This window comes from Lepidochelys kempii, chromosome 23, assembly GCF_965140265.1.
Source record: "Lepidochelys kempii isolate rLepKem1 chromosome 23, rLepKem1.hap2, whole genome shotgun sequence".
Taxonomy (NCBI): Eukaryota; Metazoa; Chordata; order Testudines; family Cheloniidae; genus Lepidochelys; species Lepidochelys kempii.
Window position 1 is genome coordinate 6,578,906 of NC_133278.1, and position 121,896 is coordinate 6,700,801.

The following is a 121,896-nucleotide window of genomic DNA, read 5'->3' on the forward strand; positions in this document are numbered from 1 at the left end:
TCCCCCTTTCACAATTCTCCACCAAAATGTTACACCAATAAAGTAAAAACCAGCAGGATCTTCTTAAAGGGGAAAAGGCAAAATACCACATTTATTGTGAATACAGAAAGAATCATAGTAAGCAGTTAGTTATAGCTATAACATTCCATTCAATTTCATATTTATTCACATATTCATTCATATACACACACACACTCACACACACACAGGTTCTGCAAGGTTGTTATCATAGTTACCAGCCTTAGAGTTGCTCATGCCAAGGCACTGGCCAGGTGGCCTGGACATGAGGAGGGAGCAGGGCCTTGTCAGATGGTCATCTGATGCTGCTGGAAGTTGGTTTGCAGAATCAGACCCCAAAGTTCTCACTTTCTAGAGTCCATTTTTATAGGAATTTCTTCCTATGCCAGTCTATGGGAATTGCTTCTTCATGCTGTTGCTGAATCAATCAGCAGACAGCACATTCCTGACGGCTCCGTGCTGCCAGATGTTATCTTGTTCTTCGGTTCTCCCATCCTTGAGGCTGTTGGGTGGATTCCAGTCTGCCCTCCGGGGGTCCTCTGGTTATTTCCACTTGACGCCTTCTTCAGCCGATGGACACTGGATTCTTAGGCTGGCACCTCCCTGATCATTTTATTTATTATCCACACCAAGCATCCATCCACATACATCCTCTATCTCTATTTTAATCACAATTGTTAACGAAGCGAGATGAATACAACAAAAGGGCGGGGAGTCTCTGGGTGCTGTTTCTGTTGTTACAGAGTATCGCTTTGAGTCTCTCTCTGTGTGAGTAGTTGTTGTTACAAAGAATTGCTTTGAGAACAGACTCTGTCTTAGGATGTACTAACACAATTAGTAGCTTGCAAGTTTCACACACAGAGGGAGAGAAACAGCACCAACACCCAAGAGACCTCTTAATTAGTAATACCCTGGAATTTAAACTATGGGGAATCAAACTCATTTGTGATTTTAATACAGAACTTCTTTACTATGATCCAACAATCCACATCCCATTATTGGCTGGCCCTGGCACAATGGGGTCCCCAGTGTCGGTTAGGGTCTCTATAGTGCCTGGCGCAAAGAAGGCCCTCGTCTCAGTTAGCATTTTACAGTGCAAGTGAAAACTGTGGCCTTCGTTTTGATGGCGGTTTCTGCAACATGTGGCACAATGGAGACCCTGATCCCAGTCAAAGTCTGCACTGGAACTGGTTATCCCAACTCAGTCCAGAGCATTCCGGGCGTGCCGAGGGGAGGGCAGGAACAGCATCAGCGGGGTAATGGTTACATCCGACTTTGAGTCGTGTGCAAATTTCAATGGGATCTCAACACGCTTAGGGTTTTTTATTTTGTTATAATCATCATTTTGCAGCCTTGTCTGGCTTAATCTCAGTCTTCTCCTTACCAAAGTATACAGGCACTGTAATACTGGAGCCCGCCGATACATGTTCCCAAGGCTTGCTGTCTTCCTCAAGTAACAGAAGGGTGATACCTCCAGCTCCTTGTAATCACGCCTGGCAGGAAGGAGACCCCTATGTGTATTCCCTTGGGAGGCAGGGGGAGCTGGGAGACCTGGACACTGTGGGGGTCTGGACAGAGAGAATGGCCAACACCCTGTTTCCTGGCAACTGATGGCCTGGGCCCTTCCCCCCTGCAAGGTGAGAGCTAAAGGGTTGGAGAACAAAGGAATCAGGTGACCTCCTGGCCCGGGAAAGGGACAAAGCCCAGGGGAGGAGGGGCTGGAGGGAGTTTTCAGTTTGGGGCTGGCTGGGACGTGGAGTGAAGAGCAGATGTGGTTGTCTGGCTCACTGCCCCCCAAAATGGACCCAGCTGAGGGGTCCTGTTTTCTGCACCTACAAGCTCTGTGTTAGACCATGTTCCTGTCGTCTAATAAACCTTCTGTTTTACTGGCTGTCTGAGAGTCACGTCTGACTGCAGAGTTGGGGGGCAGGACCCTCTGGCTTCCCCAGGACCCCGCCTGGGCGGACTCGCTGTGGGAAGCGCACGGAGGGGCAGAGGATGCTGAATGCTCCGAGGTCAGACCCAGGAAGGTGGAAGCCGTGTGAGCTGTGTGTCCTGCTCACAGAGAGGAGACTTCCCCAGAGTCCTGACTGGCTTCATGGGGAGCAGTTCCAGAGCATCGCCCAGGGACTCTGTGACAGACCCCTCAGGGGGTCGCAAGGTAGTTACATGGGGGTCGCAAGCTGTCAGCTCCATGGGGCTGACAGCCCCAATCCCCACTAAATTACATTTAATCCCCCCACATTTTTAATTTATAAGGGGGGGGTCACACTCAGAGGCTTGCTATGTGAAAGGGGTCACCAATACAAGTTTTAAAACCACTAGTCTAGATCAGTTTTTCAAACTTTTTTTCTGGTAACCCAGTTGAAGAAAATTGTTGATGCCAGTGACACAACCGAGCTGGGGATGAGGGGTTTGGGGTATGGGCAGGGCTCAGGGCTGGGGCAGAGGGTTGGGGTGCAGGGTTGAGGGCTGTAGGGTGGGGCTGGGAATGAGGGGTTCAGGGTGTGGGAGGGGGTCAGCTCTCTGGGCTGGGGTGCAGGCTCTGGGGTGGGGCTGGGGATGAGGAGTTTAGGGTGCAGGAGGGGGGTCCGGGTTTGGGGGGGCTCAGCGCTGGGGCAGGGGATTGAGACGTGGGGTTGGGGCATGGGCTTACCTCTGGCAGCTCCTGGTCAGTGGTGCAGCTGGGGTGCAGAGGCATACTTCCTGCCTGTCCTGGCACTGCGGACCGCACTGCGCCCTGGAAGTGGCCAGCAGCAGGTCCGGCTCCTCATGGCTCTCGCCCACAGGCACAGCCCCCTTCCCCCAGCTCCCATTGGCTGGGAACTGGCCAATGGGAGTGCAGAGCCGGTGCTCAGGGCAGGGGCAGCATGCGGAGCCCCCTGGCCCCCCCACCTAGGAGCTGGACCTGGTAGGAACTAACCTGGCTTAGCCGGGCAGCACTGCTGATGGGACTTTTAATGGCCCAGTCGGCAGTGCTGACCAGAGCTCTGCGACCCAGTACTGGGTCATGACCCACAGTTTGAAAATCACTGCTCTAGTTTGTAAAAATTGATCTAAAATTCTTCAGATTTCCACACTTTTCTCTTTAATTACTGAACATTGGTCTCAGCTCTCAGATTTTGCCTTTTTCCATGTAGAAATCCTCTTCGGTTTGGGGATATTTCCCCTGTTTTTTAGTTGCAGCCACTTCTCCTGTGCTGGAGGGAATTGTTGCTTTGAGTCATTTTCCATTCTGGCTGCTGCAGAGGGTTAAATGATCAACTTTCCTCCTCTCATGCTGGTTATTACTTCTCATCTTACTGTTCTCTAGGTGCTTACAAATTAATGTTTTAATAATTGGTTCCAGTATCTTTCCAGGTATTGAAGTAAGACTTGACTGATCTTTCATGCGGCAAGTGGTCTTTGTCCCCCTTTTAAACGATAGGTACTATATTTACCTGTCTTTTGGGACCTCAGCATACTCCAGAAGTTCTCAAAGATTATTGCTAATGTTTCTGAAAGCATTTCAGCTAATTTCACAACTATCCTAGGACAAAATTCATCAGGCCCTGATGACTTTAATGAATCTAACTTAGCTAAATATTCTTGAATCTCTTCTTTCCATATTGTGGGTTTCTGCTCCTTCCCCCACATTGTTAGTAATTACTGTTTTAAGTATCTCGTCGCAATCAAACTTTTTTGTGTGTGAATATTGAAGCAAAATGGGATTAAATACCTTAGTCTTCCTGATGTCAGCTGTTACCAGCTCTTGGAAGTGGCCAGCATGTCCGTCGGTGGGGCCAGCAGCTCCGCCGCACGTTGCCCTTGCCTGTGGGTACTACCCCTGAAACTCCCATTGGCCGCGGTTCCCCATTCCTGGCCAATGGGAGCTGCAGGGGGTGGTGCCTGCAGGCAAGGGCAGTGCGCGGAGCCCTCTGTCCCCCTTCCCCAGGGGCTGCAGGGACGTGGTGCCAGCCGCTTCTGGGAGCAGCACGGGGCCAGGGCAGGCAGGGAGCCTGCCTTAGCCTCACTGCGCCACAGGGCTGGCAATCCCGTGGGCTGGATTGAAAGCCCTGATGGGCCGGATCCAGCCCGTGGGCCGTAGTTTGCCCTCCCCTGCCTTAGATTTTATTTTAATGGGCCTCTACTGACCATTTCTCTGAGTTTGGGGTTGTTTTTTTTTGTTTTGTTTTTTACAAAGTCTTGTGTCAAAGGCTGACTTTCAATAGATCGCAGCGAGGTAGTTGCCCTGCTACGCACAAAACCCTGACCCATCAAGTCATCTACGAATGATTTAGCACCAGGTTCTACAGGAACATGCAGTGTGCAACGGGTGAGAGGCAGCTCCCTTCTGTCCGCACTCCGGTCCCGACACGAATGGCTCTCCTCACCGAGAGGAGAGGGAGGGAGGCTATCGGTGCTGCCGTATCATTACGTTTAGGGGGGATTGTGACTTAGAGGTGTTCAGTCATAATCCCACAGAAGGTAGCTTCACCAAGCACAAGCTCCTCAGCCAAGCACATACGCCAAAAGTCTGACCCTGCGGTTCCTCTCCCACTAAGCAGGATTACTATTGCAACATTGAAGTCTGTTTATTCCAGTTCCATTGTCCTTATTTTACTGCTCTCATTCCTTCCTTTCTTCAGAGTCATGAAATCTATCGTTTCATGATCACTTTCACCCAAATTGCTTTCCACCTTCTGTTTCATAACCAATCCCCCTCTGTGAGTAAGAACGAAGTGTAAAATGGCTGCCGCCCGATTGCTTCTTCCATCTTCTGAAACAAACATTCCAAGAACATGTGGGACTCTGTGTTTGGTTGGATAATTTTTCCAGCACATGTCTGGGAAGTTAACTATGTTTTGACTATTTCTCTTATTTGCACGAGGGCGTCTAGACCATCAGTCTGCAGGGAAAGAGGCTGCAGGGAATTGTAATGTGAAATTACTAAGACCTGTTCTGAAATCTCTCCACTTGCCCTTCTTTCCTTCACAGGCTGCAGTGTGATATCCGTGTTTTGCTCCAGATCATCCCATCCTTCTCTGGGACAGGGAAGGGAAATGGCTGCAGCAGAGGCAGTTCAGGTAGGGATTATGGGGGAGTTGCTGGTGGGTTCCTGTTAGAAGGAGGGGGGCAGTAAATATATAGGAGATGGGGGCTTCTGGATGGTTGGTCTGGAGGTGGGAGGTGGAGGAAATATACAGTGGGGAGAAGGGGAGGGGGACAGGATGTAACAAAGGGATTTGTTTACTTGGGCCCGAGATCAGGGGTGGGCAAACTTTTTGGCCCGAGGGCCACATTGGGGTTGCTAAACTGTATGGAGGGCCAGGTAGGGAAGACTGTGCCGCCCCAAACAGCCTGGCCCCCGCCCCCTCCCACTTCCTGCCCCCTTACTGCTCCCCTCAGAACCCCTGACCCATCCAACCCCCCCGTCCCCTCACCACCCCCTCCCAGAACCCCTAACTGCCCCCCCCCGCAACCCCATCCCCTATTCAACCCCACCTGCTCCCTGTCCCCTGACTGCCCTGACCTCATCCACACCCCCGCCCCCTGACAGGCCCCCCAGGACTATCCAATCCCTGTTCCCCATCCCCTGACCTCCTCCGCCCCATCCAACCCTCCCTGCTTCCTGTCCCCTGACTGCCCCCCAGGAGTCCCTGCCCCTTATCCAACCCCCTCGCTCCCTGCACCTTTACCATGCCGCTCAGAGCAGCCGGACTGGCAGCCGCGCCGCTTGGCTGGAGCCAGCCGTGCTGCCCAGAGCACTGCCCATGCGGCGAGCTGAGACTGCGGGGGAGGGGGAACGGCAGGGGAGCGGCTGGGGGCTAACCTCCCTGGCCGGGAGCCCAGACTGAGCTGGGAAAAGTGACCAGACTCCAGGTGCTGGAGCCTGAACCTACCGGCCAGAGTCTTGTATGAAATAAGAAGGAAACACCCACCAACGATGATTGGGGAGATGCCCCATCCCCTCCCATCTAGCTGCTGGCAATGGGGAGGGTGTTGGGATTCCTACCGGGGGCTGTTCCTGGGCCGTGCTGGATCCCCATCTCCTCTATTAGCCGCAGGCTAGGATTTGTGTGATGAATGTGAAGACTCCTGTTGTCTCTATCTACTGTTCAGAAGAGGGGCTCTCTCTGTCTCTCCTCACCCTGATGCCTCCTGGCTGGCAGGGCGGGGTGGGTGTTGTTTGTCTGCTTCCCTGAGCTGCCATCTGGTTGGCCCTCCTCTCCCATGAACAGGGGGGTTGTCACTAGGCAGGAGGCACTGAGTAGGGGGCTCTTGCTCTTTCAGGGGCCAGTGACCTTTGAGGAGGTGGCTGTGTATGTCACCAGGGAAGAGCGGGCTCTGCTGGACCCCGCGCAGAGAACCCTCTACAGACACGTCATGCAGGAAAACTATGAGAATGTGACCTCGCTGGGTAAGGATTCCTGACCCCTCGGTTCTTAGGAGGGGAAATTAAGATTTAAAGTTCACAACACCGACAATACAACCTTAACTCTGCCCTGGTTCAGCAACACCTGGACAGGCCAGTGACATATGTGTGTGCACTGTACCCTCCCCTGCTACAGAGCACTCTGGGAACAGAGCACAGGAGCAGTATAGCACAAAATCTAATGCCTTCTCTCTGCTAAGCCAAAACTTGGGTTTAGGTCTGGCATAGCAAACAGAAGCTTCATACACGTGGGCTGCACCCAAATACTGAGCCTACTGCACACAGACCAGCTCAGACTTCTAAAATGTTACCACCCCTTTACCCTGGCCCTGAGGATTTCTGCTAAGTCATCGCCTTCACTTACCTCTCACAAGGCCCTGGAGACCTCTAGCATGTATGCCACCAGACTGCTGACAAACTCCATGGCAAGGACACATCCACGTGCACCTTACTGACACAACCTACACAGTATTCAGCACTTAAACGAGGCACACCTGTTCCGTCAAGGTTCACATGCACCTGTCTTTATATCACAGTCGCCGATGTGCCAAGCTGCTTCAGCTCATCCTACCACCATTCCATTGACATACAGCTGACCCAGTGCACACAGCTGGAGTACATGCAGAGAAATGCTGGTATCCAAAAATGTAGAACACAACACAAGAAACTGGCATGTTCTCTTCGTCCTTCCTCATATCGATTATAAATTAATACATTTTAAGGCCAGGAAGGACAATTAGGTCATCTAGTCTGATCTCCTGTGTTGTACAGGCCATGGAATTTTATCCACTTACTGTTGTGTTGAGCTTAATATCTTGTGTTTGACTAAAACATCTTCCAGAAGGGCATGAAGGCTTCAGGAGATGGAAAATCTGTCACTTGGTAGTTTGTTAACCTATGCATCACCCTTACTGACCTAAGCTCCAGGGTTAGGGGGTATGGGCAGAGTTAAGGTTGCATTGCAGGGGTGGCATGGAGTTCAGTTCTTCAGTTCCTGGTTTTCAGAGGTTTTAAATTTAGCTACCATCAACATGGTGGAAGGGCATGGGGCAGTAACTGGGCAACCTGAACTCTGCATTTATCTACTTTATGGATATTTAATTTCCTTGAGTTTTTAATGGACTTTTTTGCCACTGATAACTGCCACTAGCTGCCAGCAAAACTATGTTGGATAGGGGTGGGATAGTGAAACTTGTATGTGGTCACCTGGCCAAAATCTCCATGTGGATTTTAGAGCACCTTAAGGATATTGCTCTTAACCCAGAAATCTTGGTATCAGGACAACATTTCTAAGAGAAACTCCTGCAGAATGTCAGAAAAATCCACCACACGCATTTCTCTGAAAGCTGTCAGTGACGGGGCTCCGATTCAAATGCACTGGTGGAGTTCGGGTTCAGTGGCCACAGCATGTCCTCTTGAGCGCACGCATTAGTGTGAGAGCCGATTGCTCTGGCTGTTCAGAGCCTCAGTCTTGCTGCACACGTGCGTTTCAATCTCTTTGACTCGTCAGTTTGGCTTGTGCCAATCTTAAGTTTCAAACTCTACAATATTGAACGTTTTCAGTGCTGCTTCCCCAAAGAGGCAGTGGGGGCCAGGGACCAGCTGAGATAAATGCCAAGTGACTGCGATTAGTCAGGGGACCGTTCGAACTGTGGTTTGAGCCTAAAGTCTGCAAGGAGGTGTTTATAAGAGCAAAGTGATTTTTGTAAAAAAGCTGCTTTTATGGGGGCTGTATCTCAGGTACTGCTTGATCAAATAACCCCATCTTTGGACCACTCGCCCTGCCCTGCCCCCCAATGATGAGCAGTGTGTTTCAAGACAATATGAGTAAGAATGTAAATTTCAGAAAGATTAGAATAGCTGACCTTTAACCAGAAAGTAATGCTGAGCCTTAACCGTAACTCTGCTGGGAACACTTGCACATTCGTGGCAGGTGTTACACAGGCCCGGCTCTCGGCACCAGCAAAGCAAGCCAGGGCCCAGCCGCTCCCTGGGGAGGAGAGGGCGAGTCCTGCCGGGAAGCCGGGGCTGCACCCCCCTCATCTGCGCACTGGTTGCTGCTGCGCTGCCTTGGGCCACCCCTTATCTCTGGGCTTCTCTGCGCGGCCGGGCGGGGGGGGGGGGACAGCCCCTGCAGGCACTGGGAGAAGGTAACATCACTCCCTCCGCTTCCAGCACTGCCTGCGAGCCTCCGCCCCACCTGAGCTTGGGGCGGCAAAAACCCTAGAGCCGGCCCTGGTGTTACAGGCAGGTGCTTCCCTCTGTAGACAGGAGACTGTGTGAGGTTCTTTCAGAGGAGTCCTTGAGTCAAGTGAAAGCAGAGAACAGTGGGAGAAGAGAAGATGATGGGGGGGGAGGATGGTGCTGAGGTGCCACAAGGCAGGGAGGGCTGAGAGCCGCACATTGTAACGAGAGGGAATCAGGGATGGTCGGGTACAGTGGAAGGAGGCGGATGGAGGGAGTCAGGGGGAGGCACTTCTGGGAACGGTGCGAGTGGGAGAGTGGAGAGTGGGAACGGGGCAAAGGGGGTGGAGGGCCCAGCAGTGGTGCTGTTCTAGAGGAAGGTTGGGTAGAAGATCCATTGGACATGGGAGTGGGAAACGCTGGGGATCGAAGCATGGGAGGGGGAAGGGATTGGGGGGTGGCTGCTCTAGGGAGCAGGGAGGGTCCTGTGGGGCTGGGGAGGGAAGGTTTCAGGGAGAGAGAGAGAGATTTGGGGCACTTCCACTGAGACTGCTTTTGCCAAGGTCTCTAATAAATGTTAGCTAGGCAAATCTCAGAGCCAGTACTCCATCCTCATCCTCCTCTACCTGTCAACCACTGACCATGGTCCTGTTCTTGAAAGCTGATCTTCAGTTAGCCTCTCCTGACTCTCCTCCTACCTCTCTAATCTCTCCTCCGGTGGAGCCTTAGGAGAACTCTCCTCATTCCCTTCCCAACGTCTGAGGGGGATTCACAGGGTTACCAAGCGAGGTAGTCCCTGTAATTTGTAATTAGTTCTTTTTGAGAATAGGTAAAATAAACATCTCTCAGGGATGGTCTAGGTATACTTGTTCCTGCTTTAGGGCTGAAGGGTGGACTAAATGACTGCTTGAGATGCTTTCTACCCCTACAAGACCAAGATTTTATGATTCTTTATCCTATCCCTTTGCTACATCCTTGTCTCCCTCTGGAGAATGTGAGGATTCAATTAGTATTTTTTTTAATGAAAAATATGCCAGCTTCTCCTCCCACTTCGCCTTTTTACCCACTGGGTGTGAATGAGTTTATTCCTCTCATGGGACAGGGAAACAGTGGCTGTTGAAGTAACATGGGCTTTTTTATATTGGCATGGATACACTATCAATAATTGTCCACATATGAATGGAGCACCTTGGAGAGAGAGTGGAAGACCCAAGACTAGATATTAACTTGTAATGACTGTGACCCAAGGGAAGCAGAACATGGAAACACAATGGAATTGCAATTTAGGACTAGGTTACAAACAGACAAAAAGCTTGCTGCTGGCCAGGGCAAAAAGACCAAGAGAGGGAGACAGAGAGAAAGATGAAATAGAGGAGGCTTTGGGAAAGCCGGGCAGGTGACTCTTGCAAATGAACTTCGAGTTCAGTTTTGTTTTACCAGACTAACCTATGGATCTTCAAATGCTGTATTCAAGTTGCCTAATCAGTGTCTAATCTTGTTCTGAAAAGCCTGTATTGCACTGCTGCAAATACTTAGTGGTTGCAGCACCCAACAGGGACAGTGTTTAGCAGGAGTCTGAAATCATTTGCACTTCCTGGAGAAGAGTCTGTCTCAGAGTTGTGGAGCTGTGGTGATCACCCTTGTGCAAAGCTATGCTTAAGGTGTAGCACACTATAGGTATGTCTACACTGCCTCCCAGCCTGGGTCCATAGACTTGCAGCAGTGGGCTAAACGTAACTGTGTAGATGTTGTCGATTGGGCTGGAGCTCAGTCACTCAAGCCAAGGGGGGGCTTGAGAGCCTGAGCTTCAGCCTGAGTCACTGTGTCAAAGAAATGTCTACACAGATTTTTTTAACGTGCTAAGATTAGCATCACGAACAAACATCTGTGAAGCCAGGCTGATTGGCTTGCTCCCTGAAGCAGTGTAGATATAATGGGGGCAGAGACTGTATAAAGACTGTATATAAGACCTTGTAAAACCATAACTTTTTATCTTCCCTGTCAAAGCCCTTCATGGCCTATCCCTTCCTTGCAAATCATCTCCCATTTGGTACTGAGGTGTCAATTCCCTCCTCCGATTAGCCTGTGGTGCCAGCCTTCATCACCCACTTGTGAAATCTTAAAACATGCTCCTTTGTGGACATGGAAAATTATAATAGGGTGATAGGTTTCAGAGTTACAGCCGTGTTAGTCTGTATTCACAAAAAGAAAAGGAGTACTCTTGGCACCTTAGAGACTAACCAATTTATTTGAGCATAAGCTTTTGTGAGCTACAGCTCGCTTCATCAGATGCATACTGTGGAAAGTACAGAAGATCTTTTTATACACACAAACCATGAAAAAATGGGTGTTTACCACTACAAAAGGTTTTCTCTCCCCCCACCCCACTTTCCTGCTGGTAATAGCTTATCTAAAGTGATCACTCTCCTTACAATGTGTATGATAATCAAGTTGGGCCATTTCCAGCACAAATCCAGGTTTTCTCCCCACCCCCACCCCACAAACCCACTCTTCCGTTGGTAATAGCTGATCTAAAGTGATCACTCTCCTTACAATGTGTATGATAATCAAGGTGGGCCATTTCCAGCACAAATCCAGGGTTTAACAAGAACGTCTGAGGAGAGTGGATTTGTGGGGGGACCCTAGCAAGGGACATAAAAGGCAATAAGAAGATATTTGTTCAAAACTTTGGGAGCAAGAGAGAGATGAAGGAAAGTGTAGGTCCTCTACTTTGCAGGGAAGAAGGGCTAATAACTGATGACATCAAGAAAGCTGAGGTGTTTAATGCTTATTTTACTTCAGTCTTTATTAGAAAGGTTAACGGTGACCAAATACTCAACACAATTAATACTAACAACAAGGGGGAAGGAATGAAAACCAAAATAGGGAACAAACAGGTTAAAGAATTCTTAAAGCTATGTCTACACTACGCAGCTTTTAGCGACACGGTGGTGTTGCTACAGCCATACTGCTAAAAGTCACACAGTGTAGCTGTGTTTGTCAGCTCCCCTGCCGACAAAAAACTTCAACCCCCGACAAAGCATTGTTCTCACTGTGCTTGTCATCGGCAAAACTTTTGTCTTTCGGAGCGTGTGGGTATGTGTGTTTAACACCTCTGAAAGACAAAAGTTTTGTCGTTCAGTTGCCAGTGTAGAGATAGCCTTAGATAAGTTTGATGGGTTCAAGTCGGCAGGGCCTGAAGAAATTCACACTAGGGTACTTAAGCTGAATCAATTATGGAACCCTTAGCAGTTACCACTGGGAACTTCTGGAGGATGGGTGAGGGCAAACATAACACTTGTCTTCTTTAAAAAGGGAAACAAAAAGGTCTCAGAGAATTATAAACTATTAGGCAGCCTAACTTTGGTACCTGGAAAGATACTGGAACAAATTATTAAACAATCAACTTGTAAATACCTAGAGGATAGTAATGTGGTAAGTTATAGCCAGCATAGATTTGTCAAGAACAAATTGTAGCAAACCAACCTAATTTCCTTCTTTGACAAGGTTACTGGCCTAGTGGATGAAGGGAAGCAGTAGATCTCGATAAATGTTACCCAGAAAGACCACAGACTTGGTTCGGTGGTGAAGGCGATCCACCAGTTCTACTGCCCTCAAGACACAATATTAGCTTCTCGGATCAACGTCTATGGGTACAGTAACACATGAGTGTCCAGTGGCAAGGACTCAGCTCTCAAGGCTGGACAAAGGGTTAAGTCAAGGTACCCCTACATTTATAGACTGAGAATAAACAACTTACATACCATCTTACATGTTCCATGACATCTGCTTTGTTACCTCCCTTTGTTCCTAGTATCTTGGACAAAACATCCCTATTCATTATTCTGTCAAACCACCTCCTCTTTTACTAGATTGGGATGTAGCTGTACTAGCTGGAATATATTTACGTAAATATCTAGTGCCTAGTGCACTAGCAACAATGTCGCCCAGTGCATGTATCGGACAGTGAACTTGGAAGCATCTGCTTTACTACGTGGCCTGACTTTGGTTCACAGCCTCTGGTTCAGGTCTCAGATCTTGCGCCAAGCCCAGTGATCCAGGCTCTCTCTCTCTGACACAAGGGAGGTTGCAGGTTGCCCATCGCTGAAGATTTCTAAAAACAGGTTGGACAAATACCGGTGCCAAATGGTGTAGGTTGAATTGGTCCTGTCACATCTCAGAGGGCTGGACTTGATGATTTCTTGGGGTTCCTTCCATCCCTACATTTCTATGATTCTGTGCTTTCTCCCAGGTTGCCCCTTCCTCCTTGGAGGAACTCCATAAACATCCATAGTTACCTCATTATCCTCTTTCCTATCCCTCTGTACAACTCCTCTTTTCCATGAAGCCTTCAAACACGTGAGAACTGTTGGGGTGCTGGGGTGCTGCCTCTCATGATGACCAATGTTGTCTCATTGGTTCCTTGTGCTTCCCCATCTCTATTCAGGATAACTGCACCTGTATTCCCCCTTTATGGTCCAGCAAGGACACCCAATCTCAGGCTCCCCTGCCATCACCTTTCTTGGGCAGAGACCCACATCTCTCTCCCTCCAGACTGGGGTACTTCCAGGCTGCTTAACTCCCTGCCTACAATGTAAATTCCCCAGCAAAGTAGACTTCTTCAGCAGGCCTTCTTTGCCTTCCTTTCGCAGAGGCTATGAACAGCGTAACTGCCCCCGGTTAAGGTACCACACAGCCCTTTCCAAGCCAGCATTTATTCTTAAGGTAAAGCATTACAGAGAAAACATACTAAAAACAAGAAAAGAACTAGCACACAGGCCAATAAGCTTACCAGAGTTCACCCAACTCCATCAAAGGTTCTGGCATTTGAACAGACCTTCAAATGCCTCAAAGGTTTTTTTTCTGTGGTCACATAAGAGTTCTTAGCTCAGAACAAGCACCACCAGGCCTCTGAGAGCCACCTTTTGTCCAGTTTGGGCCTCTGAACTTGGCTTCATGTACCAGGTGCTCAGCCGGCAATGGGTTTCTCCTCAGGGTACAGCTTGAAAAGGTTTAGTCTGAAGGTGAGAAGTTGCTTTCCCCACCCCGCAAGTATTTCCTAGGAATCCCACTTAACTTTGCTTGCCTAGCACAGTGGTTCTCAACCAGGCATACACAGATCCCTGGGAGTACACAGAGGTTTTCCAGGGGGTACATCAACTCGTCTAGACATTTGCCTAGTTTTACAACAGACTACAGAAAAAGCACTAGCGAAGTCAGTACAGACTAAAATTTCATACAGACAAAGACTTGTTTATACTGCTCTATATACTATACACTGAAATGTGAGTACAATATTTATATTCCAGTTGATGTATTTTAGAATTATATGGTAAAAATGAGAAGTAAGCCATTTTTCAGAAATAGTGTGCTGTGACCCTTTGCATTTTTATGCCTGATTTTGTAAGCAAGTAGTTTTTAAGTGAGGTGAAACCTGGGCTACACAAGACAAATCAGGCTCCTGAAAGGGGTACAGTAGTCTGGAAAGGTTGGGAGCCAGGGGCCTAGCACATAAATTCAAAAAGTCCCCAAAGATGTTACAGCCAATCCCACAGTAATACATACCCACTCATATTTCTAAGATACTCCTTAGAAACTTAGCATAATAGAAGAACCAGGGAGGGGAAGGTTTGGGGCAAAGAGCTCCTGTGAGTCGGGAGGGCTGGGGGCAGCGGGATGGGGTGGGGATGCGATGGAGCAGCTGCTGTAGGGAGTTGGGATGTGGGGAGGGCTGGACGAAATGGAGCTCAAGGAGCTGGAAGGGTTGGTGCTAGATGGAGTACGGGGAGAGTAGGTGCCAAGGAGTGGATGCACCAGCAACAGGAGGGAGGGAAGGGAAGGGACGCTTGTTTGGCAGGAGCCCTGGGGAGTCAGGAGCAAGGAACATTTGGGACAGTGCGGGGGAATGGGGGTTGTGGAACATGGTTGGGGGCAGAACATTTGGGAGACCTGGGAGTGAGGAGGGCTCTGCTCAATGGGAGGGGAGAAGAGAAAAAGAGTGGGTGCTGCTTGGGTGCAAGGCAGTGGGGAGGACTGGAGAATGGGTGTCGTAGCAAGTGAGAGTGCTAACTGCACCTCTGTCCCCTACCTGATGTCTCTGACTGCCCCTGCTCAAGTGTCAGGCCTCATGTCTTTCCCGCTCCTGCAGTGCATCTGGGCCTCTCTGTGTCAGTGAGAAGTAGGTCCAGGGGGACTTCTCCTCTGGCTGGAGTCTTCCCTTCCTGGGAAACGGAGTCACCTTCTCTGGGTTTCAGGAGCCCCTTTGATGCTGAATATCTGGCTGTGTGTCGTGTCGTCCCATCCCCTGTCCCCCCCCTCCAGTGAGTGGAGGTGGGGTTAGTTAAATCCCTCATAAGTAGGGTGTCCTGGGATTTTACTCCGTTAAAATGGGCTGGGGTTAAAATAATGGAACTTTTTTTGGTGACAAATGTCCCATGAATTCACATGAATTCATTTCTCTTTCCATTGAGCAGGGTTTGCAGCTTCCAAACCTGATATGATCACCCATCTGGAACGAGGGGAAGAGCCGTGGGTTCTAGATCTCCAGGGCTCTGAGGAAAGAGAGATCCTGGGAGCCACTTGCCAAAGTGAGGAGAACCAGCTGAACACCTGCCAGGGCCAGCAGGGAACAGCTGGGCTTTCCTGCAAAGCCCTTGTGAACCCTCTAAGTTCAGGATTGTTCCTAGCAGGCATCATATCATCTCACTACATATTGCTCATGACTCTCTACCCTTCCTGACTGACCCCTGGCAATAGCTCCCTCCATTCCCCCTCTTCCCTGGAATGTGTGGGTGGGATATGGAGACAGAATTGATCCCCTCCTCGCTACCCTGTGGGGAAGAGTTTGTGGGAATGCAGTCCCTAATATGTTCCACCATCTCTCTGGCTGTTATTTTTGTTCTCCATGTTTCCTTCCCTTTTTCAGAGGTGTCTCTTTTCTTCTGTCCCAGCAGGTGGCAAGATGGTGAGTGAGAAGAAGGAGCAGAATCCTCAGCAGGAAGAGGCTGAGCAAATGCAACCACATGCGGTCAGATCCAAAGGGAATGTGTCCCAGAATCATGAGCAGGGAAAAGCCTGTGAGTGTCAGCACAAGTCAGAGAAGTGGCAGGAAAACCAGTCAAGGGAGAAAGTTGGTAAATCTATTAATTATGAGGGAACTCAGAAGGGGCTCAAGGAAACCAAAGCCCAGCAGAGCATCCCTGTGGGAGAGAGAAATAACACATGCTCCGAGTGTGGGAAAAACTTCCACAGCCACTCACACCTTATTAGGCATAAGAGAATCCATACTGGAGAGAGACCCTATGCATGCTGTCAGTGTCGGAAAAGCTTCACTCAGCGCTCACACCTTCTTACACATCAGAGAATCCACACAGAAGAGTGCCCCTATGAATGCCATCAGTGCGGAAAAAGCTTCAAGGAGAGATCAAACCTTATTACACATCAAAGAATCCATACAGGGGAGAGACCCTATGAATGCTGTGAGTGTGGGAAAACCTTCAATCATAGCTCAGCCCTCGTTGTACATCAGAGGATCCATACAGGAGAGAGACCCTACAGATGCTGTGACTGTGGGAAAAACTTCAGTTCCCAGTCAGACCTTATTAAACATCACAGAATCCACACAGGGGAGAAACCCTATGAGTGCTGCAAGTGTGGGGAAAACTTCACCCAGAGTTCTGCCCTTATTACACATCAGAGGATCCACACAGGAGAAAGGCCCTATGAATGCTCTGACTGCGGGACAAACTTCAGTCAGAGCTCAGCCCTTGTTACACATCAAAGGATCCATACAGGAGAAAGACCTTACAGATGCTGTGACTGTGGGAAAAACTTCATTTACTGCTCAGACCTTATTAAACATCAGAGGATCCACACAGGGGAGAGACCCTATGAGTGCTGCGAGTGTGGGAAAACCTTCATTCTGAGTTCACACCTTATTGCACATCAGAGGATCCACACAGGAGAGAGACCCTATGTATGCTGTGACTGTGGAAAAACCTTCAGTCAGAGCTCACACCTTATTAAACATCAAAGGATCCACACAAGAGAGAGGCCCTAGGAATGCTCTGAGTGTGGGAAATGCGTCCATCAGAGCTCAGCCCTTATTTACCAGCAGAGAAGCTGCAATGGAGAGAAACACCATAACAAAATTGTCTAATTTCAGAAAAAAGAAAAGGAGTACTTGTGGCACCTTAGAGACTAACAAATTTATTTGAGCATAAGCTTCCGTGAGCTACAGCTCACTTCATCAGATGCATCCACTGAATGCATCCAATGAAGTGAGCTGTAGCTCACGAAAGCTTATGCTCAAATAAATTTGTTAGTCTCTAAGGTGCCACAAGTCCTCCTTTTCTTTTTGCGGATACAGACTAACACGGCTGCTACTCTGAAACCTCTAATTTCAGAGTAGCAGCCTTGTTAGTCTGTATCCATAAAAAGAAAAGGAGGACTTGTGGCACCTTAGAGACCAACAAATTTTTTAGAGCATAAGCTTTCGTGAGCTACATCTGATGAAGTGAGCTGTAGCTCACGAAAGCTTATGCTCTAATAAATTTGTTAGTCTCTAAGGTGCCACAAGTACTGTTCTTTTTAAAATTGTCTAAGACAGAGAAAAGGGTTTTTTTCACCTTTTTGTACTTTTGCTGATTCCCACATTGTTAACGTGAAGGCTGTTTGCAGCATTTGTATCACCGTGGTCTCTCAGCTTCCTCCATTGAATTGCCCTCTTTTCCCTTTGGCAGCTCACCCTTCGTTAAGGTGAATCCCATGGTCCTTTTTATCAACTCCTAGGTCATGGCAATGTGTCCCCCTCCAACAGGAATATCCATCAGCTCCAGGTGGGGAAAACAGGGGTGACCTCAACTAGCTACACTGAGGTTAAATCTACCTGGGCTTTGTCCCCATTACGATTTTCCATGGAGTGAGCTAGCTAGCGTTAGCTATTCTGATGTAAAACACAACTATTGCAATAAAAAAATAGTCCACATACAGTCACTGGGCTAATCCACTATGTTTCTTGGTGACTTGACATAACCTCCATCACTTTTCCTAGTCTAAACAAACTTGCAGCATCACATTTATACTCTTCTTTCTAGGGAAAAGTGATTGTTAGTTACCCAGTTCCCTGACTGCGGACAGATTGTCTCATTCTCAGGTCTTCTCACATTGCACTGGGTTCTGCTGAGGAGCAGTTATTCGTGTACCATTTTTTTTCATGTAAATATATTTAAATGTAATAAAGAGCAGAAGGAGGGGGAAAAGTGTTTTTTCAGCCGCTGGGACACCTGAAGATGATGGGGATTCCCACCTTCCTCGTCACCCCAGCAGTGTTGCCTTCTTGCTGAGCTACTTGGGGTTTATCTTCTCCACGTTCTACACCTCCCCAAGTGTCATGTGATGCAGCGTTCTCAGCTCTCTGTGCTTGGGAAGCACACTTTGATTTCTTTGGTCTTAAAATATACTAATTTAGGGCTGGAGATGAAAGTGTCACAGATCTGGGAGGGGAATTTGAATGGATCCCAAATGCAATGTGAGCGTTTGGAGTATAAATCCATTTCTGTCTATTGGCAAAGCCTCGGCTAGGTTTTCTTCCTACTGATCTGGGATTGTTTGCAGATGGGAAGCCGGCTCAATAGCAGCTGCTGAAGCCACTGGCCTCCCTCAGCCCTTGCTGCCAGCAGAATCTGCTCCTTGCTGAAAATGGGGCTGTGAAAAGGGGCAAATCAGAAGGGAGGGTTGGGCAGAATTTGTGTAGGGGAGGCAAGCTTACTATGCAGGTGTGTCAAACAGGTGGAGGCCTGGGAGACGGGGGGCAAAGTCAGGGCCAGGGAGTAGGAGCTGGTGTTAAGAAAAGGGAAGACGCATGGCCAGATCATGGCAAAAGGGATACCCAAGATAGGGAGGGGTACAGGGAACAACAGTTACCTCATAATTGGGGGAGCCTTCCAAAGTGTTTTCAAATCTAGACTGTAGAGGCTGAGGGGCTTTACTGAGCCACACAGGATGGTCCATCTCCACACCCCCACTCCAGGGCTGTGTTCTCAAGCCACAGTGCATCCCTAGGCCCGGACAAGGCAGCTGATCCCCATCTGAAGTGACGTACGGAGCTGCAGAAGGAGACTGGAAGCAGTGACATTTTTTTTTTACATTCGCTCTTTAAAAATTGATAATTTTCATACATGTTTTTGGAGTTTAAACTTGGGAGTGCTCGTAACGGCAAAGTAGCAAACCGTGCAGGGGAGCAATTCATTAATTGCTACAATGTCTATATAACCGTAGCCCTCGCAGCCCCAGTCACAGACTGTGTCCCTGTTGTTCTAAGTGCAGTACAAACGCCGAACAGCCCTAGGCTTGAAGAGCTGACAAGCCAGCCAGGCCGGGCAGAGGAAGGGTAGACCGTACCAGCAGAGCAAACAACGTGAGGGCAGCAACTGGCATGTTAATGTCCCTGTTTTTTCTTTTTGCTGGGTTGAATTACAATGTGACCAGCTAAAGGCGAGGGACAGGGACATTGAACGGATGGGATGAGGGGGGAAGGGGTGTGGAGAACAGGGTAAGACACGTGACGGGGAGGTGAAGAGATTGGGAGGGAGTTGAAAGAGGTAGAAGGACTGAGGGCTCAAACAAGCCCTCAGCACAGGGCAGAGGAAGCCCAGTCAAAAAAGGGTCTGAATCACCAGAAATCTCTTATTTTGCTGCTTCTGCTCTGACTGGCTGGTTCCTCTCTTCAGAGTGTCCCCTATGAGCCCTCCCAGGAGAGAACAAGGGGACTTCAGAGAGCTGGAGTGTTATCCTGGAATTTGATATTCCTGTGTGTTACCCCAGAATTTGACCAAACTGCAGTCAGCAATTTTGTATGATTAGCCACTCCCAGCTCAAAAAAAACATGACATAGCTAGGAAAATCTTAGGCCCTGAGAGGCAAGGCCAAGTAACTGCATGTTTTCTGTTTTGCTATCAGAATGAGAGGACAGGATAAGAAGTGACTATTGTAAGAATAGCAGGAATGTTTGGACGACCGAACTTGGTCTTGAGCACCTCTGACACCATCAAGATGTAAGTTTAGTTATGAATAAAAATGTTTTGATGATAAGAGATAATGAGTAGTTTTGCTGAAAGTAGGAGAATTGGTGACCCATTAGGGGTCACTAGAGGTTATGTGCATTGTTTGAAGTTAGCTAATAAAGATTAGGTGAAAGAACAGTCCGAGGAAGCTTTCTTTGGGCAAGGATCTGACAGCTAAGTTCCGCGGCAGCTATATTGAAGGTGGGCCCCCCCAGAAACCTGGATGCTGATCCCGCAAAACCATTTCTTAACTTTAGATAAATATAAATGTTTTGAGATAATTGAATCATAGAAGATTAGGGTTGGAAGAGACCACAGGAGGTCATCTAGTCCAACCCTCTGCTCAAAGCAGGACCGACCCCACCTAAATCATCCCAGCCAGGGCTTTGTCAAGCTGCGCCTTAAAATCCTCTAAGGATAGAGATTCCACCACCTCTCTAGGTAACCCATTCCAGTGCTTCACCACCCTCCTTGTGAAATAGTTTTTCCTAATGTCCAACCTAGACCTCCCCCACTGCAACTTTAGACCATTGCTCCTTGTTCTGTCATCTGCCACCACTGAGAACAGCCGAGCTCCAGCCTCTTTGGAACCCACCTTCAGGTAGCTGAAGGCTGCTATCAAATCCCCCCTCACTCTTCTCTTCTGCAGGTTAAATAACCCCAGTTCCCTCAGCTTCTCCTTGTAAGTCATGTGCCCCAGCCCCCTAATAATTTTTGTTGCCCTCCACTGGACTTTCTCCAATTTGTCCACATCCCTTCTGTAGTGGAGGGCCCAAAACTGGACACAATACTCCATGTGTGGCCTCACCAGTGCTGAATAGAGGGGAATAATCATTTTCCTTGGTCTGCTGGCAATGCTCCTACTAATGCAGCCCAATGTGCCATTAGTCTTTTTGGCAACAAAGGCACACTGCTGACTCATATCCAGCTACTTGTCCACTGTAATCCCAAGGTCCTTTTCTGCAGAACTGCCGCTTAGCCAGTCGGTCCCCAGCCTGTAGCAGTGCCTGGGATTCTTCCTTCCTAAGTGCAGGACTCTGCACTTGTCCTTGTTGAACCTCATCAGATTTTTTTCTGGCCCAGTCCTCCGATTTGCCTAGGTCACTCTGGACCCTATCCCTACCCTCCAGTATATCTACCTCTCCCCACATCTTAGAGTCCTCTGCAAACTTGCTGAGGGTGCAATTCATCCCATCATCCAGATCATTAATAAAGATGGTGAACAAAACTGGCCCCAGGTCAGACTCCGCTTGATACCAGTTGCCAACTAGACATGGAGCCGTTGATCACTACCCGTTGAGCCTGACGATTTAGCCAGCTTTCTATCCACCTTATAGTCCATTCATCCAATCCATACTTCTTTAACTTCCTGGCAAGAATACTGTGGGAGACTGTATCAAAAGGAAAAGGAGGACTTATGGCACCTTAGAGACTAACCAATTTATTTGAGCATAAGCTTTCGTGAGCTACAGCTTACTTCATCGCATGCAATCAGTGGAAAATACAGTGAGGAGATTTATATACAAGCAGAACATGAAAAAAATGGGTGTTATCATACACACTGTAAGGAGAGTGATCACTTAAGATGAGCTATTACCAGCAGGAGAGCGGGGGGGGGGGGGGGAGAAAACCTTTCATACTGATAATCGATGCTGCTGGAGATGGGGGGGAAGCTGCAGAGGCGCATGTGGATCGGACAGAGACTTCTCTCAGAGGAGAGTCAATTGATAGAGATTCTCTAGGTTTTAGTCAGGAGGAGAGGATGAAAGAGGACAAAGTATGGGCCAGATCAGATGAGAAACATTCACATAAAGAATCTGACACATCAGAAAAGGGCAGACAGATAAACCATGACAAGTTTTTAAAGTGCTTGTACACAAATGCTAGAAGTCTAAATAATAAGATGGGTGAACTAGAGTGCCTCGTGTTAAAGGAGGATATTGATACAATAGGCATCGCAGAAACCTGGTGGAGTGAGGACAATCAATGGGACACAATCATTCCGGAGTACAAAATCTATCGGAAGGACAGAACAGGTCATGCGGGGAGGGGGAGGAGGGGAGTGGCATTATATGTGAAAGAAAATATAGAATCAAATGAAATAAAAATCTTAAATGAATCCACATGTTCCATAGAATCTCTATGGATAGTAATTCCATGCTCTAATAAGAATATAACAGTAGGGATATATTACTGACCACCTGACCAGGACAGTGATAGTGATGATGAAATGCTAAGGGAGATTAGAGAGGCTATCAACATAAAAGACTCAATAATAGTGGGGGATTTCAATTATCTCCATATTGACTGGGTACATGTCACCTCAGGACGAAATGCAGAGACAAAATTTCTCCATACTTTAAATGACTGCTTCTTGGAGCAGCTGGTACAGAAACCCACAAGGGGAGAGGCAACTCTCGATCTAGTCCTGAGTGGAGCGCAGGATCTGGTCCAAGAAGTAACTATAACAGGACCACTTGGAAATAGTGACCATAATATAATAACATTTAATATTCCTGCGGTGGGAAGGACACCTCAACAGCCCAACACTGTGGCATTTAATTTCAGAAAGGGGAACTATGCAGAAATGAGGAGGTTAGTTAAACAGAAATTAAAAGGTACAGTGACTAGAGTGAAATCCCTGCAAGCTGCATGGACACTTTTCAAAGACACCCTTATAGAGGCTCAACTTAAATGTATACCCCAAATTAAAAAACACAGTAAAAGAACTAAAAATGTAACAGCCACGTAAAAGAAGCAGTGAGAGATAAAAAGGCATCTTTTAAGAAGTGGAAGTCAAATCCTAGTGAGGTAAATAGAAAGGAGCATAAACACTGCCAAATTAAATGTAAAAATATAATAAGAAAAGCCAAAAAGGAGTTTGAAGAACAGCTAGCCAAAAACTCAAAAAGTAATAACAAAATGTTTTTTAAGTACATCAGTAGCAGGAAGCCTGCTAAACAACCAGTGGGGCCCCTGGACGATGGAGATACAAAAGGAGCACTTAAAGACGATAAAGTCATCGCAGAGAAACTAAATTAATTCTTTCCTTCAGTCTTCATGACTGAGGATGTTAGGGAGATTCCCAAACCTAAGCTGTATTTTGTAGGTGACAAATCTGAGGAATTGTCACAGATTGACGTGTCAGTAGAGGAGGTTTTGGAATTAATTGAGAAACTTAACAGTAACCAGTCACTGGGACCAGATGGCATTCACCCAAGAGTCCTGAAAGAACTCAAATGTGAAATTGCAGAACTGTGAACTATGGTTTGTAACCTGTCCTTTAAATCAGCTACTGTACCCAGTGACTGGAAGATAGCTAATGTAATGCCAATATTTAAGAAGGGCTAGAGAGGTGATCCCGGCAATTACAGACCGGTCAGTCTAACGTCAGTACCGGGCAAATTAGTTGAAACAATAGTAAAGAATAAAATTGTCAGACACATAGAAGAACATAAATTGTTGCGCAAAAGTCAACATGGCTTCTGTAAAGGGAGATCATGTCTTACTAATTTATTAAAGTTCTTTGAGGGGGTCAACAAACATGTGGACAAGGGGGATCCAGTGGACATAGTGTACTTAGATTTCCCGAAAGCCTTTGACAAGGCTCTTAGGTAACCAAAGGCTCTTACGTAAATTAAGTTGTCATGGGATAAGAGGGAAGATCCTTTCATGGATTGAGAATTGATTAAAAGACAGGGAACAAAGGGTAAGAATAAATGGTAAATTTTCAGAATGGAGAGGGGTACTTAGTGGTGTTCCCCAAGGCTCAGTCCTAGGAGCAATCCTATTCAACTTATGCATAAATGATCTGGAGAAAGGGGTAAACAGGGAGGTGGCAAAGTTTGCAGATGATACTAAACTGCTCAAGATAGTTCAGACCAAAGCAGACTGTGAAGAACTTCAAAAAGATCTCACAAAACTCAGTGATTGGGCAACAAAATGGCAAATGAAATTTAATGTGGATAAATGTAAAGTAATGCACATTGGAAAAAATAACCCCAACTGTACATACAATATGATGGGGGCTAATTTAGCTACAACTAATCAGGAGAAAGATCTTGGAGTCATGGTGGATAGTCAAAAAAGCAAAGGGGATGTTAGGAATCATTAAAAAAGGGATAGAGAATAAGATGGAGAATATCTTATGGCCCTTATAAAAATCTATGGTGCTCCCACATCTTGAATACTGCATACAGATATGGTCCCCTCATCTCAAAAAAGATATATTGGCATTAGAAAAGGTTCAGAAAAGGGCAACTAAAATGATTAGGGGTTTGGAACGGGTCCCATATGAGAAGAGATTAAAGAGTCTAGGACTTGTCAGCTTGGAAAAGAGGAAACTAAGGGGGGATATGATAGAGGTATATAAAATCATGAGTGGTGGGAAGAAAGTGAATAAAAAAAAGTTATTTACTTGTTCCCATAATATAAGAACTAGGGGCCACCAAATGAAATTAATGGGAGCTGGTTTAAAACAAATAAAAGGAAGTTCTTCTTCACTCAATGCACAGTCAACCTGTGGAACTCCTTGCCTGAGGAGGTTATGAAGGCTAGGACTATAACAGGGTTTAAAAGAGAACTGGATAAATTCATGGAGGCTAAGTCCATTAATGGCTATTAGCCAGGATGGGTAAGGAATGGTGCCCCTAGCCTCTGTTTGTCAGAGGGTGGAGATGGATGGCAGGAGAGAGATCACTAGATCATTACCTGTTAGGTTCACTCCCTCTGGGACACCTGGCATTGGCCACTGTCAGTAGACAGGATATTGGGCTGGATGGACCTTTGATCTGACCCAGTTTGGCCTTTCTTATGTTCTTACTGTGCTGCCCAGTGCAGCAGTTTGGGGGCTGACTTTGTCTGTGAAGACTGAGGCAAAAAAAGCATTTGAGTACTTCAACTTTTTCCACAGCTTTTTGGCCCTATAACAACTATGTGGGTGAACCCAGACAATCACTACACCCTTGAATGAACTCATGCAAAAAAGTGATAAAAGACAAAAAACCCCTATCACCTGTGGGTGAACAACGCACATCAGAGAGCGCTCACTCTCCTTCAGTCTGCATAGCAAAGGAAAACCCACAGGTGACCCATGCCAGCTGACTTGGGCTCAGGGGGTTCATGCTGCAGGCATAGGTGCAGAAAAGAAATTAGTGGGTGCTTATCACTCACTGGCAGCCAGCTCCCCCCACCCCACCCCCCCACCCCACCAGTGGCTCTGCCGATCAACTCCTCCAGCTCCCTTCCAGCGCCTCCCACCTGCCACAATCAGCTGTTCCCCAGCTGAGAGCAGGGGAAAAGCTGCTCCATCTTGCTCCATCCTGCAAGCCGAAACGTGCCAGGGAGGATGTGGGGGGTGCAGTATGGGAATGACAAAGCCTCCTTCTCCTCCCCCTCAGGACGAGCAGAGAAAGCCTTGCAGGACAGCTCATGCTCACAGAAATGGCAGGGGGGATTGGCATGCGACCCTCCTCCCCCATGCCTTGCCTCTGTTTGGGGGGGCTATGCCCCTCCCTGCACCCCAAACTACATCTATACTAAGAGTACTGTGGTTTCTGACAGCAACAACCTTGCTAAATCTCCTGTTTTGGACCTTGGTACAACTGCAATAGGGCCATCAGAACCTCTACCTGAGTATCCAAAAACTGGTTTTGGTCAGCACAGTCATTCATTTACATCAGAGTATTGCAAGACATTTTCATTTTTAGAATACAGTAAGCAGGCAGATGCAGTTTTCTACTTTCCTTGCAGACAGTTTTCCAGTGGTTTGAAAGACCCTGCATACACTGGAGTAAGGGATGGGAAAATATAAGAAAAAAGCTTCAGAAAAGTACGATCTGCCATACACAAGCTGTGTTCTGAACGGTGGCATTTTTTTCAAAGAGTCAGAAGAAGCGGTCTCTCAAGTTACACAATTGTCAAATTTTCAAAAGATGGTGTTACATGAAAACAGAGAGTAGGCTGCAAAAATCACTGACATACTGCTTTACCTGGCTAAACAAGAAATTGCATTGTGATGAGAGAGAATCAGCAAACCATGAAAACTTTCTGGAATTATGCAATTTGTTTTCAAAGTCTGATGAAACATTTGCCAAAAAAAATAAAGAGGGGTTCTTTCAGTCTCATCAGCCATGGGACTCACAACGAGCTTTTACAAATTGCTACTGAGATTGTGAAAAGCACAATCGTTCCAAAAACACAGGAGAATGGGTTAGTTACTGTTCTTGTTGCCAAAAGCATGTAGTTTTAAACAGGGAGAAATGACAGGCTGTGTGAGATACACAGAAAAACTGGAAATAAAGGAACAATTTCTAGGATCTGTTGATTGCTCTAAGCAAGAGGATGCTAATGCCATCTATTGCAACGTTAAGCAGTTCTTACAAGATTCGGGGATTGCAGACTTGCCAGTCGTAGCACAGTGTTACGATGGTCCTGCTGTTATGGCAGGTCATGTAAGTGGTGTACGACAAAAAATCCTGCAAGATCAACCCACTGCTATATATACACACCACATGGCTCATAAATCAACTGTGGCTTTAGTTGAGGCTTGCAAAGTAAACAGCAGCAGGATATTCTTACACTCTAGCGGGCTTGTTTACCTTCTTTTCACAGCGTGGCACGCACCATGCTTACTTGGAGGCCCAGAAGACCCTTGGAGTGAAACTGGGATTGTGTACTTTAAGTAACACAAGATGGGCATGCAGATGGAAAAATGTATCTGCTGTAAAAAACTACATGAGAGCACTGCTTAGCCGTTTGTTGGGACTGTCAGCGCCTCCCTGCCGAAGATTTATTGAAGCATCAGGTTTGTAGAAGAATGCGCAGAAAATAGATTTTTGTGAGCTTAGTCCTTTTTTAGCACGCTCTTAGTATGAGTCACGCAGTACACAAAGCCCTGCAACCACAAGACATGACACTTTCCCAGGCCTGCAGTGTACGTCAGAGAACTGTCAACGCATTAGTATGCGAACCAGCACTAAGTGGGATGATGTTTGGGAGGAAGCCCAGAAGTTCTGTGAGCTGCATGGTGTCCCTGTCACCCCGATGTAGATGAAAAGTATGGTTATAAACGACCCATGAAAAAAACAGCCTTCCTTGACTGTTCAGTTGTTACAAGCACACTCAGACAATGAGACTACCAGCCAAACGAAAAGGAGAGCTGTCAAGGTTCCTTCCCCACTCTGAACTCTAGGGTACAGATGTGGGGACGTGCATGAAAACCTCCTAAGCTTACTTTTACCAGCTTAGGTTAAAACTTCCCCAAGGTACAAACTATTTTACCCTTTGCCACTGGACTTCCACTGCCACCACCAAACTTTATCTGGGTTCCTGAGAAAACGTCGTTTGGAAACATCTTTCCCCCCAAAATCATCCCAACCCTTGCACCACACTTCCTGCGGAAGTTTGGTAAAAATCCTCACCAATTTGCATAGGTGACCACAGACCCAAGCCCTTGGATCTTAGAACAATGAAAAAGCATTCAGTTTCCTTACAAGAAGACTTTTAATAGAAGTAAAAAAGAAGCACCTCTGTAAAATCAGGATGGTAAATACCTTACAGGGTAATTAGAGTCAAAACATAGAGAATCCCTCTAGGCAAAACCTTAAGTTACAAAAAAGACATACAGACAGGAATATTTATTCTATTCAGCACAGCTATTTTCTCAGCCATTTAAAGAAATCATAATCTAACACATACCTAGCTAGATTACTTACTAAGTTCTAAGACTCCATTCCTGTTCTGTCCCCGGCAAAAGCAGCATACAGACAGGCACAGACCCTTTGTTTTTCTCCCTCCTCCCAGCTTTTGAATCTTGTCTCCTCATTGGTCATTTTGGTCAGGTGCCAGCGAGGTTACCTTTAGCTTCTTAACCCTTTACAGGTGAAAGGATTTTTCCTCTGGTCAGGATGGATTTTAAAGGTAATTACCCTTCCCTTTATATTTATGACAAGAGCGCTAAAGAAAAATGGGGCCGACAGCTGTATTTTCCTGTGTTGGACACACTGTTAGGTGAACGTAATCGCAGGTTTTTGTCCCAATCCATGGAAATAGCTGAAAGCACAGATGCAGGGCTAACATGTGATCCAGATGTGGCATTGCTGGGCTGCTCTGTCAATATGCAAGGGCCCTTTCAATCCACACTCCACACTCGCTCGCGCAGAACTGCAGTTGGTTCAGGATGGGTTTGCCAGAGATCACGCTGGAGAGCCTGCAGGCAACTGCTTCAACAACATTTTATCCACATTTTACAAAACGGTTGAAATTGGCCCTGACCTGCTGGCACAGCTGGATGTGAGATGTTGTTTCCTGCCATGCGCTGGGGATGATCCACAATGGGTCAAGAGAGACTGTCAGCTTTGTGTTTACTGCATACAGAGAGTGACCTTACCAGCGACGTTAACCCTGAGCAGATCATTGACGCTTATGGTGCCAAGTCCAGGTGCCGGAGTTTACTTCGCTGATGTTTAAGGTAAGATGGTAGCTGGTTTTATTTTTATTATTGTGAGTAGCAATACGTTATTTGCACTGGGCTGCTTTATAAAATACAATGGATGCTGCTGATTGGACAAATATAATGTCACCGTGTATCTGCGTCTGAATGTTTCCATATGAAGCAATACAGGCAATGACTGTAAACTGGTTGGTGTAAGCTTGTGGAGAAATGTGCTGTACTGTAGGAAAGTTAACAGATATTTTAACCCTACCGGGGTGTTTAAAAGTAGACTTACATGTTAATAGTGCTGCTAAACCATGTTGCCTGACAGAGGTTAACGTAGTATAGTTGAGTGATTTGGGGACCTTTTGTACTGTACATTATTATACAATTCTTAAAACGACACAGGCTCTCAGCATTTATTTTGCCCATAATTCTGATTTATAGCCTCACAAGAAACAGTAGTAGCGAGTGTGTGGTTGTGTGTATCTTCCTCCCGTCCTTGCTACACGCCACAGTGCTTCTGCCGTTGTTCTCCCTGACCTATGATCTGGTGATTTCCTCCTCTCTCATGCCACCACCACCTTCTCACTCTTCACTGATCAGTTATTGCTAAGCAAATTGTTGTTCTTCCTCTTATTTTAGAGCCAGTGTGTGATGGCATTTTGTGGAATCCTGTTGGTCAAACAACACGTTTTGCTTACATTCACACCTTTTCTATTGGCTGGTGCTTCTGTGCGACAGAGGATGATCAGAGCTGCAGTGACTGTAGCAGGATAAAACTCCAGGGAGGAGAGGGGGGTGGGGGTGGGGGCTGCATTAGATATCTCAGGTTTTTGCTTGTCTGTTCTCCAGTGCTGGGGGATTTGTCTTTTCCACTGCTTTCAATTATTTGAAGGCACATTTTCAATGGCATCTGGGAAAATGGAGCCTCAGAGAAAGGGAGAATGTGTGTGGAAGGGCTAGGAGAATAAACACATAGAAGAAGAAGTAAGAGATTTATTTCCAAATAGGGACTTGTCACTTGCTGTTGCAGTGATTGCTAGAATGTAGCATCACATACCTGGCTGTCAGTAGGAAATCAATTTTAATGAGTTTTAATGAGAAACTTTGCTTATTCTAGCGTCCCTGAGTTCATTTTCTCCTTCTTTGGACTTTGTGCCACTTCATTGTCTACGGCATTTGTCTGCCTCTGCACTTTTGCTTGATGTCTGGGTCCTAGACCTGCCCCAGCTGTGGGATGGCTCCTGCTGCTGTGCTGATGTTGGAGCAACTCAGCGAAGGGCTGCCAGAACAGGGGGGGCTGGGGGCCAGGGTCCCATCATTTTTAAAAGAGGGAGGGCTTATGGAAAGCTTGTCTTGCTCACCAACAGTTGTCCAATGCAAGACATTAGCTCATCCACCTTAGAGTCACATAGAACTCACCCATTCCTGCTCTGTGCAGTGGGTGCGATGTTCCCTCCCTTCCAAGCTGCTGCACTCAGTGTGTGGCAGGCACTCAAGACAAGCAGTGCACGTTTATTACTTGGTTCCCCACTTCATCAGTGGAAAGTGGATCTACCCCAGCCTTTGTGAACCTGAGCAGGTTTACCACACACGTCAGGCAACCTCACTGGTAAAGTTAAACAGTAAAATAAGTGTATTGACTACAAAAGAGAGATTTTAAGTGATTATAAATAACAGGCAAAAAGTCAGAGTTAGTTACCAAAATAAAATAAAATATAAGCACGCAGTCTAAACTCTCAGCCCTACTAGACTGGACAACATCTACATTAAGCAGTTTTTCTCACCCCACTGCATATTGCAGTTCATAGTCCACAGGTTTCACCCTTGAAGCCTGGGCCTGTCTCCTCTGTTGGAGTCTTCAGTCTTCTGAGCATCCTTGTTGCTTGCAGCATAGGTGGGGGCAGGAGAAAGGCCAGGCATGGGGCCCTTGTGTTCTCTTTTATACCCTTAGTCCCATGTGCTTGAACAACATGAGTCCAGGCATGTCTGGTGGGCATTGCTGAGTCACCAGGCAAGGTTGAGCAATTCCCTTGGTGTGGCCTTGTGTAAGTGAGTCATTGCATTGTAGCTCCCTTGCTGGATGATGGTTTGTTTGACACCCGCCCAGGCGTTGGTTAGCTCCCTGGTTACTGTCTTTTGGGGAGCTAGTATGTAGGCGCTTCCCAAACACACAGTTTATTTTAGTGACTCATACAACACAATTCTCATAACTTCATGCGCATTAATAATATATTTAAATGGAACAGTGGGTTTCAGCAGATCATAACTTTCCCCACGATACCTCACATGGCCTGCTTTATACGCATGAATATGGAGCTACAGGGCACTCCCCTGGGATGTGGAGTGTCCCATTGACAAAGGGTGAAAGTGTGGTTACCATCATTTACATGTTATACCAATAAAATACAAACCAGCAGGATCTTATTAAATGGGATATGGCAAAATGGCACATTTATTGTGAATACAGAAAGACTCATAGTAAGCAGTTAGTTATAGCTATAACATTCCATTCAATCGCATATTTATTCATTCATACACACACAGGTTCTGCAAGGTTGTTATTATAGTTACCAGCCTTAGAGTTGCTCGTGCCAAGGCACTGGCCAGGTGGCCTGGACATGAGGAGGGAGCAGGGGCTTGTCAGATGCTCATCCGATGCTGCTGGAAGTTGGTTTGCAGAATCAGACCCCGAAGTTCTCACTTTCTAGAGTCCATTTTTATAGGAATTTATTCCTATGCCAGGCTATGGGAATTGCTTCATCATGCTGTTGCTGAATCAATCAGCAGATAGCACATTCCTGACGGCTCTGTGCTGCCAGATGTTATCTAGTTCTTCGGTTCTCCCATCCTTGAGGCTGTTGGGTGGATTCCAGTCTGCCCTCCGGGGGTCCACTGGTTGTTTCCACTTGACACCTTCTTAGGCCGATCGACACTGGATTCTTAGGCTGGCACCTCCCTGATCATTCATTTATTATCCACACCAAGCATCCATCACATACATCCTCTATCTCTATTTTAATCACAATTGTTAACAAAGCAAGATAAATATAACAAAAGGGCGGGGAGTCTCTGGGTGCTGTTTCTGTTGTTACAAAGTATCGCTTTGAGTCTCTCTCTGTGTGAGTAGTTGTTGTTACAAAGAATTGCTTTGAGAACAGACTCTGTCTTAGGATGTACTAACACAATTAGCAGCTTGCAAGTTTCACACAGAGGGGGAGAGAAACAGTAAAAACAAGAGACCAAAAACCAAAAGACCTCTTAATTAGTAATACCCTGGAATTTAAACTATGGGGAATCAAACTCATTTGTGATTTTAATACAGAACTTCTTTAATATGATCCAACATAACACACACACCACAAATGTCCTTTTTGTCCAGCCAGGCAGCCAGACTGGCATCCATAGGCAAGGAATGTCCTGTGAAGGCACTGTTAGGGGGCTTATTCCTTCACCCACTTACTTCCCTGGTCCTTCTCGCATGAACAGAGAGCAACAATACCCGAAGTCCAAAGGTGCAAACAATTCGATGTTTATCGGGGTGAACTTCCAGCAAGCATGATTCCAGTTTCCTTCCTTAGTGTCCCCCTTCCCAGCTCTGACACCACAGAGCCTTACACCTGTGTCCGTTCCCATTCCCCCCCCTTAGTAAAACATGATTCCAATTTCCCCACCCCCATTCCCTGTTCCCATTCCCCCACCCACCCACTCACTTCCTGGTTGACTGCAGACTATATAGTAAAACTCGACTTCTGCTTAGCTATACCTTAACCAATCATTTTACTGAAATTTAACTAACCAATTCTAACATATTGTAACATGATTATTTAACCAATTATATCCCACCACCTTAATTAGTTTACACCCAGTAAAATTAATTATACAGCAGACAGAAACAATCACAGAACCAGACAGAGATTATACAGACAAACAATAGGGAAATGGGGACTACAGTGATAGAACAAACACAGAAGTGAGGATTTCACATCCCAGCTATTGATAAGTGAGTTCTTGCCAGACAGGATGCTATCAAACGAAGTTTCCTTTTTCATCTTCTAGGCACTTCCCTTTCTCTGGCGGCAATAGGCATTATCAGGACAGGAGTGTATTCCTAACAGCCCAATAGCACCTTATTTCAATGTGACTAGTTTGGAATGTGAGGAGGTGACCGGTCGCTTCCCAGCTTATGGCTGCCTCTGCTGTGTAGCCAAAGGCCTTAGCCTAAGAACAGGGCCTCAGACTGTCACAGTAAGAAAAGGCCCTTACACCAGCAGACAGTGATTTTGATTCTTTCTTTTATACCTCTATCACTAGCTAAGTGATAAGAATACACCTAAATTCTTAGAGTATAGGCCTTTACAGACAGGCCTGAATATCTATATCCTAACAGGCACCAGCTGTTTCTCTCTTTTCCTCATGACACTTTGGTGCCAAATGGTAAAGAACAATTGTTTCCCATCTAACCCTGGTATCCTTTGGGGCTGTAATCAATGCCACTGAAGCAGGGAGTGGTATTCTAAAACCCGTTTTAAAACACTGTAAAAACAGGGGGAAACAGTGGACGTGTTTTATCTGGACTTTAGCAAAGCTTTTAATACAGTCTCCCACAGTATTCTTGCCAGCAAGTTAAAGAAGTATGGGCTGGATGAACAGACTATAAGGTGGGTAGAAAGCTGGCTAGATCGTCGGGCTCAATGGGTAGTGATCAATGGCTCCATTTCTAGTTGGCAGCCGGATCAAGCAGAGTGCCCCAAGGGTCGATCCTGGGGCCGATTTTCTTCAATATCTTCATAAACGATCTGGAGGTTGGCGTGGATTGCACCCTCAGCAAGTTAGCAGATGACACTAAACTGATAGGAGTGGTAGATATGGTGGAAGGTAGGGATAGGATACAGAGGGACCTAGACAAATTGGAGGATTGGGCCAACAGAAATCTGATGAGGTTCAACAAGGACAAGGGCAGAGTCCTGCACTTAGGACGGAAGAATCCTTACAGACTAGAGACTGAATGGCTCGGCAGCAGTTCTGCAGAAAAGGACCTGGGGTTACAGCGAACGAGAAGCTGGATATGAGTCAACAGCGTGCCCTTGTTGCCAAGAAGGCCAATGGCATTTTGGGATGTATAAGTAGGGGCATTGCCAGCAGATGGAGGGACGTGATCGTTCCCCTCTATTCGACACTGGTGAGGCCTCATCTGGAGTACTGTGTCCAGTTTTGGGCCCCACACTACAAGAAGGATGTGAAAAAATTGGAAAGAGTCCAGCGAAGGGCAACAAAAATGATTACGGGACTGCAACACATGACTTACGAGGAGAGGTTGAGGGAACTGGGATTGTTTAGTCTGCAGAAGAGAAGAATGAGGGGGGGATTTGATAGCTGCTTTCAACTTCCTGAAAGGGGGTTCCAAAGAGGATGGATCTAGACTATTCTCAGTGATACCAGATGACAGAACAAGAATCTATGGTCTCAAGTTGCAGTGGGGAAGGTTTAGGTTGAATATTAGGAAAAACTTTTTCACTAGGAGGGTGGTGAAGCACTGGAATGGGTTACCTAGGGAGTTGGGGGAATCTCCTTCCTTAGAGGTTTTTAAGGTCAGGCTTGACAAAGCCCTGGCTGGGATGATTTAGTTGGGGATTGGTCCTGCTTTGAGCAGGGGGTTGGACTAGATGACCTCCTGAGGTCCCTTCCAAACCTGATATTCTATGATTCTATGGACCATAGCTCTCCATAGCTTCCTTCTCTGAGGTGAAAACCAACAGGTGAGTGCCTGCTATTTCTATCTGAGTTCTTGCCAAACCCTTCACCGTGCTAAATGTACACTTCCCTGGAGTATATTCTTTTAACAAACCACCCAAAATCTCAGCAGTGCTAGTCAGCAATAGCTTCTGCAAACATGGCCAGTTTATTTCTTTAAACTGGTAACACAGGTGTCAGTTAAGAACTAGACATAAGCCTATGTCACAATCTCTGTTGGCTACCTCAGATGGGGTTTCTAAACAAAAATAAAAGGAGTACTTGTGGCACCTTAGAGACTAACCAATTTATTTGAGCATGAGCTTTTGTGAGCTACAGCTCACTTCATCGGATGCATGCCGTGGAAACTGCAGCAGACTTTATATAAACACAGAGAATATGAAACAATACCACCTCCCACCCCACTGTCCTGCTGGTAATAGCTTATCTAAAGTGATCATCAGGTGGGCCATTTCCAGCACAAATCCAGGTTTTCTCACCCTCCACCCCCCCACACAAATTCACTCTCCTGCTGGTGATAGCCCATCCAAAGTGACAACTCTTTACATAATGTGCATGATAATAAAGTTGGGCCATTTCCTGCACAAATCCAGGTTCTCTCACCCCCTCACCCCCCTCCCAAAAACCACACACACAAACTCACTATCCTGCTGGTAATAGCTCATCCAAAGTGACCATTCTCCCTACAATGTGCATAATTAAGGTGGGCCATTCCCAGCACAAATCCAGGTTTTCTCACATCCCCCCCACCCCCATACACACACAAACTCACTCTCCTGCTGGTAATAGCTCATCCAAACTGACCACTCTCCAAGTTTAAATCCAAGTTAAACCAGAACATCTGGGGGGTGGGTAGGAAAAAACAAGAGGAAATAGGCTACCTTGCATAATGACTTAGCCACTCCCAGTCTCTATTTAAGCCTAAATTAATAGTATCCAATTCGCAAATGAATTCCAATTCAGCAGTTTCTCGCTGGAGTCTGGATTTGAAGTTTTTTTGTTGTAAGATAGTGACCTTCATGTCTGTGATTGCGTGACCAGAGAGATTGAAATGTTCTCCGACTGGTTTATGAATGTTATAATTCTTGACATCTGATTTGTGTCCATTTATTCTTTTACGTAGAGACTGTCCAGTTTGACCAATGTACATGGCAGAGGGGCATTGCTGGCACATGATGGCATATATCACATTGGTGGATGTGCAGGTGAACGAGCCTCTGATAGTGTGGCTGATGTTATTAGGCCCTGTGATGGTGTCCCCTGAATAGATATGTGGGCACAGTTGGCAACGGGCTTTGTTGCAAGGATAAGTTCCTGGGTTAGTGGTTCTGTTGTGTGGTATGTGGTTGTTGGTGAGTATTTGCTTCAGGTTGCAGGGCTGTCTGTAGGCAAGGACTGGCCAGTCTCCCAAGATTTGTGAGAGTGTTGGGTCATCCTTCAGGATAGGTTGTAGATCCTTAATAATGCGTTGGAGGGGTTTTAGTTGGGGGCTGAAGGTGACGGCTAGTGGCGTTCTGTTATTTTCTTTGTTAGGCCTGTCCTGTAGTAGGTAACTTCTGGGAACTCTTCTGGCTCTATCAATCTGTTTCTTTACTTCAGCAGGTGGGTATTGTAGTTGTAAGAAAGCTTGACAGAGATCTTGTAGGTGTTTGTCTCTGTCTGAGGGGTTGGAGCAAATGCGGTTGTATCGCAGAGCTTGGCTGTAGACGATGGATCGTGTGGTGTGGTCAGGGTGAAAGCTGGAGGCATGCAGGTAGGAATAGTGGTCAGTAGGTTTCCGGTATAGGGTGGTGTTTATGTGACCATTGTTTATTAGCACTGTAGTGTCCAGGAAGTGGATCTCTTGTGTGGACTGGACCAGGCTGAGGTTGGTGGTGGGATGGAAATTGTTGAAATCATGGTGGAATTCCTCAAGGGCTTCTTTTCCATGGGTCCAGATGATGAAGATGTCATCAATATAGTGCAAGTAGAGTAGGGGCTTTAGGGGACGAGAGCTGAGGAAGCGTTGTTCTAAATCAGCCATAAAAATGTTGGCATACTGTGGGGCCATGCGGGTACCCATAGCAGTGCCGCTGATCTGAAGGTATACATTGTCCCCAAATGTGAAATAGTTATGGGTAAGCACAAAGTCACAAAGTTCAGCCACCAGGTTAGCCGTGACATTATCGGGGATAGTGTTCCTGACGGCTTGTAGTCCATCTTTGTGTGGAATGTTGGTGTAGAGGGCTTCTACATCCATAGTGGCCAGGATGGTGTTATCAGGAAGATCACCGATGGATTGAAGTTTCCTTAGGAAGTCAGTGGTGTCTCGAAGGTAGCTGGGAGTGCTGGTAGCGTAGGGCCTGAGGAGGGAGTCTACATAGCCAGACAATCCTGCTGTAAGGGTGCCAAGGCCTGAGATGATGGGGCGCCCAGGATTTCCAGGTTTATGGATCTTGGGTAGTAGATAGAATATCCCAGGTCGGGGTTCCAGGGGTGTGTCTGTGCGGATTTGATCTTGTGCTTTTTCAGGAAGTTTCTTGAGCAAATGCTGTAGTTGCTTTTGGTAACTCTCAGTGGGATCAGAGGGTAATGGCTTGTAGAAACTCGTGTTGGAGAGCTGCCGAGCAGCCTCTTGTTCATATTCCGACCTATTCATGATGACATCAGCACCTCCTTTGTCAGCCTTTTTGATTATGTCCGGCAGGTCTCTCAACTTCAACACTGATTATATTTCACACACATTTGCAGTTCCTACTTCAACAAAAACACACTTCTATTTCCTCCACGTCGCCATAGTTAGGGACAGCATTTCCCAAACCACAGGCTTAGCTAGGAGATGACTTCAGGAGTAACGTCCTGCAGAGCTGTGACATACCAGAGTACAATCCAGCCTAATGAATAGCTCTCTCACCCCTGCTCTGCAACCTTGGGTGCCTTACAATGCCTTGCTGAAGTAGCTCCCACCTGGGCCACTCACAAACAGCCTTCCAGCATGCAAGACACACCCTGAATGTGTGTGTGTAACTGCAGCCTGCCAGCCGCACTTGGGTTACACTCTGCCTTGCCTCAGCCTTGGTTATACTGCAGGGTGACCCCCAACACATGACCAGTCCCAGATCTTCCCCCATAAATGTATGTCCTGTACTGCCCAGCCCTCTCCTGGACAGTACAACATATTTGACGTCCAATAAACCTTTAAGAGAATAATATGCCAATTTATTTCAATGGTTTATTTGTAAGGCTAAGATTTTGTCATGATTATTTTTAGTAAGAGTCACAGACAGGTCACGGACAATAAACAAAATTCAAAGACGCCGTGACCTGTCTGTGACTTTTGCTGCTGGGAGCTGTGGGGATCCCCCTCCGTCCATGGCCTCTGCCCAGGGCGGCTGAGAGCTGCAGGGTAACCATATTTCCCAAAGAGAAAATGGGACACCCCCAGCCACTCGCCCGAGGTGTCCCCCTCACCCCGCATGAGGCTGTCACCCCTTGCTGGAACCCTGAGGAGGGCTCCCTCAGGAGTCTGTCACCTGTCGCTGGAACCTTGCAGGGTCCCCCCGTCACTGCTGTGGCTGGAACCCTGTCAGGGCCCCGCTGGTTGCCAGCTCCAGAGTGCTGCAGCCCCTGGGGCTGAAGCAGAGAATGTCATGGAGGTCTTTGGAAGTTATGGATTCTGTGACTTCCATGACCTCCGTGACACAAACATAGCCTTAGTTATTCAGAAACTTCAGTTTAAATGCACTGGCTTGTATTAAACAGAAAACAAGTTTATTAAGTACAAAGAAACAGATTTATTAAGTACAGGTAATGAGGCATAAAAGTCAAAAATGGTTACAAGAAAAATAAAGATAAATGCTCACTAACACATACTTAAGAAATTTTTAGTTTCAAAGCAAAATTTTCTCACCTACATGCTTCAGCGGTCTCACTGACCAAACTCTTTAGGCCAGGACCCCTCCCCCAAAGCTCGACAGCTGTGTCATTTTGTCTTCTCAGTGGCAGAGAATGCAATGGACAGGGAGAGAGAGGGAAGTGTTTTGAGGGGTGTCTGCCCCTTCTTTTTATAGTCCTGTTCCCCCTTTGAGAAGCATTTCCAGCTGGGAGCAAGCCTACAGGCAGTCTGTGTGGACAAGAACATGCTGTTTCTTTGCTAAGGCCTTGTCTACACTACACAGTTTTGTCAGCAAAAGGCTGCTTTTGCCAACAGAACAGCGGGGCTGCACACGCTACAATGCTACTTTTTGTGGCAAAACAAAACCACTTAGATGAGAGAGACAGAGCCTCTTCCTGAAAAGTTGAAGTGACAAAGCATCAGTATATATACTGCAATTCATTATGTCGACATAACTGGCATCCCTCAGTATCCCAGAATGCCCGCTGTGACCACTCTGCTCACTGTTTTGAATTCGGCTGCCCTGCAGGCATGTGCCGCTCCCCTTTCAAAGCTCTAGGAAGTTCTGACAGCTGAGCATGCTGCTCTGTTCCGGCAGCAAAGAGCAAATCATTAACGTGGAATCCTCCTGCTCTCCCCCACACTAGGAACACAGCGGCAGGTAGGCTGCTGCTGTGGGTGGGACTGCTCTGCTGTGCAGAGGCAGGGGTAGGGTGTCCTACCTCAGGACTAGTTGTTGTCTGAACTTAAAGAAACAGGATGCCAACATACTCACTCTCCCTCAAAACACACTCTGTCTTTGTCTCTCCCCCCCCCAACACACACTTCCATTGAAAAGCGGCTGGTAATCTAGTAGGATGCCCATGGAACAATGGGATTGAGAAACCTGCATCATGTGACGCTATACTTGCTCCATAAGGCATTGCAAGCCCTTCCCAAAGCAGCCTGTCTCCTGCTGCACTGCTTTCTGTGTCAGTGCAAGACCTACTAGTGTGGATGCGCTCTGCCAACACAAGAAGCACAGTGTGAACACGCAACAGCAGTTTAATTAAAGTGCTTTAATTAAAGCGGCCTAATTTTGTTGACAAAACTCTGTAGTGCAGACAAGGCCTAAAATGCAGGTATTTTTGCTCTGGCCCCCTTTCCTGCCAAAGAATGGCCACTTAGCAGGTAATGGTCCATCAGCCTTGTTTACACTTGGCTGAGGTGTCATTTGCCCTTGGTCTCTGAGGAACTGCTTTTGGCCATTCCTCAGATTTATCTGCCAAACATACTTTTAGCCATGATTTCAGCTTGTTTATTATGTTACATACAATGCTGCTATGTGTACTTTTCCATACTATTGATCAGCAAATTATGGATTTTTAAATGGTACCTCACAAGACATGCCTTATACAAAAAATCCTGTAATAGTGTGCAGGGTGTGAACAAGTCTGTCACAAGACCCTTCATCACAATTGCCTTGGGAAACACATATACGAGCCTTTTGCCTAGTTCCTAATCACTTACTGAAGAATCCTGTACCCAGATCATCTGAGACAATATTGACCTAAACAATTGAACAGCACTGTGACTGTATTCAGTTACTTCCATTAGTTGTATAATTTGGGGCACGCTGTTGTTCACCATTTCAGACTGGAGATTTAAAAACAGTTGGTGATATGTCCAATAACTCGGAGTATTCTCTCCTGTTGACTGAACTGCACTTGAAGTTTCTCCATGTCATCATGGGGGGTGGGGGGGCAGGGAAAAAGCAAAAATAAACTGAGAAATGGCTACTTGCTAAAACAGTCATTTTCTCAAAGTCCCCAATAAATCAGAGCCACAGTCTGACGAATCAAATTAATATCCTGTTATGTGACCAAATGGCACTCAAAAAAGAAGAAAAACCCACATCACAAAGAGATATGGTACATCCAGTTTCATAGAACTAGAAATTCCAGAGCATGTGTTGAATGTGTTGACTCAAAACCAAGACAAGAGATTCTCCTCTGATCCATTCAAACCTGCTTCACTCATTAGTGTTGAGTTGTATTATTTACAAAAGTTCTAGAATCATTGTAATGAAAAAACAAAAACAGAACAAAACAAAAACCCAGCCAACCTTCCCATCTGTAAACCACCCCATCTTAGTAGGAAAACTCCTTTGCTAACAGTTGGAAACTGGGATTTAAACTCCAAATGATGGCACTGTGTTTGAGATCCATTCAAATTCCCTTTCCAGGTCTCTGACAACTTCATTTCAAGACCTAATTTACTAGGTTTTAAGATCAAAGAAAACAAAGTGTGAGTCCCAAGCAGAGGACTGAGAACACTGACACAAATGATACATTGAGAGGTAGAGTTGTAGCATGTGTAGAAGATAAATTCTACATGGTTCAAACAGAGGAAATACTGTTGAGCTAATTCTGAACGTGGGAATCCCTCCAACTCACCACTTCAGGTGTCACAGAAGTTGAAAAAACGTATTTTCCTATCCCTAATCCTGCTCCTTGTTATATTTAAAATAAGAAAAATGATACAAAACCCAACTGCTATTCAGCACAAGCCAGTGCATTGTGAGAACAACTGGGAATGAGACAATTTGTCCCTAGTGGGGGAACCTGGTGACTAACAATCAGTTTACAGTGGGAGGAAAAGTATGAATATGATGCTCCAAATATGTTTAGACTAGGGGAAGTTATGTCAGGTCTTGAGGAAATTTGCTAAATTTCCCTGGCCACTATACATGGGCTATTTTCTTTCTTGAAAAAATAGTTGTGTTTTTACATCAAGATAGCTAACCAGTGCAGTCAGGGCCCAGGTAGATTTAACTTCTATGCACCTAGTTGAAGTGCCTCCCACTTCCCCACCTGGGGCTGATGGACAGTCCTGTTGGAGGGACACACACTTCCATGACATAGGACAAAGGAGTTGGTGAAAAAGAAAAAATTCTGAGATTGACCCCAAGGAAGGGTGAGTGCAAAAGGGAAAAGCAGACAACTCAGCTGGTGGAGCTGAGAGACCACGATGACACAAATGCTGCCTTGAAGTTCATTATGAAGGAATTAGCAAAAGGAAAATAAAATCTTTTCTCAGCCCTAATCAAGGTTTTTATGGTATTTATCTCCCTTGCAGCTTGTCTGATAATAAATAAGGGCTGAACTCTGACAGAATTTCCCACATTCAGAGAATTCATAGGATCTCTCCTTTGTGGATCCTTTGATGCCCACTAAGGTGTGAGCCATGAGCAAAGGTTTTCCTGCACTCACAGCATTCCTAGGGGTACTCCCCTTTGTGAATTTTCTGATGTGTATTAAGATTTAAGCTCTTGAGTGAAGGTTTTCCTGCCTCACATCATTCATAGGAAGAACAGGAGGACTTGTGGCACCTTAGAGACTAACACATTTATTTGAGCATAAGCTTTCATGGGCTAAAACCCACTTCATCGGATGCATGCAGTGGAAAATACAGTTATACACACTATAACGAGAGTGATCAGTCTCTTGTTGGACTGCTGAACTGGAATTAATTTGCAAACTGGACACCATTAAATTAGGCTTGAATAAAGACTGGGACTGGATGTGTCATTACACAAACTAAAACTATTTCCTCATGTTTATTCCCCCCTCCGCCCCCCCCCCAATTCCTCACACATTCTTGTCAGCTGCTGGAAATGGCCCATCTTGATTATCACTACAAAAGGTTTTTTTTCTCTCCTGCTGGTAATAGCTTAACTGATCACTCTCGTTATAGTGTGTATGATAACACCCATTGTTTCATGTTCTCTGTGTGTGTATATATCTATCTATCTTCCTACTATATTTTCCACTGCATGCATCCGATGAAGTGGGGTTTAGCCCACGAAAGCTTATGCTGAAATAAATGTGTTAGTCTCTAAGGTGCCACAAGTCCTCCTGTTCTTTTTGCGGATACAGACTAACATGGCTGCTACTCTGAACCCTGTCTGTCATCATTCATAGGGTTTCTTTCTCATGTGGATTTTCTGATGTGTAATAAGGGTTGAGCTCTGAGTGAAGGTTTTCCCGCACTCACAGCACTCGTAGGGTTTCTCCCCTGTATGGATTCTGTGATGTATAATAAGGATTGAACTCCGAGTGAAGGTTTTCCCGCACTCATGGCATTCATAGGGTTTCTCCCCCGTATGGATTCTCTGATGTGTAATAAGGTGTGAGATCTGAGTGAAGGTTTTCCCGCATTCACTACATTTATATGGTTTCTCTTCTGTATGGATTCTCTGATGTGAACTAAGGTTTGAGCTCCAAGCGAAGGTTTTCCCACACTCACTGCATTCGTAGGGTTTCTCCCCTGTGTGGTTTTTCTGATGTTTAATAAGATTTGAGATCACAATGAAGGTTTTCCCGCACTCCCAGCATTCATAGGGTTTTTCCCCTGTATGGATTCTCTGATGGCTAATAAGGGATGCCCTTTGAGTGAAGGTTTTCTTGCATTCACAACATTCATAGGGTTTCTCCCCTGTATGGATCCTCTTATGTGTAATAAGGTTTGAGCGCTGAGTGAAGGTTTTCCCACACTCACAGCATTCATAGGGTTTCTCCCTTGTGTGGATTCTCTCATGTGCAATCAAGGTTGAGCTAAGAGTGAAGGTTTTCCCACATTCACAGCATTTATAGGGTTTCTCCCCTGTGTGGATTCTCTGATGTGCAATGAGGGTTGAGCTCCGAGTGAAGATTTTCCCACACTCAAAGCATTCATAGGGTTTCTCCCCTGTGTGGACTTTGTGATGTTTAATAAGGGCTGAGCTCTGAGCGAAGGTTTTCCCGCACTCACAGTATGCATAGGGTTGCTCTCGAGTATGGATTTTCTGATGGCTAATAAGGTGTGAGTGCCTACTGAACTTTTCCCCACACTCAGTGCATGTGTTATTTTTTTCTCCCATGCATATTCTCTGCTGGGCTGTGGTTTCCTTGAGGCCTTTGTGAGTTCCGTGATAATTAACAGATTTACCAAATTTCTGCATTGGCTGGTTTCCCTGCCACTTCTCTGGAATGTGCTGACTTTCACAGGCTTTTCCCTGCTCACAACTCCTGGATACACTCCCTTTGCATCTTTGCAGTAACGCCCCAGTTGGCTCCACTTGCTCATCATCTTCCTGCTGAGGATTCTGCTTCTTGGTCTCACTCACCATCCCATCACCTGCTGGGACAGAGAAAGAAAAACCTCAGAAACAGGAATTGATAAGGGGAGAACAAATTAAAAAAGCAGCTGCAGATGGAAAAAAAATCCCTAAAGAGGAGAGAAGAGGGGATCAATTCTGCATCCAGTTTGCATCCAAACACTCAGGGAGAAGCGAGTTCAGGGAAGGGGCTTGTGACGTTATTGACATAATCTGGGATCGTGTAGATCATTGTTGCAACCAAGGTCCTGTAGTGGCACCAAATCTTGTATAAAGGGGGTCAAATAAGGTGTCTAAGACAAGGTTATGGTTTGCTGGTTATGATTATGCTGTCTATATGTGTGTATCATTTTTGTAGTTAAAGTTATGAATATTGGCTCTATACTGTCTGTATTTCAAACTTATGCTATGCTTCTGAGTGACACCCCAGACAAGTTGGTGTCAGCTCTGCCTAGCCTGCTTGATGGCCCATTAAGGACCATCAGCTATACAACTGACCCACTGAGAGAAGGCAGATACACCTTGTGTCAGCAAGGTATGCAGGGACTTGCCCATGTGACTCCAAACTCCATTTTGCTGTAATTTTCCACAGTAAGAACAAAGAGATGTTCTTACACCTGGAAAAGACTATAAAAGGCTGATGCCTCATCTCCATCTTGTCTTCAATCCTGCTTCATACCTCTGGAGGAACTTTGCTACACTGAAGCTTTGAACCAAAGACTGAAAGACCCATCCCAGCTGTGGATGCACTCCAGAGACTTGATTTGAACCTGCAGTTTATTCGATCACTGTTACAAGCCTGAACCAAGAACTTTGCCATGACTGTATGTCATTGATTCCATTTAACCAATTCTAGCTCTCATCTATATCTTTTTCCTTTTATGAATAAACCTTTAGATTCTAAAGGATTGGCAATAGCGTGATTTGTGGGTAAGATCTGATTTGCATATTGACCTGGGTCTGGGGCTTGGTGCTGTGGGATCGAGAGAACCTTTTTTCTTTTACTGGGGTATTGGTTTTCATAACCATTTGTCCCCATAACGAGTGGCACTGGTGGTGATACTGGGAAACTGGAGTGTCTAAGGGAATTGCTTGTGTGACTTGTGGTTAGCCAGTGGGTTAAAACCAAAGTCCTCTTTGTCTGGCTGGTTTGGTTTGCCTCAGAGGTGGAAAAAGCCTTGGGTTGTAACTGCCCTGCTTTGGGTTGTAACTGCCCTGCTTTAAGCAGTTTGTCCTGAATCGGCACTCTCAGTTGGGTCCCACCAGAACCAGCATCGTTACAGGGCTACTGCCAGGAGGTAGGATGGGTAGGAAACCATGAGCAATATCTGCCCTGAGAATACGACACCTGGTGGGGACAATCCTGAATTCAGAGACCTCACAAGGTCTTTGTTGCGAATCCCAGCTTTTCCTTCAGGTACTGACAGTTTCTGAGTTGGTTTAATGATTGCTCACCTGTGCAGGTGCTGCTCAGGATCTCTCTTTCCTCTGATCCCTGGAGATCTGAGGCCCATGGCTCTTCCCCTCGATCCAGTTGGGAGATTACATCAGGTTTGGAAACTGGAAACCCTGCCCAGGGGAAAGAAGACAAGTGAGATCAGGTGAATTCATAGGACATTTGTCACCCACTCAGAAAGTTCTGTTATTTTAACTCCAGACCATATTAAATGAGTAAAATCCTGGGGCCAGTTCCCCAGGTGCTCAAAGGTGCAGGACACTCTTCTTATGAGGAATTTAATTGTGCCCATGTCTACTGGGAACACACATTGCCAGACACTCATGATCAAAGGGGCTCCTAAAACCCAGAGCAGGTACCTCAGTGTGGGCAGGCTGAAGCCCAGGGAAACTGGGCACAGAACCTGTGCAGGCCAGCGAGGGTCCCGAGATGAGCCCTGCTGGTCTGGCTGAAGACTGAGTCTAGGGAGGCCTGCTGAAACACCACCAGCTGCGGGTACCAAAATGGGCCCCAGCTGGGTGGATGAAGAAGGCAGTGCCTCTGGGAGAAGCCTTTTAGAGCTACGGCCCCATACCAGGGACTGTATACCCTGGAAGGGGGGGCAGTGCATGTGGCTCGGCCGGAAAGCTGAGTTGCTGAAGACCTGCCGAGAGAACCATTCTGGGGTGGGCTTGCACTTGCAAGAGCTGGGTGCCACCCTGAAAAGAGACTGTGATTGCAGGCATATCGACCAGAGAAAAGGAGGTGCTCACGAGAAGTGGGCGCTGACCCCGTTACAGATGGTATGTAATATCTGGCTAACATAAATCCTAGGAGGTGTTATGAACTTCAAAGGACTCTGAAAAAAATGTGCTAGACAAAATTTAAGTGGGATTCCTAGAAAACACTTGGGGGAGGAGAAGTCAACTTCTCACCTCCACAGCAAACCCTATGGAAGCTGCACCATGAGGAGAAACCATTGCCTGCTGATCACCTGTTACATGAAGACAAGTTCAGAGGCCCAAAATGGATAGAAGAGTGACTCACAGATGCATGGGCAAGCTTCTTCTGAGCTAACAACTGTTAGCTTGTGACCACAGGGTAAAAAACTCTTGGTGGAGTTTGAAGGTCTGTTCACCTGCTTTAGCCCTTGGTGGGTTTGGGGTGATCTCTGGTAAGCTTATTATCATGCATTTAGGTTCTTATATTGTTTTTAATATGATCTCTCTGTAATGCTTTTACCCTGATTTTATCATTGTTTTCTGGGAACGGTCTGTGCGGTAACTTAGGTACGCTGCTCAAAGCCCCTGAGGAAGGAAGGGAAAGCGGGCTTGCTGAGGGGATCTGCCTTGCTGGGGAATTCACAGTGTGGGCAGGGAGATGTGCCGCCTGGAAATACCCCAGTCAGGAGGGAGAGACATGTGGGTTTCTACCCCAGAGAGGTGACTGCTAGACAGCCTGAGAGTGGGTGCCCTTGCTGGACCACAGAGGGGGAATACAGGTACAATGACCCTGAATAGTGACATGGGGAGCAAAGGATACAATAAGACATTTGTCACCTTGATAGACAGTGGTCTCTGGACACCAGTACCCTAACCATCATCATGAGTTTGTAGGTGTCCTAGAACAGAGGAGCTGTACAGAGGGATGGGAAGGAGGATAATGAGGTCGCTCTGGGGATGTTTATGGGGCGCTCCTCCAATGAGCAGCATGGGAGAAAGCAAAAAACAACAGAAATGTAGGGCTGGAAGGGAGCTCAAGAAGTCATCAAGTCCAACCCCGTGCTGTGACAGGACCCAGTGAATCTAGATCCCTCACAGGTGTTTGTCCAACTTGGTTTTTAAAATTTCCAATGACAGGGAATCCACTTCTTTCCTTAGAAGCTTATTCCACAGTAAACTATCCTTAGAGTTAGAAACTTTTTCCTAATATCTAACCTAAATATCCCTTGCTCCATAATAAGCTCATTAAGGACCTGGCTGAAGAGACCTCTGAGTCATTATTAACAATCTTGGAAGATGTCTTCAGGTCAGCAGGACCTGATTAAATACATCCAAGAATACTTAGGGAACTGGCTGAAGAGAACCCTGAGTCATTGGCAATTATCTTTGAGAACTCATGTAGAATGGGAGATATCCCAGAGAATTGGAAAAGGGCAAATATAGTACTTATCTATAAAAAGGAAATAAGGACAGCCCACAGAATTATACACCAGTCAGCTTAATTTTAGTAATTGGAAAGATACTGGACCAAATAATCAATCAATCAATTTGTAAGCATCTTGAAGAAATAAGGTGAAGTACCTGTCACCATAGATTTGTCAAGAATAAATCATATCAAACCAACCTTACATCTGTCTTTGACAGGGTAACAAGCCTTGTGGATGCAGGGAGCACTAGATGTGATATATCTTGACTTTTAATACTTTTTCCATAAACAAATTAGGGAAATATAGCCTAGAAGACCTTCAATAAGGTGGGTGCACAACTGGTTGGAAAACCATAGTCAGAGTAGCTGTCGAAGGGCATATCAAGTGGGGTCCCTCAGGGAATCTGTCTGGGATCCAGTTCTACTCATTATGTTTATAAATGGCTCCAATAATGGCATGGAGGGTACACATAAAGTTTGCAGACAAACCCAAGCTGGGAGAGGCTGCAAACGCTTTGGCAGACAGTATTAGAGTTCAAAATGATCCTGACAAACTGGAAAAATGGCCTGAAATAAATAGCATGAAATGCTAGAAGGACAAATTCAAAGTAGTACACTTAGGAAGGAATAATCAATTATACAAATATAAAATGGGAAAGGACTGTTTAAGGAGGAGTACTGCAGAAAAGAATCTGGGGGGTTGTGATGCTCTGCACCTCAGAGGAAACTCCCAGCACCCACATGTTCATCCTTGTAAAATGATAGCGTGGTATCCAATGCAAAGTTTGTCACATCAGGTGTCTTTGGAAGGCTCATGAGGTACTGAGCATTCTTGTTATAGTGATGTTATAGTAATGTTATAGGTTATAATTTCATATGTATATAGTTATGAGGCTGAAAATGTATCCTCGTGGCTTAAAGCAAGCCCAGACAAAAACTCTCCAAGAGCAGAGAGGCAGTTCACACCTCATCAAGGGATGTATGGGACAAACTCAGCCCAGCCTCATAGGAATAAAGGACACTGGCCTAGGCAACAACAAAGGATCTGCTGGACTCTGGAGTGAGTCACCCCCCCCTCCTTTGGTCAGTTTCGGACTGCAATGAGGTAATGGTCACCTGACTCTGAAGGGTGGGGGCAAAGCCAAGAGGGAAGAAAGGACACGATAAAAGGGAGAGATGTTTGCCATGCTCTTCCTCTCTCTTCCACCTCCATCTATCACCCCCAAGTGACTGAAGCACTGATCAAAGGGGAGAACCTGGCTGAAGAGCAACCAGCCAGGCTGTGGTGAGAAGCATCTAAGTTTGTAAGGGCATTGAAAGTGTTAAGATCAGCCAGCCAGTAGAACGTGTTTTGCTTTTTTTTTTTTTTCATTTGACCAAATCTGACTTATGTTTTGACTTATAATCACTTAAAATCTATATTTATAGTTAATATATCTGTTTGTTTATTCTACCTGAAGCAGGGCATTTGGTTTGAAGCCTGTCAGAGACTCTCCTTGGGATAACAAGCCTGGTACATATTCATTTCTTTGTTAAATTGACAAACTCAGATAGCTTGCAGCATGCAGTGGGCATAACTAGACACTGCAAGACGGAGGTTCCTAGGGTTGTGTCTGGGACCGGAGATGTTGGCTAGTGTCATTCGGTTGCACAATCTAAGGAGCAGCTTACATGCTAGAGGCTTTGTGTGAACAGCCCAGGAGTTGGGGTTCTCACAGCAGAGCAGGGTAAGGCTCTCTCCCAGAGTCGAGGATTGGAGTGACCTAGCAGATCACCGGTCCAGATAACACCAGAGGGGAATGTCACAGGGTTGTAATGGATCACAAACTAAATAGGACTAAACAATTTAATATTGTTGCAAAAATTGTGAATATCATTCTGGCATGTATAAGCAGGAGTGTTGTAAGCAAGATCCGAGAAGTCATTCTTCCACTCTATTCAGCACTGATAAGGCCTCAACTGGAATAATGTATACAGTTCTGGGCACCACACTTCAGGAAAGATGTAGACATATTGGTCGAAGTCCAGAGGAGAGCAAAAACCAAAAATGATTAAAAGTACAGAAAACATGACCTATGAGAAAAGACTGAGAAAACCAAGGGTTTTTTTTTAGTTTGGAGAAGAGAAGATTGGGTGGGGGGACATAACAGTCTGCAAGGCTGCAACATAAAAGGCTGTTATAAAGAGGAGGGTGCTAAATTGTTCTCCTTATCCACTGAGGACAGGACAAGAAGTAAAGGGCTTGAATTGCATAAAGGGAGATTTAGGTTAGACATTAGTACAGGGGTCTCAAACACATGGGTTATTTTCTGTGGCACGCCAGCTCCCCGCGGCAGCCCCGCCCCTCCAGCATTTACCTAGAATGGCTCCAGCCCGGCGTGCACCAGGGGCAGGGCAGGCTCCCTCCCTGCCTGACCTGCCCCTGTGCCGCTCTGGGAAGCAGCCAGGACCTGGGGGAGGGGGGCACAGGGGTGTTTGTTGCCCTGGCCGCTCCTCCAGGTACCTCCCACGAAGCTCCCATTGGCTGCGGTTCCCCGTTCCCCTGTAGGTCCCGGCTGCTTCCCAGAGCGGCACGGGGGCAGGGCAGGCAGCCTGCCCTGCCCCTGGTGCGCGCTGGGCTGGACCCGCCCCCCAAACTCCTCCTGCAGCCAAACCCCCTGCCCTGAGCCCCCTGCTGCACCCCACACCCCTCCTGCAGCCGAACTGTCACGGAGTGTGGGGGAGTCTGGGGCCTGCACCCCTCTTCCTGGGATTCACTGTGACTCTCAGCCAGCCAGTAAAACAGAAGGTTTACTGGACAATAGGAACACAGTCTAAAACAGAGCTTGTGGGTACAACCAGGACCCCTCAGTCAAGTCCTTCTGGGGGGCAGGGAGCTTAGTCCCCAGCCCTGGGGTTCCCTATGTTCCACCACCCAGCACCAAACTGAAAACAACCCCCCACACCCCCCAGCAGGCTCTCTCCTACAGCCTTTGTCCAGTTTCCCAGGCAGAGGTGTTACCTCTCCCTCCCCCTCCTGGCTCAGGTGACAGGCTCTCAGGTCTCCCATCCCCAGTGAAACTCCCCTGCCACATTCCCAGGTCAACACTCCCCCCTCCCTGCTGCGTCACACAACCCCCCTGCCCTGAGTCCCATGCCACACCCCTCCTACAGCCGCACCCCACCCCCCTGCCCTGAGCGCACTGCCGCACCCCTCCTGCACCCCAACACTCCCTCCCAGTCTAAAGCCCTGAGCCTCTGAGGGTCAGAAGCCCTGAGCCCTCGCCCTATCCAGGACCCTGACACCCCTCTCCTCCCACTGCAGCCCCAACCCCTGTGGGGTTTGTCTGCACTGCTGCCTGATTGAGGACTTCTGGCTCCACAGGGTGTCTGGTTGACTGGTAAGTCTGTAACTCTGATGTTCATATGTTTGAGGTTCTACTGTATCCACTGGATCACTCTTGTCCATATGTATGTTGACTCCCTCAGTGAATTCTAATAGATAAGGCATGATTTCTCTTTACAAAAGCCAAGTAGACTCTTCCCCAACAAATCGTGTTTATTTATGTGTCTGAGAATTCTGTTCTTTACCATAGTTTTCAGCCAATTTGCTCGGTACCGAAGTTAGCCTTCCCAGCCTCAAACTGCCAGGATCCCCTTGGGAGCCTTTTTTAAAAATTAGTATTATATTAGCTATCCCCAGTCTGGTATAGAGGCCGGTTTAAGTGGTAGGTTACATATCACAGTCAGTAGTTCTGCACTTTCCATGTATGAAAAGTATTTCAGTACAACTGGGCGAGTACCATCTAGTCCTCGTGACTTATTCATGTTGAAATTATCCATTTGTTCCAAAACCTCCTCTATCGACACCTCAGTCTGGGACAGTTCCTCAGATTCACCAGCTAAAAAGAATGGCTCAGGTTTAGGAAAGTCCCTCACATCCTCTGCAACGAAGACTGATGCAAAGGATTCATTTAGCTTCTCTGCAATGGCCTTGGCTTCCTTGTGTGCTTGTTTAGTATGTCAATGACCAAATAGCCCCACTGATTGTTTGTCAGGCTTCTGATGTACTTTAAAAAAAAATAAAAAAAAATTGGTGTTAGTTTTAGTGACTTTTTGTAGTTGCTTCTCAAATTATGTTTTTGGCCTGCTAATTATACTTTCACACTTGACTTGCCAGAATTTTTGCTCCTTTTATTTTCCTCAGTTTGACTTCCAATGTTTAAAGGATGCCTTTTTTCACCTCTAACTGCCTTATTTACTCTTTAGCCATGGTGGTATTTTCTTAGTCCTCTTACTGTTCTTTTTGTCCCCATTTGGGGGTACACATTTATTTTGAGCCTCTATTATGGGATTTTAAAAATGTTTCCATGTAACTAGCTTTCTCACTTTTGTGTAGTTTCTCTTTCTGAAGTTAAATGCTATAGTGATAGAGTTGTTGGTACTCTCCCCCCTCACAATGATGTTAAATGTAATTACATTATGGTCTCTATTACCAAGTGGTTCACTTCTTGGACCAGATCCTGTCTATCACTTAGGACTAAATCAAGAATTCCCTCTCCCCTTGTGGGTTCCAGGACTAGCTGCTCCAATAAGTAGCCATTAATGGTTTCTAAAAACTTAACCTCTGCATCCCATCCTGAGGTGACATCTACACAGTAAATATGGGGATAGTTGAAACCCCTAATTATTATGATTGAGTTTTCTATTTTAACAGCCTCTCTAATCTTTCTGAGCATTTCATAATCACCATCACCATCCTGGTCAGGTGGTCAATATCATATTCCTACTGCTATACTCTCATTATTCAAGCATGGAATTTCTATCAGTAGAGATTCTATAGCACAGTTAGATTCACTTAAAATTTTTTCTATATTTGACACGGTTTCTTTCACAGTTACTCCTGGGGGAATTTTGTGTCATTGTGCATATGCAGAATTCATGTCCCCTGCAGATTTCTTTGCTTCCCCGCAGAAAAACTACTTCTGACAGGGAAGCAAAAGGAAGCCGCAAGAGTGGCCAGGCACCCCTCACGGCAGCGCAGGCAGGTTGGTTCAGGCACCCGGAGCAGCTGGTAGAGACATAAACCACCACCAGGGGGCAGGAGGGGGAGGAGCTGGGCAGTCGTGCATGTGAGAGAGACACTCTGTCCCTCCTGCTTGCTATTGGGGTGTGTTCGGCATGGAGGGGCAGGGCTTCAGGGTATTTCTGAGGAGTTAGGTATGGGGCAGACTCTGTCCCCTCAGGCAGAGAAGAATGTAGCAGCCTGCCTGCTTAGTACATTGTTCCTATTGTCTTTGTGAATTCCCCTAGGAGTATAAAACAGGTAAAAGTTTGAAGGTGCCTTTACAGTGCCAGAGTGCTGGAAAGGACAGTGTGGCCTTATAAATGCTTAGGGGGCTTCCGTGATTAGAACGAGCCTAAATTTTTGGACTAAAAAAAATGTGCTGCATGAACTCCTTGCCACTGATGTTTCTGGAGATGGTCAGTAGCCAAGACAAATTGTGAGTCTGATTCCCCAGCCCCACTTGCTCTTCAGTTGCCTGCGATGTAACACTGAGCATATTAGCCAACAAATATATGCAGCCATAACCAGAAATAGAGTCAAACCTAGCTACATTACTGTTAGGCAAGGAGGCTTGGGGAGTTCCTCCCATACTCCCCACTCCCATTCTCTATCCATTTTATTGTAGTTTAAATTACCTATATAATTGAAACAGCATGATTATATTGCGTTATTTTGACAAATAAAATTCGCAGAATTCCCCCAGGAGTAATATAGTGCCACTCTGCCACCAGCACAACCTACTTTGTCATATCCTATGTCATTCCAATTCCTATATCGTTCATATCTTGTCTCATTTATTATAATAATTTCACCAAGTTTCTGTGATGCCTATCATATCAATATCCTCATTTAGAAGTCACAAACTAACACCAGGTTGTTTTTTTTTTTGTTTGTTTTTTTTTTTAAGTACATCAGAAGCAGGAACCCTGACAATCAGTGGGGCCACTGGGTGACAGATGTGCTAAACAAGCACTCAAGTTCACCCATTTTAGGGAATAGTTGGAACAACTTGGCAGAGCTGTGATTCTGATATGAAGAGAGGTGCATGTGAAACTTGAAGGAAGAGGTATTCCTCACTTCAGTGAGGAGTATTGTAGGTAGGCCAATAAAGGTGCACAAGGGTGTGTTCTTGTCACGACAATTGTCAGCAGTCTGGTGGCATACATGCAAGTGGTCTCCATGAGGGGTAAGTGACTCAGAAGGAATCCTCAGTGCAAGAACAAAGGGGTGGTAACATTATGGAAGTCTGAGATGGATTGTGTGCAGTAGGCTCAGTGTTTGAGTGCAGGCCAGTGGTATGTAGCTTTTGCTTTCTACACTGGACCAAACTCCAAGTTTTGCCTTAGCAAAGAGAAGGTATTAGACTTTATGCTATACTGCTCCTGTGCTCTGTAGTGGGGAGGATAGAGTGCCAGTATTTATCATTGGTCTCTTGAGGTGTTGCTGAAACAGGGCACAGTTGAGGTTGCATTGTGGGGTGTTGTGAACCTTAATTCCTCATTTTCCCCTTCTAATAACCAAGGGGATGGGAATCCTTACCCAGCGAGGTCACATTCTCATAGTTCTCCTGCATAACGTCTCTGTAGAGGGCTCTCTGAGCGGGGTAAAGCAGAGCCCACTCTTCCTTGGTGAAATACACAGCCACCTCCTCGAAGGTCACTGGTCCCTAAAAGAGCAAGAACCTGCTACTCAGTACCTGCTACCTAGTGACAACATCACTCTTGACAGGAGAGGAGGTCCAATCACATGGAAGCTCTGGGGGGCAGGCAGTGAGCAGAGTCCCATCCCCACACCCTCAGAGCAGCCAGGAAGCATCAGGGTGATGGGAGAAAGAGAGAGCCCTTCTAGCAGAGAGAAGAGGCAGTGGTCTTCCCATTCTCATCGCTCACCTAACTAGTTAGAAGCTGGTATAGGAGATGGAGCCTGCAGCAGGGCCCAGGGACAATTTCCTAGAGGGAATCCCAACACCCTCTCCATTACCAGCATCTGGAGGGGAGGGGCTGAGGTGTCTTCCTTGGACCTCACTGTGGGGTGCCCCTTCTTATCTCACAGCAGCGAAGGTTCAGGCTATAGCACGTGGAGGCTGGTACATTTTCCCAGCCCAGTTCCCAGGGGTTGTTTCCTGTTTGACAAATTACGGAATTTCCACCCACAAACCCCAGGGCTCTGCTGCTCGGATCTAGGCCTCACAGTAAACAAATCACAGCAAGTTTGTCACACCCTGTCCCCCCACTTTCTCCACCCTGTGTATTTCCCTAAAACCTCCCACCTCCAGATCAACCCCCGAGAAGTGTCCACTTCCTATATATTTATTGCCCTTCTCCCTCCAACAGGAACCCACCAACAACTCTCTGATAATCCGTACCTCAACTGGCTCCATTGCAGCCATTTCCCTTCCCTGGAAGGATGGAATGATCTGGGAGTAAAACATGAATGTTACGCTGCAGCCTGTTATGGCAAAAAGGGCGATAGAAGACATGTCAGAACAGGAAATAAATTCACATCACAATTCCCCCCAGGCTCTTTCCCTGCATACTGATGTCCTAGACCCAGGTAAATAACAGAAAAATTCAAAGGATACTTAGTAACGGGGCAGGGGAAGAGCAGGGGAGGGCATGTGTTAGAAAAAGAATTCAACCAAACACAAAGTGTCCAATAAGTTCTTGGAATGTATTGGGGACACCTGTTTCTTTCAGAAGATGGAAGTAGTAACCAGAGGATGGCCATTTTACACCTGATTCTGACTAACAAGAAGGAATTAGTTAGGAAATGGAAGGTGGAAAGCAATATGGGCAAAAGCGATCATGAAATGATAGATTTCATGATTGTAGGAGTAGCAAAAATTCTATGAGTAGCAAAATAAGAACAACAGACTTCAAAAAGGCAGACTTCAACACACTTGGAAAACTGGTAGGTGAGGTCCCATGGCAATAAAATCTGAGGTGAAAATTAGAGTCCAGGAGAGCTGGCAGTTTCTGTGAGACAATATTAAAAGAGCAATGGCAAATTATCACAAAGTGAAGGAAAGCTAGAAAGAATAGTAAGCGGGCAATATGGCTCTACCAGGAGCTCTTTAATGACCAGAAAATAAAAAGGAATCCTAAACAAGTGAAATCACAGATAAATTGCTATGGATGAGTACAAAAGAGTATAGCACAAGCACGTGGGGACAAAATCAGAAAGTTTAAGTCACAAAATGAGTTACGCCAAGTAAGTGACAAAAGACAATAAGATAAGGGTTCTATAAATATTAGGGCTGTCAAGAGATTTAAAAAATTAATCCAATAACAAAATTCTGCTCAACACACAGCTGCTGCCAAAAAAAGCTAACACCACGTTAGGATTCCTAACGAACGAGATGGAGAAGAACACCAAACATTTGTATACAAATCAAGGGGACAACCTCCAATATACTGGGACCACCATGGCTACTACAGCACTGCACACAGGATATTTTATATTAATCTCTGAGAACTGGGGAGGAAATGGGCAAAAAAGAAATATTTGATAATATGATAAAAAACAATGAAGATCTGAAGGGATTTTATATCCATATTAAATATGTGAGAACATTGGGACAATTTGACAGGACTGTCCACAGAAGTTCAACAGACAGACAGTCATAGTGCACCACCAGTCACATGGGCAGCAGGGAGCCCTTTGGGGAGTTGCGTTAAGAGGGTACGTGAGGGTGGTACGGAGCAGGAAGGCTCCCTGGCAATGGAGGGGGGCCACAGCAGGGGTGTGCAGGTGACTGGTAGCTGGGGGGAGCTGCTTTGCACGTAGTGCGGGTGTGTGCGTGGGGGGTGTGAGGAGGGCAGTATCTGGGGCTGTGTGACCTGGAGCTGGACAGTCTCCACTGGGGACACTGTCTCCTCCTATGCCCTTCCAGGCCTTGTGGCACTTCAGAGACTAACCAATTTATTTGAGCATAAGCTTTCTCTAAGGTGCCACAGGTCCTCCTTTTCTTTTTGCGAACACAGACTAACACGGCTCCTACTCTGAAACCTGCCAGGCCCTGTTGTTGGTACAGAACGGCCACCCCAGAGGCGGCCGCGTCTCGGGACTCTGCGAGCTGCCCCCGCTAGCCCCCTTCCCGTTTGGGGAATGACTCAGTTTCCCACCTAACAAAGGACAATTTGCAGCAGGGCCAACGGGTGGGGAAATATCCCACCTCCCAGGAGATTTTAAATGGACCCTGGAGAATTGAAGAGAAAGGGGGGGGGGGGGATCTGAGCCGGAGCCTAGAGGAAGGGTCAGTCCCTGGAGCGAAAGGGGAGACACCTGCCTGGATTTTACACCCCGCACTGACAAGCGGGGAGAATTGTATCCCTGCTGGAGAGACACGTGGCCAAACCAAAGGGGGGCTCAACAGCGCCCCCCCATCCGCCACGGGGGGGTTCCAACCCCCCCCCTCCAGCCTGCCCCCCCCGACGCACACACAGGGGAACCCCCTGGGCCCCGCCACCTCTGCCCCCACCCGCGCCCCCCGAGCCGGCGGCCGCGGCCCCACCGCGGTCCAGGCCCCTCCGGCCCCGGCGCGTCCCCAGGGGCTGCGAGACCTGCGGCCCCCCCCGGGCCCTTCGTGCAGCGCCGCTGTCCCGCCCGCCCGGCCCCCCCGGGTCTCTCCGGCACCTGGTGCCTGCGGCTCCGGGCGGGGGCGGCGGAGCCCGGGGCGGGTCCAGCCGGAGAGACTCCCCCGGGCCCGGGGGGAGGGGGAGGGGCGGTGGGGGCCCCCTCTTGGCTCCGTCAGCCCCGGGCGCGCGCCAGCCACGGGGACGAACGGTCCGCGGGGCCCGGCAGCAGCGCGCGCGCGCACCCGGCCAGCGGCCACCCCGCCCACAGGAGGCCGGCGTGAGAGAGGGCGAGAACTACGCTTCCCAGCGTGCCCCGGGAGGCGGGCGGACGCTGCGCAGCCGCTCCATGCGCGCGCGAGGGCCGCGCTCGGCCCCGTCACCGCCGCTCCGACGACCGTCAGGAACTACACTTCCCAGCGTACCCCGGGGCCACCCTGGCCCCGCCAACCTCCCCCCCCCCCCCCCCAGTCCCCTCGTAGAGACCCCCTCCCCCGCTCTGGCAGGCGCCTCTCGGAGCCGCTCACCCCGCCCTGAGCCCCCATTTAAACAGCAAACTCCGGTGTCCCGGGGGCGGGGCGCAGCCAGGTGCCTGGCAGGGAGGGGGACGGGCCCACCCGGGCACTTATTGACCCTGTCACTGGCCTCCTCCCTCTTTGCCCCGTTTTCTCCCTAATTCTCCAATATCCCTTTAAAATCTCCTCCGATTTGGATGTTTTCCCGCCTGTTTCCCCTGCCGCAGATTCTCCTTGTTTCGGGGGGAAGCAGGTACCCCCCTGAGAAGGGGGTCAATGGGCGCAGCTTGCAGAGCCCTGCGATCGGGCTGCGTCTGCATCTGGGGTGGGCGATCCGCTCTCTGCCGGCCACCAGGCCTGGAAGGGCACGGGAGGAGAAAGTGGCCCCAGTGGAGACTGCCCAGCTCCTGGCCACACAGTCTGGGCCACGGCCCCCGCCCGGTGCCCAGTGCAGCTAGCCCCAGCTGCCAGTCACAGAAGATCAGGGTTGGAAGGGACCTCGGGAGGTGTCTCGTCCAACCCCCTGCTCAAAGCAGGACCAATCCCCAACTAAATCATCACCTGCCCACCCCTGCTGTGACCCCCTCTCCATTGCCGGGGAGCCTTCCTGCTCCATACCACCCTCACGTACCCTCTTAAAGCAGCTCCCCAAAGGGCTCCTTCCTGCCCCTCTGACTGGTGGTGCACTATGACTGTCTGTTTATTGAACTTCTGTGGACAGTCCTGTCAAATTGTCCCAATGTTCTCACATATTTAATGTGGATATAAAATCCCTTCAGATCTTTGTTTTCTATCACATTATCAAATATTTCTTTTTTGCCCATTTCCTCCCCAGTTCTCAGAAATTGATATAAAATATCCTGTGTGCAGTGCAGTAGTAGCCATGGTGGTCCCAGGATATTAGAGGCTGCCCCTTTGATTTATACACAAAGGTTTTGTGTTATTCTCCATCCCATTCCTTATGAATCCTAACATGTTGGGGTTGAGGTTCCTGGGAGCTGCCACCTCCATTGTGATCTGTGAGCAGCTGCTGCTCCCTTCAACTACCTGAAGGTGGGTTCCAAAGAGGATGGAGCTCGGCTGTTCTCAGTGGTGGCAGGTGACAGAACAAGGAGCAATGGTCTCAAGTTGCAGTGGGGGAGGTCCAGGTTGGATATTAGGAAACACTATTTCACTAGGAGGGTGGTGAAGCACTGGAAGGGGTTACTTAGGGAGGTGGTGGAATCTCCATCCTTCGAGGTTTTTAAGGCCCGGCTTGAAAAAGCCCTGGCTGGGATGATTTAGTTGGGGATTGGTCCTGCTTTGAGTAGGGGGTTGGACTAGATTAGCTCCTGAGGTCTCTTCCAACCCTGATATTCTATGATCTTCTGTGATTCCCCGGTGGTTTCTGGGATTGAGATTGAATTTGAGTGAAGCTTCCTCTGTGCCCAGTCTCCAGCTGTAATTAGCTCCATAGGCTCCATCTGAGTTTCAATGAAGTCACACAAATGAGGGTCATTCTTGTCAGTTGCCAGCTTGTGCAGATCAAGGAGTGACTGGTTCACATTCTTCTCCAGGTGCAAGGCACACTCCATTGCTGTCAACCCATTCTCCCAATCATCAGGAGACTCCAGGTGACTGATAAAGACCTCAGGAAATGTGCTGGGGATGGGCATGAAAGTGACTCTGCACAAACAGCCCCTCTCACCCGCACATCTCTCCTCCCCTTAGGAACTGCAGGAGCCTGTCCAGCCCTAGGAGAGCGAACACCTAGGAATGGCTGTCTGTTGGCCGGGGGGGGCGGGACAGGGGAAGGGAGACATAAGTAGAGAGAGACTGAAAGAGGCAGTGGGAGAAATAATTGTGGGGAGAGATTCCCAGATCTCTAACCTGCCCACACATACTTATTGTGCATTTTTATTTTTTGTGTCACAAAGGGCTAGTTCCACCTGCTTTCCATCTACTTCGATATCAGCAGTGTAGTTCTCAGACTGTTGGCATGTAGACCTCAGGGAACTGGTCCTTGCTGAACATGATCAGCAGGCAGGTCTTGCCACAGGCACCATCTCCCACAATCACCAGCTTCTTTCTGATGGCTGCCATTGCTCGGCCACGGGACTCGCTGGCTCTGGCTGCTCAGGCTCCGCGGCACTCCTGGGCAGATTCACTTTCCTGTGAACGAGATGAGGTACAGGGAGAGGAAAAGCCAGTTTCTGACTCTCCCTGTACCCCCTGCTGTGGGAGTGTTCTGCCCTGGGGACAATGTCAGGGGGAATCCCCCAAAGTCACTTCTTTTGTTCTACTCTTATCTCAATTTGCAAAAAGAAAAGGAGGACTTGTGGCACCTTAGAGACAAACCAATTTATTTGAGCATAAGCTTTCATGAGCAAATAAATTGGTTAGTCTCTAAGGTGCCACAAGTCCTCCTTTTCTTTTTGCGAATACAGACTAACACGGCTGTTACTCTGAAACCTATCTCAATTTGGTTTCTTTGTTACTGGGAGGGTTTTAAAATATCTCTCTGGTTTAGTGCTAGTGGGAGGGGCTGGGTCAATGCTGTAATAAAGTGGCCAAACATTTCCTCAGAACAGAGTCATAGAACTGTAGGGCTGGAATGAACCTTGAGAGATGATCTAATCCAGCCCCCACCACTGCGGTGTCTGTCCATCCCGCCCTTAAAACCTCCAGTGATGGCCATTCCACAACCTCCCTTAGTAACCTATTCCTGTACCAAACTAGCCTTTTTCACAACCAAGTCACATGACTGACTCAGATTCAATTTGTGACTCACTATAACCCCCCAGATCATTTTGAGTAGGGCTGCCCCCTAGCCAGTTAGTCCCCATTTTGTAGTTGTGCATTTGATTTTCCTTCCCGAACTGTAGTACTTTGCACTTGTCTCTATTGAATTTCATCTTGTTCTTTCAGATCAATTCTCTAATTTATAAAGGACAATCTGAATTCTAATTCTGTTATCCTATGTGCTTGCAACTCCTCCCAGCTTGGTGTCATCTTCTAATTTAATAAGCTTACTCTCCACTCCATTATCTAAGTCATGAATGAAAATATTGGCTAGTACCAGATGCAGGACTGGCTCCTTTGGAACCCCGCTAGATACATCCTCTCTTTGAATACAGTCTTTCAAGAAATTGTACATCCCTTGTAGTCCTTACATATGTAGTGCTCCCTCTCCACCCGGTTACCTTCTTTAATGCCAATATGCTTACCGGTTTTGATGGACAGGTCTGGGTTCTTCTGGATCCCGCCACCCACTCAGTATCTTCTTTATTTTTCCCTATGAATTTATTTGGCAGTGCCTCCACTCTCCTCACTCCTTCCTGGCAGGGTCACCAGGGCAGCTTGGGAGGAAAATTCTAACCACAGGGTAACCCCCACTTACTTGCCAGATAGTTGGAGACTCCCAAGAAACATAAAACACTATTCTTAGGGTCACCAGTGCCCATGCTGATAATACCTGTGACTTTCCCCAGTCACGTGACCTGATGTAACAAATGTAAGATCAGTGTTCCGTTGGTACGCGTACTTTGTTAGGGCCCTTGATGACCTATGACCACGATATCTTCTCTGCAGTGGTTTAGCAGTGTGGCTGACTGGGATCAGTACAGCCCAAAGGACTCACAAGTGGGAGGAGGTGATAAGTCCCTCCCAGGTTTAATATGCAGCAGGTTATAAAATCCCCAAACCCTTACTCCCTGGCTTAAGGACACAGTTCAGGGAGTAGGGGGTCCCCAAAACAATTTCCCTGACTAACTAAAAGATGGTGCACTCACAAACTCCATGAACGATCCTCAGGTTCAGACTCTTGACTCCTCGGTCACTGCAGAGGGGCTGATCTCTGTTGGCAGGGATCCTCTTCAGTCAGGAGTCAGGCTGCTTTTGGTCTCAGGATTTCCCCTCACCACACAGGGGTGCAGGGCTCAAAGTGCAGATTACACAACTGTACTAAAATCCAAACTAGTCTCCTAGCCCAGCGTCCAGACACACTCGCAGCAGGCAGCAACCCTGGACTAGCAGCCAGAGCAGAGCTGACCATGTGGTGGCTGGTCTCACCTAGGGAGCTGGAGGGCGAACTCAGCCTGGCTGGGGAACTTTCCCAGCAAAACTCTACAAACTGGGAGTCATCAGTGCAGAAGGAAAAGCCCAGCTGAGGGATCTTGCTGTCAGGTCCCTAGAGGCCAGTTCTCAAGGGGAACCCTCCATGCAGACCTGGGATTCGCCAGCTCCCCACACACCCAGTCCCGCCTTTGTCCTGGCTGGCTCCAGACCAGACTCAAAAATGGCTTCTCCCCTTTTCTGAGCCCCCTGGGAGGGCCTCTCACTCCCTCTTGGTTGCCGGGCGGACTCTGAGTCTGCCTTGGCTCCCCCTCCCTACCAGGGACAGCATGCCTCTCCTTGAGCTGCCGGCAGACAGAGCCCCAGGAATCGAAGTAATCTCCTTGGGGGTTACACATATACACACATTTCCCTAGTTTGCTTATGAGGGACTTGTCGAAAGCCTTACTAAAATCAAGATATGCTCAAATAAATTTGTTAGTCTCTAAGGTGCCACAAGTACTCCTTTTCTTTTTGCAAGATATGTCATGTGTACAATGTCCTCCAGATCCATAAATCCAGATGCCTGTGAAAGCGGGAAATTAGATTGGTTTGGCAGGATTTTTAGTTAATAATCCATGCTGGCTATAACTTTACTATCCTAGGTGCTTATAAATTGATTATTTAATATTTTTTTCTCTCCAGCTTATGATGCTGCACTCTATATGATTTTATGAAAGTATGCTAATGAGTGTGAATATAATGTAACTGGAATATGCTTCCTACAAAAGGTCTCTTGTAAGTTTATAATCTACTGAGTGTGGTCATCCTATTTGTATACATGTATCATTCTTGAATCTGAAACTAGAAATATGAAATATAACTCTGAGGGCCTATTGTAATTATGCAAAGTGTGGATCATTAATGGTGGTTTGGAATCTTGATGGCTCTCATCAACTAGGACAATTGACTGTAGATGGCTCTGTTTACTTGTAAGTCTTCCTGTATACCTGTGTGCTGGCAAGTGGGTAATGAAGTCTTACAGTAACATGTGCTCATGTCACCTGAACCCTAATCCATCTTTAACCTGGTGCTTTTCCATTTAGAAGGAGGGGTGGGAACCCAGAGAGGGACAAAGGATTCCCACCTTGTGCAAAAGCTATATAAGGGGGTGGAACAGAACAAAGGGGGCTGCAGTCATGAGAAATCCCCTAACTAACAACTGAGCTGTAACAAAGACTGTACCAGGGGAAAGGATAGTGCCCAGACTAGGAAGGTGTCCAGTCTGTGATGGAAGCTTATTGAAACATCTCTGAGGGTGAGATTTTATCTGTATTTAGTTTTCTTACTGTACTAGGCTTAGACTTGCGTGTTTTGTTTTATTTTGCTTGGTAATTCACTTTGTTCTGTCTGTTATTACTTGGAACCATGTAAATCCTACTTTTTATATTTAATAAAATCACTTTTTACTTATTAATTAACCTAGAGTATGTATTAATACTTGGGGGGCCAAACAGCTGTGCATATCTCTCTATCAGTGTTATAGAGGACGAAGAATTTATGAGTTTACCCCGTATAAGCTTTATGCAGGGTAAAGCTGATTTATTTAGGGTTTGGACCCCATTGGGAGTTGGGCATCTGAGTGTTAAAGACAGGAACACTTCTTAAACTGTTTTCAGTTAAGCCTGCAGCTTTTGCGGGACGTAGTTCAGACCTGGGTCTGTGTTTGTAGCACGCTAGCATGTCTGGCTCAAACCAGGCAGGGCACTGAAGTCCCAAACTGACAGGGAAAACAGGCTCAGAGGTAGTCTGAGCACATCAGGTGGAAGTCCCAAAACGGGTTTCTGTGAACCAACCCGTCACACAGGTATCTAAGTAAGTCATGACTGGTCTTTATTCTCCAGGTCCTTGTTGTTCCCCTTTTATAGATAGGTATTATGTTTGCCAGTCTTTTGGGACCTCAGCATTCTCCAGGAGTTGTCAAAGATAATTGTTAACTGTTCCAAGATTGCTTCAGCTAATTCCTCACGTACTCCATTAGGCCCTGCTGACTTTAATACATCTAACTTATCTAAATATTTTTAACCTGTTATTTCCCCGTTATGGTTTCTGTTCCTTCCCCCTCTTGGTTAAGAATCATTGTTTTAAGTATCTGCTCAGAATTAAACTTTTTTGCTGAATGTAAAAAAGGCATTAAACACCTTAGTCTTCTTGATGTCCTCTGTTATTATCTTGCCTTCCCTGGTAAGTAGAAGACCTACACTTTCCTTCACCTGTTTGTAATATATTTATAGAATCCTTATCTTATTGCTTTTATGTCACTTGCTTGGCGTAACTCATTTTGTGACTTAATCTTTCTGATTTTGTCCCCACATGCTTGTGCTACTCTTTTGTTCTCATCCGTAGCAATTTGTCCATGATTCCACTTCTTTAGGATTCCTTTTTAGTTTCTGGTCATTAAAGAGCTCCCGGTAGAGCTGTATTGCCCGTTTACTATTCTTTCTAGCTTTCCTTCACATTGTGATAGTTTGGTGTAGCTCCTTTAATATTGTCTCAAAGAAACTGCCAGCTCTCCTGGACTCTAATTTTCACTTTAGATTTTATTCCCGTGGGACCTCACCTACCAGTTTTTCGAGTTTGTTGAAGTCTGCCTTTTTGAAGTCCATTATCCTAATCTCCTTGTGCTTCTCTCATTCATCCTTCTCATGGAATAATGAAATCATCACTTCAAGATCACTTTTGCTCACATTGCTCTCTGCCTTCAGTTTCCTAACTAATTCATAGAATCATAGAATATCAGGGTTGGAAGGGACCTCAGAAGGTCATCTGGTCCAACCCCCTGCTCAAAGCAGGACCAATCCCCAATTAAATCATCCCAGCCAGGGCTTTGTCAAGCCTGACCTTAAAAACATCTAAGGAAGGAGATTCTACCACCTCCCTAGGTAACGCATTCCAGTGTTTCACCACCCTCCTAGTGAAAAAGTTTTTCCTAATATCCAACCTAAACCTCCCCCACTGCAACTTGAGACCATTACTCCTTGTCCTCTCCTCTTCTACCACTGAGAATAGTCTAGAACCATCCTCTTTGGAACCCCCTTTCAGGTAGTTGAAAGCAGCTATCAAATCCCCCCTCATTCTTCTCTTCTGCAGACTAAACAATCCCAGTTCCCTCAGCCTCTCGTCATAAGTCATGTGTTCCAGACCCCTAATCATTTTTGTTGCCCTTTGCTGGACTCTCTCCAATTTATCCACATCCTTCTTGTAGTGTGGGGCCCAAAACTGGACACAGTACTCCAGATGAGGCCTCACCAATGTCGAATAGAGGGGAACGATCACGTCCCTCGATCTGCTCGCTATGCCCCTACTTATACATCCCAAAATGCCATTGGCCTTCTTGGCAACAAGGGCACACTGCTGACTCATATCCAGCTTCTCGTCCACTGTCACCCCTAGGTCCTTTTCCGCAGAACTGCTGCCGAGCCATTCGGTCCCTAGTCTGTAGCTGTGCATTGGGTTCTTCCGTCCTAAGTGCAGGACCCTGCACTTATCCTTATTGAACCTCATCAGATTTCTTTTGGCCCAATCCTCCAATTTGTCTAGGTCCCTCTGTATCCTATCCCTCCCCTCCAGCGTATCTACCACTCCTCCCAGTTTAGTATCATCCGCAAATTTGCTGAGAGTGCAATCCACACCATCCTCCAGATCATTTATGAAGATATTGAACAAAACCGGCCCCAGGACCGACCCCTGGGGCACTCCACTTGACACCGGCTGCCAACTAGACATGGAGCCATTGATCACTACCCGTTAAGCCCGACAATCTAGCCAACTTTCTACCCACCTTATAGTGCATTCATCCAGCCCATACTTCTTTAACTTGCTGACAAGAATACTGTGGGAGACCGTGTCAAAAGCTTTGCTAAAGTCAAGAAACAATACATCCACTGCTTTCCCTTCATCCACAGAACCAGTAATCTCATCATAGAAGGCGATTAGATTAGTCAGGCATGACCCTCCCTTGGTGAATCCATGCTGACTGTTCCTGATCACTTTCTTCTCATGTAAGTGCTTCAGGATTGATTCTTTGAGGACCTGCTCCATGATTTTTCCAGGGACTGAGGTGAGGCTGACTGGCCTGTAGTTCCCAGGATCCTTCTTCTTCCCTTTTTTAAAGATTGGCACTACATTAGCCTTTTTCCAGTCATCTGGGACTTCCCCCGTTCGCCACGAGTTTGCAAAGATAATAGCCAATGGCTCTGCAATCACAGCCGCCAATTCCTTTAGCACTCTCGCATACAACTCATCCGGCCCCATGAACTTGTGCACGTCCAGCTTTTCTAAATAGTCCCTAACCACCTCTTTCTCCACAGAGGGCTGGCCATCTACTCCCCATGTTGTGATGCCCATCGCAGCAGTCTGGGAGCTGTCCTTTTTAGTGAAGACAGAGGCAAAAAAAGCATTGAGTACATTAGCTTTTTCCATATCCTGTCACTAGGTTGCCTCCCTCATTCAGTAAGGGGCCCACACTTTCCTTGGCTTTCTTCTTGTTGCCAACATACCTGAAGAAACCCTTCTTGTTACTCTTGACATCTCTTGCTAGCTGCAGCTCCAGGTGCGATTTGGCCCTCCTGATTTCATTCCTACATGCCCAAGCAATATTTTTATACTCTTCCTTGGTCATATGTCCAACCTTCCACTTTTTGTAAGCTTCTTTTTTATGTTTAAGGTCTGCTAGGATTTCACCGTTAAGCCAAGGTGGTCGCCTGCTATATTTACTATTCTTTCGACTCATTGGGATGGTTTGTCCCTGTAACCTCAACAGGGATTCCTTGAAATACAGCCAGCTCTCCTGGACTCCTTTCCCCTTCATGTTAGTCCCCCAGGGGATCCTACCTATCCATTCCCTGAGGGAGTCGAAGTCTGCTTTCCTGAAGTCCAGGGTCCATATCCTGCTGCTTACCTTTCTTCCCTGTGTCAGGATCCTGAACTCAACCAACTCATGGTCACTGCCTCCCAGATTCCCATCCACTTTTGCTTCCTCCACTAATTCTTCCCTGTTTGTGAGCAGCAGGTCAAGAAAAGCTCCCCCCCTAGTTGGCTCGTCTAGCACTTGCACTAGGAAATTGTCCCCTACGCTTTCCAAAAACTTCCTGGATTGTCTATGCACCGCTGTACTGCTCTCCCAGCAGATATCAGGAAAATTAAAGTCACCCATGAGAACCAGGGTGTGCGATCTAGTAGCTTCTGCGAGTTGCTGGAAGAAAGCCTCATCCACCTCATCCCCCTGGTCCGGTGGTCTATAGCAGACTCCCACCACGACATCACTCTTGTTGCTCACACTTCTAAACTTAATCCAGAGACACTCAGGTTTTTCTGCAGTATCGTACCGGAGCTCTGAGCAGTCATACTGCTCCTTTACATACAGTGCTACTCCCCCACCTTTTCTGCCCTGCCTGCCCTTCCTGAACAGTTTATAACCATCCATGACAGTACTCCAGTCATGTGAGTTATCCCACCAAGTCTCTGTTATTCCAATTACATCATAATTCCTTGCCTTCACCAGGACCTCCAGTTCTCCCTGCTTGTTTCCAAGGCTTTGTGCATTCGTATATAAGCACTTGAGATAACCTGCTGATCGCCCCTCATTCTCAGTATGAGTCAGGAGCCCTCCCCTCACAGATGTTCCTGCCTGTGCTTCCTCCCGGTATCCCGCTTTCCCACTTACCTCAAGGCTTTGGTCTCCTTCCCCCGGTGAACCTAGTTCAAAGCCCTCCTCGCTAGATTAGCCAGCCTGCTCGCAAAGATTCTCTTCCCTCTCTTCGTTAGGTGGAGCTCGTCTCTGCCTAGCACTCCTCCTTCTTGGAACACCATCCCATGGTCAAAGAATGCAAAGCCTTCTCTCCGACACCACCTGCGTAGCCATTCATTGACTTCCACGATTCGACAGTCCCTGCCCCGGCCTTTTCCTTCCACGGGGAGGATGGACGAGAACACCACTTGTGCCTCAAACTCCTTTATCCTTCTTCCCAGAGCCACGTAGTCTGCAGTGATCCGCTCAAGGTCATTCTTGGCAGTAGCATTGGTGCCCACGTGGAGAAGCAGGAAGGGGTAGCGATCCGAGGGCTTGATGAGTCTCGGCAGTCTCTCCGTCACATCGCGAATCTTAGCTCCTGGCAAGCAGCAGACTTCTCGGTTTTCCCGGTCAGGGCGGCAGATAGATAACTCAGTCCCCTGGAGGAGAGAGTCCCCGACCACCACCACCCGCCTCCTTCTCTTGGGAGTGGTAGTCATGGAACCCCTCATCTCAGGACAGTGCATCTCATGCCTTCCAACCAGCGGAGTCTCCTTCTGCTTTCTCCCCCCAGACATATCATCTGTTCCACTCTCCGCAATGGTACCTGTGGAGAGAACATGAAAGCGGTTAGTTACCTGTGTCTGCGTTTCTTCTTCTTACTCAGAATCAGGTGTAAAATGGCCATCCTCCAGTTACTTCTTCCATCTTCTGAAAGAAACAAGTGTCCCCAGTACATTCCGAGAGCTTATTGGACACTTTGTGTTTGGTTGAATTCCTTTTCTAACAGATATTGTCGTCCCTCCCACCCCCATTACTAACTGTCTTTTGAATTTTTCTGTTATTTGCCTGACAGTCTAGAACACCAGTGTGCAGGGAAAGAGCCTGGGGGGAATTGTGATGTGAAATTATTTCCTGTTCTGACATGTCCCCAGTTGCCCTTTTTACCCTAAAAGGCTGCGGCATAACATCCATGTTCGCTCCAGATCATTCCATCCTTCCAGAGACCGGGGAAGTTAAATGGCTGCTGTGAAGCCAGTGGAAGTAGGGATTATCAGGGTGTTGCTGGTGGGTTCCTGTTGGAGGGAGAAGGGCAGTAAGTACACAGGGTGTGGGCACTTCTTGGATGGGGGAGGGGTTGGTCTAGAGGTGGGAGGAGGCAGGTAATACACCGGGTGCAGAAAGGGAGGGGGACAAGGTGTGACAAACTTGCTGCGATTTGTTTACTTAGAGGCCTAGATCCAGGCAACAGACCCCTGGGGTTTGTTGGTTAGAATTCCCTAATTTGTTGAACAGGAAACAACACCCTCCAATCTGGGAAAAAACATACCAGACTCCAGTACAGGAGCTTGAGGCTGCTGTAGGATATGAAGGGGCATCCACCAGTGAGGCCCAGGGAAGACACCCCATCCTATCCCAGCCAGCGGCTGTCAATGAGGAGGGTTTTGGGATTCCGACCAGAAAGTTGTCCCTGGGCTCCATCTCCATCTCCATCTCAGCTTCTGGCTAGTTAGGTAATAGAGGGGACAGCCTCTCCTCATAAGTCATGTGTCCCAGCCCCCTAATCATTTTTGTTGCTCTCCGCTGGACTCTCTCCAATTTGTCCACATCCCTTCTGTAGTGGTGGGACCAAAACTGGACGCAATACTCTAGCTGTGGCCTCACCAGTGCTGAATAGAGGGGAATAATCACTTCCCTTGATCTGCTGGCAATGTTCCTACTAGTACAGCCCCATATGCTGTTGGCCTTCTTGGCAACGAGGGCACACTGATGACTTATATCCAGCTTCTTGTCCACTGTAATCCCCACACCACAACGCAAATAAATTTGTTAGTCTCTAAGGTGCCACAAGTCCTCCTGTTCTTGTTGTGGATACAGACTAACACGGCTGCTACTCTGGAACACACCACAACTGTTACCGTCTAACACTTCCACAACTCCCAGCTATTTGCTTCCCTCCAAACGCTGTAGTTTTAATTTCTGCCAAAGCTACATTTAACCCTTCACTCTCTTTAAATCACTTACTTATGCATTCAGTTCTTTAAGGTGGTGCATTTTGTCTGTAACAACTTCGCTGCCAAGTACAATCCCCACAACACAGCTGCCTTCCCCTGTGCTGTCTTTACCGTGGGATTGTTCACAAAGGCAGGAAAACATTTGTCTCCATGGTCACCTATGGATCTTTTACTCTTAAAATTTCAGTGGACTATGTCAGAGCTCTGTCATGCTCTATCCAGAAAAACATTTCCTATAAGTATCCAAAGTACCCTCCATTAAAACTTCAGAAAAACAAAAGTGCGAAGGGGGGTGGGGGTGGGTAGGGTGGAAAGCAACCAATTAGCCCTGTGAAGCTATTTGAAAGTACAGGCTAAAAGCAGCAAATTTAGCAAACTGAGGAGGAGAAGAAAAGGTTATGGTTAGCTTGGAGCGAAGGATAGGGCTCCCTAGGGTAAAACAGTTGGGAACCCTTTCCCCTAGGTTTTTATCCTGGCTCTGGGAGGAAAGTGGGGGTTGTTATCGGCTCCTGCAAACCCTGAATTTGCCCCCCCCCGTGTCTGCTGCTTTTGTCTGCATGTCAAGTGAATTGCAAAAGTGCCATTACCTGGTGTCGTTAACCATTTGGAGCAACTCCACGTATTAACCTGCTCACTCTCCCATTTTCACTTTGAAACTTTTTTTCCTGTACTCCCCTGCAACCAAGCCGCAGCTCCTGTCTTTTAAGGTGGTCTGTTACCTCTGCTTCTGACTCCAAACCCTGTTGTGCCAAATTACCTTTAACCACCCCTAACTCTAAGCCCTGGTCTACACTAGGACTTTAGGTCGAATTTAGCAGCGTTAAATCGATTTAAACCTGCACCCGTCCACACAATGAAGCCCTTTATTTCGACTTAAAGGGCTCTTAAAATCGATTTCCTTACTCCACCCCTGACAAGTGGATTAGCGCTTAAATCGACGTTGCCGGCTCGAATTTGGGGTACTGTGGACACAATTCGATGGTATTGGCCTCCGGGAGCTATCCCAGAGTGCTCCATTCTGACCGCTCTGGACAGCACTCTCAACTCAGATGCACTGGCCAGGTAGACAGGAAAAGAACCGCGAACTTTTGAATCTCATTTCCTGTTTGGCCAGCGTGGCAAGCTGCAGGTGACCATGCAGAGCTCATCAGCACAGGTGACCATGATGGAGTCCCAGAATCGCAAAAGAGCTCCAGCATGGACCGAACGGGAGGTACGGGATCTGATCGCTGTTTGGGGAGAGGAATCCGTGCTATCAGAACTCCGTTCCAGTTTTCGAAATGCCAAAACCTTTGTGAAAATCTCCCAGGGCATGAAGGACAGAGGCCATAACAGGGACCTGAAGCAGTGCCGCGTGAAACTGAAGGAGCTGAGGCAAGCCTACCAGAAAACCAGAGAGGCGAACAGCCGCTCTGGGTCAGAGCCCCAAACATGCCGCTTCTATGATGAGCTGCATGCCATTTTAGGGGGTTCAGCCACCACTACCCCAGCCGTGTTGTTTGACTCCTTCAATGGAGATGGAGGCAATACGGAAGTAGGTTTTGGGGACAAAGAAGATGATGATGAGGAGGAGGTTGTAGATAGCTCACAGCAAGCAAGCGGAGAAACCAGTTATCCCGACAGCCAGGAACTGTTTCTCACCCTAGACCTGGAGCCAGTACCCCCCGAACCCACCCAAGGCTGCCTCCTGGACCCAGCAGGCAGAGAAGGGACCTCTGGTGAGTGTACCTTTTAAAATGCTATACATGGTTTAAAAGCAAGCATGTGAAAGAATTACTTTGCCCTGGCATTTGCGGTTCTCCTAGATGTAGTCCTAAAGCCTTTGCAAAAGGTTTCTGGGGAGGGCAGTCTTATTTCGTCCTTCATGATAGGACACTTTACCACTCCAGGCCAGTAACACATACTCGGGAATCACTGTAGAACAAAGCATTGCAGTGTATGTTTGCTGGCATTCAACCAAAATCCGTTCTTTATCTCTCTGTGTTATCCTCAGGAGAGTGAGATATAATTCATGGTCACCTGGTTGAAATAGAGTGCTTTTCTTCAGGGGACACTCAGAGGAGCCCATTCCTGCTGGGCTGTTTGCCTGTGGCTAAACAGAAATGTTCCCCGCTGTTAGCCACAGGGAGGGGGGAAGGTTGAGGGGGTAGTCACACGGTGGGAGGAGGCAAAATGCGACCTTGTAACGAAAGCACATGTGCTATGTATGTAATGTGAACAGCAAGGTTTACCCTGAAAGAGTGTAGCCACTGTTTTATAAAATGTGTCTTTTTAAATACCGCTGTCCCTTTTTTTTTCTCCACCAGCTGCATGTGTTTCAATGATCACAGGATCTTCTCCTTCCCAGAGGCTAGTGAAGCTTAGAAAGAAAAAAAAACGCACTCGCGATGAAATGTTCTCCGAGCTCATGCTGTCCTCCCACACTGACAGAGCACAGACGAATGCGTGGAGGCAAATAATGTCAGAGTGCAGGAAAGCACAAAATGACCGGGAGGAGAGGTGGAGGGCTGAAGAGAGTAAGTGGTGGGCTGAAGACAGGGCTGAAGCTCAAATGTGGCGGCAGCGTGATGAGAGGAGGCAGGATTCAATGCTGAGGCTGCTGCAGGACCAAACCAGTATGCTCCAGTGTATGGTTGAGCTGCAGCAAAGGCAGCTGGAGCACAGACTGCCACTGCTGCCCCTCTGTAACCAACCGCCCTCCTCCCCAAGTTCCATAGCCTCCACACCCAGACGCCCAAGAATGCGGTGCGGGGGCCTCCGGCCAACCAGCCACTCCACCACAGAGGATTGCCCAAAAAAAAGAAGGCTGTCATTCAATAAATTTTAAAGTTGTAAACTTTTAAAGTGCTGTGCTTAAAGTGCTGTGTGGCATTTTCCTTCCCTCCTCCACCACCCCTCCTGGGCTACCTTGGTAGTCATCCCCCTATTTGTGTGATGAATGAATAAAGAATGCATGAATGTGAAGCAACAATGACTTTATTGCCTCTGCAAGCGGTGATTGAAGGGAGGAGGGGCGGGTGGTTAGCTTACAGGGAAGTAGAGTGAACCAAGGGGCGGGGGGTTTCATCAAGGAGAAACAAACAGAACTTTCACACCGTAGCCTGGCCAGTCATGAAACTGGTTTTCAAAGCTTCTCTGATGCGTACCGCACCCTCCTGTGCTCTTCTAACCGCCCTGGTGTCTGGCTGCGCGTAACCAGCAGCTAGGCGATTTGCCTCAACCTCCCACCCCGCCATAAACGTCTCCCCCTTACTCTCACAGATATTGTGGAGCACACAGCAAGCAGTAATAACAGTGGGAATATTGGTTTCGCTGAGGTCTAAGCGAGTCAGTAAACTGCGCCAGCGCGCCTTTAAACATCCAAATGCACATTCTACCACCATTCTGCACTTGCTCAGCCTGTAGTTGAACAGCTCCTGACTACTGTCCAGGCTGCCTGTCTACGGCTTCATGAGCCATGGCATTAAGGGGTAGGCTGGGTCCCCAAGGATAATTATAGGCATTTCAACATCCCCAACAGTTATTTTCTGGTCTGGGAATAAAGTCCCTTCCTGCAGCTTTTGAAACAGACCAGAGTTCCTGAAGATGCGAGCGTCATGTACCTTTCCCGGCCATCCCACATTGATGTTGGTGAAACGTCCCTTGTGATCCACCAGAGCTTGCAGCACTATCGAAAAGTACCCCTTGCGGTTTATGTACTCGGCGGCTTGGTGCTCCGGTGCCAAGATAGGGATATGGGTTCCGTCTATAGCCCCACCACAGTTAGGGAATCCCATTGCAGCAAAGCCATCCACTATGACCTGCACATTTCCCAGGGTCACTACCCTTGATATCAGCAGATCTTTGATTGCGTGGGCTACTTGCATCACAGCAGCCCCCACAGTAGATTTGCCCACTCCAAATTGATTCCCAACTGACCGGTAGCTGTCTGGCGTTGCTTCCACAGGGCTATCGCCACTCGCTTCTCAACTGTGAGGGCTGCTCTCATCTTGGTATTCATGCGCTTCAGGGCAGGGGAAAGCAAGTCACAAAGTTCCATGAAAGTGCCCCTACGCATGCAAAAGTTTCGCAGCCACTGTGAATCGTCCCAGACCTGCAACACTATGCGGTCCCACCAGTCTGTGCTTGTTTCCCGAGCCCAGAACCGGCATTCCACAGCATGAACCTGCCCCATTAGCACCATGATGCATGCATTGTCAGGGCCCATGCTTTCAGAGAAATCTGTGTCCATGTCCTGATCACTCACGGGACCGCGCTGACATCGCCTCCTCGCCCGGTATCGCGTTGCCATGTTCTGGTGCTGCATATACTGCTGGATAATGCGTGTGGTGGTTAATGTGCTCCTAATTGCCAAAATGAGCTCAGCGGCCTCCATGCTTGCCTTGGTATGGCGTCCGCACAGAAAAAAGGCGCGGAACGATTGTCTGCCGTTGCTCTGACGGAGGGAGGGGCGACTGACGACACGGCTTACAGGGTTGGCTTCAGGGAGCTAAAATCAACAAAGGGGGTGGCTTTACATCAAGGAGTATTTCAGGCAGGACTTCACGGAGGGTTCCAATAAGAAATGGTGCACCTAAGTTATTGTCCTTATTGGAACAAGAAGGTTAGCCTGGCCTCTGATTGATACATGGCTAGATTTACCTCGGTGGTCTATTTCTTGTTTTGATCCACTCCATCTATCTTTTACATCTTTGGCTGGCAGCAGATGGTGCAGAAGGACTGCATGCCATCCACATCTCATGGCTGCTCGGCAGAAGATGGTACAGTACGACTGCTAGCAGTCCGTATCGCCTGCCCGCTCACCATAAGATGGTTCAATAGGACTGACTGCAGGACTAAAGAGAATGACCTGCTCAAGTCACTCCAAATTTAGTCCCTGCGCCCATGTCTGCCCAGGCGCTCCTGATCGACCTCACAGAGGCGACCAGGAGCACCTCGGACATGACGATGACGGCTACCAGTCGTACTGTACCGTCTGCTGCCACAAGGCAAGGGGTTGCTGCTACTGTGTAGCAATGCCGTACCGCGTCTGCCAGCACCCAGGAGACATAGGGTGACGGTTACCTGAGCGGGCTCCATGCTTGCCGTGGTATGGCGTCTGCACAGGTAACTCAGGAAAAAAGGTGCGAAATGATTGTCTGCCCTTGCTTTCACGGGGGGAGGGAGGGAACGGGGGCCTGACGATATGTACCCAGAACCACCCGCGACAATGTTTTAGCCCCATCAGGCATTGGGATCTCAACCCAGAATTCCAATGGGCAGCGGAGACTGCGGGAACTGTGGGATAGCTACCCACAGTGCAACGCTCCGGAAGTCGACGCTTGCCTCGGTACTGTGGAAGCGCTCCACCGAGTTAATGCACTTAGAGCATTTTCTGTGGGGACACACACACTCGAATATATAAAACCGATTTCTAAAAAACCGACTTCTATAAATTCGACCTAATTTCGTAGTGTAGACATACCCTAATTGACAATCCTCCAGTTCCCTTTGCCGGAGTAGCACCAAGCTTGAAAGATGACTAGCAGCCTTCCATAATGCTGCCTTTACTTCAAACCTCTCACAAGGGGACGGAAGTGCCTCCTTTCCCCGGAAGGCATCCTGTCCCCATGGGCAGAGACCTCATTCTGCTACCTGTTTACCAAGGAGGAGGAGGAGGGACTGGTGGGGGCAGCCTGGCAGGGGGAGCGGGGCACAGGCACTGAGTGAGTGTGGGCAGAGTGCAGCAGCCACTGAGACTGGTCCAGTAGCAGGGGGAGCTGTGCCGGAGGAGCCCTCTCTGTCCAGTTCCTCACTGCGACCTTCCCAGGGCTACCTGCCACCTCCCAGGCCAGGGCAGGGTCTCCTCTCCCCACGTGTGTGGCTGTAGGACCCAGGGCAGGAGGCAGGACTGGAGCCCCCATCCCTGTGTCCCACCAGCAGTGGCATGCCCCAGGGGGTGGAGACACGGCCTGGGGGGCTGCTCTTGGGCACCACACGCTGCCCAGGGCAGATGAAGGGTCCAGATCTCCCTACAGTGGCCCAGGGTCCCTGGGCAGCTCTTATCTCTGCCTGGCTCCAGCTTCTGGCCTGGCTGCAGGGCAGTGGGGGAAGGTTGTCTCAGGGGGAAAAGGAAAAGCCAGTGACAAGGCCACTGTTCCAGCATTGATGTCCCCTCCCAACTTCTATGCAGGTTCCGACACTCCTGCGGGGGCCCCCATATTAGCCAGGGCCTCTGTGCATTGGCCCTGTGCATTAATCTGCCACTGCTTCTGGACTTGGAACCTAAGAATCTATGTCGGAAAAATACCCAGACATCTTTGTTCCTGAGTTCGTTACAGACAACCCCCCATCCCCCATGATTCCCTCTAGAGAGTGCGGAGAGGGTCAGGTCTACAAAGTTCATGGCCACGTTGTAGCGGATGAGACCCTGACCTCAGACGTCAAGAACAGGCCTCACTAGAGAAGGCTGTGATAAGCATGTTCACACAGAAAATCCCACCACTCAAGAAAAGACGCCATGTCTGTAGGAAGTCTGGCAAATCTATGGCAATTGTTGAGAGTGAAAGAACCCTTTCCTCTCAGGGAACGTGGAAATGCTTTTCTTTGAAGAAGAAAGCAGGTGACAATAGATGGGGAAACAGACACAAAGGAACTAGATCTTATAGATGAGGACATAAACCCCATAGCTAGGGAGGAACAGGGAGGCTGTGAAGATAACATGCACAAGTCACTCTACAAGCCTTAGAAATCAGGGCATCTTGTAATTAATTGAGTCTCTGACACTATGGGAAAGGGTGGAAGAGATCCATCACTGGAGTGAGAGGAGCTGACCAGATTATCCCATTGGATAGCCGGCACTGTTGGACAGAAGAAAGGAGTAGTGTGACCTACATACAATATGCCCCCTTCCATCAGCTGCAGCAGGAATTTCTTTTTCTTTTTTTATTAGAGTCAAAAATCTGTTACTGGTATCTTAGGTGTCTCAGGAACAATAACATCTCCTCTTGGACACAAGACGCTGCCAACAGTTTATCTCTCAGAGCACAGACTGAGCAGAGAGGTGTGCTGATGACTGTGTCTATCTCAATGCAATGACTAGGGAGAAACCTTTGCAAACTGGTGGTCCTTTTTCTAGCCTTTCTTTTGGATGCAGGAGAAGGCTGAGGCCAGTACAGGTAGCTGCCTAGGGCAGACTAATATGTCCCACCCTGTTGACACAGGTCTCTGAGGGTATGTCTACACTGCAACTGGGAATAAGCCTCCCAGCCTAGGTAGACAGACTCATGCCAGCAGGGCTTGCATGCGGATGCTGCAGCTCAGACTAGCCAGCTGAGCTCGAGCCCAGTGGAAGGGTGGGCTCCGCCAGAACCACAATGTCCACACACTGCTATTTTGAGCTTGCTAGCTTGAGTCTTGGTAGGGTGAGTCTGTCTATTTGAATTGGGAGGCATGGTCCCAGCTGCAGTGTAGACCCACTCAGATGAGGTCATTGCTCCATCCCCTGCCTGGCCAATAATAGTAACCCAAGAATGTTGAAAACCCTTCCCAGATACACAAGCCTTTAGTCAGCACTGCAGCAGAGTCTCCATGTCATACAAGGGAGTGCAGTCCTGCTCCACAGTCATGTCTCAGGTGAGAAGTGAAGCAGAAATCATGAGCTCACCTGGTCACCAGTGATCCCATCTGTTTTCCTGAGAGTAGCATTGCTTTCATTCCAGGCTGAGGAACCGATTCTGCCCAATAAGTTACCCCTCACAGTCTTTCTAAGGAGCTGGTGTGGTAGATGGAGCGAGTCCCATGTACTCACTTTAAAGCACTTTGGGTGGTTCTTGATAGAGGAACAACAGGGATTTCTTATTTATGTCTCCTCTAGCTCCTATCTCAGAGAGCTGCAGTTCTCTGCCTGTCTGGCAGGGACGGTTGGCAGGCACGCAGGCGATGGGGGCGGGGATGGTACAAACTGGACATGACAGCAGGAAAAGGCATTTGTCTATTTCATGCAACATGATATATAACAAGACTCAGGGCCAAATCCTGCAGAGCTTAATAGGACAAAATTTCCCACTGAAGCCAGTTGGTTCTGGGCCAGAATAAGGTCTGTAGAATCTGGTTCTCAGGCTGACATTTTAGGCCTGTTCTGAACACCCTACATCCTCTTGGCTTCCTGCTCCCCCTTCAAGTTGTTGCCGGCACCCAGTGCCGAGAGGCAAAACAACAACAGGGGTTCGTTACCCGGTGTGCGTCACCCAAGAATCACAACGGCGTGGAGAAGCAGAAAAGTTTATTTGCAGCTGCAAACAAGGTACAGGGAGAATAGACTCTCAAATCCTGCACACCGAGCAGGAAGTTACACAGGCTTTTATACATCCTTTCTTCAGCACACTTATCCAATAGCAAGCTGCCCTAAGTATCCATATAGCCAGCCGATCCCGTTACCAGCTAGTTCCCTTGTTTTTTGTATCATTTGTTAAACTCTACATAAAGCTGCTTTATTCAGCATTGTTTTTCCATATCTGCCCTGTTTGGCCTTGTTTAGTTTCAGGCAGTCTGACTCTGCAACATATTGTTGCAGATCCTCAGCATAACTGCTGGGAGTGCCTCCAGGCTGGGGGGCCAAGGACACTTGGGCCTAGTACGCAGAGCTGCTGCGAGTGCCTCCAGGCGGGGGGGGGGGCAAGGACACTTGGGCCTAGTGAGAGGGGGCTTCATCGACACTCGTGGTCTTCCATCCCCTCGAGTTACCTAGTGGCCATGCCCCAGTGTTCCCAACAAAGTCATGCTTTAGAATGATAGATTCACAGATTTTAAGGCCAGGAGGGAACATTAGATCATGTAGCCTGACTCTGCCATATCACAGGCCATAGAATTTCACTCTTTTACCCCTGTATTGAGCCTAAAACATCTCCCAGAAAAACATCCAGAGTAGACTCAAAGACTTCAAGAGATGGAGACTCCACCACTTCCCTTGGTAATTTCTTCCAGTGGTTAGTGCTGCATCATTTGGGCCTGTGAGTTCTTGCCTACTCTTGTTTCAGTGAGGGCATCCGGATCTTCAACTTCCTCCACAGGGCCAGAGTGCATTGAAGCCCAAGGGGGGAGAGACGAAACCACTCAGGACACAGCAGCTCATGAATGAAGCTCTGAAATGAGCAAAGAAGGGACAAGCCATTTAAATTGCTACCACCTGTAAAGAGACATATGATTAATCAGCAAAAGGTGAATCTAGAGTCTAAACCCCAAGCATGGTCTTGGTCAAACGGGGCATGGACAGAGTTACCCCTCTTGCACTGAAGTGTCTCGTCAAGCGCTGTTGTGGACAACTGGAGGGGAGAAACGGAAAGGCTGAAGAGGAGATGTAAGCTGCTGGTGACGCTCGTCACAGTTGCTGGTGTGCTGTCTAGCGGGCTGTGTATTGTCACTCAGTATCCTGCAAGGAGCCTTGGACAAATGAGCTGTGTGAGAATCAGAACACAGCCCAACTCCCTAGGGTGCTCAGGCAGCGGTACTGATCACAGCAAAAACCATGTGTCTCTAACTGGGGCCCGGACATTTTCTTCCTGTTCCCCAAACGTGACATCAGAGAGACTCAGGTTTCCCAGCAGCTGTGCTGAAAACAACAGGGACGGTAACATGACTGCAGCAAATGATCCTCACAAGCAGCAAGGGGCCTAGCTCTTCAGCTCAGAGACATGAACCCCAGAGGGTGGGGGACGGGGTCCTCACCACAGGGCCCCCTCATCTTCCACAGGGGTGCAGGGCCCAGCTCCTCAGTGCAGGCCCAGGCCAGCATTGACAACTCTTGTGATTTATCATTAATCTTGCAATATTTCATCTCAAACAAAACAAAACAAACGAGTTTCAGGCTGTGGATAGAAGCCAGAAAACATGGTTCAAAGTGTGACCTAAAGGCTCAGAAACTAGAAGTCAGAAATAAACAAAAGTTTTTTTTTCTAAGTATCAGAATTTTAAGTTGGTGTTGTGGATTTTTCGGTCCTGACTCATGATTTCTGAACTCCTGGGATTGGCAACATTACAGGGTTCAAAGTAGCAGCCGTGTTAGTCTGTATCCACAAAAAAAAACCAGGAGTACCTGTGGCACCTTAGAGATTAACACATTTATTAGAGCATAAGCTTTCGTGGGCTACAGCCCACTTCATTGGATGCATTGAATGGAACATATAATAAGAAGATATATATATACACACATACAGGGAAGGTGGAATTTGCCATACAAACTGTTTGTATGGCAAATTCCACCTTCTCTGTATGTATGTGTGTGTATATATATATATATATATATTCTTACTATATGTTCCATTCAATGCATTCGATGAAGTGGGCTGTAGCCCACGAAAGCTTATGCTCTAATAAATGTGTTAGTCTCTAAGGTGCCACAAGTACTCCTGGTTTTTTTACAAGGTTCAGGGAGCTGGGCCCCGGACCAGTTCTAGGGGTGGACAAGCAGGACGGTTACCCTGGGCACCAGCTTCCAGCGGCGCCAGACCGCTGTGTCACTCTACATTTTCTTTTCCTCCTCAGGAGTGTATGGACCAACGTTTTCTGCCCTGGGTGGCAAAACGGTTAAGGCTGCATCTCTCTGGGACTTATCCACATGGCTTCACTAATTAGGTGGACCTGGACCCTGGAGAGGACATGGAAGGTGATGTGATGGGGGGAAATACGGGGTACGTGGGGGGAAATAGGGGGTGGGTGGGGTCAGGACTAAATTTAGGGCATCCCAGCTCCAGCTGGGCTGCGTGTGACAGCCAGGGAGAGACGCAATGTATTATTTATGCCTAGCTTTTGGTTTGGATGGCTTTTCAGAATTGCTTAACTGGTATGGAGGTTAATTAATGTAGTTCCTAAAATGAATGCTACCTCCACCAGCTGCTTAAAATGTTTGGATTTAGCTTTGTCTGGGAAGATGTATTATAGCTTTAAAGTTTGATTTGCAGTATCACTCTTGTATTTTCTAACCTGTCATGTCCCAGCTCCAGCTCTGGGGCTGCAGTGGCCCGGAGAGATGCCTCTCCCCAAACAAATTCTAAAACAATGGAAATCATTTGGATTCCAGAGAACTGATTTCCATTAAGTTTTAAAATTTATTTGGGGAAAGGTACTGGAAACCATTAAGGCCAGATCTCTGCTATCCGATATAGTTCTGGCTCTTCAGAGTACTCCCATTGACTCATAAGTAGCAAGCACTAGGGGTTTGATGTTAGGTGCTTTGTAGGATGAAGATCTTACTTGCTGGCTCTGAAGCAGGGATCTATCTGCAACCTCCGAAGCCCTGTGTTAATGTGCTTTGTTTACTTAAGGAGCTTGTAAAAATGTAATGAGTTTACTCTAAGGTTTTGAGTCGATGACACACACAGCGTGAAACCAGGAGAACTTTGCCTGTTTCTACAGGGCTCTGTTGCATTTGCACAGTGTGGCTCCTCCTAAACACTGTGAAAGTAGAATGAATTATATTGAAATTATAATTCATTAAAGAAATGCTACTTGAAGGGTTGGTTGAAATATAGTTGTCAGGAAGAGAAACATTAAGGAGTGTGAGACAAGGGGTCCTCAAACTAATTAACTTAGAGCTCCTACTGAGCTAGGAGATTGGTAAACGTTAGTATGCAAATAAGATATGTATGTATATTTGTCAGTTTCTCTTTCTTTTGTCTCTTATGTTAAATTGGCTTTGGCTTAGCTGTATAAATAAGTTACCTTGAACCTCAGAGAGGGGCTCACATCTGGGTGCATTAGCAAAGCGCTTTGCTAATAAACATAGTGGTCTGACAAACTATGTGAGTTCTGAATCTGACTTTGACAATTTGGAGGTTCCACCGAGATGGCAACCATCTTCACTGGGGCCGTGTGACTCCTGACTGTTCTTAGGACGGCCGTGGCAAGCCGGCACCTGGGCATTTGGCCCAAGCGGTCCTCCGCCAGAACGGAAGGGTGCATGACCACAGTGAAGTCTACGCCATCGAATCTGTTGGTTCCCACTCTGTTCTGGTAGGGATCCCGGAATCTGACATCAGGAATCTGGTCAGGTAATTATTTCTGTGTTTTGTCCGGACTGAGGACTGTCTTGTCTCTGTGTCTATCCGTCCTCCCTGTGGTGTGTTTGAGTCTGGGTGCCGTCTCCGTCTGGGGATCGGCTGACCAAAGGGTTCCTGTCCCCACGGTCTGAATGAGTGAAATCTGCACAATCGCAGCTGCACCGCGCCTTGGGTAAAACCCTTGGTGTGAAAGCAAGGGCGATTGAGGCAGTAGCCTGTGGGGTCCTTTTGTGTGTTGCACCGGGCATCGCTCTGACGAACCCGACTTTCCTTCTTGCGTGACTGGTGTGTAAAATCCTCCTGTATGGGTAACCAGACGTCTAAGTTGGGACAGTTCCCTAAAGGAACGCCGGCTCAGTTTATGTATTTTAGGAAGAGTCCGGACTCCTGTAAATTTCTGAAAAAATGGTCTAGGCTAAGGGGGTCAGGTAGAGTGACTACTACCAGCACTACGCTTCTGTCCCCAGAAGCCTTTACAGCTATTCTGAGGGAAAATGGGCCCTTTTCCCACAGAAATGATCTATAAGGGACTGCTGCAGGCAGCAGGCAGCGAGAGAATCTGATCAAAATTGTTTGACTATTGGGTAATGTAATCAAAATCACTAAAGGATGTAAGGGTGTTCTATTGGAACTTAACTGCCTCAAATGTATAAAGGGAATGTAAGATGTAAAAAAAAAAACAGAGCAGTGTGGAAGGGATGTTAAGGGAAAGAAAATGTGTATGTATCTGTCTCTGTGTGTGTAAATATGTGAAGTTCTAAGGACCAGTTGGTTTTGTTTTTGTTTTAAATAATGCCACTAAAAATCCATTTGACTCTTTAATTCAAAGTTGCAAAACTGACAGACCTTTTTGCTAGACACAGGTAATTAGTGTTGTTTGGCTTTGGGATTTGGCATTTAACCCTTAAAAGGTAACTCAATGCTTTACAAAATTTAAAATGTTTTTAAGTTGTGGCTGCAGCAGGGCAGTCAAAATCAGGAGAATAGAAAAAAAAATTCTGGATTCTTTTTGTTTGTTTGTTTTTGTAGCAAAATAGCAGATGAGAGTTGTAGAAAAAAAATAAAAAAAGACAGTGCCCTTCTGAAGCAACAGCAGGGGTGAAGCCATTTACAACGCACACTTTGCTTCTCTACAAAAGAAAAAAGACACTAAACTTTCTAAACTACTACATGCTACAAGGGGCCACAGCAATGGTTCCCTCAACCCACCTAGCAATATTGTTAACCTATCCAACTATACTCTCAGCCCAACAGAAGCAGCTGTTCTATCTCGGGGCCTCTCTTTCTGCCCCTCCACCCCCACGAACATGATACAGTTCTGTGGTGACCTAGAATCCTATTTTCGACGACTCCGACTCAAGGAATATTTCCAAAATACCTCTGAACAGCATACTAATCCACAGAGGTCTCCCTACCAACATTACAGAAAGAGGGATTCTAGGTGGACTCCTCCTGAAGGTCGAAACAGCAAACTGGACTTCTACATAGAGTGCTTCCGCCGACGTGCACGGGCTGAAATTGTGGAAAAGCAGCATCACTTGCCCCATAACCTCAGCCATGTGGAACGCAATGCCATCCACAGCCTCAGAAACAACTCTGACATCATAATCAAAAAGGCTGACAAAGGAGGTGCTGTTGTCATCATGAATAGGTCGGAATATGAACAAGAGGCTGCTCGGCAGCTCTCCAACACGAGTTTCTACAAGCCATTACCCTCTGATCCCACTGAGAGTTACCAAAAGCAACTACAGCATTTGCTCAAGAAACTTCCTGAAAAAGCACAAGATCAAATCCGCACAGACACACCCCTGGAACCCCGACCTGGGATATTCTATCTACTACCCAAGATCCATAAACCTGGAAATCCTGGGCGCCCCATCATCTCAGGCCTTGGCACCCTGACAGCAGGATTGTCTGGCTATGTAGACTCCCTCCTCAGGCCCTACGCTACCAGCACTCCCAGCTACCTTTGAGACACCACTGACTTCCTGAGGAAACTTCAATCCATCGGTGATCTTCCTGATAACACCATCCTGGCCACTATGGATGTAGAAGCCCTCTACACCAACATTCCACACAAAGATGGACTACAAGCCGTCAAGAACACTATCCCCGATAATGTCACGGCTAACCTGGTGGCTGAACTTTGTGACTTTGTCCTTACCCATAACTACTTCACATTTGGGGACAATGTATACCTTCAGATCAGCGGCACTGCTATGGGTACCCGCATGGCCCCACAGTATGCCAACATTTTTATGGCTGATTTAGAACAACGCTTCCTCAGCTCTCGTCCCCTAAAGCCCCTACTCTACTTGCGCTATATTGATGACATCTTCATCATCTGGACCCATGGAAAAGAAGCCCTTGAGGAATTCCACCATGATTTCAACAATTTCCATCCCACCACCAACCTCAGCCTGGTCCAGTCCACACAAGAGATCCACTTCCTGGACACTACAGTGCTAATAAACAATGGTCACATAAACACCACCCTATACCGGAAACCTACTGACCGCTATTCCTACCTGCATGCCTCCAGCTTTCACCCTGACCACACCACACGATCCATCGTCTACAGCCAAGCTCTGCGATACAACCGCATTTGCTCCAACCCCTCAGACAGAGACAAACACCTACAAGATCTCTGTCAAGCTTTCTTACAACTACAATACCCACCTGCAGAAGTAAAGAAACAGATTGATAGAGCCAGAAGAGTTCCCAGAAGTTACCTACTACAGGACAGGCCTAACAAAGAAAATAACAGAACGCCACTAGCCGTCACCTTCAGCCCCCAACTAAAACCCCTCCAACGCATTATTAAGGATCTACAACCTATCCTAAAGGATGACCCAACACTCTCACAAATCTTGGGAGACAGGCCAGTCCTTGCCTACAGACAGCCCCGCAACCTGAAGCAAATACTCACCAACAACCACATACCACACAACAGAACCACTAACCCAGGAACCTATCCTTGCAACAAAGCCCGTTGCCAATTGTGCCCACATATCTATTCAGGGGACACCATCACAGGGCCTAATAACATCAGCCACACTATCAGAGGCTCGTTCACCTGCACATCCACCAATGTGATATATGCCATCATGTGCCAGCAATGCCCCTCTGCCATGTACATTGGTCAAACTGGACAGTCTCTACGTAAAAGAATAAATGGACACAAATCAGATGTCAAGAATTATAACATTCATAAACCAGTCGGAGAACATTTCAATCTCTCTGGTCACGCAATCACAGACATGAAGGTCGCTATCTTAAAACAAAAAAACTTCAAATCCAGACTCCAGCGAGAAACTGCTGAATTGGAATTCATTTGCAAATTGGATACTATTAATTTAGGCTTAAATAGAGACTGGGAGTGGCTAAGTCATTATGCAAGGTAGCCTGTTTGCTCTTGTTTTTTCCTACCCCCCCCCCAGATGTTCTGGTTTAACTTGGATTTAAACTTGAAGAGTGGTCAGTTTGGATGAGCTATTACCAGCAGGAGAGTGAGTTTGTGTGTGTATGGGGGTGGGGGGGATGTGAGAAAACCTGCATTTGTGCAGGAAATAGCCCAACTTGATTGTCATGCACATTGTGTAAAGAGTTGTCACTTTGGATGGGCTATCACCAGCAGGAGAGTGAATTTGTGTGGGGGGGTGGAGGGTGAGAAAACCTGGATTTGTGCTGGAAATGGCCCACCTGATGATCACTTTAGATAAGCTATTACCAGCAGGACAGTGGGGTGGGAGGAGGTATTGTTTCATATTCTCTGTGTATATATAAAGTCTGCTGCAGTTTCCACGATATGCATCTGATGAAGTGAGCTGTAGCTCACGAAAGCTTATGCTCTAATAAATTGGTTAGTCTCTAAGGTGCCACAAGTACTCCTTTTCTTTTTGTGAATACAGACTAACACGGCTGTTACTCTGAAACCTTACTCTAAAACAAAAAGAAGCAATGTTAGAAACACTGAGTCTTAAAATGGCTCTGAGTAATCAGACTGTCACTTTGATAAAGGTACATGAAAACTCTGTAAGCAAAAAAAAGAAATAGTGACACCTTATGTAAAAAATGGATCTGGATAATGTTATAGAAGTTAAACTATGGAAGGAATGTGATTTGCCCCAGAACATGTGCAGGGTATATTGTAGAAGGGGCAAAAGAAATGCAAACATACCATGCTACTTAATTAAAATGCTGTTAGGGCTCCAAAGGGAGCCACAATAGGTTGGGTTTTCTTTTTCAGATTGTTGTGTGTTTTGGAAGCAGAAGTTAAAAGTAATCAAAACTCTGGTGAAAGTTGATTGTGTCCCTTTTAAGACAGAGTCTCTGAGCTGCTGATGGCTTTAAATCCAAAAGCAGGAAGCGTCTGTGAAAATGCAAATGACCTAAATGATAAAGGAAGGAAAGAACTAGCAGCACAAAGGAGCTGCAGATAAAGGACACACCTGGTCAGCAAACAAATTGTCTAAATAAAAGGCATGGGATAAAAAGATAATTTTAATAAATTTAATGATAATACGTATCCCTGTAACAACGTATAGTGTGTATGATTTTTGGAAAAACCCTTTAAGGTCGTATGGTAATGATGCTTCTCAGTTATTACCTGTAAATAAAACTTAAAGCTTAACACAGCAGGAAAAACATTATAAACTTGGTCTGCTGTATAAGAAGGAAAACTCAGGGATTTAATAACTAAACAGTGGGATAATTTCCCCATAACCCTTAAAAGATAAAAGCCATTGAAACCCGGCCCGCAGGAAAATGTGGGGGCAATTCCTCTGTTTTGCCTGCAATTAGCAAGGAAATTTGTAAAAGAAAGTGGTATTATTATTAAGCAATAATCTGTCCCCACCAGGGGGGTGGAAATTTTTTCTTTTGTTTTTAGACTCTACAAGCAAGCTGGCACCAGTGGAAGAATAACTCAGAATACCATGTTTCAGAGTAACAGCCGCATTAGTCTGTATTTGCAAAAAGAAAAGGAGTACTTGTGGCACCTTAGAGACTAACCAATTTATTTGAGTATAAGCTTTCATGAGCTACAGCTCACTTCATCTGTAGCTCACGAAAGCTCATGCTCAAATAAATTGGTTAGTCTCCAAGGTGCCACAAGTACTCCTTTTCTTTTTTCAGAATACCATGGATCTATGTTTTGTGTTGTTTGTCTGTGGTGTTTGTCTTGTTGCTAGCATTGTTGTATTTTAATGAACAGAAAACCTGTTTTGTGTTGTTTGTCTGTGGTGTTTGTCTTGTTGCTAGCATTGTTGTATTTTAATGAACAGAAAACCTCATGACGTGGGTGGGGGATGGCTTCAAAAGGCTGACCTTGGGGGGAGAGGGGGGGGGAAGATGTGTATGGGAATGCAAAAGGCTAACTCAGGAGAATCCCAAAATTCAGTGGCCACTCTTAGGATCTTGGGACAAAGACCGAGTAGACATCTTAAAAGACAAACTCAGCCAACCTAAAACTAAATTGGCAAAAGGAGAGGTTGATTGTTTCATGCAGTGGTGGGAAGAGGCAAATCATAGGTGGACAGAATCAAAACTTGCCTCTCTCAAAGATTCTGGCTTCTATCCCACCAGATGCAACTCATTTTACTGTTGTTGATTTGTGCTCTGCTTTCTTTTTTGTCCTGGTTCACCCTGACTCCCAGTTCCTGTTTGCCTTTTCTTACAAGGGGCAACAGTACACATGGACCACACTGCCCCAGGGGTATATTGAAAGCCCATCATATTTTTCCCAAGCATTAGCCCAAGACCTTGCTGACCTTGTTTTCCTGTCCAAGTCCACACTAGTCCAATATGTAGACGATCTACTCCTCTGTTCCCCTTCATTGTCTGCCTCTGAAACTGACTCTTTAGTGCTCCTTACTGCCCTAGCAAATAAGGGTCACAAAACTTCTCGCTCTGAACTACAACTCTGTCAAGCTTCTGTCACATACCTCAGCTTTCTCCTCTCCCGGGGTTCCCATGCACTTTCTCTCACCCGCGTCCAAGCTATCCTTAGCTTTCCCCGACCCCGCTCCCCAAGCCAGGTCCAGAAGTTTTTAGGCATGGCTGGATTTTGCAGACAATGGATTCCCCAATATGCCTCCCTTGCAAAACCTCTCCAGGAACTCACTCGATTCTCTGTGCCTGACCCCATGCCGTGGCCCCGAGGCCAATTCTGCCTTTGTTTCCCTCAAACAGGGTTTGGCTTCTGCCCCTGCCTTAGGGCTGCCTGACTATTCTAAGCCTTTTACCCTTTTCTGCAACAAACAATCTGGGTGTGCACTTGGAGTTCTCACTCAGATACACGGAGAAAAGAACTGCCCAGTGGCTTATTTCTCTGCCACTTTAGACCCTGTTGCCCAAGGCTTAGCCCCCTGCCTGCGTGCTGTGACTGCTGCAGGGCGCCTAGTCGAAATGTCTGATTCCCTTGTTCTCCGCTCTCCTCTTACCCTCCTGGTCCCTCACTGACCTCACCCTGCTCCAAGACTCTGCCCCAGAAACCGAGAAAGAATCCTGGGTTGCCCAAGGTTGCTCTCTACATCCTGATTCCTTTTGGCACTCGCCTACTGGCGCCTTTGTAGCCCCCTTTTCACTTTACCCATCTCTGGCCGCCCAGCTACACGGTGTTTCGCATGTCGGAAAGGAGGGGATGGTCTCTGCTGTAACAAAGACAGGATGGTGGGCCCCCCCATTTTAGCTCTTTTACAGCCCGCCACTGTGCAGCCTGTACCATTTGCCAAAGCCATAATATTTACAGGTAAACCTGTAAAAGTGGCCCAGGGGTTCCGGGGCCTGCCTCAAGCACCGTTCCTGCACAAATGCCTAAGTGTCAACACTATGAATTGATATGGGTTACGGTATGTTTATTCTCCGGTTGGATTGAAGCCTCTCCTTGTCACAAGGCTGACTCACTGTCTGTTGCCAAATGTTTGTTACATCATATTATGCCTGCCAAGGGAATTCCTGCTCCTCTGTCCAGTGATCGGGGTACACATTTTACTGGACAACTTGTTCAACACCTGGACTGTATATTGCACATCAAACACCTGTTGCACTGTCCCTACCACCCACAGAGAGCAGGTGCAGTTGAAAGACGAAATGGTGCACTTAACAATAAGCTTGCTAAAATTTTTGACTCTACAGGATTAAGCTGGCCAGTAGCCCTTATGGACATGAGATCCACTCCATCCCAAAGGCATAAATTAAGTCCCTTTGAAATTGTTATGGGATGCCCTATGCGAGCTATGACTACCATTACTCCCGTTCCAGATTTGAACTTGACTCACAGTGCGCTCCTTCAGTATTGCAAGGGACTAATGCAAGCTGTAAGTCACTTCCATTCACAGGTTCGAGCCGCCTGGCCCACGGAACCCACCTCCAATGCTTGCCACAACCTCGAGCCAGGTGATTGGGTCTACGTATAGCGCCATCATCGAAAGCACGCCTTGGAGCCCCGGTGGAAGGGTCCTCATCAGGTACTGCTTACTACACAGACTGCTGTTAAACTATCTGGCATCGCAGCGTGGATACATGCTTCACAGTGTAAGAAGGCACCATCCCCAGAGAACCAATCGTCACCTCAGGACAATGCAGAGTCAATTTTGACTCCAAAAGACGACGTAGAGGAACAGTCTGCAACACCTTACAATCTACGCTCTCGTAAGCATTGCCAGAAGCAGACGACGAACAAAACAAAACAAACACAAAAAAAAGCAGTAGCGAGCCTAGCACCTACTGCCTAGTGAGCATAAAATCGTGACTGCGGTTCCCTCAGTTGAGGTTGTCAGAACCAGAAGAGCCTTGCCTCTAACATGCGTCTCTGCCTGTTCCTCGGCTGCTGGTATCTTACAGTCTGGGGAGACCACGATGACAATTCTTTTATCCAGCAGCAGGTGTGGATAGCTCAGACCCTTAATATTTATAATTGCTGGGTCTGCAGCCACATCCCAGCCCACTCTCAAACTGGTGTTCCTGTCCTGGCTATCCCACTCAAGTCCCCAGACCTCACTGGAGGGCCTCGTCCGTTTAACAAAATATGGATCAGCAATGACACTTGGGAAGCGGTGGGAATAAATGCAACTAAATGGATAAGTGTGGTGGAGGGAAAAGGTCATTGGTGTTGGGTGTGTAATGGGACAGGGCTAAATCAGGGGAAAAGCCGTTGCCTTCAGCATATTGTGGCCAATGGTGTATGGGATTATTCAAACAAAACTAAAAAGTGGCGGGCCGGGTATGGAGATATGAATTTTTTCTCAACCTGGGATCAAACAGAGAAATCAATCTCATGTTCCCCCTACAGTAACCTTAGTGAAAACAATACAATCTTTCAATGTCATGCAAATAACACCACTCCTCGTAAGGAGAATTACCCTGTACCCTTTGGGGGATACTCCTCCTCCTTTGCAAACACCTATATGACAAATGGGTGCAACCGACCCTTCCCGGCCTTAATAGGCCATCACTGGGTGTGTGGGACCAGAGCTTATACCGCACTGCCAGCTAATTGGTCAGGAATCTGTTATCCCGCCCGACTCTTCCCACAATTCCGAGCGCTAGGAACCTTCCCTCGAGAACGCCTCCGCAATTTCAGGCGAAAAAGAAGGGGCTTAACAGATGCCCAACGGCACGTAAATAACATAAGACCCTTAACCTGGGAAGAGGCCATTGGCAGTTCCTTCATACCATTAGGGGAAGTAATACACCATACAAAAAGGCTCCTAAGGTTACAAGCAGTAGTTGAAATAATGGCAAATGAAACCGGAGAAAGTTTAAGAACCCTGGCCAAAGAAACAGGGGCAATCCTACAGATGGCCCTCCAAAACCATCAGGCATTGGACATAGTGCTGGCGGCAAAAGGAGGGACTTGTGCTTTCATTGGAAAAGACTGCTGTGTGTATATACCAGACAACACCAATGAGGTAATAGATCGTGCTAGCCACTTAGAACAAATCACATATCTTCCCCACGAAGAACCAAGTTCTTTATGGAAGTGGCTAAGTAACCTTTTCAATTTCTCTTGCATAGGAAACTGGTTGTTTTAGGGAGCCCTAACTCTCCTGTTTGGAATCCTAATAATTTTTATATGTTTTCAGTTACTTTCCTGTTGTATCCAAAATTGTGTCAGGCATGCTACACAGATAGCTGCCCCAAACCAGAGTGCTAATTTGATGATTTTAAATATCACTGATGAACAAAGAGATAAAGAACGATTGATATGTGGAACCGAGTCATTGTTGGTCATTGCGTAGCTTGACCAAAAGGAGGGATTGTGAAAGTAGAATGAATTATATTGAAATTATAATTCATTAAAGAAATGCTACTTGAAGGGTTGGTTGAAATATAGTTGTCAGGAAGAGAAACATTAAGGAGTGTGAGACAAGGGGTCCTCAAACTAATTAACTTAGAGCTCCTACTGAGCTAGGAGATTGGTAAACATTAGTATGCAAATAAGATATTTGTCAGTTTCTCTTTCTTTTGCCTCTTATGTTAAATTGGCTTTGGCTTAGCTGTATAAATAAGTTACCTTGAACCTCAGAGAGGGGCTCACATCTGGGTGCATTAGCAAAGCGCTTTGCTAATAGAGTGGTCTGACAAACTATGCGAGTCCTGAATCTGACTTTGACAACACATTTAAAATCCCCATAACCAACCACTTGATGTTTTACTTCCCTTCATATTTTCAGTGCTGTCACTTGTTTGTTTGTGGTTTTGTTTGCTCTCTGTGTTGCTTTATTACTTATTTTTACTGTTCTGTGTGTGAAGTATTAAATTAAGAGTTGACATCCCATAGAAATTGTAGGTTTCAGAGTAGCAGCCGTGTTAGTCTGTATTCGCAAAGAGTACTCCTTTTCTTTTTTCATAGAAATTGTAGAAGCCTGAGGGAATGCCTTTTACTCTCCTTTCCAGTATCAGAAAATATTGTATTAATATTTGCAATGAGAACATGACTATTTCTACTTGATTCATAGATTTGTTTAGCATCTTCAAGCTGAGCTCAGTGTGCAGATAATATGCATGCAAGAGGGATAGTTTTGTGAACTGCAAAAGTCCATAGCATGCTACTGTTTTGGGAGATGCTTTGTTTTGTCGAGAGCAGCTTTCCCTGAAGATTTAGTGGTCTATGGTAGGAGGAGGTTATTAAACTGGGCCTCTGGTCCATATTTTTTATGCTTTCACTTAATGGCCAAGACTTTGTTTTAGTTATATAGCTGTTTTCAGTAGGCCACATTTTGGTGTGTTTACTAGCTTGAGTGGTTACATACATGTACTCCAAGGGCAGTGTTAATATTCTTTTTACTTGATTTCATATTAAATAAACATCTTAAGCAGCTTGTTAATTATCCCTTGTTTTAATATTCTTTCTTCCATACCTATGAACTGTTTAAAAATATATATTATATCTTGCTTTTTTGTTTGTCCTGGTGGCGCACATCCACACATTACCTCAATATTGGTACTGCACATAACAAAATTCATTCCGCACATGGATGTAAAATATTAGAGGGAACATTGGTCTGGTTCCTGGGAGAGGTGGGCCTTAGTTCCTCAGCACAGAGCCTGGAAGAGGAATCCTCGTTCTCACTATTCCCTTGTAGCTTTTATAGCTGAATTTTATTTGGCTTATTCATCCATTTTTAACATTTAGTGGCTGCTGTCAGAAGCTTCACTCCCTGAGCTGCTGCCTCCCCGCCTTCATGTCCCACCTGCCAGACTGACCTGCACAGAGTGGGAGAGGCAGCCAGACCAGACACTCCCCCTCATTCTCCAATGCCCCCATCTGCCAGACTGACCTGCACAGAGTGGGAGAGGCAGCCAGATGTCCTGCTACTGATGCCCACAGTGTTCAAGGCCTCACAAGTGAAGTCTTCTGCTGTCTTTATATAGCAGTTGGGTATGATGTTGTTGGTCATGTTTGTGGAAACAAAGAGAGGCAGGACACTCTAGAGGGGGGAGACAGAGTGGAGAGAGTTATTGCCTGTTCTCTTGCATTCTGGCACAATCTCTAGGCTCAGTCTGCCTACTAGTCGGACACCAGAGTTGATCCCTCACAAGGCTGGCAGTGAAGGCCCAATCACCTTCACTATGAAGTCATGAGAGTTTCCCACCTCAGTCTGACTGTTGCAGCCACAGAGGAAGGGACGATGCTAGTCACAGCTCAGCTTGGTCGCTCCCGGTTGGAGGGGTAACTTTAGAGCCATGCAAGATGGCTATTTTCCCCAATGGGTGAGCATGCTAAATCATGGTCCAAGGAGGGAGAAAGGGATCAGGAATAGAGAGTGGGCTTCTGACACAACACAGCAAATCCCCTCTGACCTGAAGAGGGGCAGAGAACAGGCTATAAGCTTTTGTCTGTCTCCCTCACAGCATGGCCAGATTTTCATAAGTGCCCTGCACCCAGTAATTCCCATACAGAGAATCCTCTTTCCCCTCCTCCTTCCTTCCCCCCACAGAGAGTAATGGAGAATGCCTTCCCCTCCCCTTACAGGGAGCTGTTGAATGCCAGCAGCTGGCAGTGGAAAGTGCTGCCTTCAGATGGAGCAGTGGATCATGGCAAGCACAGAGAGCTGCAACCCCAGACACCTCCCGCAACTGCTGGCCCCAAACTCCAGAGTGCTCCTTGCCCTTGCGTCCGCAGGGAAGAAGGTCTCATTGCTCTGTACCTGCACTAGGATACCCTGGGAGTGGTACTCGGCCTCCAAGCCTCTCGAGAAGAAATCTACAAATCTCTGCAATGGAGAGAAAATGGAAATCAAGCCACAGGACTGCAATGGAGCAGGAGAGGGGAAAGGGTAGCGTGGCGGGGGGAGGGGGACACGTCACAATGAACGCTCACAAGGGAGCTAAGAAACTTCAAGAGCAGATCCTGAAAGGACGGGTGGCTAGGACAAGGGCCGTTGCTCTGGCTCTCATGGGGAGCTGGTGTGAGACAGCGCTGGGTGCCCTTAGTAGGGCAAGCACACGGCTGTAACAGGAGAGCTGCTTTGTAGCTTATGGAGACCAAGGGAGGGTGTTTTCCAACCCCACCCCCTATACCTAGACAGGATTTTCAGGTGCAAGGAAGAACACCACATTTGTTTGTCTAAGCGATTGGCTGAACAAGAAGTAGGACTCAGTGGACTTGCAGGCCATAAAATTTTACATTTTCATTTTTGAGTGCTGGTTTTTTGGTGCATAATTCTACATTTGTAAGTTCAACTTTCATGATAAAGTGATTGCACTACAGTACTTGTATTAGGTGAACTGAAAAAATACCATTTCTTTTGTTTTTTTACAGTGCAAACACTGGTAATCAAAAATAACTATAAAGTGAGCACTGTACCCTTTGTCTTCTGTGTTGTAATTGAAATCAGTATATTTGAAAATGTAGAAAACATCCATACCTATTTAAATAAATGGTATTCTATTACTGTTTGACAGTGCGATTAATCACGATTAATTTTTTGAATCACTTGACAGCTCTAGCAGCCAAACAATCAGGTTGACACTGATAGTTGCTGGTGCCAAGATGGGGAGCACAGTACTGGCGAGGATGGCGGAGGAGATTCTCTGACATCAGAGTTCTGGTGTAAGAAAAGCGATGGTGCCAGGAGGACGTACACAGGAGGACTACATAACTCTTGGTCCCTGGCAGTGTCAGTCAGTACTAGGGCTGGCAATTCTCCTACTAATACATCCCAATATGCCGTTGACCTTCTTGGCAACGAGGGCACACTGCTGACTCATATCCAGCTTCTCATCCACTGTAATCCCAGGTCCTTTTCTGCAGAACTGCTGCTTAGCCAGTCGGACCCCAGCCTGTAGCAGTGCATGGGATTCTTCCGTCCTAAGTGCAGGGCTCTGCACTTGTCCTTGTTGAACCTCATCAGATTTCTTTTGGCCCAATCCTCCAATTTGTCTAGGTCACTCTGGACCCTATCCCTACCCTCCAGCATATCTACCTCTCCCCCCAGCCTAGTGTCATCTGCGAACTTGTTGAGGGTGCTATTAATCCCATCATCCAGATCATTGATGAAGATGTTGAACAAAACCGGCCCCAGGACAGACCCCTGGGACACTCCACTTGATACCGGCTGCCAACTAGACATTGAGCCATTGATCGCTACCCGTTGAGCTGATGGAGCTCGGCCCCCGATCCTGGGGCCGGTTTTGTTCAATATCTTCATAAATGATCTGGAGGATGGTGTGGATTGCACTCTCAGCAAATTTGCGGATGATACTAAACTGGGAGGAGTGGTAGATACGCTGGAGGGGAGGGATAAGATACAGAAGGACCTAGACAAATTGGAGGATTGGACCAAAAGAAATCTGATGAGGTTCAATAAGGATAAGTGCAGGGTCCTGCACTTAGGACGGAAGAACCCAATGCACAGCTACAGACTAGGGACCGAATGGCTAGGCAGCAGTTCTGCGGAAAAGGACCTAGGGGTGACAGTGGACGAGAAGCTGGATATGAGTCAGCAGTGTGCCCTTGTTGCCAAGAAGGCCAATGGCATTTTGGGATGTATAAGTAGGGGCATAGCGAGCAGATCGAGGGACGTGATCGTTCCCCTCTATTCGACATTGGTGAGGCCTCATCTGGAGTACTGTGTCCAGTTTTGGGCCCCACACTTCAAGAAGGATGTGGATAAATTGGAAAGAGTCCAGCGAAGGGCAACAAAAATGATTAGGGGACTGGAACACATGAGTTATGAGGAGAGGCTGAGGGAGCTGGGATTGTTTAGCCTGCAGAAGAGAAGAATGAGGGGGGATTTGATAGCTGCTTTCAACTACCTGAAAGGGGGTTCCAAAGAGGATGGCTCTAGACTGTTCTCAATGGTAGCAGATGACAGAACGAGGAGTAATGGTCTCAAGTTGCAGTGGGGGAGGTTTAGATTGGATATTAGGAAAAACTTTTTCACTAAGAGGGTGGTGAAACACTGGAATGCGTTACCTAGGGAGGTGGTTGAATCTCCTTCCTTAGAGGTTTTTAAGGTCAGGCTTGACAAAGCCCTGGCTGGGATGATTTAACTGGGAATTGGTCCTGCTTCGAGCAGGGGGTTGGACTAGATGACCTTCTGGGGTCCCTTCCAACCCTGACATTCTATGATTCTATGATTCTATGTTCTCTGTGGTGGCAGATGACAGAACAAGGAGCAATGTTCTCAAGTTGCAGTGGGGGAGGTCTAGGATGGATATTAGGATAAACTATTTCACTGGGAGGGGGGTGAAGCACTGGAATGGGTGACCTAGGGAGGCGGTGGAATGTGCATCCTGAGAGGTTTTTAAGGATGATTTAGTCCGTGCTCGTGCTGCTTCGAGCAGGGGGTTGGACTAGATGACCTCCTGAGGTCTTTTCCAACCTAATCTTCTATGATTCTATGGGAGAGGAAAGAGTGCTAGGAACAGGGGGCACAGGATGTAACTTTCCTTACCTTCGTAGCACTGTACACCGTGGCCACTGGATGGGGGTGACGACCCGCTTCAGAGGACAAGTTAATGACGACCCCCTTCTTCCTGCCATGAAGAGAGATAGCTCCGTGTGAGGATGGCCCCAGAGAGCACCCAGGAAAAAGGAGAGAGGTGTGCTCATTGCCCAGGCCCAGCCCATGCCCCTGGGGGGGGGCGGGAGGGGAGAACCCATCACCACATTACAAAGTGGGGGCACAGGATTCTATGCTGGAGTTTGCGGCCAGACTCCGCCTACCTGTTTGGCGGGGAGAAGAGAGTTCCTTTTGAACTGAGGGAGAGGAGAATGTGGATGGGCTGACTAGGGCTGGAATGATCGTCTAGAGCTCAGGAGCAGGGGAGAGGTTGCCCAGGCCCTGCCCACCATCCAGGCTGAGGGGACAGGGAGGAGAAGGGAGAACCCATCACTTGGAGCAGGGGAGAGGGAGAGGAAGAGCTCATGGCCCAGGAAGGCTCCTGATCAGTGCGGGACAGGTGCAGCTAAAGGCAGATGCCACCCCGAGGCACAAAGGGGGCACCACGCTGCAGCCACTGTCAAGTAGGCCCAGTTCACTGTGGCTCGACAGCGGGGGAGCCATGTGCTTTCCTGCTGCTTGTACCTGCTGAGCATCTGGGGCAGGACAATCCTGGTCATCTGCAACAAGAGACGTCGGTGAGACATGAGACAGGACGTGCCGCACAGCCTGCCAGCAATGCCCTGTCCATGACAGGGGCCATCATCAGCTCCTGCCCTCCCTTAGCAGCCATGCCCTGCAATGGCAGAATCTGCCTCCCATCCCCCAGATTTTCCTCCCTTCACCAGCCACATGTGACAACCCTCATCCCGCCTGCCCTGCCGCTGCCAGCTACGCCCCGCAGTGGCAGGGCCTGTCCTCCCCTCATCAGCCAGAGACCACAGAGGCAGAGACAGTCCTCACCCCTGCCCTCCCCTCACCAGCCACATGCCCCTGACATGTCCAGCCTCATGCTCCCAAATCATCCCCTCGGCACCCTCTTTCCCTCAGCAATAGGTGCTGTCCCTATGTCCCCGTCCCTCTCCCATTAGCACTCCCACTGCCCATTCTCACACTCCTCTTTCCTTTCACCCTCCAGCCCTTCTCTACCCAACACTGGAACTGCTCTCTCTCCCCTTGTAAGGATAAGGCCTTTGTCTGCAGCCACATTGTAAGGCCTAAGGCCTTTGTCTGCAGCCAGATTAAAAGGGCAGCCGAACAGCAGCCATTAGCTGAGAAGCAGGAAGTTGCATCCTCACGTTCCATCTAAATTATTACATTGTTTTAATGTAATATCAGGCTGTTAATAAGGAGACCCCATCCTAATGGCCCCCACTATCACCAGATAAAGAAACAGTTTAAAATGGTTAAAGAAAACTTAGTTTGACAGCATCCTGTCTGGCAAGCAATCACTTATCAATAGTTGTGGTTGGGAAATCCTCATTTCTTTATTGTTTTGTCACTATGGTCCCCACTTCCCTATTGTTTGTCTGTATGGTCTCTGTCTGGTTCTTTGATTGTTTCTGTCTATTGCATAATTAATTTTGCTAGGTGTAAATGAATTAAGGTGGTGGGGTAGGACTGGTTAGAGAATTTTGTTACACTATGTTAGGATTGGTTAGTAAAATTTTAGTATAATGATTGGTTAAGGTATAGCTAAAAAGGACTCAAATTTCACTATATGAACTGGGGTCCAAAAGGAAGTTCTTGGGGAACCAACTCCAGGACACAGCCCCAAAGATCAGAGCTCCCAGACCTCAACACTATACCAATGACACTATGCAGAAACTAGAGTCCCCCAGACGGACCTTGTCAAGGTTCGTTCCCCACTCTGAACTCTAGGGTACAGATGGGGGGACCTGCATGAAAACCTCCTAAGCTTACTTTTACCAGCTTAGGTTAAAACTTCCCCAAGGTACAATATTATTTTACCCTTTGCCCTTGGACTTCCACGGCCACCACCAAACATTTATCTGGGTTATTTTATTAGGAAAGCGTTGTTTGGAAACGTCTTTCCCCCCAAAATCCTCCCAACCCTTGCATCCCACTTCCTGGGGAAGGTTTGATAAAAATCCTCACCAATTTGCATAGGTGACCACAGACCCAAACTCTTGGATCTTAAGAGCAATGAAAAAAAGCATTCAGTTATTGAAAAGAAGAATTTAAATAGAAGTAACAATAAAAAGAAGCACCTCTGTAAGATCAGGATGGTAAATACCTTACAGGGTAATTAGATTCAAAACATAGAGAATCCCTCTAGGCAAAACCTTAAGTTACAAAAAGACACACAGACAGGAATATCCATTCTATTCAGCACAGCTTATTTTCTCAGCCATGTAAAGAAATCATAATCTAACACATACCTAGCTAGATTACTTACTAAGTTCTAAGACTCCATTCCTGTTTTGTCCCCAGCAAAAGCATCACCCAGACAGACACAGACCCTTTGTTTTTCTCCCTCCTGCCAGCTTTTGAAAGTATCTTGTCTCCTCATTGGTCATTTTGGTCAGGTGCCAGCGAGGTTATCCTAGCTTCTTAACCCTTTACAGGTGAAAGGATTTTTCTTCTGGCCAGGAGGGATTTTAAAGGTGTTTACCCTTCCCTTTATATTTATGACAGACCTGATCCTGACTGACCATCAAGAAAAGTTCATGTGTCTTACTGGGAGCGGTGAGCACTGTATGTGTAGCCTGTGCAGTCTGTTTTTGGTGATTGTTAATAAATAGAGGATAAGGATATTACTGTGTAAGGCTCTTTCACTGGTAAAAGTTCCTGCAAACCCACAGGGTTATGCCTGAGCCCTAGGAACTGGGTAAAAGTGGGTGCCCCTAGAGTGTGTGAGTAACAGAGAATTTTGTATGGGTAACCCCCTGCGGTTTCCCAGGAGTTTATCGGTTCCTCATGTCATGCCCCATGTAAAAGAAACAGGAGAAAGCCACCGAAGCTGCCTAGGGTTGCCAGCTCTATTTCACTTACCTTTGCCACTGAGAGCATGTTGCAATTCACAATATCCGACAGAGTCTAAAGAGAGAGGGAGTGAAAGGAAAAGACATAATGACCTCTCCTTCCCCATTGTCACGGACAGCACTGAGAATGCCACCCCTCATGGATGGGTTAGCGCACACATCTCTGTCAATATACATGCTCGTGGTTATTGTGGTGGGTTGCACTCAGAGCCCCAGCCACTATACCGACACATCGAGACAGCCCCTGTCCCACAGAGCTCACCCTCTAAAGAGAGAAAGAGACAGCAGCAGGTTTAACACAGCTTAGGCGGGAAACGGGGAAGGGTGATCAGATCCGACAGTTACTTAGGCAGTTAGGTATTTTGGCACCTGAAGACGCAGATAAGCACCTAGGGGCATTTTCAAAAGCCGTCTCCCACTGTTCTCAAGGAGATTGAAGCCAGGCCCACAGACAAAATTGCTGCCACTCTATGGCCCAGGGAGCTAGACAGGGCACTGTCGAGGGTTGGGGAGAATGAGGGAGAGCAGGGCACTGACGGGAGCAGGAGGCAGGTTTAGTTGGTTGGGGCGCAAGAGGATGTGGAGGCAGGCGAAAGGCTGAAGGGGGTACAGAGGACAGAGATGGGAGATGGAGGGAATCAAATGGCAGTGGTGCAGTAGGGAGAGGATTCCCCGCCAAGCATCCAGGGGAAGGCCAGTGTTGCCTATTCTCACAAACCAATTGAAAGTCACAGGATTTTGTGTCTGCAGGAGAAGCTGTTGTGAAGATGCAAGAAGCTCCTCCAGTCCCATAAAAAACACATGAGGAGTACTTGTGGCACCTTAGAGACTAACAATGAAACCTGTCTCCAGTCCCATAGAGTTTTCAGGGCTGGGCAGAGCTGTGGGTGACAGCCTTAGTGGGGAGCACACAGACCTGCCCTGCTACTTAGCCCTGCCTTCACGTATGGTCCGAGAGCACAGAGAGGATCCGGGGCGGGTAGTACAGGGCCCTGCCTCCCACTGCCTTGAGACTTCTCTACTTGGGAGCCAACTCCAGGACACTTCTACTTGGGAGAGGAGAAGCCCTCAGGGGGCAACGAGGCAGTGGAGAGGGTAGTTGGGGAAGTGGTGTTGCCGGGTCCAGGGAAGGAGACAACCCCCAGGTCAGTGAGCCAAGGGTGGGGGGAGTCGAGATCTAATAAGAAACGGCTGGCAGTTCGCCTGTCTCAGAGGTGGGGAGAGCATGAGTGCAGCTCCATCTGAGGAGCCAAGGAGAGGGATGCACTTCTGTGTGCAGTCAAGTCAACTGAAATTCTCACACACACACGGGCAGAATAGCAGAGGAAGTTATGAAGTCAAAGTGCAGACTAAAAAACTATGGTTTGATGAGGTCTTTAAATTCTCATGATTTGCATGCCCTATCCTCATGACCATTGGTCTCTTCAGATTGGCAGTTCTGCAGAAGCGCCAGAGACTCCATGAAATCCACTAGGGACTTTGCTATTGCTTTTAAGTGGAAGACACTCAGATACTATGGTGATGGACAGCAGTACAAAACCCTAAGAGAGACATAGGGCTTAAATTCAGCTGGAGCCGTCTGGAGGGAAGCTCTGGTAAATATTTTTTAAACCTGCAGAAGCCCTGGTGTCCCCCCTCCCCCGAAGCCCAGAGCCCCTGCAGCCCCCCAAGTCCTGAGACCCCCATCCTGTCACTGAAGCCCAGAGCCCCAAAGTGGGGGGGGGGGGGAGAGATGCGTGGGGAACTCTGGGAAATAATCTCTGAGAGTTTAAGCTCTGGAGAGACAGATAGGTGATTGCCCGTGGGGACTATATAAGCAGTGCTCTATGTACTTCCTGTGTGAGGCCAAGAACCGGAGTAGATCTGAGGTGGGTCTCTCTGTACAGAGTGGCAAAAGGACAGTCGCTAAGGGTGTGGAGTGGGACCAGCACGGACAGTGTGAGCCACGGTAAGGGTCCAAAGGGACTCACCTTGATACAGAGGTGAAGGGATAAAGAGATTTTATTGTCAAATAACATGAAAGCCACAAGGGGACTCTGTGGTGAAATTCAGTATTGCCTTTGAGACTTTGTTACACTGGGCTCCAAAGATGATGTGAAATAGAGGCTGAGCAGCATGCCCCAGGGAGACATGCCCTATGTTTACCTGTCACCTAATTCTTCACATAAGAAAAGCCCAGTCACAATAACTCTGCCCATTCCCTGGGCACTCTCTTTCCCCTGCACTGAGATCCACCTGAGCCAGGCAAGTGGGAAGAGGGAGGTGTCAGGGAGTGGGTGACAGCTCCCCCAATTCCGTAGGCCAGTCTTTTAACTCAACTCGCTTAACATGTTTTCAAAGTCGACATTCCCTTGGCTGTACTAGACTTTTAGCACATTTGTGAACACCACACTTCTACATCCTCGATAGATATGAAACTGCAGAAAAACCTGAGTGTCTCTGGATTAAGTTCAGAAGTGAGAACAACAAGGGTGATGTCGTGGTGGGAGTCTGCTATAGACCACTGGACCAGGGGGATGAGGTGGACGAGGCTTTCTTCCAGCAACTCACAGAAGTTACTAGATTGCAGGCCCTGATTCTCGTGGGAGACTTCAATCACCCTGATATCTGCTGGGAGAGCAATACAGCGGTGCACTGACAATCCAGGAAGTTTTTGGAAAGTGTAGGGGACAACTTCATGGTGCAAGTGCTGGAGGAACCAAGTAGGGGCAGAGCTCTTCTTGACCTGCTGCTCACAAACCGGGAAGAATTAGTAGGGGAAGCTAAAGTGGATGGGTACCTGGGAGGCAGTGACCATGAGATGGTCAAGTTCAGGATCCTGACACAAGGAAGAAAGGAGAGCAGCAGAATACAGACCCTGGACTTCAGAAAAGCAGACTTTGACTCCCTCAGAGAACTGATGGGCAGGATCCCCTGGGAGAATAACATGAGGGGGAAAGGAGTCCAGGAGAGCTGGCTGTATTTTAAAGAATCCTTATTGAGGTTACAGAGACAAACCATCCCGATGTGCAGAAAGAATAGTAAATATGGCAGGCGACCAGCTTGGCTTAACAGTGAAATCCTTGCTGATCTTAAACACAAAAAAAAAGCTTACAAGAAGTGGAAGATTGGACAAATGACCAGGGAAGAGTATAAAAATATTGCTAGGGCATGCAGGAGTGAAATCAGGAAGGCCAAATCACACCTGGAGGTGCAGCTAGCAAGAGATGTTATAAGTAACAAGAAGGGTTTCTTCAGGTATGTTAGCAACAAGAAGAAAGTCAAGGAAAGTGTGGGCCCCTTACTGAATGAGGGAGGCAACCGAGTGACAGAGGATGTGGAAAAAGCTAATGTACTCAATGCTTTTTTTGCCTCTGTCTTCACGAATAAGGTCAGCTCCCAGACTACTGCACTGGGCAACACAGCACGGGGAGGAGGTGACCAGCCCTCTGTGGAGAAAGAAGTGGTTTGGGACTATTTAGAAAAGCTAGACGAGCACAAGTCCATGGGGCTGGATGCACTGCATCCGAGAGTGCTAAAGGAGTTGGCGGATGTGATTGCAGAGCCATTGGCCATTCTCTTTGAAAAGTCATGGCGATCCGGGAAAGTCCCGGACGACTGGAAAAAGGCTAATGTATTGCCCATCTTTAAAAAAGGGAAGGAGGAGGATCCTGGGAACTACAGGCCAATCAGTCTCACCTCAGTCCCTGGAAAAATCATGGAGCAGGTCCTCAAGGAATCAATTCTGAGGCACTTAGAGGAGAGGAAAGTGATCAGGAACAGTCAGCATGGATTCACCAAGGGCAAGTCATGCCTGACTAATCTAATTGCCTTCTATGACAAGATAGCTGGCTCTGTGGATGAGGGGAAAGCGGTGGACGTGTTGTTCCTTGACTTTAGCAAAGCTTTTGACACGGTCTCCCACAGTATTCTTGCCAGCAAGTTAAAGAAGTATGGGCTGGATGAATGGACTATAAGGTAGATAGAAAGTTGGCTAGATTGTCGGGCTCAACGGGTAGTGATCAATGGCTCCATGTCTAGTTAGCAGCTGGTATCAAGTGGAGTGCCCCAAGGGTCAGTCCTGGGGCCGGTTTTGTTCAATATCTTCATAAATGATCTGGAGGATGGTGTGGATTGCACCCTCAGCAAGTTTGCAGATGGCACTAAACTGGTAGGAGTAGTAAATATGCTGGAGGGTAGGGATAGGATACAGAGGGACCTAGACAAATTGGAGGATTGGGCCAAAAGAAATCTGATGAGGTTCAACAAGGACAAGTGCAGAGTCCTGCACTTAGGATGGAAGAATCCCATGCACCGCTACAGACTAGGGACAGAATGGCTTGGCAGCAGTTCTGCAGAAAAGGACCTAGGGGTTACGGTGGATGACAAGCTGGATATGAGTCAACAGTGTGCCGTTGTTACCAAGAAGGCCAATGGCATTTTGGGATGTATATGTAGGGGCATTGCCAGCAGATCGAGGGACGTGATCGTTCCCCTCTATTCGACATTGGTGAGGCCTCATCTGGAGTACTGTGTCCAGTTTTGGGCCCCACACTACAAGAAGGATGTGGAAAAATTGGAAAGAGTCCAGCGGAGGGCAACAAAAATGATTAGGGGACTGGAACATATGACTTATGAGGAGAGACTGAGGGAACTGGGATTGTTTAGTCTGTGGAAGAGAAGAACGAGAGGGGATTTGATAGCTGCTTTCAAGTACCTGAAAGGGGGTTCCAAAGAGGATGGCTCCAGACTGTTCTCAGTGGTAGCAGATAACAGAACAAGGAGTAATGGTCTCAAGTTGCAGTAGGAGAGATTTAGGTTGGATATTAGGAAAAACTTTTTCACTAGGAGGGTGGTGAAACACTGGAATGCATTACCTAGGGAGGTGGTGGAATCTCCTTCCTTCGATATTTTTAAGGTCAAGCTTGACAAAGGATGGGATGATTTAGTTGGGGATTGGTCCTGCTTTCAGCAGGGGGTTGGACTAGATGACCTCCTGAGGTCCCTTCCAACCTTGATATTCTATGATTCTATGATTGCACTAAAAAAACATTGGTACCACTTAGCACAGACCCAGCTTTACTCCCTGGTTCCCAGGGAGACCAGATCATCGGCAAGACAGGAAACCAGCCTAGCAAGAATTTTTGAACAAGACAAACCTTCTCAATGTTGGGGATATCCAGGAAATTCACTGGTTCTGCTGCATAGGTCATGCCAACGTTGTTCACTGTTAAAAGAATAACGCATCAGGCCCAGCTGTTCTGAATTATGAGCATCATATAGTAGAAACACTTGGCACTTTAGAAACAATACAAGTCTGTCGCTAGGACCCAAAGAACCAGGTTCAGACAGGCCCAAGCAGGGAGGTTTGGATCCAACTATTCCCAAAAATGGGGGGGCATGTTTGGGATCTTTGCTATAGTGTACATCTGCACTTGGAGCTGGGGGTATAATTCCCAGCTGAGGGAGACATACCAGCACTAGCTCTGATTGAGCTACCATGCTAAAAATAGGGTGTAGCCACGGTGGTAGAAGCTAGCCGCCCTACAAAACCATACACCACACAAAACCATAGGTGTTAGGGTAGCTTGCCCCTCCCGCCGCTCACACTACCACAGCTACACACTATCTTCAGCGCACTAGCTCAGAGCCAGCATGGGCATAGCTCCTCGAGCTGAGACTTACACCTCCAGTTCGAAGCACAGACATCCCCTCAGAGAGTAAAGGGCGTGAGGAGAAGCAGCCACCAGTGGCGTCCATTTGGATTTTAGTGCATGTGATGGGGGAGACAGAAGACGCTGGAGACTGAAGGAAATGCAAGTGGGAGTGGATGAAGAAGACAGCTTACTGCAGCAAGCACGTGGCTCTAGACTAGTTAGGGGTGCCTGCCTGGAGTGTAGCTAGAAGACACTGTTAGGTGCACGTGTGTCCAAGGCAGCCTCCAGTCCCAGAAGACACTACAGGAAAATTTGTTCATCTGTTAGGTTTACATCAGACCCATTAGCTCAATGGAAATCAAGTGTTTGGCCAGGTTATTTCTGAGCCCAACTTGGGCGCAGTCCACTGGGAACTGCACAGACACTGGAATGGAGAGCATGACATCTGCCATCTCCCTGGGAAAGCTCCAGCCACAGGCCCACTGCTTCTGGCCAAGGTATGTTTCAGGCCAGGGCAGCTGCAAAGACAAACAGAACAAAACCCAAGAGCCAATTTACCTAGAATGCCAATCTCCAGGCCCTGCAGGGCGGTTTGGATTGAGTCATAGATCTCTGGCCCCTGGGTGAAATCAGCTTCAATAACTCTGGTGCTTTGGCCATGCTGCTCTTCTGGAAAGCAAAGTCAGAGCAAGATTAGAACCCTGGGGAGGGGCTGGGGAGAAAACAGAGGAGAAGGCAGGGCTGGGGAGCGGGTGGGCTCTGAGTTCAGGGTGACAGAGCCTCTGGGCAGAGAGGAAATGGGGGGTGTGTGTGTGGATCTAGGCTAGCTGCAACAGGTCCCTGAGAGAGGGAAAGGGAGGGAGCCTGGGCTTGCACCAATTGAGCTGCGGGCGGGAGCATAAGGCCTGGTCTAGTGGCAATAGAACCCCTGGGAGTGGTAGGAGGGAAGGCAGCAGGGTCTGGGTTAACGGCACAAGCCAGACCCCACCTTCCACCCCTTCACTCACCCCAAGCTCTAATACTGTGCATTGGTAACAATGCAGCTACAAGGTGACACCAAATAAGAGTCCCACTCTAACTGCCTAGGTGCCCAACTCCCCTGGCATCCACACAGGTGTTCGCAGAGACCCCACTCACAAGCAGAAGCCTGCCCAGCCTGTCTTACTCACCTATCTCAGCTGCCACCTGCTTCAGTTTCTGCAGAGAGCGGCTGATCAGCACCACATTGAGGCCTCTCTTGGCAAGCTGGAAAACAATTAAGGTGGGAACTCAGGAAAATCTGGGAAGCCCTAAATCTACTCAGTTTGCCTCACAGCTATTCCTGGGTCAGCTTCACCCTTGTGCCAAGCTGATCCAAAGTAGCACTGGTTATTACCTCGTGGGCATAGGCTCTTCCAATCCCAGATGTAGCTCCAGTCACCACTGCAAGAGGAGAGAGGTACAGGCTGTAAATGCCTCCTTAGGCCAGTAGCTGAGAACCGCTCCCCTGGGGAATTTGCATGCCTTGCACACACTCCCCAGCATGGTTTGGTGCAAGCTCCATGGGGCAGGGAGGGGGACACCCTATCTAGGGTCTGGATCAATGCTAGGCCCCTCAATCCCAGAGCAGGGAGGGAGAGTCCCTCTCTATAGGTTCTGGTGAGACAGCGTCTGGGGTACTTCATGATCACCCCAAAATACTGAGAACCTGGGGGAGTTCCAATCCCTAGGACAACCCTTGCTGAGGTCATTGGCAACACCCCACTGGTTTTAAACGGTAAGTGTCTTTCAACCCTAACGACATAGAGCTGCAGTGACTTTTCACTCTGCTGCCACAAACCGGTGGTACTTCACAGAGTCACCGCCACTGATTTGCCCCTGCCCCAGCTCCTCCACCCATCTGACCTGTGGAGCCCACCGGCCAGAAGGGAGGAGCAGAGCCCAGTTTGGGGAGAATAGGCCCAAGCTCTACTGAGCGACAGCCCAGTGGAGCATTCAGACAGGGCCCAACTAGGCAATCTGGAGCTCTAGCTCACCCCCATGTGAGCCCCCTACAGCCCTATAATCCCTGAACTACAGTCCCATACCTACCTGGGCAGACAGTGTCAGGCCTACCCACCTAATGTTGGTAGGGGGCAGACTGGAACCTCCCCCTTCCTGGCCCACTACTTCCTGCCTTCTGGCAGGCTAGGTTGCTTCCATGAGGCAGGAACACTCAGCCCCTGTCCACCCCAGCAGAGCACTCCATGTGTGGGTCCCCCCAGTACGAGCCTTCCTTCCCCCAACCCCCCCAGAGAGGATATCAGTGGCGGTGTCCCTCTCCCCCTTGGCAGGGAGCCTAGTGTGGTCTGGTGGGGACTCTCCCTGGTTCTACTGGTCTCCGTTCTCCACCCCACTCACCCACTTTGCACAGTGTTACTGGTGACCCAAGGGGCCATGGAGAATGAGGCTCCACACCTCAGGTTCTGTGTCTAGAGCCCAGCATTCAGAGTACAGCAGACAGCGGGGAGCCCCTGTGCCCTGCTGAGCAGCATGTCTGGCAGCCTGAGGTGCTGGTTCTAGCCCCCTGCCCCTAAGGAATGTTGCTTGGCAAGTTGGCTGCCAGTCTCACTCCCTTCCCAGGGGCTTCCAGGAATGAAGTGAATGAACAACCCGAACATGCCTCATTGGGCCAATGAGATAAAGAGCCTCCCAGGGAGCCTGACCAGGGTGCAGAGGCTCTGTGCCCCTTCCCGATGTGTAGAGACAATCAGAAAGGGACTCCACACAGGCAGACACTCTCCTGCTTGTTATGACACAGGAAATCCAGGTCTAGTCTACATAGTTTCTCTGGGCAACAGAAGAACTATTGATTGGAAGCTCTTGGGGATCAGCTCTGTGTATAGTGCCGAGCGCAATGGGGCTCCAGTCCTTGAACTGGCGGTACCCACAATGCGGACAACAGCAGCAACATACCTCGGAGGCTACAGGCAGGGCCAAGTTCTACAGCAAGTCTGCAATACCACCAGCCCGAGGCCTTCAAAGATCATGAGTAAGCCCCCCCCCCCCCAAATAAAGCATTTTATAAAAAAAGCTGGTGATTTATCAGCCATGATGAATTTTGGGTTCTCTCTCACTTTGACTTCTGGTCTCCAGGCTTTAGGCTATTTTTCCAAGCTTTTCTCTGTAACCACAAGGGCTAGAAACTACTTTTGAATTTGAGGAGAGTGGAGATTCTCCTGTGATTACAGGATTCCAGGAGCTGAGACTCTGAGAAAAACACCCCACATGAGAAGTTTTGGCAACACTGAGGCTAGGGCTACACTAGAAACTTTTGCAGCAAAGAAATGTCGGCTAGGGCTGAGAATTTAGAGTGACCTTGATATACCAGCAAAAGCCTTACATTAGATGCAGTTATATCAACATAAATGTGCTTTTCGGCTACAGCTTATTTTGCTGAGGAAGCAAAAATGCTCTTTTTTTTCCAGTTATCAGCTGCAGCTGCAGTAGGATGGTTTGGCAATACAGCTGTGGGGGAAACCTGAGACCCTGGCTCCCAGTCTGTTGCCTTCAGGTCTAGTAAAGGGCCTGGACCTCGTTTTATAGCCCCCAGAAGGACAAAGAGCTCCGTTAACTGGAGGCTGCAGGAGTCTAGTTTCTGACCTCAGCAAGATAGGAAATGTTTCCTCCGGATATTTTCTACCCCATGCCCCGGACACTGGCCTCTCCACTGGGCCAGCATCCCCCAGGCCGTTTGGCTGGGTCATGGAGCCCCTGACCTTGGCCATCCCCCCAGCCCGCTGGGGCTTCCAGCTGGTTCGTGTGCCTGGTGGCATCGGTCCTGGGGTTCAACAAGAACTGACGGGGCACCTGTTTGCCTCATGCCTGAAGCCCTGCGAGCAGGAACCTGCCCGGCCAGCAGCAATCAGCACCTCCCCCAGCTCCAGAGCCGGGAAACTCAAGGCCAGAGTACATGAGAAGCTAATGGCGCAGCTGGTGAAGATGGAGAGAGCTCTCCCCCCCCCCCCCCCCCCCCGGCATATTAAAACCACCTCCCGCGGCACAGCTCTGGCTACACAGGCGCTGGGGTCGGGGTAACGTAGCTCGCCCAGGGGGCGGCGTCTTCAAATTATGTCGCCATAAATGCCAGTGTGTACAAGCCCCCTCAGTCCCACCCCTACCCCAGGCAGCCCCCGGGGGGGGGGGGGAGCCATCAGCCCAGCCGCCCTGCCAAGCCCCCGGGCGGGGGGGGGGAACGGCCCGCGCAGCCTCCCCCCTCCGAGCCGCCAGCCCCGCCCCGCCGCCCCCCGCCGGCCATCACTGGGGGGGCGGGCCGGCCAGACCCTCCCCAGGCCCCGCGGGCCCAGCTCACCCGCCCAGGCTCCGAAGCTGGCGAGCTCCGCGCCCCTCCCGCGCGCCGCCAGCAGGGGGGTCCACACCGCTTGGCCCAGCGCCCAGGCGGCCCGCAGCAGCAGCCCGAGCGCGACCAGGGCGCCCAGCGCGGGCAGCCCCCCGGCCGGCAGCCCCGCAGCGCCGCCGTCCATCGTCCCGCGGCTGCTACGGGAGCCAGCGCGCTCCGGGCTCCCCGCCCAGCCGCCTCGGCTCCCGGGCCATTGGCTAAGCCGTCCCCGGGGCGGGCCGCGGCCGCTCCCTGCACCTTCCAGCCCCGCCGCTGCAGCCGCTGGCTACAAGGAGTTTCTCTCCTATCCAGGCGTTACAGTTTGTTCCTGGGCCCTGCCTCCCGTGGGGGCGCGGGGCAAGTGCACCCAAAAATCGGCCTCCCTGATCCTGGAGACACAGGTGCCTCCCTCAGCCCCTTTGGGAAGGTCTGTGAGGGGAACTAAAATCTCCCCTGCACGCGGGCGGTGTAGTCTGGCTCCCTTAACTGGGGGCCCACGCACCTGCGGTTCGTAGCCCACTGGATGGGACGGGTTGGTGCTGGGAACAGGTCAAAAGAGACTGGTTCCTCGTGTTACCTGAGGCCCAGAAGAAAGGGTGTCCTGGTGTGCAAACTAAGGGAGGGGCGAGGTAGATGGGAGGTTGGCACCATGGTGGAGAAGTTGTCGCACAAGTGGTGAAATGGGCCAGTGTCACTATCCTGGAATCTTTGTATGACCTGATGGGTTTAGACTCAGAGCAATTCTGTGGAATAGGTTTCCTGAGCGTAAACCATGGTCAGCGGAGCGAGCATGTAAGGATTCACGTACACCGGCCTTCAGCTTGTGGACAGTGGGTCCGGCTATGAACAGAGACTCAAGGCGACTGGTCCAGGCTTAGGTCCTGGGAAGGAAAATTAGTGGAGGCTCTGGAGCAGTGAGATTTGGGTAAACCCAAAGTGAGTGGGGTGGAAGGCAGCCAGTCCTGGTAGACCCCCACCAAGGGAGCCCAAAGACCTGAGATGCAACATTTGTAGGCAGACCAGGCATAAATGAGTATACTACCCAAGGGTGGAGGACTTGGAGTTTGTCTGGGACTGAGGGGCTCAGCCATCACCTGCCCAGCCTGGAAAGCAGCCTGTAGCTCACTCAAAGAGTGAACTGCGTGATTGAATTTTCAGAGGAAAATGATCACACGGTCAGCTCCTCTGGGGCACAGCGTGCCCGAGCACAGTGGTTCCCAAACTTTAACAACCCACGAACCCCTTTCACTAAAATGTGAAGTCTCATGAACCCCTTCCTAAAAATGAATATTCCCAGGGATTTTCTCCCTCATACTTCAGCATAAATTATAAAAGCAGTGATCTTGGAAATATAAAATGTGTTTTTATGAGATGCTTATTGCACACTATTTATTAATTATTATTTATCATGACAGTATTTTTATTACATTATGAAAACAGCTAAGATCTTCCAAGACCTCACTTTTGTGGCTTGTATCACTTTTGATTAAGCCTGTTATAAGACAAGGCTCCTATCAGAGGCGCCAGTAGAAAAAAAGGGTGCAGGGCGAAGCCCCTGCACACCCTGGGGTCTGGGGGGGGGGGGGGCACCGCTGGAAAACTGGGGGGGGGGCATGGGGACTGCCAGAAAAAAAGGGGGAGGGACCCCGGGGGGGCATGCCGACGCAGGGGCGACACGCGACCCTCGTCGCCCCCCCGTACTGGCGCCTCTGGCTCCTACGTGTCATCAGGGAGTATCAGATGTGAAACAGCAGGAAGGGATTTAAGAAGCCAACTCAAAGGGTTCCTCCAACACAAGCATTCAGGTCTTGAGCAGTCCAGGCAAACAACGCACATTACAACAAAGCTCAAACTTGTTCTTCATAATAATTTAAAACCAATACTAGCTGCCTATTTCATTTTAAAAACAGCAAAAAAATATCCACCTCCTTTTCTATTTCGTATAAGGAGTCTTGAAGTTTAAATCTCAGTGTGATAGAGATGCTTGCTTTGATCTGCTTAGCTCTTGGAAGTCCAGGGGCTCCGGGCTGCTGGCCCCGGGCTGCCCAGGGTCCCTAGGGACAGTTCTGTCCGCCATTAGGAAATTTTTCCCCGAGAACCCCCTGTAACCCCAGGCACTGATGTACATGTCCCATTGTAATGTCATGGGCTCAGACTCATCTGATCCACAGTGGGAGCTGTCTGGAGTGACTCACAACTGTGAGTGCCTATGTCAGGGCAGACTGTCAGAAAACAGAGCAGACACCTTGCTAGCCAGCCTTACCATGGAGTCACAGACAGTCCCCTTAGAATCTCCAGTCTATCTTGCTACCCAGACAAACTGGACTTTGTGATAAAAGGTCACTTAAACCAAAAATCACACCACATTAGGTTGCTCCAAGTCCCAAGAGACCAGTCACTTATCCCAGGTCAATTAGTACTCTAGATCTTGTACCAAAGACAGTGCTGGTAGCCAATTCTAAAGTTAACTAACTAAAGGTTTATTAGCTAAGACAAGGAAGTGAGTTACTGACAGATTAAAGCAGGTAAAATATATGTCCAGGTGACTCACAGTTTGTAATTACAAGTGGTGGCAGTGATGTAATAAACTGTCAGTTTCCCAAAAGTCTTTTCAGGCTTCCCAGATTGTTCTGGGGATCTCTGCTTTGCATTTGGTACACTTCCCTGTAAGAGTTCAAACAGTGTAGAGGTGAAGGATTTTCCCCTGAATCCATACATGTAGCTTCTTCTCACAGAAAACAAGCTGACAAGGTCATTACCCACATGAGCTTTTCCTTTGATGACAGAGTGAGGAATGCATTAGAGTCTTAGACATCAAATCATCACATACAATGACCACTCACTTTGAAATTAGGTCTTTTCTCTTAGAGTTTTTCATTTACATTCTACAAGCCTTCTTTCTCCTTTGATGGGTTATTTAGTTACAAGCGTATACACAATGTAAATGTTTGCTACTACATTATATCAGGATAGAGATACATGAAAACTTGCAGACCAATAATATTATGGTAAAATGCCCATAGCAACATTATATGTAAAATTATAAACATAAGCTGAAATCATGACTGACCTATGTTTCCTAAACAGTTCCTCTGAGACAAAGGGCAAGCTGATGCCTCAGCCTTTACCTGCTAAGTAGCCTTTCTTTGGCAGGGACAAAATCCACTTTTTAGGAAGATACAAATGGAGTTTCCTTTTGTCATCAAACTGCCTGTTGCCTTGCTCCCAGCTGGAAATGCTTCTCAAAGGGGGGACAGGACTATAAAAGAATGGGCAGACACCCCTCTCTCTCCCTGTCCATCATATGGGTGGGGTCCTGACCTGAAGAGTTTGGTCAGTAATCTTGCTGGAAGCATGTGGTGAGAAATTTGCTGGAATATAATATAGTTTAAGTAAGGCACTAGTAAACATTTTGTCTTTATTTTTCTTGTAATCATTTCTGACTTTTATGCCTCATTATTTATTCTTACTAAAAATCTGTTTGTAATTAATAATTTTGTTTTACTGTTTTATCTAATTTGGTATATTTAAATTGAAGTGTCTGTGTAACTATTTGAGGGTTTAAGATGGCATACTATTATCTTAAAGGACTTAATATATTTGTATTGTCTAGGAGAGCGCTGGGCAGTATGGGACCTACATTTCTGGGGAAGATCTGGGATTGGGGGTGTGTTGGATTCACCCTGCAGTATAATCAAGGCTGATGAGAGCCAGGGTGTAGCTGGCAGGCTGCAGTTACACACACACACACACACACAATGAGGGTGTGGCTTGCACCTGTTTGTGCGGGGCCCAGGTGGGAGCTACTTCAGTGAGGCATTGTAACTAAGGCACCCAAGGTTGCAGGGTAGGGGTGTCACAGTCCCCTACTAGTCTGGATTGTGCCCTGGTATGTCACAAATCCCCCTGCTGCTTCACATGGGTCAGCCCTAAAAGACATAGAACTGCTTATTGTAGAAGCTTATATTACCTTTTAAAATCTAAGACGGTAACTCATTTGTGTGTGTGTTTCCAGTTTTAACCTTATAAATAACTCTCATTTCTTTTCATAGTAATAAATCTTTAATTCGTTTATAACAGGATTGGCTACAGGCCTTGTCTTTGGTATGAGATCTGAAGTGCTATTGACCTGGGCTAAGAGACTGGTCCTTTGGGACTTGGAGTAACCTGCATATTGTTGAGGGTTTTTTTTATGTAAAGTGACCATCTGAAACATCTATCACAGTGTCAAGCTTCCTGGGTTTCAAGATAGAGTGGCATGCCCAAGGGGACTGTCTGTGACTCCATGTTAAGGGAGACACATGATATTAGACTCAACCTTGGAGATTATGAGTATCTCTCCCGAATTCCTAGTTTAAAACTCTTTTAATCAGTTGTGCCAACTTCCATCCCAGAAGAAGTCTATTTCCCTCCCTACTCAGATGGAGTCTCTCCTATGAGAACAGTTCTCTGTCCGTGAATGGCTGCCAGTGGTCGAACATCCCAAAGCCCTCCTTATAGCACCACTGCCTGAGCCATCTGTTGATTGTCATAATCTTGTCTGGCCTTCACTCTCCTCCTCTAGGGACAGATAGAATCCCTCTGAAAGTCACCAGAGCCTCCATTTATTTAATCATCTTCCCCAGCCTGGCACAGTCTCCCTTGGTGCATTCCAACAAAAATCGAGCCGTATCATTTGTTCCTAGATGAAGGACAATCAGTGGATTATTTGCTGCTGCCATTAGGATCTTCTTCAGCCTTATGTTTGCATCCCATATATTAGCTCCCAGCGGACAGCATACCTTGGTGTTCTCCAGATCAGCTCTGACTGGTCTGTGTGCTCTTCTTGGTAGAGAGTCCTCTCCCCAGTCATGTAGTCCTGCCTCTTTCTGGTGTTGGTTTGATACTCTGATTATTCCTCTTCTTGTTTGTCCTTCTCTTTTGTTCCCCCTTCCTATCTTCTGTGAGTCATTCTCTATCCTCTTGGGGCTCTGAACTCTGGCAATCTTCACTGACTCTTCCCCTCTTCTTGTAGGACTAGCCCGTCTACTCTTCTTCCTTGCCCTCCCACCTTCTATTACTGCCTGCTGTGCCCCTTCTTCATTTTCTAACTCAGCAGCCCTATTTCTGAGCTCAATTTCTCCTTCACTAGCCAGTCTTTTTTCCTCTGCCTGGTTCTCGTAGTCACATGCTTCCGCTGGCGACTTTCCTCATCCAGCAGTCTACCCTCACAGTTTTCCAGTCTCACTTGCACCTGCGAGTTTTGAGTTTTCCCTTCGGCCTCCTCTTGCTTTCCCTCCATCGTTTGCTCAAATCCCCTTTGAAACTCAACCATAGTTTCTACCTGCAAGTAAAGTCTGGAGTTGCACCCTGCAACTCCAAACTTTTCATCTTCTCTTCCGTCAGCTCCAGCACTTCAGACAAACGAAACTCTTTTCAGGTACCCACACCCGGATAACGTACATCCCACAGCTTCTACATCCAGTCATCTTCATGGTCTCTTCCGTTCCTTGGGTCACTACCTCTGGAGCCTCTATATCTGACATAGACTTCCCACCTCAGCTCCTGTCCAGGGGAAAAGAAATCACACAAAACCAGAACACCCCCCACACCCTCCCCCAAAGTCTCCTTACAAACTTCCACTCAAACTCCCCTGTTTTCAGCTCTGTTTGCTGGCTTCTCTGCTGATGCTCCTCCCTAAGGTCTTGGCTGTTAGATGACACTAGCAGGGAGCAGCTTTGGAGTTTTCATGTACCTCCGGGCTTTCCTGTCACCTCAGCACCTTCAGGTTTGAAACTGGGTTGGGGTCTGGCCACTACCTTCTCCTGCTCATCTGCCAGGCAGTGAATCCACATTCTTCCATGTGTCAGCCATCTTGGTTGCAGCCTGGGGTGTCACTCCCTACCCCAACCAAAGGGTAATCAGTGGAGGTTTGTCCCCCTCCAAGGTTGGTCATATTTCTGGGGCTCTGGTGAGGCAGGATGCTCCCGCACATTGGCAGGACCCTTCTGACAAGGTGTCTGTTACCAGCACCAGCTTTCTGGCTGCTTTATCCTTCACTGGGGCTTCTCTCACCCCTGGGCTGGACAAAGATGTTTGGGAGTCCTGCTTTCCTTCCTGTGTTTCCCCACATTTGGCTGCAGGGTCAGCTCTGCCTCTGCTTTCCCACTGAGGGCAGGCCATGAGCTTGCACCCTTGGTCACAGCACCAGGTTTCAGGGATTTTACACCTGAGCTGATGTGACTCACATCCCTGGTGGGTGTGTGTGGGGGGAACTTACACACCAAACACATCTTCATGGAATCATATAGAATCATAGAAGATCAGGGTTGGAAGGGACCTCAGGAGGTCATCTAATCCAACCCCCTGCTCAAAGCAGGACCAATCCCCAATTTTTGCCCCAGATCCCTAAATGGCCCCCTCAAGGATTGAACTCACAACCCTGGGTTTAGCAGGCCAATGCTCAAACCACTGAGCTATCCCTCCTCCCTATATCTTGCAGGATATTTATCCATAAAGTGTAACGTGTAAGGTGACCTACAAAGTACTCTTTACTTGTCAAGATTCATAATAATTGGGAGTTGTATGTATAAGTAATTGTGACGGTTTGGATAACAGAAACTCCCTGGGAGCTGCCACCTGATGTGCCAAGACTCCTTCTCCTCCTGCTTTCCTGCCCTGGCAGCGTAGGTCTTCAGTGCCGTGCCTGGTTTGAACCAGACCTGCTAGCCTGCTGCAAACCCAGACCCAGGTCTGAACCACGTCCCCTAACAGCTGTAGGCTTAATTGAAAGCAACTTACAGAAGTATTCCTGTCTTTAACACTAAGATGCCCAACTCCCAATGGGGTCCAAACCCTAAATAAATCAGTTTTATCCTGTATAAAGCTTATACGGGGTAAACTCATAAATTCTTCACCCTCTATAACACTGATAGAGAGAGATGCACAGCTGTTTGCCCTCCCAAGTATTAATACATACTCTAGGTTAATTAATAAGTAAAAAGTGATTTTATTAAATGCAGAAAGTAGGATTTAAGTGGTTCCAAGTAGTAACAGACAGAACAAAGTGAATTAGCAAGAAAAAATAAAATAAAACAGGCAAGTCCTAAGTCTAGTATAGTAATAAAAACTGAATACAGATAAAATCTCAGCCTTAGAGATGTTTCAATAAGTTTCCTTCACAGACTGGATGCCTTCCTAGTCTGGGCACAGTCCTTTCCCCGGTAAAGCCCTTGTTCCAGCTCAGGTGGTAGGTAGGGGATTTCTCATGATGGCTCCTCCCTTTGTTCTGTTCCACCCCCTTATATAGCTTTGGCACAAGGTGGGAATTCTTTTGTCTCTCTGGGTCCCCCCCACCCCCTCCAATGGAAAAGCACCAGGTTTAAGATGGATTTCAGTACCAGGTGACATGGTCATATGTCGCTGTAAGACCAAGCCTTCATTCCTTCCAGCCTGACTCACAGGAAGGTCTGCGTGCAAACAGAGCCATCCACAGTCAATTGTCCTGGCTGATGGGAGCCATCAAGATTCCAAACCACCATTAATGGCCCACACTTTGCACAATTACAATAGGCCCTCAGAGTTATATTTCATATTTCTAGTTTCAGATACAAGAGTGATACATTTATACAAATAGGATGACCACACTCAGTAGATTATAAGCTTTGTAATGATACCTTACAAGGGACTTTTTGCATGAAACATATTTTAATTACATTATATTTACACTCATCATAAAATCATATAGAGTGCAACATCACAGTAATATTTAAGGGATAATGTATTTATACTGGATGTGTGCTTTGTGGGCTTAGAGTAAAAAGTAAAGATTAGTCACCAGGATGTCTAAGTAATGGGCCAGTCAGGCAATGGGCAGTTGTCCCTTGGCCTGTCTGGCGGATGATGCAATGCAAAGTTCAACCATTTAGCCTTGCACAATACTATGACCATGGGCAGCGTGTGAACCCATTGGGGGAGTGTTAGCTGATGGCCAAGGATGTTTGGTGAGGTGCCAACTATGCCCGTTTTATACCATCCGTGACTTTAACCGCTAGGACGCACTGTCCCTTTGTGGCGGGCAGCCCAGATGCCCCAAGGTCCTAAACACCCGTGACTTTAACTGCTAGAGCTCAGAGCTCCTTCGCAGTGGGCAGCCAGGATTGACTGACAGGTGCCCCAAGAGTTTGCCCCGTGGAGGCGGCACAACTCAACGCTAGGCTCTTAGTACTCTCACCTAATGGCCAGGCTTTAGAGCCAAAACGGCTGAGGTTCTTTAATTGTGTTGGCTGCTTTACAGTAAACCAGAGAAACAAGTCAGGCTTATGCACAAATGGTTACCAAAATTTATTAAACTAGATTCTAATCATGTGGTTACAAAATTGCTAGTGCCTACTTATTTAAATGTAGAGATGTTTACACACACAAAGAAGTTACAAAACTGAAGCCACAATCCCAAAGAAAGAAAACAAAGTATAGAGCTCTATTTCAAAATATGTGTACACTAAAGATAGGAGATCAGGTGTGGGTGCTTCTTACCCTCCTTGCATCTCTCGATTCCAGCGGTGCCCAGCCAGGATCGGTCACTCAATTCCGCGGAAAGACGAATAAGGGACAAGGCGTAGGGACCCTCTTAGCTGCAGAAGCCTTGGGAGGCTGTCACTTATCTGACCAGCAGATAGATAGTGAAAAGCACTCAAAAATCATGGTGCTGTAGGTCCCTTACTTATACCTCTGTACTCCTTTATTCTCTTTCTTCTTTCTTATGCCAAATTGAGGCTGGTCTGTCTGGGTGACGCCAGCTCTCGCAAGAGTAGTTTACACTTGCAAGGGAGAGAAACAATAAGTTTCGACTACTGGACATTCCTTTTATTAGGGTAAATATTTTCCCACCTAGGATGTTGGGGTGTGTGCATCACGCTATTTAGTAGGGGCTAAGAGCCATGTCTGTCACAGCCTCTCTGTCTGCTGGGAGCCTAATCTTTGTATATGTTCCCAGAGGCACATTGTAGCAGCACACCTGTGCTTCTCACAGCTTCAAAGGCTGTGCTGGAATTGATGTTAAGTGCCCTGTTGTTTTGGCTCCCTTGTGTTCCCAGCAATGCTGGTCTGAGAGGGGGGGCTGGCTGTCTGGCTACAGGGAGGCTAGCCCCTGGCCCTGTCTCTTCTGCCTGAGGCCTTCCCCCTCCCCCTCAGAGCCCTCCCACTGCGGCCACCAGCTCCCCTGTCCCAACTCTGGAGCACTGGGCAGGCAGCACGACCCCAGAGCACCAGGTGGGTGGTGCAAGCAGTGGTCTCAGCCAGCCTAAATCCCAGCCACAGGCCACCCTAGCCCCAGGCGGGGCCACGCTGGGCTGTTTGGAGAGGCTTAGCCTCCCCTGGCCTATGGTACTTAGGGCCCATGACTATGACCTTGAATGGGAAACCATCAGAGGCAAAGACAAACAATTGAAACCTCTTAGAGGTAAAAGAACATTAAAACAGAGCTTTGCCCTGGCTTTGAATAGAAACAAAAGACTCTTTTTCAGTATAATAGAGTGCAGGGAAAGACATTCTGTATCCATTCACTGAGGAAACCCCTTGAGGAGCCAGAGGCTTTCATAAATGCTCAGATCCTGATTTGTCTGAAACCAGCCAGCTCTGCAAAAGACTGAATTTGGGGGGAAATCTACTGTATTATGTAGGAAAGTTAACCACTGATAAAACACAAACGTGGGTTTACACTTATGACTTTTTGTACTGTAACAATTTGTTTCCATCACTCGCTCTTGTTTCTAGTTAAATCTTTATTCTTACTTAATAAAACAAAGTTTATCATAAGTGCTGTGTGGTTTACGGGAGTGGTGGTTTAAGATAAAACTGGTACATGGGGGCACAATGCTCCTCTGAGGTCAGAGGATCTGGAATTTCTGTGAGTAGCCAGTGTTGGGGCTGGATATCAGAGAGAACAATTCAAAGGGTTTGAGGCACACTGATTATTAACATACAGGGCGAAGGAGGGGCTGGCATAGCCCAGTGAGAGTGCTTGAGTAGCCAAAGGGCTGTAGTGTCAGGGAGCTGACACCAAGCGACCACTGGAGGCAGGGAGTAACAAGGTGACTCACAGTCCTGGGAACAATCATACCTTGTATCACCTGGGAGCCGCTGCATGGTTCACAACTCCTTTAGCTCACCCTTTCCTGTGTCTTTCCAAAGGCTGGATCCATAGTGGAGTGTCCTTCTTCCCCGCTTCCCCATGCAATCATATCGCCCTCCTCCAGAACCTGTGTGTGACTTAGGCAACCAAACACTGGTCTTCCCCTGGTTTGTGACTCACTTATGTGCCCATCATTCCTGAGTCGCGATATTCTTCTGCATTCAGCAAATAGCTGGGAAACTTGCCGCTAAAGCATGTTTTCGCAAAAAGCAAAGGAGTACTTGTGGCACCTTAGAGACTAACCAATTTATTTGAGCATGAGCTTTCGTGAGCTACAGCTCACTTTTATTTGAGCATGAGCTTTCGTGAGCTACAGCTCACTTCATCCGATGAAGTGAGCTGTAGCTCACGAAAGCTCATGCTCAAATAAATTGGTTAGTCTCTAAGGTGCCACAAGTACTCCTTTTCTTTTTGCGAATACAGACTAACATGGCTGTTACTCTGAAAGCATGTTTTATCCCTTACCTAAAGGATAATGGCCTCCTGCTGCCACTAGTTACTCTGTTAGCTAAGGTAGTAGAGGTCTGCAGTGGGTCCAAAAGGACACAACCCTGCTGATGCTCCATGCAGAAGGTCAATGTGGTTCCACATGATGGAATTTTTTTTTCAATTGGCTTTTTTTAAATTTCAGGATGTTACATTTAAAATGAACACTAGACTTACAAAGTCAAGCACTCAAATTTTAGTAAATGCCGTGTGTGTGAGATACAATCTTTAATTGGAGGATCACATACTATATTTCCCACAAGGCCCAAAGCCACAAAGGTACTTAGGTACCTGAGCCCCAAACAGGACACAAGGCTACATTTTTAAATGGTGAGAGTAATTCACCATTGGAACAATTTACCAAGGGCTGTGGTGGATTATCCATCACTGAACACTTTTAAGTGAAGATTGGCAGTTTTTCTAAAAGATCTGCTCTAGGAATTGTTTGGGGGACATCCTATGGGATACAGGAGGTTGGACTAGATGATCACAATGGTCACTCCTTGGCCTTGGAATCTACCATGTCCCAGTTTTGGCTCCCCTGCAATCCACAACTCCTGCTGAATCCTGTAGGTACCTGAACTCACTCAGGGTCTAAGTTTTCAGGGTCAAAGAGCCCTCTATTTCTGCCCCATGGCATGCATACTGCTGCCTCACTCTAGGCATCCCGACGCCTACCTCTGCCCTAAGCCCCAGAGTGAGTCACAAACCAGGGGAAGACCAGTGTTTGGTTGCCTAAGTCACACACAGGGCCTGAGCCTGTCCGGAGGATAAGGTGGTGGTGGTGATGATGCCAGTGCCCACCTTATAATTTTTATCCCAGTGGTTAGAGCCCTCACCTGGGCTGTGGGTAGGGTTCAATTCCCCTCTCCGCCAGAGGGGTGTTACCAGATATGCCCACTACTTTGGGGTATGCTCATTTATTAGGGTTACTGTTCTGGGGGTGGGGGTTCTGTAATTCTATTAATGTGCTGCTTATGTCACTTGTGTGTTCATATGGAGCTCTACTCCTTCCTTCTGCAAGTCCCCTCCCCATGGAGCTCGCCTGCCGGACCTCGGTTCCCCAGGACCGGGTTCCTCCAGCCCTAGAACTAGAGGAGCACACATGCACACCCACGTCTGAGCGGACCAGGTCAATCAGCACTCTCAAGCTGATCCCCTTATCTGTCCCTGTCCTCAATGGGCTGGGTTAAGCAGCACCTTCAAGCTGTCACCCTTATGTGGCCCTGGTCTCAATAGATTGGGCTGAGCAGCACTTTCAGCTGCCCCCCCTTATGTGCCAGAGGTTTAACACGTCCCTGTCCCACTTTCACCTCACACTTGTACGGGTCGTAACCCACTTGATGAGCAAACCCCACGGTATTTTTGGGCACTACAGGGATCTTTAGCGGAGGTAAAAGAAGCTGCAGAGTAAATGTGGGAAGCCAAAAACACAAAAGAGTAAAGTTCAGAGGGAGAGAGAAGCAACCAGCTTAACCATAAAAGTTATTTATTGACCAATAGTGATATCTACCCAAGGACAGCCTAAACCAACATAACATACGTTATCAAAGGTGAATACCTGAGGTAGAAAAGAAAACAGAGAGAGAAAGAAGGGGATGTCACCACTCCCTGAAGCTTAAACTGGTCAGGGCTCCCAGGTGATGGTGGTAGCTCAGGGTCCTGAGGGCAGGAGACGGGCAGAGCCCCCAGCACGATCAGTCAGGAGATGATGGAGTCCCAGTGGAACTGATGCATAGTTTGGATCTAAGCATCAGAACCCTTATTTGGGCATAGGTAGGGGGTTTTGTAGAGAAAATACAATGGTTCAAGGGATTTGTTTATGGGTAAACTGATGATTCAAGGGTTTTCTTTAGGCTAGACAATAGGAGCTGATCACTCTTAGCTATGGGTGGTGATTTCTTTCAGGGAGCTCACAATGCAACTAGGCTGCTTCAGTATTTTGGATATCAATCAAGGATTTATTACTAAATTGGTCTGATAATTGCTGAGCTGGGTGTGTGCAAGCATAGGTTCATTGACATCTGGAGTAGATTCCCATGATGCAGTGCATCCCTGCTTTTCTGGTCCCAGAGTTCAGTGTGGTTCTCTGTTCTTCATTCTTTATGCTAATCCCTGTCCCATCTTTCATGCAGATGAGGCTAAGGGAGTTGTCTCTGTTCTTCATTCTGTATGCTAATGGGGATGTCTTAATCTTGTCACCCTTGTCAGGAGGGGTCTAAGTATGTCTCCCATCTGCCCTTCACTGCTCTTCGCAAGTTTTTTTTTCTCTGATAGGTTATGGTTTAAGCAGAGGCTGGTGGAGGTGTGTCTTTCATGAGTCAGACAGGCTGGATACTGCACGCTGGTTCCCCAAGAACACAGAGCTGACTGGTATCAGGGGGAGAGAGGATTTGAACAGTGGTCTGCCACCTCTCAGGTGAATTTTCTAACCACTAGGGTATTCTGATGGGAAGCTGCCTCAGTCTCTCTTTTTTTGGCTCAATAACTGTTCCCACAGTAATCAAAACTTAAACATTGGGCCCAAGAGACTGTTCTCTGTAGCCCAGGGGTTAGGGCATTCACCTGGGGGGAGCCAGGATTCTGTCCCTTTACTCCAGTCACTCTTTCATTTACTGAGCCACAGTGGAACAGGAGAGACTGAGGCAACCCCCCATCAAACTGTCCCACAGATCAGTGGTTAGAGCTGTCTCCTGAGAGGGAAGATTTGAACAGGGCAGAAAGGGGGCTCAAACCTGAGTCTCCCACATCCCAGGGGCAGGCACTAACCCCTGGGCTAATAGAGGTAGCTCTTCCCCTGGCTGTTTTTGTGTGGAGCAAGCCAGTCCCTAACTCATTGCCACAAGAAATGCCCTGGGTACCTAAGCTGCCTGGCCAAGGTGGCAGGTTCCCATTCATGGATGGCTAAGCAGAGATAGGAGTCTCCCTGCAGACCAGACGGAGGCCCCTACCTCTCAGAGAGGAGGGGCTGAGCATACACTTGTCATCAGCATCTCCCATTGGCTAGCTTGGGTGGCTTTTGTTGTTCGTATATAGACCTGTTTGTTAACCTGGGATAGAATTTTGGGTTTGACTTTTGATTCTCTCATATCCTTACTAATCTGTGTGTGAACAAAGACACCGGTGTGTTGCTTCTGCCCAGCCAGATGGGTTTGTTAGTATAATAAGAAAAGATAAGGAATGGAGCTAAAGTGTTCCTGGACAGAATGGGAGTAACACCAGTGGACGTTTCTTCCCCAGAGGGCCAGCAATGAACCGGTGTACATCTCGCACAGGCAGGGCGGTGCCAACATCCCTCAAAGGGGTGATCTGTGCGACGTTGCCGTGATCACTCACGCTTTCCACCAGATACCACGGTGAGGAACATGACGGCA

At 47.6% G+C, this 121,896-nt stretch overlaps 3 protein-coding genes and 3 long non-coding RNA genes across 12 annotated transcripts; 2 read left to right on the forward strand and 4 right to left on the reverse strand.

Moving 5' to 3' along the window:
- Positions 1–15,125: 15,125 nt before the first annotated feature.
- On the forward strand, positions 15,126–16,759 carry LOC140902306 (uncharacterized). Its single transcript, XM_073322258.1, has 2 exons — positions 15,126–15,204; positions 15,568–16,759. Exon 2 carries the CDS (start codon positions 15,579–15,581, stop codon positions 16,674–16,676), a length of 1,098 nt encoding a protein of 365 aa, XP_073178359.1. The 5' UTR covers positions 15,126–15,204; positions 15,568–15,578; the 3' UTR covers positions 16,677–16,759.
- An 11,303-nt stretch (positions 16,760–28,062) lies between these two features.
- On the forward strand, positions 28,063–92,265 carry LOC140902316 (uncharacterized). The gene is made up of 3 exons (XR_012156052.1): positions 28,063–28,150; positions 78,961–79,081; positions 91,954–92,265. It is a non-coding gene; the product is annotated as an uncharacterized lncRNA (long non-coding RNA).
- On the reverse strand, positions 41,663–56,357 carry LOC140902304 (uncharacterized). Of its 6 annotated transcripts, none has more exons than XM_073322255.1 (5): positions 56,148–56,357; positions 53,878–53,928; positions 53,052–53,178; positions 44,338–44,451; positions 41,663–42,905 (listed from the first exon to the last, which is right to left on the reverse strand). In XM_073322255.1, the coding sequence occupies exons 2-5, from the start codon at positions 53,899–53,901 to the stop codon at positions 41,698–41,700; spliced, it is 1,473 nt and encodes a 490-aa protein (XP_073178356.1). In that variant the 5' UTR covers positions 53,902–53,928; positions 56,148–56,357; the 3' UTR covers positions 41,663–41,697. The 6 variants fall into 6 exon arrangements, with proteins under 6 accessions (XP_073178356.1, XP_073178353.1, XP_073178354.1 ...); XM_073322252.1 differs by having other exon boundaries at positions 53,878–53,960; XM_073322253.1 differs by having other exon boundaries at positions 53,878–53,960; positions 56,075–56,159.
- LOC140902313 (uncharacterized) lies at positions 58,433–63,953 on the reverse strand. The gene is made up of 2 exons (XR_012156048.1): positions 60,372–63,953; positions 58,433–58,752 (listed from the first exon to the last, which is right to left on the reverse strand). It is a non-coding gene; the product is annotated as an uncharacterized lncRNA (long non-coding RNA).
- On the reverse strand, positions 64,803–69,115 carry LOC140902315 (uncharacterized). Its single transcript, XR_012156051.1, has 4 exons — positions 69,027–69,115; positions 67,373–67,500; positions 66,359–67,031; positions 64,803–65,061 (listed from the first exon to the last, which is right to left on the reverse strand). It is a non-coding gene; the product is annotated as an uncharacterized lncRNA (long non-coding RNA).
- LOC140902307 (very-long-chain 3-oxoacyl-CoA reductase-like) lies at positions 76,686–108,162 on the reverse strand. Of its 2 annotated transcripts, XM_073322259.1 has the most exons (11): positions 107,839–108,157; positions 104,884–104,930; positions 104,678–104,753; positions 104,067–104,177; positions 103,011–103,078; positions 97,883–97,927; positions 95,513–95,547; positions 94,880–94,961; positions 92,129–92,194; positions 91,259–91,408; positions 76,686–77,561 (listed from the first exon to the last, which is right to left on the reverse strand). In XM_073322259.1, the coding sequence occupies exons 1-11, from the start codon at positions 108,008–108,010 to the stop codon at positions 77,442–77,444; spliced, it is 972 nt and encodes a 323-aa protein (XP_073178360.1). In that variant the 5' UTR covers positions 108,011–108,157; the 3' UTR covers positions 76,686–77,441. The 2 variants fall into 2 exon arrangements, with proteins under 2 accessions (XP_073178360.1, XP_073178361.1); XM_073322260.1 differs by lacking the exon at positions 92,129–92,194 and having other exon boundaries at positions 107,839–108,162.
- Positions 108,163–121,896: the final 13,734 nt, after the last annotated feature.

Coding starts and splice junctions, on each gene's coding strand:
- LOC140902306 (XM_073322258.1), top strand. CDS start 15,579: ATGGTGAGTGAGAAGAAGGAGCAGAATCCTCAGCAGGAAGAGGCTGAG.
- LOC140902304 (XM_073322250.1), bottom strand. CDS start 53,991: ATGTCTTCTATCGCCCTTTTTGCCATAACAGGCTGCAGCGTAACATTC. Junction 53,179..53,877: donor CTGCAATGGAGCCAGTTGAG/GTACGGATTATC, acceptor TTGCTCTTTTAG/GGACCAGTGACCTTCGAGGA. Junction 44,452..53,051: donor TGAGAATGTGACCTCGCTGG/GTAAGGATTCCC, acceptor TCCCCTGGGCAG/GGTTTCCAGTTTCCAAACCT.
- LOC140902307 (XM_073322259.1), bottom strand. CDS start 108,010: ATGGACGGCGGCGCTGCGGGGCTGCCGGCCGGGGGGCTGCCCGCGCTG. Junction 104,178..104,677: donor GCAGGTGGCAGCTGAGATAG/GTGAGTAAGACA, acceptor TTTGCTTTCCAG/AAGAGCAGCATGGCCAAAGC. Junction 94,962..95,512: donor CTGCCCCAGATGCTCAGCAG/GTACAAGCAGCA, acceptor TCTTCATGGCAG/GAAGAAGGGGGTCGTCATTA.